Source organism: Xyrauchen texanus, chromosome 27 (genome assembly GCF_025860055.1).
Source record: "Xyrauchen texanus isolate HMW12.3.18 chromosome 27, RBS_HiC_50CHRs, whole genome shotgun sequence".
Classification (NCBI taxonomy): domain Eukaryota; kingdom Metazoa; phylum Chordata; class Actinopteri; order Cypriniformes; family Catostomidae; genus Xyrauchen; species Xyrauchen texanus.
The window spans coordinates 26,213,087-26,341,974 of NC_068302.1; the positions used below are offsets into that span (position 1 = coordinate 26,213,087).

At 38.5% G+C, this 128,888-nt stretch overlaps 6 protein-coding genes and 1 long non-coding RNA gene across 16 annotated transcripts; 1 reads left to right on the plus strand and 6 right to left on the minus strand.

Annotated features, from left to right (window-relative positions):
- Positions 1-8,704: 8,704 nt before the first annotated feature.
- Positions 8,705-12,998, minus strand: LOC127621010 (pancreatic progenitor cell differentiation and proliferation factor A-like). Its single transcript, XM_052094417.1, has 5 exons — positions 12,848-12,998; positions 11,339-11,437; positions 10,947-11,024; positions 10,743-10,827; positions 8,705-9,545 (listed from the first exon to the last, which is right to left on the minus strand). The coding sequence occupies exons 2-5, from the start codon at positions 11,391-11,393 to the stop codon at positions 9,422-9,424; spliced, it is 342 nt and encodes a 113-aa protein (XP_051950377.1). The 5' UTR covers positions 11,394-11,437; positions 12,848-12,998; the 3' UTR covers positions 8,705-9,421.
- A 66-nt stretch (positions 12,999-13,064) lies between these two features.
- Positions 13,065-21,481, plus strand: LOC127620976 (uncharacterized). The gene is made up of 3 exons (XR_007967827.1): positions 13,065-13,157; positions 20,438-20,556; positions 20,689-21,481. It is a non-coding gene; the product is annotated as an uncharacterized LOC127620976 (long non-coding RNA).
- LOC127620975 (tumor protein D54-like) lies at positions 14,992-34,418 on the minus strand. 9 transcript variants are annotated; one of them, XM_052094354.1, is made up of 9 exons: positions 34,189-34,395; positions 32,759-32,862; positions 32,318-32,466; positions 25,581-25,628; positions 22,686-22,787; positions 21,500-21,523; positions 20,759-20,803; positions 17,584-17,632; positions 14,992-16,351 (listed from the first exon to the last, which is right to left on the minus strand). In XM_052094354.1, exons 1-9 carry the CDS (start codon positions 34,205-34,207, stop codon positions 16,280-16,282), a joined length of 612 nt encoding a protein of 203 aa, XP_051950314.1. In that variant the 5' UTR covers positions 34,208-34,395; the 3' UTR covers positions 14,992-16,279. The 9 variants fall into 9 exon arrangements, with proteins under 9 accessions (XP_051950314.1, XP_051950315.1, XP_051950317.1 ...); XM_052094355.1 differs by having other exon boundaries at positions 32,759-32,856; positions 34,189-34,394; XM_052094357.1 differs by lacking the exon at positions 25,581-25,628 and having other exon boundaries at positions 34,189-34,418.
- Positions 34,419-44,227: 9,809 nt separating this feature from the next.
- On the minus strand, positions 44,228-71,113 carry dnajc5aa (DnaJ (Hsp40) homolog, subfamily C, member 5aa). The gene is made up of 5 exons (XM_052094565.1): positions 70,945-71,113; positions 56,906-57,037; positions 50,755-50,968; positions 50,421-50,592; positions 44,228-47,058 (listed from the first exon to the last, which is right to left on the minus strand). The coding sequence occupies exons 2-5, from the start codon at positions 57,013-57,015 to the stop codon at positions 46,946-46,948; spliced, it is 609 nt and encodes a 202-aa protein (XP_051950525.1). The 5' UTR covers positions 57,016-57,037; positions 70,945-71,113; the 3' UTR covers positions 44,228-46,945.
- Positions 71,114-76,338: 5,225 nt separating this feature from the next.
- Positions 76,339-82,223, minus strand: gid8a (GID complex subunit 8 homolog a (S. cerevisiae)). 2 transcript variants are annotated; one of them, XM_052094840.1, is made up of 5 exons: positions 82,149-82,223; positions 81,391-81,518; positions 80,945-81,141; positions 79,819-80,016; positions 76,339-77,326 (listed from the first exon to the last, which is right to left on the minus strand). In XM_052094840.1, the coding sequence occupies exons 2-5, from the start codon at positions 81,506-81,508 to the stop codon at positions 77,153-77,155; spliced, it is 687 nt and encodes a 228-aa protein (XP_051950800.1). In that variant the 5' UTR covers positions 81,509-81,518; positions 82,149-82,223; the 3' UTR covers positions 76,339-77,152. The 2 variants fall into 2 exon arrangements, with proteins under 2 accessions (XP_051950800.1, XP_051950799.1); XM_052094839.1 differs by lacking the exon at positions 82,149-82,223 and adding an exon at positions 81,691-81,925.
- Positions 82,224-104,898: 22,675 nt separating this feature from the next.
- On the minus strand, positions 104,899-114,374 carry LOC127621100 (YTH domain-containing family protein 1-like). Its single transcript, XM_052094555.1, has 6 exons — positions 113,994-114,374; positions 113,399-113,423; positions 111,953-112,032; positions 110,113-111,741; positions 106,625-106,669; positions 104,899-106,506 (listed from the first exon to the last, which is right to left on the minus strand). The coding sequence occupies exons 1-6, from the start codon at positions 114,018-114,020 to the stop codon at positions 106,480-106,482; spliced, it is 1,833 nt and encodes a 610-aa protein (XP_051950515.1). The 5' UTR covers positions 114,021-114,374; the 3' UTR covers positions 104,899-106,479.
- A 1,412-nt stretch (positions 114,375-115,786) lies between these two features.
- On the minus strand, positions 115,787-125,941 carry nkain5 (sodium/potassium transporting ATPase interacting 5). Its single transcript, XM_052094656.1, has 6 exons — positions 125,732-125,941; positions 123,259-123,396; positions 122,547-122,627; positions 122,113-122,310; positions 121,189-121,249; positions 115,787-116,867 (listed from the first exon to the last, which is right to left on the minus strand). Exons 1-6 carry the CDS (start codon positions 125,783-125,785, stop codon positions 116,854-116,856), a joined length of 546 nt encoding a protein of 181 aa, XP_051950616.1. The 5' UTR covers positions 125,786-125,941; the 3' UTR covers positions 115,787-116,853.
- Between the last annotated feature and the right edge of the window lie 2,947 nt (positions 125,942-128,888).

The window sequence follows — 128,888 nt, forward strand, 5'->3', positions numbered from 1 at the left end:
AGTTTTTAATGACCATTTTCTGGTGTTTAGGAATAATAATATGTATACCACTTGCTCTTTATTACCTCACTTCAAGTATGTTGGGCTCATTTCTGAATGTGTTTTGGGCTTGTTGATGCGTAAATGTGGGCAGTCATATATTAGGGGGAAATTAGTTCCTGGATTTCAGACTAAGACATTTTTGCAGCTTTAGTTTTAAGTTCTGATTTCTGAAAGTTAGTGTTGAATAGTACAATTACATTTTTATTTTAGCAATGAAATATAATATGACCCCTTTTACTGTCTCTGCTGCTCATCAAATCCGAGGTATAAGTGAGATAGCAAACATGATATGTGTGAACAAAATTTTTCAGGTCAGTTCCTGAGGACCTGGGACATTTCGCAATCTGTGAAAACTTTCCATTGCAGTTTTAGTTGGTTTAGGACCTGCCAAGTGCTAATGAGTCTGCAGAGTTTCACTGGTCATTCAGCTGTTTGATTGAGGGATGTCAATGCTTTATACACTGAGGAAAATAAGTATTTGAACACCTTGCTATTTTGCAAGTTCTCCCACTTGGAAATCATGGAGGGGTCTGAAATTGTCATCGTAGGTGCATGTCCACTGTGAGAGACATAATCTAAATAGAAAAAATCCAGAAATCACAATGTATGATTTTTTAACTATTTATTTGTATGATACAGCTGCAAATAAGTATTTGAACACCTGTCTATCAGCTAGAATTCTGACCCTCAAAGACCTGTTAGTCTGCCTTTAAAATGTCCACCTCCACTCCATTTATTATCCTAAATTAGACCTGTTTGAGGTCGTTAGCTGCATAAAGACACCTGTCCACCCCATACAATCAGTAAGAATCTAACTACTAACATGGCCAAGACCAAAGAGCTGTCCAAAGACACTAGAGACAAAATTGTACACCTCCACAAGGCTGGAAAGGGCTACGGGAAATTGCCAAGCAGCTTGGTGAAAAAAGGTCCACTGTTGGAGCAATCATTAGAAAATGGAAGAAGCTAAACATGACTGTCAATCTCCCTCGGACTGGGGCTCCATGCAAGATCTCACCTCGTGGGGTCTCAATGATCCTAAGAAAGGTGAGAAATCAGCCCAGAACTACACAGGAGGAGCTGGTCAATGACCTGAAAAGAGCTGGGACCACCGTTTCCAAGGTTACTGTTGGTAATACACTAAGACGTCATGGTTTGAAATCATGCATGGCACGGAAGGTTCCCCTGCTTAAACCAGCACATGTCAAGGCCCTTCTTAAGTTTGCCAATGACCATTTGGATGATCCAGAGGAGTCATGGGAGAAAGTCATGTGGTCAGATGAGACCAAAATATAACTTTTTGGTCATAATTCCACTAACCGTGTTTGGAGGAAGAAGAATGATGAGTACCATCCCAAGAACACCATCCCTACTGTGAAGCATGGGGGTGGTAGCATCATGCTTTGGGGGTGTTTTTCTGCACATGGGACAGGGCTGACTGCACTGTATTAAGGAGAGGATGACCGGGGCCATGTATTGCGAGATTTTGTGGAACAACCTCCTTCCCTCAGTTAGAGCATTGAAGATGGGTCGAGGCTGGGTCTTCCAACATGACAATGACCCGAAGCACACAGCCAGAATAACCAAGGAGTGGCTCTATAAGAAGCATATCAAGGTTCTGGCGTGGCCTAGCCAGTCTCCAGACCTAAACCCAATAGAGAATCTTTGGAGGGAGCTCAAACTCCGTGTTTCTCAGCGACAGCCCAGAAACCTGACTGATCTAGAGAAGATCTGTGTGGAGGAGTGGGCCAAAATCCCTCCTGCAGTGTGTGCAAACCTGGTGAAAAACTACAGGAAACGTTTGACCTCTGTAATTGCAAACAAAGGCTACTGTACCAAATATTAACATTGATTTTCTCAGGTGTTCAAATACTTATTTGCAGCTGTATCATACAAATAAATAGTTAAAAAATCATACATTGTGATTTCTGGATTTTTTTGTTTCGATTATGTCTCTCACAGTGGACATGCACCTACGATGACAATTTCAGACCCCTCCATGATTTCGAAGTGGGGGAACTTGCAAAATAGCAGGGTGTTCAAATACTTATTTTCCTCACTGTATATATATATATATATATATATATATATATATAGGCACAATGCAGATACAACATATCTTGCATTCCCTGTTGACAAAGAGGCATTTTTGTTACTGCTGAACAAGGGTGGAAAGAGTACTGAAAAATCATACTCAAGTAGATGTACTGTTACTTCCCAATAAATGTAGTGTGAGTAGGTTAAAAGTAGCTGCCCTAAAAACTACTCAAGTAAGAATAAAAGAGTAGTTAATTTAAAAGTACTCCTGAGTAGTGAGTATTGAGTACAGAGTTGCAAAACCTATATCTATGATAAACACTACATGGGGCGGCTGTGGCTCAGGTGGTAGAGCGGGTTGATCGCTAATCGCAGGGTTGGTGGTTCACGGCCCAGCCCGCACGACTCCACATGCCGAAGTGTCCTTGGGCAAGACACTGAACCCCAAGTTGCACCCAATGGCAGGCAGCCTTGCATTGGTGTATGAGTGTGAATGCTTTGGTAACCTCTAAGGTTAATAAAAAGGTGCTATATAAGTGCAGACCATTTACATGCAATAAAAGTCTAAAGAAAAGGGAGACATGATAACAGAAATTAAAAGATTAAAAAGTTATTTTCAATACACTGATCACCATTTTAAAACCGTAATGTATGAAACAATTAAATTAAAATCAGTTTATGTGTAGGGTCTAAATTTCCCTTAATGCAGACAGAGTGTTATTGTTGTGCATAAAACATGTTCGAACAATGCAAGGAATGCAAAAAAATGCTAAATAAGCAGGATCACTTGGCACGTCATGTCCTGCACATTGGAGGAGGTAGAGCAAGCATGGGAAAGTTGTTTGGTAAAGGCATCATGCTTAAAAAGTAATAATTCACCCAAAAATGTAAATTCTCTCATCATTTACTCACCCTCATGCCATCCTGGATGTGTATGACTTTTTTTCTTCTGCAGAACACAAATTAAGATTTTTAGAAGAATATCTCAGCTCTTTTGGTCCATACAATGAAATTGAATCTGTGCTAAAATATTGAAGCTCATAAAATCACATAAGAGCAGCATAAAAGTAATACATACAACTCAAGAGGTTTTTGACGGGAGTCACGAGACTCTCCCTAGACAATCATGTTGATAGATACAAATTAAATCAGGACAGGGAAGTAGCGAACACAGACGGTGGGAAAATAGCACATAAAAATACAGTTACAGCACTTAAAAGGTACTCAAGTAAAAGTATAAAAATGTAAACTACTTAAAAAATAACATTCTTGGGGAAAAGTAGATAATTACAGTAACGTGAGTATTTGTAATTCGTTACTTTACACCCCTGCTGCTGAAACATTCAAACTCAACACAGTAACATGAGCGTTGCCACAACGTGTTCATGTTTTGGCTGTGTGGTGATCAGAAATAAAAACGGGAACACTCTGGGACTTGCCTGGCAGACCTAACTGGAAAAAATAAAAGTTATTCAGGATGGGTACTTAGTCATTTGCACAATGATTGGCTAGAATCACTTTCCTGCCAGAGTTTGGGCACCTCTTGTACTCTGCAATCAGACACCCAATGATTCAGACTCCAGAGGGTGGGCCACAAACCAAAGAGCAGCCATATGTGTTATATACTCTCATGGCCTCATTCTTTCTTTTTTTTCTTTTTAAATCATCATCTGCAGAACACATACAAAGATTTTTAGAAGCTCTGTAGGTCAATTCTATGCAACTGAATGGTAGTCAGACATTTCAAGCATAAAGTTATCCATACTACTACAGTGGTTAAATTAATATCTTCTGAAGCGATTCAGTTGGTTTTGTTTGTAACCAATCCAAACTGTAACAATTTTTTACTGTATATCTTGCTATAGCAATCTCTAGGCACAATCATGATTTCAAGCTTGATTTCACTTTCTTGTGCTTGGCACATGCGCAGAGTCCTAGGTGGCGCTATAGAAAGTTTAATCGAACTTGATTGACAAGAATACTGCTAATGTCAAAATGTATAGTTGAAAAAAGAGTTAAATTTTGGTCTATTCTCACCAAAAAAACAATTTGATCCATTCAGAAGACATTGATGAAACCACTGGAGCCTTATGGATTACTCTTATGCTGCATTTATGTGCTTTTTGGAGCTTTAACGGTCTGGCCACTATTTACTTACATTGAATCGACCTACTTAACAGCAATATTCTACTGTAAATTCTTTTATATACAAATAAATAAAGTCATACACATCTTGGATCGAATGACGGTGAGAAAAAATTATTAGTTTTTGGCGCATTCATGTCAAATCAGAATGATCATATTTATGGGATATGGGGCCAATAAGCAACCACCCAGAACACCCTAGCAACTGCAAGGCAATGTGCAAAAAAACACAGAAAACAACTTAGCAACAGCATAGTAACAACCTGGCAACCACATACTGTAGCACTGCACCAAAACACACAGAAGAGATCGCCTTGATAACTGCATAGCATGCCCTAGCAACCATCCAGAAACCCCTAGTTACCACATACTGTAGCATAAATGTGCTACAAAGCAAATATGACACTTTAGAAACCATCAGAAAACGAATTTAACTGTGGCAAAGTCCATTCACATCTTCATAAAATATAAAAAATAAATAGGCCTCCTGTTGGACATTTTCTTGAGTGCTGGTAATTATTCATAACCATCATACCTTGTTTAAAACACATGTGATTGACTTTTATATTAACAGGTCTCCTGGAAAGGCAGGAGACTGATCGCACATAACTTCATTATTTCACAGCTTTCATAAAGTTAATTCAAATTAACTCACATGAGCAGCTTCTTCCCCAGTGGAGACAGACGACGGAACACGTAATCTGCCGCGTGCTACGCTTGTGATTTTGATTCAGATTCATGATTCTCAAAACGAACAATTCAACCATTTTTTGAATATTTTTGTTCAGTTCAAAGGAATCAAATTTAAAAGCTTCGACTCAAATGATTCTTTTAGCAAATCACAATGTCGCTATTGCCGATATGAATGCATTTTTGCATGTACTGCTGTTATTTTTTTTTTTGCGGTGTTCAGTCACAAAAGTAAGGAAAGCGTCTGGAGAAATTTATCGGAATAAAAGTATACATTTTCTCTTCAAGATGTTGTAAAGTGAAAGTAAAAGTCCAAAGAAATATTTATACTCAATAAAGTACTTTAATAAACAGTTCTTAAGTAGAGTAACGAAATATTTGTACTTTGTTACTATACACCTCTGGATTTAACTGATTAGTTTATTGAGCTAAAATAATGTTTTACTGATTTGTTTGGGTTGTTACATTTGACCATGTATATTTTCGGAATAACCCAAAGTTTTACAGAGCATGCACTCTGAATTTATGATCAGGGGTTCTCTGTGTTGGGTCAGTCTTACTAGAAATATTACATATTCAGAAGCTGTTTAAATGACAGACACTTTGGAGCATTTAAATACTTTGGTGGATTAATAATCCATGTACCTGTGAGGTGTGCGTTCATTCATGAAGGTAACAACAAGGAGCAGCCTTAATAAATATATAATTTGCTTGATCAACAATAAACAAAGCAGGATCAAACTTAATTGCCAATTATCAGAATAAACCCTTCTACTATAAACACCATTGGTAACAAAGAACAGATTACATGGAAAAACTTGCTACAGGTGTTTAATGTGCTAATTCCAGTCTGCTAAAAAAATATTTTCTGAAAGAGTTCATCATTTGAATGAATAATTTTTACACAATCTACATTAAAGCCAGATGCTTTCTCTTTTCCTATTTTACTGTTACCAATAATTGTGTCTCATCCTCTGCTACTGCAATACAAGCAGTTTTGGAACCCATTGGAACACATCGTGTCTGTTTACAAACTCATCTGTGTGCATGTTCAACTTTGTACAGAGTAACCTAGAAGTACAGATGAGACTGGAGGAACACTTTGCATGAGCATGTTCGCACAAAAACACTTGCTGGGAGATTCCACACTCCGTCATGACTAAGGCTGTGTGCCAGTTTTAGGTCGTCTCTGTTTGAAGACTGTGACATCAGAGATGGACACCTACTGCCACCAAAATATCCAACTAGGCAAAAGCTAAAGTACTGGGAACATTAAACACTGTCCCAAATTAAATGTTACAAAGGTGAGTGCTGACATGAGGAGCAGGGTTCATGAATCAGGTCATGCCTGATTCTATTGTGGACAAGGTCAGTGAAGGTGTTTTAAGTCATTGTGTCATATCATTGTTCTAACCACCATATAAAGAAATAGTTCACCCACATTTAAAAAAAAAAATTCTGTCATTCATGTCGTTCCAAACCCGTATTTCTTTCTTTCTTCTGTGGAACACAAAAGGACATGCTTTGAAGAATATTATGCTGCTCTTTTCCTTCCAAATAAAAGTTCCAAAAAGAACCAAAAGTAACAGAAATAGTAGTGCTGGGAAATTTTACGAGTTTCTGCAATTTTGTAAATTTCCAAGAGGTACACGCGTAACTCAACTGCACATCCTTGCACAGAAACTGATTGTGTGGAGCTGTGCACGGTTATTCATTATGCGCAATGCATGTCCCGGGCATAATAAACACGGGAGCGGATTTACTGTTCTGAGAATGGAGAGTTCACCCGCAAGTGATGAGCCAGGTGTGGGAGAAATATGGTCAAGCTGCTGTATCTCTTTGTATTTCCCAAAAATGCTCACTCATTGTCATCTGAACCAAAAAGAAAAAAGTTATTTTTTTCAAGAGTTTATCTTGCCAATAAAGCTTGATGCAAACTGAACCTGCCATTTGATCCCATTATTAAAAAAGTCCACTGAAAATGGCAGAAAACTTTTAATTACAGCATGTCCACCAATTTTATGGCACATTTGTAATTTTTGTTACATATTTAAATATTGAAAATAAATGATGACTAACCAATTTCTTTGAGACAAAGTATAAAGTTAATATATTTATGAATATATTTTAATGTTTGTTTTTAATGTTTAATCAAGCACTATGATACATTGCAATTAATCACAGAAAACTGTGCAATTACTGTTTTAAAAAATAAATTGATTCACAACACTAATTTTCACATTTTCTGAAGCCAGATGTTGAAGACTGAAAATGAAGTCTTTATTTACTGAAAATCTACCCCTTTGTGGTAGCTCTCAAATCTCATAATCAAACTTGACATCAATTAATTGAATATCAAATTCAGTCTTTGTTTATGATACAGAGGCTTTTATAAAACATTTGTTAAAGCACGCTGGCTCAAAAAGTAATGTTTATTTGGAGAACAAACGGTCCTTCTTTTTTCAGAAGAAGTTACAAGAGAGTGGTTTAAAATCATTTGTTGCTGTATTATGTTGTTTATGGCAAAGTACACACAGCTGGTTTATTTTTGCCCAATATTCTGCTTTTAAATCAATGCCACTTTTCTACTTTTTCAGGTTTGGAGAACATGTGATTTCATTTCATTTCATTTATTTATTTATAAAGCACAAATAAACACAACAGAAGTTGACCACTGTGCTGTACAAATGAAGAAGTATAAAACAAACCACACACAATACAGTAACAGACAATAAAACACTAGGTTAGGGTTTAGCGAAACCAAAGTTATGAATGAAATGCAAGCGTTAAAAGAGAAGACTGTAGCTTAGATTTAAAATCATGCACAGACGTTGCAGACCTCACAGATAAAGGAAGACTGTTCCATATCCTAGGACCGGCCACTGAAAACGCACGATCACCTCGCAACTTCAATCTCGATCTGGGATATGACAGTATAATGCTGTCTGAGGATCGCAAGCCTCTTGTTGACTTTTTTACATTTACAAGATCTGACAGATAGGATGGTGCCAGACCAGTCAAAGCCTTAAAAACTAGCAGCATAATTTTTAATTCAACTCTATAACACACTGGCAACCAATTTAAAGACAATAATATCGGAGTAATGTGTTCTCGTCTACGAACCCCAGTTAAAAACCTGGCTGCGGCATTTTGGACCACCTGAAGCCGTGACATGGGAGGATTGGGGTAATCCAGTATATAGTGAATTACAGTAGTCCAAACGAGATAAAACAAAAGCATGTGACAGTTTTAAGATCGTTAAAAGATAGAAAAGTTTTAACTTTGGACAGAAGTTTAAGATGGAAAAAACAAGACTTTACGACAGAATTTATTTGTTGGTCAAACTTGAGATGAATCATCTTATGATTACCCTTCATAAGCCAACTAAGCCAAAAAGACATGCATTCTTTTTGCCATTCGTGCTTACAAATGGCTACGGTGTTCTGATTTTCTTATTTACATTAGCTGGTTTCTAAAGGTTAATTCTGCTAGCGGTCTATGATAGATGGATGGAACTTGATGAATACTGCTTGAGTTTCATCACCACATGTACGATAGATGCCTCCATTCTCAATCCTCTGAGCAGGTTTCAGTGTTATATAAACCATATTAGTGACCAATCTCAGCACGGTGTTTTAATTACACTAAAGCCTGCTTAATTCCAAATGTCTTGCACACAGGCTGTCCATCAAGCTCTCTTTGTAGCAGTTACCTGTTGTTAGTGGTGCTAATCCATTATATATAAAAGTACATATTTCCATTGCAAACATATTGAGATCACACCATAAAGTGGTTGCAGTCAGTCATTTATTAATAGCAAATATTGCAATCACAAAGTGCACAAAATATTACAGTTGTTCAAAAACAACAAAGACAAAGATCCCCCATTTAGCCTTAACAGACTGTAGGGGCAAGTGCTGTTAGCAAGCACCTATGAAGGCCGGAACAGTACACAAGGGTGTGGGTGGCCAGCACCACGCCCAACCGCCTTTGTCTCCCCAGTGGCGATGTTTACACACCACACCTAAAATGAGAGGTACTCATTTTAGGCTGAGTCGACCTAGGGGAGGCCTGGGACCGGTTCAGATAATCGTCATTGGTGTTGGCCATGAGCGGGAATCAAACTCAGGTCAACAGGTTCGTAGCGCAGCGCGCTAACCGCTACACTACCGCTCCCCCCAGTTGTACACACACACACACACACACACACACACACACACACACACACACACACACACACACACACACACACACACACACACACACACACACACACACACACACACACACACACACACACACACACACACACACACACACACACACACACACACACACACAGCTTTGATTTGGTAAAAAAAAAAACAAACAAAAAAAAAAAAAAAACAAACAATGACAAAAACACAGCCAATTTTTACTAAAAAGAAAAATGGAGCCTCCGTCGCCTGCATCTGCCCACGGTGACTCCCGGATGGGGAGAAGGGGGTGGCATCGGATTGGGGGTGGCTTATGAGGGGAGGGGAGATCCAGGCTCCTTCGTGGAGTCATTTCTCTCACTCAGTTGTCTCTTCAACACAATCTCCTTGGCAACACATGTCACCTGACCATTTGTCACTGTGTAGGTACCAGCCCTGCAAATCACAGATAAAAAAAGGTTGGCTTACCTCGCATAAACAAAAAGTATGACCCTTATTAAATTGTTTCAAAAAGAAGCTAAGCAGCCCTCTACACTGAGAGTAAATCACTTGCATATGAGATTTAATTTTGTGCTATGCGACTAAAAGTTATTAGCCACCAGCTAGTAAATAATCAGATTTAGCTTGCCAATCAGGTTGTATAGTGATGAAGCCTGAGATCCTTTACTGAATAAATATCTGCCGATTAAAAAGCTGGATTCAGCCTCATCTTTTACTTTGTGTTGTGTCTCGTGAGCATGCACTCTAAAGAAATTGGTCTTATTTGGCCTTGACAGGCTGTTTTCACAACATGCTCCATTTTACAGTATCTATAGCCTAGTAAAAAAATGCTGCAAAACTCGAGCTTGAAGATTGAAATTTGAGAACTTGTACAATACATATTTGTACAAGAAAGTGAGACACATTATGCAAGTAAAATTTTCCTTCTGGCTCAATCAGTGTATTGTGTCCAAAGACGAGATCCTAGCACCCCATTTTAATTTTACGTCACTTTTAATATACTTTCTACCATCAATTAGTGATCAAAAAGAAACAATAATTGGAATCATACATTGCACAGATGAGGGGAAAACAACAGTGCAGCTACTCTCTCGGTAATGTTAGGCCATGCTCACAGAGCTGCCGGTTCTCAAAGAGACAGTACCATTTTAGTGCATTTGTTTTTCATAGTAGAACTTCAATTATTATTTTTTTTAATATATTAAATAATTGTTAGATGTGATATTCTATGTTCATTGTTAGGTTACAACCTTGTGAACCTTTAGTTAAACAATGTATATTACATTTATAATAGTAACAACAGCTTGTATCATTATTCAAAATGCAATTTCATGACATCATATGTGAAATTTGTACATAAAAAAAACTAAACTAAAATGTGGTTAAAATTATGAAAAGCATAAAAATGTCCAATGCCGCATATTACATTGTGTGAAGTCATAGGAATACTATAAATATGTGAAGAGGACCCTTCTCCATTTGCTTAATATCTTTTTTAATTTGCATTCCACTCACATGTCCTCAAAATCTGACGAGTAAAATCAAAAATGTACTAGCCAATGGCAATTCTTTCTCAAAGTTCATAGAGGGTTGCTGGTACTAGCCAAACACAAACAATGATCTCAAACTCACTTCTGCTGGGATTCAAATCCTGCTGGGTTCTGCTTCCCAAAGAAGAAACTGGACCACCAGTGGCCAGAGTCCTGCCGTGCCAGACCTGCCATAAAAACTAATTTAGCTTTTCTTTCCCTTTACCATTAAAATGCGCGCATATATAGTAATATATATATATATTTGCAGTGATCTCAGGTGCTATAACATTTTCAGATGATATACCTGGTGGGTGTGGAATGACCTCCCCAGTGTACTCCGAACTGCCACAGGAACTATTGCTGGAAGTAGATCCAATGCGCCCTAAAACATGAATATAAAATCCAATTAAAAGGGTCCCATTTGCAACGAAGAGTCATTATGAATGCGTTGCTTTTCTTTGCTCAACAAGAATTGTTAATTCATATCAATCTAGATCTCACTAATAAAGGATATAATATATATATACATATACACACACACACACACACACACACACACACACACACACACACACACACACACACACACACACACACACACACACACACACACACACACACACACACACACACACACACATACACACATTTATGAAAAACAAACAGAATATGATCTTGAACACAAAGTGAACTCACTTCGGTAGTAATCATGAGTGGCGATGAGGGAACCGGTGGATGGAATTGCTGCCATTTTTCCAGTCCTCTAAGAGTCAACAGTGTGGTAAGATGGAAGATCTGTTTAAAACAAAAAGTTCACAGCATTGATGAGGACTATCTGAGCAGCCTTTGAAGATGACAGCTGCATTGCACCCCGCAAAGATTTAATGCCGTTTAAACCATGCCAAGATCACACTCAAGATGCTCCCAGGTCAACCAACTAAGTACTCCACAGATGTGCGTATAAAAAAAAAAAAGCATAGCATTGGTATTTTCTTGACACTGATAGCTGTGACTGTGAGATCGGTCATGTAGAGCACAGTTCAGGTTCATAGAAGTGTCATGTTTGAAATATGGAGGAACAAGAGAATGTTCCATTGAAACTGGAGAAATTATACACCAGATTGCGATGATACTTGAAAACAGCTGTTACCTAAAGTATCAAGTTTCTACATCCAGCTTAGAGCAGTTTGCTTAGAGCAGCGTAGACCCAGATTGGCACTGGAACATGCAGGCATATCAGCTCACATTTCATGACACTCGTTCTCACTTGATGATTGTATGAAAGTAACCGATTTTACAATAAGTATATTGAAGTTTGCAATGTAACACACACACACACACACACACACACACACACACACACACACACACACACACACACACACACACACACACACACACACACGTTTAACTAGTATATACAATGGAATTAAGTAGTGGAATTAATTTTGTTTGTGTGGCCTGTAGACATCAATGTCATGTTCCAGGTGGGAACTGGGATTTGGTTAATACCCTTCTGTGCTAGATAGAGCGGATGAGACCTACAGGAGTCAGCCAAATGATTTAAGCAGCTGACATGCAATAAATGAAACTTATTTCAAAGCAGCTTTACAGAAAATCTTGCATTAACAGAAAATGAAACAGTAATATCTATAAAGTCTTAAAGAGTCATCATTGTGTAGTTTAATTAAATATGATTGTAAATTTTGTATAAAAATAAATCATTAAATATAATTCCCCTCTGGCTAACAGTATAAATATAATGCCAATATGATTTATGTGCAGTGAAAGTCATGGTTTAAAAATGTTAAACTAAGTAAGTGTTATGGGCCAGTGTTTAAACAAAGATTTTATATGAACTGTAAGATTAATGATTAATGTCTCTGAGGTCCATCCTGGATTAACTGCATAAATTCCCACTGATGAAACAGAAAACAGTAAGAAGAATTAAAAGTCAGACTATGGGGTTTACTTACCTATGACTCACAAAAACGTGATTTCAGATTATTTGATTAACAGTAGGATTCTTAATTGATTTATCTACTGGTACCATCGCAAAACAATGTATGACATACATTGACAAAACGTTTAAATGTAGATCTTCTACCTATTTCCATTGCCTGTCTTTCCCATGTGATTGGATTACCTTCTAAGAAGAGTATATTTATCTCCCTAATGCATTCAATTTATATCTAATTTGCTTACCTTTTAAGTGTGGAAAGTGCTGATGATGGTAAAGCACCAAATGCAAGTATTGGTTGGGTAAACGCTAGGCGACGGTGCCCATTTGTAGTTGTGTTTGGGTTAAACCTCCGAGGTATTTCGTTCTTCTCCGCTCAGACTTCTGCTTAGTGAAGAACGCGTGCTATTTATTACAAGAGTGACGATAAAAACCTGTCTCTCCCAAGGGGCGTGGTTTGGTCGATGGCACAAGTTAGAGGGCGTGGCTTGTTCACAACAACGTCCTTTCACAGAAAGAACACGGGACGGGGAGTTCGCAGCTGTCATAGACAAGGTCAGATAAGCGCACCCAAAACAACCTCAATCCACATGTTAACAATTCCATTGAGGTCAGATGCCTTGAAAGCGTGTTGATCAACATCTAAAACATTAGAAGCATACATTGTCAGCTATGTAACAAGATTAAAGGGATAGAAAATTATCTTATCATTAATTTAACCTCATGGCATCCCAGATGTGTATGATTTTCTTTCTTCTGCAGAACACAAATTAAGCTTTTTATAAGAATATTTCAGCTCTGATGGACAATTTAATGCAAGTGAATCACATCCAGAAATCTGAAGGTCCAAAAAGTAGATTATGGTGGCATAAAAGTAATCCATAAGACTCCAGTGGTTAAATCCATATCTTCAGAAGTGATATGATAGTTGTAAGTGAGAAACTGATCAATATTTAAGTCCTTTTTTACTATAAAACTCCACATTTGACAAGTAGGAATAGCTGCAGGCTGGAGAACTCCAAAAGGGGTGGGGTCACTCCAAAAGGGGGTTGTGTCAACTCCATAATGGGGAATCACTTCTACTCATGGTTAAGGTTAGGGAAGGGGTTAGGTTTGGGGCTCTCTATATCTTCAATAGCGGTTTGAAGCTCACACCCCTTTTGGAACAACCCTATACCCTTCTCACATTTGACCAGCTCCGACTAGGCGATATGCACGCAGAATGTGAATCACCAAAAAACAAAAGAAGAATATGGAAGTGAAATTCATAGTTAAAAAAGGACTGAAATATTGATCTGTTTCTCACCCACACCTGTCATATTGCCTCTGAATACATGGATTTCACCACTGGAGTCTTATGGATTACTTTTACACTGCCTTTATGTGCTTTTTGGACCTTTATAGTTCTGGCCACCATTCACTTGCATTGTGTGGACCTACATAACTGAAATATTCTTCTAAAAATCTTTGTTTGTGTTCAGCAGAAGAAAGAAAGTCATATATATCTGGGATGGCATGAAGGCGAGTAAATGATGAGATAATTGTCATTTTTGGGTGAACTATTCCTTTAACAAGAATATTTTCACATTCCAGTTGATACCATTTAACGCACACACACCCAGCTCTCCACATGATCTAAAAGAAAATGTGATTCATTAGATCAGGCCACCTTCTTCCATTGCTCCATGGTCCAGTTCTGACACTCACATGCCCCATTGAAGGCGCTTTCGGCAGTGGACAGGGGTCACCATGGGCACTTTGAACAGTCTGCAGCTATGTAGCAAGCTGCGATGCACTATGTGTTCTGACACCTTTCTATCATGGCCAGCATTACGTTTTTCAGGAATTTGTGCAACATTAGCTCCTCTGTGGGGCTGGACAACATGGGCTAGTCTTCGCTTCCACGCGCATCAATGAGCCTTGGGCGCCCATGACCCTGTCACCGCTTGTCTTTCCTTGAATCACTTTTGGTAGGAACTTACCACTGCGTACCGGGAACACCCTACAAGACCTTCCGTTTTGGAGATGCTCTGACCCAGTTGTCTAGCCATCACAATTTGGTCCTTGTCAAAGTCCCTCAGATCCTTACGCTTGCCCATTTTTCCTGCTTCCAACACATGAAATTTAAAAACTGACTGTTCACTTGCTGCCTAACATATCCCACTCCTTGACAGGTGCCATTGTAATGAGATAAATGTTATATAGTAGTTTTAATGTTGTGGCTGATCAGTATATATTTATAGATAATCTATCTTGTGGATGAGGTGCAAGGCCTTAACACATTTTTGATGCCATCTGCTGTCTATTATTATAGTTGCTGATATTTGGAAATAGTTACAGTGATGTGAACTGTATGAAAAATAAGGTTTATTCTGAATGTGAGCGTATACACACAGACCAAACAATGATGTTCACTTTTTTATTTCCTTTAATTTATTTGTCATTAGTAAACCCTGAACCATCTAGTATATTACAGCTGTAAAATCATTCAACATGTATACGGTGTATAGGTCACCATGGTAGCATTCTTATTTCACAGACATTTGTATTTCATCAGTCCAGCGAAGTACCAAGAATCAAATGCAAAACAAACTTTTCATAAAAGGGGGGTGTTTTCATCACCTCACAATGAAGTTGACTTTTTGCCCACAACAATATTTAAGATTAAAGTATTCCAAATCTAAATGAGACCAACATCATTAATTCATTTTCTGTCTTTAGATTACACTGAAATATAAGTCTGGCATCTGATTAGTAATTTAAATATTTCAACCATCATCCTACCAAATGCCTTGACTGTTGCGATTACTGTAAGTCACTGACAAAGAAAAAAAAACCTAACACACAATCTATATTAAATACAGCACTCAAAAATATAGGCAACCAAAGGAAAAACACCAATAGTAAGAAGCCTTTCAGATTAACTAACAGAATGTGTGTGTGTGTGTGTGTGTGTGTGTGTGGGAAATAACAATTCAACTCACTCCTTGTGGGAAAAAGCATGTGTAGTTCATTCACTCTTAACATACATGAGATATCTCTTTTTAACTTTGTTAGAAAATGCCAGATAGGCTGTAGTTTATTTTTTTCATTCTGACTTAGAAATCAATCATGAAATCATTTAGTATACATCTTCAGAGAAGCTTTAGTACGTTTTGCCCTGAGTAACAAGCCTTTAATTAGCAGGATTATAACCAGTGCAATATTTAATATAAGAAGCATGTAACAATAATAAACAGTGGAAAGAGACTAGGCCTTACAGTTTTTGCATACAAAGTGAAATTTCAAACATTTCACCTCTTCGTGCTGATCTTAAGAACCACAGAAGCCCTGTTATTTAACAAAGAAAGCATTACATTTAAAGATAATTTGGTGCACAGAGTCTCTCCTCTAATAACAATCAAAAAAGGTGTTTTCCAGTTTTTCAAATATGCTCTTTTAGAAGGTTTTGTTTAAGTTTGGCTACAATAAACTTACAAGGGTGAAAGTCAAACTCTTCAGCTGTAGAAGTAAAAAGTAGAATATTTGCATGTTGGCATCTTAACTTATTAAAGCATTGTTTTCCGTTTATACATTCAGTTGAGGTTAACAGAGCTGTGGTCTGGAGTGTGTAAAGGGTATGGGGTTAGACGGGGGCCACAGAGGTCAGTTCTTTGCCATGAGGTTGCACTTCCTGCTCAGAAGGGTGTGTTGTTGCCATGTTGTGGCGAATGGTCACCCTCACCATTTGATCGTCCCATTACTTTGTACTTTTTGAAGCAAAAAAGAAAAAGACAGTGGACTGTAATGACAGTATTATCAACATGCACATATTACCCTCATTTTTAGACACAGAAACAGACGGATATACTAGCAAGGAATTAAACAACGAAGAATGCCCAGCTTTTACTAGGGTTGGGTGATTTGGCTAAAAAAAAAAAAAATGTTCTAGACATTTTTCAGCCCATTGACGATATTCGATATACATCTTCTCAATAATTATGTATTTACTCTGATTAAAATTTTTACTTTTTAGACATTTCAGGAGGAACCCTCATTTCATCTAAACAGCCATTGTAGCGAAGCAGATTCAATATTTTAAAGGCATTGAATAAAAATATATTTAAAAAATAATAAAGGCATGTTTCTAAAAGTTATTCACAAAATTAACATAAGGGAGAATGAGATTTAAAAGTTTTCATTAATATGCACTTTTATATTTTATATACAATGAATCTTAATAAAAGCATTATTTACCTTTATATATTTTTACTAAAACATTTGAATATGGTGTAAAAAAACTTAAATCAACTTATTTTTTGGAACTCAGTCAAATATTGCATAATACTACATTACCGTAGGACCCAGTCAAGTTTTTTTAATATTACAATATAGTACTTAATTTATCATCATTATTTTGAGGAGTTGATTTATCAAAAAGCACTATTTGTCTGTCCTTTTTATTTCACTTTCAACTGGGGCTTCTTTTTGCCACTGAAAGTGCTGTTTTTAACAGTTTACAATGTTCCACATTTGGTGAAACGCTGCATCTCCTCCTTTTCTGTTATACCTTCCCATGTCTGTACATTTGTATAACTTGAATGCGAAGCACTTTTCTTTCACAATGCATGTGCACTGCTCTAAAGCACTAAAAAACCGAAACCATTAGCCCCGCACATATGCAGAACAGCACGTCACCCAAATGTTTTGAAGAGCACAGACCATATTTGTCTGTCTTTAATCAACGCCTTCTGCAATTTACTAATAACATATTACTATATCATATGATTAATTGTGCAGCCATGAAGGAATGTGAAATTAGTCTACTGATGCTCTTTATGAAACTTAACGGCCAAATAAAAATATTGCACACTGCAATATTTATGATATTGCTTAAAATATAATTATAATTTATATAATATTTGTATCATTTTATATCCTTAGCAAAATGATCGCGAATATATAGTGAATATTCAATATATCACCCAGCCCTAGCTCTTACCTTCATGTTCTCCACCTTGTCCTCGAAGGATTTAAAGCTTGGCGAGCTCCTGAGAAAATATTTTAAAAATGGTATAACTAATCAAATCTAATAATTTCAAGATTTTGGTGTGTATGGGCATTTGTATTACTCAAAGAAAATTTCAAGGCAATTTATGCTTCTAAAGGAAAAAATAAATGTTTTGATTATGTATGTAACCTCGGTTCCCTGAGACGAAGGGAACAAGACATTGCGTCACTAAGCTGACACTATGGGGAGTGTCCTTCTACATGACCAAGCAGAAACCCTTCTACAATAACGGCAATTCTAAAAATGTTTAAGTGCGCAAAGCTTTTTAGCATTTTAGGCGCAAAGCTGTCTGGTATAAAAGCGTTTGTGCAAACACCATTCCTCAGGCTTTTCTGATTGAGAGACAGAGCGCATCACATTCACCTCAAAGAACTCTAGTGAGTCTGTAGTGCGGCCAGCCTACGCAATGTCTCGTTCCCTTCATCTCAGGGAACCGAGGTTACATATATTACAGAGATGTTTCCTTACGATTGAGTTCACTTGACATTGCGTCACTAAGCTGACACTATGGGTAACAGAGTCCCATCACGCCGCACTACATGAAATAATCCTCCCAGAGTGGAAACATGACACCGCAGTCCCATGGGATGGTGACCGACCAGAGGATGCCGTAAGTGAATAACCCGCACATGACCCAGGAGGGGAACACTCAGAATGGATATATGAACTATAGTCATATAGTATGTATTAACCCTTTCACGAACCCTGTTGGGAAGAATGTTTTATTTCTAATGAAATTGCTTGTGACGTTGGTAAATACAACGGTTTGAATGCAAGTGGTTGTGTAAAATGTACTTAAGAGGGGCAGAAGTATATTTTTGTTGAACAAAATAGCAAGTGCTCTAAACGGAGAGGACTTGCGATGAGAGATACGTTACGTCTAGGTTGTAAAACCTTGTAAATGTGTTTTGAGAGGACCATCCTGCTGCAAAACATATGTCTTGTAAGGACACACTGTTCTTCCATGCCAATGAAGAGGCCATGCTTCTAGTTGGGTGTGCTTTAACACAAATTGTAAGCCAGGGCGATCACATCAACGATCCAGTGAGAACGTTTTTGCTTGTAGAAGGCCACTCCTATCATGCGTCCTCCATAGCACACAAAGAGTTGGTCAGACAGTCTGAACTGGCAGGTGCACTCAACATGTGTGTGTAGCACTCGCACAGGGCATAACAAATGTAAAAACTGTTCCTCATCAGAATTAAAAGGCTTGAAGGTGAACCACCTGCGTGCTGAAGGGATTAAAATCTTAGGCACATAGTCTTTTTTTGGGTTTAACAGTGGCTTTTGAAAGACCTGGACCAAACTCCAGACATGAATTGTTGACTGAGAGTGCTTGCAAATCACTGACCCATTTTACCGAGGTTAAAGCTAGCAGTAATGCGGTCTTAAGAGAAAGCACATGCAATTCAAGGGGGGCCCAGCGAGCACTTTCAGAACCAAAGTTATGTCCCAAGTCGGGACTGTATCTGGGCGAGGGGAATTTAGCAACCTAGCTCTGCTAAGGATTTGAGGGTAGTTCACCGGGTCTTTGCTGTGTGAAAAGCACTAATTAGTGAACAAATTCCATTTCAGTGAGGTATTTGCATCTCGTAGTCTGCGCTCTAGCCGGTAAAAAGGTGTTCATAACCGACGAGTCAGTTCTGGCATGTTTAGTGCACTCTGTTCAGAAGCCACACATGCAGGTCCCACAGCTTGGGCTCCGGATGTCAGATTGTGCCCTTGCTCATCCATTTGCTTGAGAAACTTAGCTTGGAAAACTTGGAACACCACCATCGTGTGGAGTGCTGAACCAGCTTGGCCTGCCTCAGAGTATGCTTTTCCAGCCAGTGCGGACGTTAATAGACATGGCTTGGAAGGATGAACAAGGCATGACTTCCAAGCCCTGCTACTTGCCGGGAAAAGATGTGCTGCTCAAGCCCAAAGGCATAACCTTTGACTTCATCATGATCCACTCTAGTGAGGAGAGTGGAATCGTTGAGCGCGCGAGCTGAATAGGGCGCGTGTCAGGATTTTGTCAGTTTGTTATGAACCTTTGGTAAGAATTGCTGAATTGTCCCTTAGAACAAGGGTGATTTGTGAGCGAATGTCTTGTGACTCATTCCCTCACAGCGAGGGCAGTCTGTCTCCATGAGCTTCTGCGCGGGCATTGCCCTGACAAGACAGCTTTGCACCTAAAGGGGCGGGGCTTAAACACCATAGCCAATTTTAGAATTGCCGTTCTAGTAGAAGGGTTTCAACTAGATTGTGTAGAAAGACACTCGCCATAGCGGCAACTTAGTGACACAATGTCAATTGAACTGAATTCACTTCCTTTTTTCTACCCGTTAAAGACAAGACGTTTTTTTTTTAAAGGTCTTAAACAGATACACAGTGTGAAAAAGCTCATGATTTCCATGCAGAAGTAGTTACGTTTTTCATCATAAACAGTGGACTGTGAACCGGCAATAATTTTTGTTCCTGATACCTTTTAACTTGTTTGCGTCTCTTGTACTGTATATTTATTTGAGTTAACATGAAGCAAATGAGACATTTTCTGATGTTAAAGTATTTAAAGACCTGTTACAAATTAACTTTGTTTAAGGAGAACTTTACCAGAACGTCCCAGGAGCTCTTTTCCATTCAATGAAAGTGAATGGGGACAGGCACTGTCTAGCTCCAAAAAGTAGTCATAAAATTAGTCCACATGAAGCTATTGCATGGCTTCAGAAGCCTTGGAATACAGTGCACAGGTCGTATGGACTAATTGGATGATACATTATTCTGCTTTTTGTCATGTTTGCAGCTTGAAATCCCATCCCAGTTCACTTAAATCGTATGGAAAAGAGCACCCTAGACATTCTGCTAAACTTCTCATTTGGTGTTCCACAGAAGAAAAATAATCAGATTTGAAATAACATGAGGGTAAGTAAACAATGACAATTACATTTTGTGGGTAAACAAGCCCTTACATTTTTTTAAATTATTCTCATGACAAAGTAATGGAAAAAAATGTCCATCTAAACAAATCAATAATTTACATATGTGCACCAACAGGTGGAAAAGAAAGATGTTCATATGCAGAGGGAACTGGAGGACAGAAGTGCTGTTGTATCTGGAACTTTACCTCATTGCTGGCATACTTAAAGAATGATGCATGGAAAGGTTGCTACTGCAGAGAGCAGGTTGGAGGCAGAGAATGAGCAGGCAGCATTAGGCGAGCACAAAGCAGAGAAAAAGAAATTGCAAAGCACAATGGCATTAGAACAAAATTTGACAGTACCATGACAGTACAATTAAAAATTAAAGTCTACAACTGGGACAACAGCTCTGAATACAGATATACAGTGGCCTCAAAAAGTATTTGGACACTTAATGTATGAATATCATTACATTAGATAACAAAATATCAAACCACATGTGATTTATTTTAAAAGATAGCATAAGCATACTTTTAAAGTTAAAAAGAACAACATAGTAGTTACAGATTTAAAATGATAACACAATAGATATACTGTGAGACAAACTGTGATTGGAAATAGTAGACCACATCTATATTACTTGTCTTACTGCTTAGACACCTGAGAGAAAATTGCCTATTGCATCCCTTAAAAAATGACCATAAGACTGGTTGGTTAAATAAAAGTAATTGCAAATATGACTCAAAGTTCTCTTAAAAATGCTGAAAAATTGTATGTTTTGTTTTCTAATTCAATTGAACTAATACATTTTAAAGTGTAACTTTAAGTGTCCAAATATTTTTGGGGCCTATTCATGTGGTCTTCACAGCTACTATAGAATGTTTTTAAACCCTTCTTAAGTATAGGGAACAATACAAAGATGATGTGCGGCTCTCATTAGCTCTTACCCAGAGTTAGAGTACGGCAGAGCCCTGAGCAGCCCAAATGCAGCAGTGTGGAAGAAAACACATCAATAAGCACAACAACCAATTGAAACCTCTATTAAAAAAATAAGACTTAATAGCGCAGGAGAGAGTGTGTGATGGAAGGTGTGAGAAGGGTCAAACAAAGGTAGAAAATGTGATTAGTTACAAAAAACAACATATAGCACAGCCCTGTTTGTTAGTTGGCTCGAAGCTAAAGGAGCTAGTTAGTTAAACAGCAAAAAAGTACACAGGGAAGAGTTGCACAATTTGAGATGTATGCACATATCCAACCTCTTTGATAAGCTCTGTTCCTTGACATGATGTTCAAAACAAACTGCTCTGAGCAATACTCAACACCACAGAAGAGTATATATGCTACTGTAGCCATCTGGTGATTTCCCATGACAAAAACACCTCATTATTACAGCTACTGAGTTTCAATTGCTGTTCTGAAGAACTGGTATAAAGACAAATGGCTGTTGGCTAAAACATGTATTAGAGCAACATTCCCAGTTCGATGCAAGTTCAATTGACGGCATTTGTGGCATAATGTTGATTACCACAATAAATCATTTTGACTTGGAACTTTTCTTTGCAATTTTTGCTTTTTTTTTTTTTTATTTAATTAGAGCCAATCTGTAAATATTACAATACTCAGTTTCAAAAGTATAACCACAAGACGTAAACAATATGAGAGTTAATATGATATTAGTGTGATAAAACCAAATACTAACCTTTTCTTTGAACAGTAATATACAATTTTACTCCATAATCAAGGTAATTTAGTAATCTGCCACAAAAATGGTGATTTAAATAACTGTACAGCTCAAATAATGTGTTTTAACAGAATAATTAATGTAAGTGCTTTTATAAAATTATAAGCTTGACGTTTCTGCCTTTAAAACCTCCAAAAATTGGCCCCATTAACTTTTATTGTAAGTGCCTCACCGAAACCTCGATTTCGATTCTACTCGAAATGAACTGAAATGAAAAACATAAAATGTTTAGTCCCCACTTATAAAACAAACTCACTGAATCAGAGAACAGATACTGTGATGTAAAAAAGGATGAGAGGTTTGAGGGATAGACGACAAAAAAGACAAATGACTGAGATAACAGTTAAAAGATGGAGATGAGATAGCATGCCGAGAAGAAATGTAGAGTTCACCTCATCTCCCCCAGCCTGTTTCTGATAGCAGAGCCCATTGTAGAGAACACGGTTGATGTCATCTGACCAGCCTGAGACAGAGTTTCCTGAGTCCTCTTATACCTACAGAGAGAGATTTTATATTTGATCTTGTATTTTGATCACACCAGGTACTGAACTACAGTAACTGATGGCAACCCAGAACCATAACACCAACACACAATGACACTTCAGAGGTCATTGTATTAGACAAGTTAAAATAGGGGTAAATTATAATCTCAGAGGAAAACGTTCACCTAAAATGACAAACTTTCAAAATAGAAACACTACTTTCAGCACTTATGTCTATTACTACTGCTAATATCTATTATGTTAGGAACCTGACAAGTAAGTCAGCCCCCCAGATAGGCTCTAAATCTTTTTGGCTACCAGTGATTCAAAGTAAATCATGTAATGGTCCATTTTGCCAAAGGAGCCATGTGCTGTATACGCTTCACCAAACCACTCAACCTCCCCGTTATTAAGCCCCATCAGTGCATAATTGGATAAATTTCCCCCAGCCCACTTTTGCATCTTCAATGAAACTATCCAATACATTAAAAATCACTTCTCTAGTTGTGTGGGATGGAAAAGGACAACTAAATATGTGTGCTTTACTAGCTGCTCTCATTTAACTGTATTGCATAGTATAGGATCTGCCAAACAAAGTATAGTAATTGTTCTTTAACATCATTGGTGAGATCAGATTTTCTGCAACTTATGGTGTCATTTGGTAGTGGAATTGAAATTAATTGCATTACAGAACTTTCAACAAACATGATTCTGCACATATTTTGCATAAGTCAAAATGAATGCCTCACCAATGGTGAGGTTTTCCGACCCCATATTAAGCTTCAAGGAATTTACTTGGGACAGTTGTGTGTCTTTTAATTGTTGACCTTTGCTGTTTAAGGCCATCAAGTTTTCATTGAAAAAGTCAAGAGATCTATCTTTTAAGGCTGGATGTTTGTTTTCGAAATGCCGCTAAAATGTACAGGTTTATATGCTATCATTAGCCAGCACATCACCACAAATAACACACTGCGGATGCGGTTCAGCAGATGTTTCAGCTACTGTAAATCCGAATGAAAGGTAACATCATATTTTCAGTTTTTTTGTTTTTCATTTTAAAATGTAGATGGGCTATTGCTAACAACAATCTTGTTTTCACGGGTGACAAATGCATCAATGTGGTAGATAAACTGCTATCGCTGGTGTCTGAGGAGGAAACCTGCTGCCCGAGATTAAATAGCCTGCTGTAACCTCCCCCTGCTGACGGAATCCATGAGGGACATCTAGATCTTGTAAAAATTTTGTAAATATTAAATAATGATTCCAAAACACATTTTATGATATGTTGTTTACAGTATTTATGATCACATTTTCACTATAAAACATAAAATGTATAATAAATAAATAATTTTAAATACTATATGTGTGTTCATTCCCCAGTTTGAGAACCACTGTAATGGAACATATGGTTAAGATTTTTTAAGTCACAGGGTCAGTAATTCTGCTCTCTCCATCCTCAAAGAAGAATGCTATAAGAAACTAAAGGAAAAAACAATATGCCTACTGACAAGAGAAGCCGTAAAAATGAATTCCACATCACATATCTGCTGACTGAGCTCACAGACCACTTGGACTCCTCGTTAGGAACATTTCTAATTGAATTAATGAGCCTGTGCAACAACAGGTTCCCATAAGGTCAAGAAAAGTAAAAGCTCAGGTCTAACAATCTAGACACTGTCTAGAATTTATCTGCACCAGATGCTGAAGTCTAATTGACAGAATCAAACACACATTCTCATCCTGAATTCACATACATCCCCAGATACATAGAGAAATGTGCACTATTCACTCACACACACACTTTTCCAAATATATACAAACACCCTCTCAGTTTCTGTCTCTCTCACACTTTCATGCATGTAAGCTCTAACACAAACAAGTGCACAGTCACAGAGACTCCATCACATGGTCCACTAATGGCATTACCTCTATGGTTAAGCCATTTTGCATCTCCAAAACCCCATCACGTGTTCTCCACGTCAGCTTTCTCGACATATGTCCTGAGCACAAACACTGCACCCATCCCAGACTACCTGTCCTTCCTATGTAGGTCTGAGATCAGACATTAATCGCAGAGCACTGAGACCCTGTTTAAACCTGGTATTAAGATGCATTTCTGGTGATCTGATCACAAGTGGTCAGTGTTAAATACAGGTATAAACGGGGTGTAAACCACAAACGGAGGTAGTCAAAAACACGTGTCCACATCACATTTGAGGTGTAAATGCCAATTTGTCTCTCCTGACCACACGTGATTGGATCAAAAGAGACACATCTTAATACCAGGTGTAAATGGGGTCTAAGATCTCAAACACATGTCTGGGATATAGAGGGATACATCATGGCTTTGGCAGTTGCCATGGAAACGCTGTTAGTGTCCCTGAGAACAACAACAAGCTTCTCAGTGACACTAGTGCAGTTTCTTAAACAGTAGTGACAATAATGCTGTTACAAGTTTTAAATCTCTCAATCTAAAGTGAAGAGAAATTAATGCTGACAGTATTGTGTTAGTTGTATATTACTGTTGATGTAGGAGGTCTTGAGACTTAAGATCTCAGTTTTACATTATGGACTATATCTATGTAATAAAGCTGTGCTGGACGTTTTCATTTTGGTTATTTATGGACAAACAGGCCAAAGTTTGCATGGAAAACCTGCCAAAATTCTTAGTGCAAATGCATTTACTTCACAATAGAAATATTATTTCAAGACTCACCTCTTGTTAGAGCAAACCTGAACTGTAACAATGTTATAAAGATTGATACAAAAAATTATAAAACTATTGAACATATGAATCAAACTCACGCATCAGAACGACTAATGTCCTCCAGTGTGGCCGAAGCTGTAAGATATCTGCAAACAAAAATGTCCCCATTATTAGCATTTAATACATACAAAGGGTCTGTTTAAATGCTGTGAACTGAGCACATTAAAACAACTTAAAATAAGGAGGACTGCCTGACTGAAAAAACAACAACAGCTAAAACCAGTATATTGGTCTTTTTTCAGAGTCACTTATGATCCTTTCGAACCCCGGTGCATTTCTGTAATTGTGGCATAATCACAAATGAGCACAGTACACATTGAGGACAACACAACTTCGCTATACTTGTGTGTTTGTGTGCACACAAGGACGTAAACAATAACAAAGAAATTAGAATGGTACTGCGCATGTATGGCCCTGAAGCATTTCCGGTAGCTGCATTTTTATAACGCAGAACAGTCAAAATAAAACGACTAGCGCAAATTTTAGAGTCTAGTTAAACAGAACAAATGGGATATTTGCAAAAAACTGAAAATAAACAATGAGGTGTCATTATCGGATCCTTAAAATAAGACTCCAAGTCAACACATTTTCAAATGTTGAACATCAAATGTTTACCAGAAGTAACTTATCCCGACGTGTTGTTGATACTGAGAGCATGTACGTCGAGAGAGGCGATGAAAGGGTATCATAGATTAGCAAGGTCAGGAATATTAGATCACTCCTGTTAGAAATAACGAAGCTGTTAACGCTGCGAGCATGTGACTTGCAGACACGGCAATGGTTTTCTTTTTAATTATAACAAAAACTTTCCCTGTGTCTCTCTTTCCTCAGCAGTAGCTTCTATACTACTCCAGCAACTGAGAACTTGGCAGTGCGATATTGTAGATATTGTTGAATTTTGTATGACAAAACACCTATGTTCCTCATTTGGAAGTCGCTTTGGATATAAATATCAGCTAAATGACTGTAAATGTAAATGACTTGCACAACTTCATTCATTATAATGGGAGCGATCTATAGTCACTTTTAGAGTCCGTAAAGAAATATGAGTAAGTTAATTATTACTATCAGTTGGCAAAAATATAATTCACCTAACAAGATGTGTGCTCCAGTTGTTAATACTGCACGTATCCAACCAGCCGTCTCGCTTCGGCAGTTCACGCGTTCATTTATGGTTGCTTTTATTGGAAATCGAAACGTTTACTTTCCATTAAATCCAGGCATCCAAGGAGCATCCAGCCACCGAACAACATGGTCCACATTTTAATAATGACATTCTATAACAATCGTATTAACGTAGTAATTGTGTTAAAGTCACAATGAATAAAGAGCCTCCTGCTGTTGTTTTGAATAAGGTTGAAAAATAACCGGAAATGCTCAAGGAACAAAGACATCACTTCCTTACACCAACAAATAGCCCCTGAAATGGTCTATATCTGCTGCTCGCATACTGTCTTTTTTTTAGGAGACAGCTGGTTGTGAGCTACGCTTTTGCAGCCCTGTTTACATTCCCCTGACACTTATGATGCAAGTGTGTGTTATTGTGCCACTGATGAAGTCGTCATGCTGAAATCAGCAAAAACGCATGTGCTATTTAGTTAAGCTGTGGACCCTAGTACAGGTTGCATTTCAACCAAGCTCAGACCACCTTCTACAGGTAGTCTCAGTTTCGGAAAAAAGCGCTCATATTAACAATTAATGCAATCTGTACTCCGATTCGGACTAATCGGCCAGTGTGAAAAGGCCTTTTAAAGAAGCAGCCAACTGCATTTACAGTTTAGACTCGCAGAACTGGATGCATATCACTTCAAAAACAATCAGCCCATGATGTTGATAGCCTCTTAAAACAGGTCTGACTACTCCTTCAAGCCCAAATACTTTGGCACACCCTTAGCTATCATTAAAGCCTGTTTCTCACTATAGGCGAGTCCTACCATAGAAAGCTTTTATGTTACACGTACACATCATGAAGGTGTGTGTGTGTATACATATTACCAGTTACTGTTACTATTACAGTGTACCAGTTTTGACATATGATCTGCTAAAGAATCAAAAACCCTCACATTTCCCACATTTTATTTACATAAACTAAACAAGTCTGATATCACAATTTGGGCAATTTAATGTATTGTAATGAATGCCATTCAGGTTGGTTTTGTCATCAGACTGTTGTCCATCTGTATTAATGACTCTGTGGGTGTGGAACGTCTGTTTATTCTGCTTCTAAATTAGCTCAATAAGCACAGGTGTCACTGAACCACCAAGACTAAATCCAGACAAATGGCCAGCTGATCTTAGCATCAACAGGAAATGAGAGAGAAATGACAAAGCTGATAGTGTGTAACACTGAAGTTACGTCATGGTTCCCATGAGCACTTCAGAGAGCTTTAGAATTAACATTTTTATAGCAATATGAAGACCATTTCTTACTAATTTGGTTTGATATGTGAACTGATGCTACTTATATTAAGGAATTATGGTGTCATGATAAAGGTAGTACAGGAATACATTTGCAGAAAGAAGTATAAATATGTTGAATGGACATTACTGTAGCCAAGGAAGGTCAACCACAGTGGCAGGTCACAAGTCCTGGATAAAAGCGTCTGCCAAATGCATAAATGTAAATGTAACAAGGTGGTCTATAATACCTGGACAAATCTAGATTTAGTTGCTCATTCATTTGCACTGTTGAGGGATTCTGTGGAAATTCTGAAGGCCTGATGGGGTGGAGCTCAGACTCACGTGCTGCTTTGGGCATGTCATTTGTGAAACAGTTGTCACACTTTGCTTGTAAGCATCAAGGAATAAATTCTGACTGGATAAACTTTTCATTTTTCTCTATTTGTTTGTTGATTAATTAAGAGTGGAAAGTGATTAAAAATGCATAGGCAAAAAGGTGATTGAGAATGAAAGGAGGAAAAATATGTATTTATTTGGCATGTTAGGCCAGCAGAGAATTGCTGGCACTGAGAAATAGCCACTGGTTAACCAGTAAAATACAAGCGTTCTTTTGTGTTTTTGCAGTGCATTATTGTATTTGTCTATTGGTGTGACTTAGTTGAAGATCAGATCAAATCAAGAAAATCCAAAGGGTTCACATACTTTTTTGTATTTTATGTTTAACTGTATTTTTGTTAGGGCTGCACGATTTGGACAAAGTCATATTGCGATTATTTTGAAAAATATTGCGATTTGAACGGTGATTATGATTGTAATTTTAAATTACTTAAAAAAAAAAAAGGTCAGTTTAACCACAAACAAATAAATACATTGAAACAAAGTCTTCTTCATATCCAAATGTTACCATCCATCGTGTACCTGTTTTTGTCCATTTTATGATAGGGTACCAGCCCACTAATCATCATCATTAGTTTTTAAAACACAGTCAACTTCAATATTAGGGATGCTCTAATCAGGGTTTTAACATCTGATACCTATCTCTAATGTTCTTTTCATCTCCTCAATCAATGCTGATCATTTAACGTTTTATCAGCAGCTCTGTCAAAACTGGTTATATGTAAGCTTTCTGCTCAATGTCACTGTTAACTACATTTCCCTGTCAGTAAAACCATAGCCGTTGCCTAGTTTTGCTGCCAGTCAATAATTCAGTATACACAAAATATAATTTTAAAATATAAATGTTACTCTTTATTCTAGGCCTTAAAAACTTGTAGCCTTATACAAACTATTATTTACTGTATATAAGATAATCCTAAATAATGAGGCTTAATGTCAAACTGAAGTTCAACTGATAACCCATTGGTGAAATTACATTTAAAGTTAGTTTGTCACATTTTAATTTAATTATTTGTATACATTATTTTATTATATTTAATTTAGCAATACACTATATTATAGTAACTAAATATTTTATATAGATTTATTATATGTATATTCCTTCCTTTTCATTTTGTTGTATGTTGGTCATATTAGTTCCGCTTTCACGTGTTTCCGTGGGGAGTGTAATAAGGGCGACACGCTCTCTCGTGAGGTAAATGTTAGAGATGTTACTGGACTCTACAGGGATTACGGTTAATGCTGTTTGCTCAGTAATCATTTAATAAAGATGTTTGAATTATACCCCATCTTGTATTCTTGCGTTATTATTATGATACCTATGCCTTGCGGAGACGGAGATGCTGCTACCGCAGATAATAATAAAAAACACTTCACGCAGGATGCGCCAGTTTACTGTAAATAAAGCGTTTAGCGCAAGTAAGAAAACGGAACCGAACTCAGAGCACTTTTGTTACTCTACGTTTATGCATTTGGCAGATATTTTTATCCAAAGCGACTTACAGTGCATTTATTACAGGGACAATCCCCCTGGAGCAACCTGGAGTTAAGTGCCTTGCTAAAGGACACAATGGTGGTGGCTGTGGGGATCGAACCAGCGACCTTCTGATTAACAGTCATGTACTTAACGGGCACTAAGAATAGAAATGAAATAGAAAAAAAGAGAGTTGCAAGTCCACACATAGCAAGCAAAATCACAAGACCAAGCAACTACAGGCAAATGAGAGAGAACTCACAAATTCGAAGAGGAAACTCTACAGTTCAAGTCTCCAAGAGTTTGTGAAGTTCTCAGACAGTTGAAATTAGAAGTTCCCATACACCTTAGCCAAATACATTTAATCTCAGTTCTTCCCAAGTCCAAATAGTAGAAAACATTCCCTGTCTTAAGAATGTGAAATGTCAGAATAATAGTAGAGATAATTATTTCTTTCAGCTTTTATTTCTTTCATCCCATTCCCAGAGGGTCAGAATTTACATACAATTTGTTAGTAAGTAAAGTCATTTTTATTTGTATAGCGCCTTTCACAACACACATCGTTTCAAAGCAGCTTTACAGAAGATCAGGCATTAACAGAAGATAAAACAGTAATATAGTGTCTTAATCGTCATCATTGTGTAGTTTGATTAAAAACGATTGTGAATTGTGTTTAAAAATAAGTAATTCAATAATAATAGTATTTATAATAAAAATGTATAGTATTTGGTAGCACTGCCTTTAAATTGTTTAACTTGGGTCAAATGTTTTGGGTAGTCTGCCACAACCTTCTCACAATAAGCTGCTGTAATTTTGTTCCCATTCCTCCAGACAGAACTGTTGTAAGGGAGTCAGGTTTGTAGGCCTCTTTGCTCGCACACGCTTTTTCATTTCTTTTACACAAATATTCTATCGGCCTGAGGTCAGGGCTTTGTGATGGCCACTTCAATACCTTGACTTTGTTGTCCTCAAGCCATTTTGCCACAACTTTGGAGGTATGCTTGGGGTCATTGTCCATTTGGAAGGCCCATTTGCAACCAAGCTTTAACTTCATAGCTGATGTCTTGAGATGTTGCTACAATATATTGCATAATTTTCCTTCATCATGATACCATCTATTTTGTGAAGGTTACCAGTCCCTCCTGCAGAAAAGCACCCCCACAACATGATGCTGCCACCCACATGTTTCATGGTTGGGATGGTGTTCTTCGGCTCGCAAGCCTCACCCTTTTCACTACAAAAATAACGATGGTCATTATGGCCAAAAAGCTTCATTTTTGTTTCATCAGACCAGAGGAAATTTCTCCAAAAAAGTAAGATCTTTGTCCCCATGTGCATTTGTAAACTGTAGTCTGGCTTTATGGCGATTTTGGAGCATAGGCTTCTTCCTTGCTGAGCAGTCTTTCAGGTTATGTCAACATGGGACTTGCTTTACTGTGGATATAGATACTTGTCTACTGGTTTCCTCCAGCATCTTTACAAGGTCCTTTGCTGTTGTTCTGGGTTTGTCTTGCACTTTTTGTACCAAATTACATTCATCTCTAGGAGACAGAATGCATCTCCTTCCTGAGCGGTATGATGGCTGTGTGGTCCCATGGTGGTTATACTTGTGTACTATTGTTTGTGTACAGATTAACATGTAAGATTAGCATTTGGAAATTGCTTACAAGGACGAAACAGACTTGTGGAGGTCCACAATTTTTTTCTGAGGTCGTAGTTGATTTCTTTTGATTTTCTTATGATGTCAAGCAAAGAGGCACAGAGTTTTAATTCTTGAAATACATCCACAGGTACACCTCCAATTCAGTACACCTCCTACCAGTAGCTAATTGTTTGAAGGCTTGACATAAATCTCTTGAATTTTCCAAGCTGCTTAAATGCACAGTTAACTTGGTGTATGTAAACTTCTGACCCACTGGAATTGTGATATAGTCATTTAAAAGTTAAACAATCTGTCTGTAAACAATTGTTGAAAAAATTACTTGTGTCATACACAAAGTAGATGTCCTAAACAACTTGCCAAAACAATAGTTTGCTAATATGAAATCTGTGGAGTGGTTAAAAAATGAGTTTTAATGACTTCAACCTAAGTGTATGCAAACAACTCAATATATAAATAAATATATAAAAACAATAATAATAAAAATCCTAATATATATATATATATATATATATATATATATATATATATATATATATATATATATATATATATATATATATATATATACACACACACAGAAATATAAAAATTAACAAAACATACAAATTTTGTTTTTAAAAAGGGTTTAGCTAAGATGCTTGTGAAAGAACACAAAAGATTATCTTGAGGAAAGATAGGATTGCAAAGATATTAATTAGATATTCATAGCATATGCATTTTATAAATACATAATCGGTGTGTATAGCTGACACTTAAAAACACATAGGAGGTCAGAGATGATAGGCCGATATTAAGGTGAATGTCAAACAGAGTGGGAAATTTATCAAACAGGAGGAACTCACGCATTGGAGCACTGGACTTCGTGCCAGCCCTTGGTGAAGTTCTGTTTAATTTCGGTGAGAGGACTGAGGCCAAGCCTGCGTTTCAGCTCTGCGGCGTGCCTCTCTTTTGCAGTGAGAACCTGCCTGAGTGTCTGAATCTCATCGTCCACCTAACATAAAAGAAATGCCAAAGAAAACAAAACATTCTTTACAAATTTTATAATTAAAGAATAAAATATAATCTTCCCCCTTAACATCCTTTTGTGTTCCATGTAAGAAAGAAAGTCATAGGGATTTGACATGAGAGTGAGTAAATGCTGACAGAATTTTCATTTTTGAATGAAGTATCCCTAAGATGTCTGCGTAATATATTCACACATCTTCCACATTTATTATGATAGACCAACCAAACACAAGAGATGAGGGTTAACTGCTTGCTACTCAGGGTGCAGTATGTGGTACCTTGGTGAGTTCCAGCTGTAGTTCTTCTGCCTCTTCCAATGTCAAGCCTGGTGGCAGAGTTCCTCCACTGGCTACATCTGTAGATGTCATTGTAGAATCTATACCTCAATTGAAAATGTGGGGATTCAGGACATATGAGCTTAAACTAATGCCGACACAATGTATCTTTAAAGTAGGGACTAAAAATGGTTCAAGGAACAAAAACCAAATCACAAATTATCTAAATATTTTGCAGGATGCAACCAAAACAGGAACAAAGTCCCTTTCAATTGTTCGGGAGAGAACATTTTATTTTTTGTTGGTAACCGGTTAATAACCTGTTATTTTTGTTCCGATAATTTTTTTTCATGAAACCAAACACCAAAGGGTTTTAGTACTGTCAATGCACACATCTTATCATGTGGCTTGTTGAGCGTGTTACCACAGAGACATAGTGCATGTGGAGGTTCACACTATTCTCCACGACATCCACGCACAACTCATCACGCATTTATCCCATGTGACTCTACCGTCCCTAGCAACCGGGCCAATTGGGTTGCTTAGGAGACCTGGTTGGAGTCACTCAGCACACACCCTGGATTCGAACTCGCGACTGGCCAGGCCTACTAAATTTATATACATGACTAATCCAGATACAAGGAAAAATATCAAGATAAAAAGGTACATTTCTCAGTTGTTTCCAAGTCTTCACTGAATTATTATTAGGTATGTTGCATTAATAAAGATTTGATGCTGCCTGGATTTGACTGAGAAGCAGATTTGTAATTAAAACAATTAAAATAAAAACTTTATTTTATATAGGCTTATAGGCTCCTGTATCCTCCTGAGACCGTCGCATGACTTCTGAGTGCATTTTCCATTTCATTTTTTTATTTGTACCTAGTAGCACCAAATAAACAAGAAAACAAATATAATATTTTAATTTATTTTGGGTGAGGCAAGTTTATCCCTTATTTTCAGATTTTCGTAGCTTGTTTCTCTTGTGATATATGGCAACACTGCAACTGTTATTTTATAACCGTTCTTTTATTTCGTTCTAACCGGTTCCCAATATGAAAGGAGTCTGCAGAACGCCGAAACCGGAGCGAAAAAATACAATTTCTGCTCTGAACGAAACGAAATTAAAAACATAACATGATCAGCTGTCCCAAACAGGCCTAATACAGACCTGGAATTTAATATAACAAGAATTACACAACGACTAAAGAGTTTAAAACACACCAAATTAAAGCCAATTTAACCAAACCAGCACAACATATATTTTAACAGCTTGGATAGCTGTAATAGCTTCACTATATGACACCGCCTTTATAACCCTTTTGCAGACTCTTTGTTTTGCACTTTTTATTAGCGCCATCCACCTAACAGACGCGCATATTTACTGCACCTGCTCAAAAATACACAAATCTCTCCAGCTGATGACACCTTACCATGCTCAGAAGAGTCCATTATTTGATGGAATATGATCCTAGATCACGTTTACTAATGAGTAAATAAATGTCAAGGGGTTTGTTATCTGGTAGATAGAAAAAGAGAGTTGACCCTCGTTGAATTCGACCACGTACACAAGATGATTTCGCGACAAGCGCGAACTTCCGGAGCGCTGGAATGACGTCACTATGCTCTGCGCTTGCTTCTTCTTCTTTTAGTATGTATGGCAGTTGGCAAACCAGCTTGCAAGTGCATTACCGCAACCTACCGGACTGGAGTGTGGAACGGTAGATTCTCTGCGTCTTCTTCTTCTTCTTCTTCTTCTTCTTCTTCTTCTTCTTCTTCTTCTTCTTCTTCTTCTTCTTCCTCTTCTTCTTCTTCTTTTTTAGGTTTTATGGCGGGTTGCGAACCAACTTAATAGTTGCATACCGCCACCTTCTGTGATGGAGTTTGAAGATAATCTATGTTTCTCCCTATTCCCTATATCCTATATTTTAATCCACTGCTCCTAATAAATCTTATTATTGCATTAATTTGTTTCCCTGCATTTGGACCATCATATAATATATTGCTTATTATGAATTATTGAGTTCCTAAGGTTTGTAATTCTTCCTTAAGACTCCTCCTTTCTCTTTCATATGCAGGACATAGCATCAACACATGCACTACTGTCTCCTCTATTGCACCATCCTCACATAAACTTGTATAATGTTTCCCTATGATGTGTAATGTATAGTTAAGATTTGTATGTCCTGTTCTTAGATGTGTGACTATAACTTGTTCCAATCTACTTTTTTTAATGCTCCTTTGTACATTTTGATAATGTCTGCCTGGTTTGACATGAATCCCAATAAGTCTGCCATTTCCTATTGCATGCTTCCAATACCAAATGTTTCCCTTCTGATCTGCTAAGTGAAATATTTTTACTTGGTTCATCCATCCTTAATGATTCTTTAGCCATTTTGTCTGTTTCTTCATTGCCTTGAATTTCCACATGTGTTGGTACCCACATTAAATGAATTATTATTCCTATCTATTTTAGGCTGTATAATGTAATCATGATTTCTAATGTCACTTCTATTTGTTTGATTTGATTGTAATCGCTGGTTCGATCCCCACAGCCACCTTTCCTTGAGCAAGGCACTTAACTCCAGGTTGCTCCGCGGGGTTGTCCCTGTAAAAAATGCACTGTAAGTCGCTTTGGATAAAAGCATCTGCCAAAATGCATAAATGTAAATGTAAACTCATAAGAACTGCTATTGAGTCAGAACATATTATTACTTGATCTGCTCTTACTTCCAACCTAGTGTCTTTAAGATTGCTATCATCTCTGCAGTGTATACAGATGTACCATCTGTTATTCTTCCAAACTTCCTTACTTCAAACTCTGGAACATAAACTAGAACATGCCCCTGTCTTTCCAGTCTCTTGCTTCTTTGAGCCATCTGTGTATACTTGAAGAAATGAATAATGCACACTTTTTATATATTCTTTTATATGTTTTTGTATTAACTCCATCCCTTTTCCCCTTAATTCTTTCATGTAGCTTTAAATCAATTTCAGGTTGTGTGAATAGCCAAGGTGGTATTGGAGGTATTGCAACGATTAGAGCAAATGACTTTGTATCTAGACCATTTTCATTAGCCCATTTCATTATTTTCCATGCAAAGCCTTTACCTGGTGTATTTACTGTTTCCCTAATTTCAGCAAGTACTCCCCATTAATTAATCCAGTATGGCATAGCTAGTTTCTCTCTTCTTATATACTGTACAGTGGCGTTTCTGATGTTGGTGTAGTTTTAACTGCTCCAAAGTCTTAATGCTTTAGCTTGCATGATATCTAGTTTCTTTAGCATAGTTGCAGATGCAGATTCACAATACAGCTATAGTCTAGTGCTGATCGCATAAGTCCAACATATATACCCTTTAATGATTATTTGTCTGCACCACAGTCTTGTCCTGCAACCCCTCTCATTAAGTTTAGTTCTTCTTTTTAAATATCTGATAACATGTTTTGGATATTGAAAATGCTAACCCCCATTCTAGAGATAATCTCTATTGCTTCTTGAATTCTCCCCATTAAAGGATATATTCCTCCCTCTTTTCCACATTATTCCATCATCTGCACAGAAAGGCATGTTATTTCCTGATGACACTCCTTTAAATATGTCATTAATCATAATATTAAATAACCTACTTGAACTTGGATTGTTCTTTTGAATAAAAAACTTAAAACCCAATCATAGATTCTTCCCTCTTTTCCAATTTTCTTCCATTTTAATAATACACCTTCTTTTCACATCATGGTGTATGCCTTCTCAATATCAAAATATACTGCCACTAACCCCTCTTTCATTGCTATTGCTTTCTTAACATCTGTTTCCAATTTTATTAGTGCATCCAATATTGATCTACCTTTTCTAAAACCATTTTGATAAGGCGCTGACAACCCCTTACCCTCCAACACATAATACACCCTATTTATAATCATTTTCTCCATCTATTTGTATAGGTCATTGTGGCAGCGGGGGCGTGGTCAAGCGCCCGTCCGGGAGAGAAAAGCAGTAAGGGCGCTCACACCTGAGCTAAATTATGTCTAACACCTGTCTCTAATTGCAGTAGCGTGAGGAGAGCGGATAAAAGCCAGCAGCCACAGAGCATCCAGAGGCTGACAACACGGCAGAGAATACGTGTGTGTGTGTGTGAAGAAAATTAAATTAATTAAGCTGAAAAATAAAGCTTACCCCTTAAGCTGACATCTGTTTCTGTCCCTTCCTTGGTCCGCTTTACACTGGTGCCAAAACCCGGGAATTGAAGGAACACCTTTTTTTTTTGTGTTCCAAGTTATGGAACAGAGTCGCCCCATAGAGTCCTCCCAGCTGGCGGAAGTCCTCCAGTCCCTCGCTACTCTCCATCAAGGCCACCAACAATCCCTGCTTGAGCTCCGGCAGGATCAAGATCGACGTTTCTTCGAGATCATGCCGGCTCAGGCAGAGGACCGACTCGCTATCCGGAGCCTCCTCAGCCAGGAGACTGCGTCGGCCCCAGCCGCGACCCCGGACACCCACGCTACGCTACCCCCGCCCACGTTACAGAAGATGGGGGCAGCAGATGATCCTGAGGCCTTCCTCGACTTGTTCGAGCAGACGGCAGAAATCTGGGGCTGGCCGCCCAAACAGTGGGCAGCCCGCCTAATCCCTCTCCTGTCCGGGGAAGCCCAACTCGCGTTTTTTCCCCGTCCCCTCTTCCCTCTCGCTCTGCTCTCTCACCAGGGTCCGTGCCTGCCCCCCGCAGGCGTGGAGGATTTGTGAGACCAACTTCCCGGCCGTGGGAGAAACCGCCTACCCCTTCCCTGTCCCTCAGCCGCTCTCCTCCTCAGGTGGGGGCGCCCGCCAGCACGGGTGCGGCCGTGGCGCCTGGGCCGGTCTGCTGGAGGTGCGGAGACCCGGACCACTTCCGGGATCAGTGTCCGCTGATGGAAATAGGGACGGTGGTGCGGGTCTCCGACTTCCCGCAGGCTGCCCCCGATCGGGCTGGAGCATACCGTATTCCAGTAAGGATCCAAGGGGGTACATACCAAGCATTGTTGGATACCGGCTGTAACCAGACCACCATCCACCAACGCTTGGTTCAACCCGGGGCTTTGGGTTTAGCTAAACTGGTGAGGGTGAGGTGTGTGCATGGGGATGTTCACAAGTATCCCATGGTGACTTTGACGATTAAATTCAGGGAAAAAAACCATAGTGTGGAGGCAGCGGTTAGTTCCCGCCTCACCCATCCGCTAATCTTGGGTACTGATTGGCCGAATTTCAAAGATATTTTAGAGGGTATTTGTGCGGATGGGTCCTGCATAAAGAGGTGTGCGGTGTCGCGATGCTTTGGCAGGGAGGCGGAGCCAGGGCCGTCCTCGGCTGCTCGGAATGACGAGGGAAGGGCGAGGTGGCCGCCCCTCCTCTCAGGGAATTCCCTGAGGGGACTTCCCTCTAGAGCAGTCGTGGGATCGAAACCCTTAAACATGCTCTTGACCAAGTGAAAGTAATTGATGGTCAACAGCTCCGGCCGGGCATCGCCATTGCATACCCATATTTTTAAGCTTATTAAAGATCGGTTGTACAGAGTGGCGCAGGGCGGCTCAAACAAAGGAGGAAGTGACACAATTGTTGATTCCACGAAGCCGCCGGAAATGGTTTTCCAGGCGCTCACTATAATCCTATGGCCGGTCACCTAGGGGAAAGAAAGACACTTCTCCGTCTAATAGCCCGTTTCTATTGGCGGGCATTGGCGGCGACGTCCGCAGGTGGTGTGCGGCGTGCGCAAATGTCAACTTCGTAAACCCACCGGCCACCCCAAAAGCGCCATTAGCCCCCTTCCATTGATCAAGGTTCCCTTCGAAAGAATTGGAATGGACCTCGTCGGGCCATTAGCACGGACGGCACGCGGACATCGCTTTGTGTTAGTCCTGATGGATTACGTAACGCGATATCCGGAAGCAGTGCCTTTGAGCAACATCTCAGCACGTAGTGTTGCAGGGGCACTCTTCAAGATAATCTCCCGGGTGGGGGTTCCGAAAGAAATCCTCACCGACCAAGGCACTACTTTTATGTCACGAACACTTCGCGAACTTTACGAACTTTTGGGCATTAAGTCGATTCACACTAGTGTATACCATCCTCAGACAGATGGACTGGTGGAACGATTTAATAAGATGCTCAAAAATATGATTCGTAAATTCGTGCACGAAGACGCTAGGAATTGGGATAAGTGGCTGGACCCTCTGTTATTCGCGAGTACTGAGAGGTCCGCAAGCCTCCACGGGGTTCTCCCCATTTGAGCTGTTATGCAGGCGTCGCCACGCAGGGTCCTCGGCGTCATCCGCGAGCTTGGGAGGAGGGACCTTCCAATAGTAAAAATGAAATTCAATACGTTCTTGATCTTAGAGCAAAACTCCACACACTGGGGAAATTAACACAGGAGAATTTGCTCCAGGCTCAAGAACGCCAACGCCGGCTGTATGACAGGGGTGCTCAGCTACTGGAATTTGCACGGGAGATAAAGTGCTTGTATTACTCCCAACATCGAAGCTCTAAATTACTCGCCAAGTGGCAAGGACCTTTTGAGGTCACACGACCAGTAGGGGATCTCGATTATGAGGTTAAACGTAGAGGAGGCAGCGGCAAATATATCACCTCAACCTCCTGAAATTGTGGAGAGAAGATGCGGCCTCTGTGGCGTTAGCCACGGTAGTTCGGAGAGGGCGGAACTCGGACCGGAGGTAAACAAAGCCCGCAATCTCAACATCCCGGTTCCTTGTGGAGACCACCTCTCACGCGCCAACTTCGCAGAGGTTTCCGAATTACAAGAGGAGTTTGCGGACGTGTTTTCTCCTCTACCGGGCGCTACAAACATCATACATCACCATATCGAGACCGAGCGGGCGTGGTGGTACGTTGCCACCCCTATCGCTTGCCCGAACATAAAAAGAAAGTAGTTCGAGAAGAATTGGACGCGATGCTTGAGATGGGAGTAATAGAAGAATCCCACAGCGATTGGTCCAGCCCAGTCGTCCTTGTTCCCAAGAGCGACGGGTCTGTACGATTCTGTGTGGATTATAGAAAAGTCAACGTGGTGTCTAAATTTGATGCATACCCAATGCCCCGTGTTGATGAACTGCTCGATCGGTTAGGTACGGCTCGATTTTACTCGACCTTGGATCTAACGAAGGGTTATTGGCAGATCCCCTTGACACCAATATCCCGTGAAAAAAATGGCCTTCACCACGCCGTTCGGATTACACCAATTCGTGACGCTTCCTTTCGGTTTGTTCGGGGCACCGGCCACGTTTCAGCATCTCATGGATAGGATCCTCAGAGCGCATACTGCTTACGCCGCTGCCTATCTAGACGACATCATTATTTATAGTAATGATTGGCAGCGGCACATGCAACATCTGAGGGCCGTCCTGCGATCGCTGCGTGCGAGCGGGCTCACGGCAAACCCGAAAAAGTCTTGCTGGTTGACGTGTAGAGGTACGGTATCTGGGGTTCCACTTGGGTCATGGCCAGGTGCGTCCCCAAATTGACAAGACCGCGGCGATTGCGACTTGCCCTAGACCCAAGACCAAAAAGGGGGTGAGGCAGTTCCTGGGGCTGGCTGGCTATTACAGAAGATTTGTGCCTAACTATTCGGATATTACCAGCCCGCTGACTGACCTCACTAAAAAGGGGGCTCCAGATCCGGTCCAATGGTCAGAGCAGTGCCAACAGGCGTTTACACAGATTAAAGCTGCACTTTGTGGGGGGCCGTTTTTGCATGCACCTGACTTCTCTCTCCCTTTTGTATTGCAGACAGACGCTTCAGACAGAGGGCTGGGGGCCGTACTCTCGCAGGTGGTGGAGGGAGAGGAGCGCCCGGTGCTGTACATTAGCCGGAAGCTCTCCTTGAGGGAGACTAGGTACAGCACCGTAGAGAAGGAGTGTCTGGCCATCAAGTGGGCGGTCCTCACCCTCCGATACTAATTGCTGGGGCGGGCCTTCACCCTCTGCTCGGATCATGCCCCACTGCAGTGGCTCCACCGCATGAAAGATGCTAACGCCCGGATCACCCGTTGGTATCTGGCCCTCCAGCCTTTTAAGTTCAAGGTGGTCCACAGACCGGGGGTGCAGATGGCTGCCGCTGACTTCCTCTCCAGAAATGGGGGAGTGGTAGGCAGGTCGGATGACGCCCGGCCTGAGTCGGGCGGTGGGGGTATGTGGCAGCGGGGCGTGGTCAAGCGCCCGTCCGGGAGAGAAAAGCGGTAAGGGCGCTCACACCTGAGCTAAATTATGTCTAACACCTGTCTCTAATTGCAGTAGCGTGAGGAGAGCGGATAAAAGCCAGCAGCCACAGAGCATCCAGAGGCTGACAACACGGCAGAGAATACGTGTGTGTGTGTGTGTGAAGAAAATTAAATTAATTAAGCTGAAAAATAAAGCTTACCCCTTAAGCTGACGTCTGTTTCCGTCCCTTCCTTGGTCCGCTTTACAGTCATATATAAGTGCTATTGGTCTATAATCCCCAGCTATTGATACATCTTTCCCCAGCTTAGCTATCAGAATTATTATGGCATGTTTCCATGATCTTGGCAGCCTACCTTCAACCCATTTCTTATTAAGTAAGTCCAGTACTGCTTTAAGTATAATGTCGTCTACATCTTTCAGCATAATATAACATTCCAGATCTTTTCCTGGTGCTGTTTGTTTAATTTGATATAATACTCTTTTAAGTTCCAGTATTTCAAATGCAACATACCTACATATTGATGTTGCTGCAAAATTTCTTGTCTTTTCCTTCTATAATTATTTTCGAGATTTTCTTTACTATGTGCCTTCTGAAATGTTTTAACTAATAGTTCTGCCTTGTCTTTTTTTGTAATAGCTATTCTTCCTTCTGTTAATACCAGTATATTTCTGGTTTTATATATACTAATCATTTTCTTTAACATTCCCCATACCTCACCCAATCCTGTTTCTTTACCTATAGAAGAACAATTACCTTGCCAGTATCTCTTTTTTGCCTGTTTAATTTTCCTCCTTGCCTGTGCTCTTTCCCTCTGATGTTCTTGTACTGTTTCTGGTGTCAATGTTCTTTTTAATATTCTAAATGCCTTATTTATTTTTTTATTGCATTGGAACAATCGTCATTCCACCATGGAACAACTTTCTCCATTCGTTTTCCCTGTGGGGATTGATTCTTTGCTGCTCTGATTAATATTGAGCTTAATTTCTTAATTGAGCTTGCTATGAAGGTTGCATGGAAATCTTTTTCTTCTTTGGTGTTTATTGGCGATTGGCAAACCAGTTTATTCCTGGACTGGAGTGTGGTACAGGACTATACAGAATGAAAAAAGTATATTCTTTTATCAAATTCAGTTTCTTTTATAAACTTAAAAATGTCATCATATATGTCAGCTTTTTTCCCTAAGAGACCTGCTAAAGAAGAGTAATGATGTTTTGCCTTCCTTAGTGACTGAAGGTGATATCTTCCTGCAGGATATGAATTCCTACAATGGCATAGTACATGTTCAGCTGTTTCCGGTTGACTACAGTATGTGCATTTCCCAGTGAATTCCTACAATGGCATAGTACATGTTCAGCTGTTTCCGGTTGACTACAGTATGTGCATTTCCCAGTTGGGTGCTTGCCTACTTTATACAATTAATTATTAAGTCCAGTAGGCGCGTGGAAAATTATATATATATAATTTGTTTTCTTTATAATATATGATTAATTATATCAATATTTTCTGATGCTTTGGGTGCTCTTTTCCTGTATTTCTTTAATGCAGTGCTCACTGCTCTTTGTGAACATAAAAAGGAACATAGAAACATTTTAATTTCTTTTGTGATAAACATTTTATTTGGTTCAAAATATTTATTTTTCATTCAAGATTCTTGAAATGATAACATATTTGTATTTAGTTAGCCAAATGTTATGTTCATAAACACAAAAACATATTGCAGAATATACATTATGAAAGCTTTCCATTTAAATCTTGAAAACTTTAATTAAATGATGTATATAGCCTAATTGTCATGTTTATTCTGTTGGTTCCTGTTTTTCATGTCTCTTATTTTGTTTTGTTCCTGTTTCCTTGTCATGTGATCTTCCTGTTTCCCTCCATGTTCATGTGTCTTGTTTTCATTGGTTCATTGTTTGATTACTTTGTTATCAGTTCTAGTTTGTCATTGATTTTAGTTTATTGTCTTGTTATCTTGTTTAGAGTCTTGTTTGTTCATTGTCTTATGTTTCCCCATGTCCATGTATTTAAGCCCTCATGTTTGCCATTGTCTCTTGTCTAGTACTGATGTATGGTCAAGTCATGTTTAAGTTTAGATTATGTGTTGAGTTAGGGTTTTCACGATTGTAAATAAACTGCACTTGGGCTCTTCAGTTCACATCATCGTGTCATCATCATTGCCATTGCCAGCTACAATCGTTACAGAATACTAGACCGCCCATTATGGACCCAGCAGTTTGGCTCTTGCGTCTTCTTCAGGGGAATCAACCCCTGGAGGATTACGTGGAGGATTTTTGTGCTCTGGCATGCCAGGTGAACTTCAATGGAGTTGCCCTCAAATAAATTTTTTGTTTTGGACTAATTGAGCCAACCTCTTCCTTAATACCTAGTGGTCGCAGTCCCCTCAACCTGGCTCAATATATCAACCTCGTCCTACAGATCACTGGTTCCACGTTCACTGTGGGGGAGGCAGACAGCGAGCCAGAGTTCCATGTCATGGTCGCCGCCGAGCCAGAGCTTCTCGTCATGGTCGCCGCCGAGCCAGAGCTTCTCGTCATGGTCGCCGCCGAGCCAGAGCTTCTCGTCATGTCACCACCGAGCCAGAGTTTCACGTCATGGCTGCGAAGCCAGCATCCCACGTCATTACCAATGAGCCCATGCCTGCCACGGCCAACGCTGCCAGCCTCGTCTGTCCCAGAGCCTACACTGCCAACTTTAGTTTCTGAGTCTCAGTCCATGCCTGCGACCACAAAGGTCGCTCCCGAGACTCTACCCATGTTCATGACCACAGTAACCATCTCGGAGTCTCGGCCCACGGAGGTCGTTTCCCAGTTATCCACGGCTCCACCTTCCATGACCTTGCCCCACGTCATGGCAGCCGAGTCAGAGTCCGCTCCAGGCCACGCCGCAGCCGAGCCAGAGTCCGCTCCAGGCCACGCCGCAGCCGAGCCAGAGTCCGCTCCATGCCACGTCACAGTCAGGCCCCAGACTTCTCCATGCCACGTCACATGCCAAACCACAGTCTGCTCCATGTCCTAGGCCTGCCTCTGCTCCACGGTCCAGGCCCGCCTCATATATATATAATTTAAAGATAGACAAAACTGTTTGTGGGTGGTACTGTTCTGCCATGCTTAATGCCCTCTAATGAGCTTACCATCGATTCTCTTTCTAGACCCCTTTTTATTTAATTATTTATTTATTTATTCTTGGTTAGTTTTCCTAAAATCTATTTTAAGAAGACTACTCTTAGCCACATCAAATAATCAGAAACATTTATTTTACACCAGCAAATAAAAGTTTTTTTTTTTTTCTTCTTTTAGTCAAACAATAACCATGCTACAACATAAAGGTCTATTATTATTAATTTTAATAGTTCATTCAGTGTATGTACAAGAGACCTTCCCATAGAACTATGAGTAGCATAGTTTCTGAGTCAAATTCATGTAACATACCATTTAAAACAAGGACGATTCATTATAAACATGACAAAATAATCTCATAAATAAAATTAAAAAAATGCATAAAATTACCATTTCACTATAATTACACTAAACATTTTCTCTTCTTTCTGAAGACATCATTTCCTAACCATTTCACACTCCAGTATATTTTTTCTTCTCTAAGCAACATCCATTCAACTTAAAAATAAATCCAATATTTCAACAAAGAAGCCATACTCTTTATGAGTGTAGTTCTGATACATATAAATGCACAGGAAAAAGGGATCACAGTAGCTAACATCCATTAAAAGCCATCTAGAGCAGAGGAATGAGGAAACCAGGGAGAGAAAGTAGAAAGAGAGCAGATAGTGAAATAGATAACTAAATGTAAACTCAATGAAGCATCACTGGCAATTTGAAGAGTAAAATAAATGTGAAGAAACATGGCTGGTGATATTTGTATTATGCTTCAGTTTGAGCTGAGAAGGAATATGAGAACACATAGACAACAAGTGTGATTTGGAACTGCCTATGTGTGTAGATTAGCATGAGATGTTAGAAGAAAAAAAATAACAAAAACGATTAGAGAATATGTAATTAATGGGCATCTTTGTTTAGTTAATTTTGCTGATTCAAAAAAAATCAGTTTATGAAGGCCATTAAAACACTTTCAAATGTATATTGAGAATGACTCAAACCCGCACCAAGGCTTGCAATGATGTCGCCATAGGCCTTCTAACTCACAATTTCACAGACAGCACAAAACGTAAATGAGAGATCAGGATCCTATCACATATTTTAAAGGCTAAATGACACAGAGAAAGTATGACAAAACATTTTTTTTATATTTTTGAAGCATAACGCCACATCTCTGAGACAGTTTAGAGTAGAACCTATCAAAATAAATCCTAAAATATTTGTGCTAACAGCTTTTATCTTCTCATAACATGTAGCATCAAACCTTAGCTGGACGCAAAATGTAAAACATCCATGACTGCAAGTGTGTTCTATCAATTCAATGAAATAAAAAAAGAACCAATGTATCCCTAAAATGATGGATGATGCCTAGAAAAATTCATATACATAAGTCTTGCACTTACGTTATTTTAAGCTGTCCTCAAGTAGAGGAAAGAATTTAAATATTTAAGCATTTGCCACTTTAATAAATAAATAAGTAGAATATACAGCACCCAGGAACGAATGACTTCAAACTAAAAAATAATAATAATATCTCTCAAAATAGAAAGAATATCTTGGCAAAAAGGTGCTCAAATGATAACAAGGGGATGGTACCACAGACACAATCTTATTATATGCAGCAAAAACTAATGCACTATATATATATATATATATATATATATATATATATATATATATATATATATATATATATATATATATACTTAACATACACATGATGTGTGTAGATTGTATATCTATATAAAAATGTCTCATCTATATTAGCTTCAACCTTACGTACACAAGATGTGACATCAGATATGACACTGTGGAAGTTTAAGTTAGTTTGCATTCATGACTCCCTTTCAACGAGAGACACAACTGGGCCAAATGGAGCCGAACACTAAGACCAAAGCAGAGTTTCCAAACATGTTATCGCACATCACCGAACAACCGCAGCACACTATGGCAAAGTCCTCACATTACACCACCACACACAAAGATGACTTTTAAATCCATTCCAAATATATAGAAGAGTCCTAATTTTGGCTCAGCTTGTTGCAAACAGTCCTTAAAACAACACAGGAACACCAACATTGACAATCAACAAAATAGTTATTGACTAAATGGCATGTTATCATTTGCATCATTTGTATCTCTCTCTTTCAGAAAACAAAAAGAGTAATGGAACAGAAAATTACAGTACTGATTGATGAACAAAGCAAGCGAGTCTGTAGAACTGGTATGCTTTTGTTAATTGCCTCAAAATTTTTATCATTTTACAGAAAAAAAGGGACATTGAGAATTCCATCACACGTTTCTCAGAGGACCTTCGTTGGTCTTTAAACACCAATGGCAAGTTCACAGAGTCAAATTGAAACCACACTCAGAAGTACTTATAAATGGGAACAAACATTGCATATCCATAAATATACCTACAAGAAAACCGAAATTGTGAAAATTTCATCTAACGAAGTCAAGGAACAGTGCATGCCACAGGACGACAAGCAAATCTGGCTGGGGAAGGAGGGAACAAGTGGAAGGCAAGATTGGAGGTCAAAGGCAACCAAGAGAAGAGGGCAAACGACAGATATTTTTATCTTTTTTCTTAGACTAATTTTTAAGCTACATTGAGGCGAATGTGTGCCGCTCTTGTGTGGGTGAAGGAAGTGGTATGTGAATAAGGGACAGGATATGCTAAATAATTCAGCTATCATTCCACCAACGCTGGCTTTCCTCCTCTCAAAAACAGGCTTTTTTTGTTGTAGCTGAAGGATTCTTTCCATAAATTTTTTTCCCCTCAGAGAGGTGGTGCAGAGTGGCAAGAAATATGCCACAGGGTGGAGGTTGAGGGGGCGGAGCTTTTAGTTGAAGCCGGTGTCAGTGTGGTAGGTGGTGTGGTAACCGTCGGACGTTAACTGGGTGGTTTCTGTGGCCGATGAGGGCTGCATCACGATTGGCTCACCTCCACCTGCCTCTGTGTGGAGATCAGGAAAAAACAGATGTTTCAGACAATAGCGCACATTTAGATTCAACAGGATTTTATAGTGTAAACAAAAAGCATCTGGAACTGTTTGACAGAAACATTCTAACTCTAGAATCCTACCTTGTCTGTTTCGATCCTAACATTATCTAGTAAGATTTTAACTTAACTGGACTAGTTCACCCCCCCAAAAAATCTTATCATTTACTCATCCTCATGCCATCCCAGATGCATATGACTTTCTATCTTCAGAAGAACACATTTGAAGGAAAACAGAAGAATATCTCAGATCAGTAGGTCCTTAAAATGCAAGTGAATGGTGATCAGACATTTGAAGCTCTACAAATCACAGACAGTCATCAGAAACGTTATCCATATTACTCCAGAGGTTAAATGAATGCAGTCTAAAGTGAAGCGAGCGATTTTGGTGAGAAAAATATCAATATTTAAATACTTTATAAATCTACTATAAAAAGAACTCTACATTATCGCTTCCAGTCAGCAACAGTATGCACATTCTGGAGAGGGTGAAGTTCACACTATTTTTCATGTGACATTCACATTGGCATGTTATGGACGTAATCACATTTTTTTGATATATAGTTAAAAAGTTATGATTTATAGTTAAAAAATACTTAAATATTTTTTGGGGGCCTGGGTAGCTCAGTGAGTAAAGACGCTGACTACCACCCCTGGAGTTTGCGAGTTCAAATACCAGGGCATGCTGAGTGACTCTAGCCAGGTCTCCTAAGCAACCAAATTGGCCCTGTTGCTAGTGTGGGTAGAATCACATGGGTTAACCTCTATACCGCTATAATGTGGTTCGCTCTTGGTGGGGCACATGGTGAGTTGTGCATGGATGCTGCGGTGGATGGCGTGAAGCCAACACACGCGCTATGTCTCCATGGTGGTGCGCTCAACAACAGACGCTGAGGCAACTGAGATTCGTCCTCTTGACATCCGGATTGAGGTGAGTCACTATGCCACCACGAGGACTTAGAGTGCATTGGGCATTCCAAATTGGGGACAAAAAAGGTGGGAAAAAATAAATAAAATAAAATATTATCTTTATCACAGCAAAAGCCATCATTTAGCTTTAGAAGACATTAATTTAACCAGTAGAGTTTTACGGATGACGTTTTTGCTGACTGTCTGTTCTTTTTGGAGCTTCAAATGTTGTATCCCCATCCACTTGCATTTTAAGGACCTACTGAGCTAAGATATTTTTCTTCAAATGTGTTATGATGAAGAAAGACAGTCATACACATCTAGGATGGTGAATAAATGATGAAAGAATTTTCATTTTTGGGTGAACTATCCCTTTAAAACTTAAAGGTGGGGTATGTGATTTTCTTTTTTGACCATTTTTTCAAAATAACTTGAAATCCTATTCCTAACCCACTTACTGGCTGTAAATTAGAAGCACTGAAATGAAAATTAAGCAATTTAATCATCTGTGGAACGGGCAGGACTCGAAAAACTCCAGCCAATCATTTTCAAGACCATCTAGAATCATTGGACAGAAAATGTGTCAATCAAACGGTCGTACCATGCCCCCTCCCCCACCACCCTGGCGGCGTGTCCTGTTCAGTGCGCATACTCAAAGCTCGTGACCCAGTAACAGGAAGCGATTGTATTTATGTATGGAGAATAGAGCTTTTATAGTGCTAGTGGGGTTGTTCCACATTTCTATGAATCCTGTTTTGAATAGAAGACCGCTGTACAGACGCCAGGGCTGGCGATGTTCTTTTTTTTTACAGTTATGAGAAAATCAGCTCTACACCTTTCAAGAGTGGTATACGACCCCCTCCTCCTGCTGTGTCAACAATTTGCTCTGAAAAATTGTCTGACAGGTGAATGCACTGTTTGACTAGTGAGTCTAGAACACTGCTAGAACACTGCGCATCTGAGTTTTCGCTCGTGCATGATTGCGCGTCCATGTTTTTCGAATGGGTGGAGTCAGGGCCAGCGTTGGAGGAGAGAAGGTAGGACCTTAGAGTTGTGTATTTTCAAAATCTGCCGGCCGTTTTGCAAATCACATACCCCACCTTTAAGATAAGAAGTTTCAGTAATACATGTTAACATGAAACGACATTCACAACAAAGTTTACATTAATAATCATGTATTTATGAATTGAAGATGATATTTAACCTAAAGTGGGCATTACATACCAGAATGGGAGAAAGGAGGTAGGAGGGGAGGGGCTGAAAGGAGGAATTTGTGATGTCATCCAAAAAAGAAAGTTATTTTAGAGGCGGAGCAAGTTATTTACATTTTTATAAAGATTTTAAAAACAAACATTGTTTTAAATTTAGAATAATGTGCACTAATGAATTGTGCATAATAGGGCTGGGTATCGTCAACCACCTCATGATACAATTTAATATACAGTATGTAATATATCAGTATTATAATTGGATCACTAATGAAACTGTGCAAGGGACTGAAAGTGTATGTGAGAGAAAGGTGAATCTGCAGGTTCAGTTTCAATCTCTTGTGATTCTGACCGCACTGCAAAACAAATTTGTGCTAACTTAGCCGACTTGCTTCTTTATTATTGAACTGATTATATGCATCAGTGTCTGAGGTTAACTTTTCCATTGAGGGGCAACATTTGCCACCTAAATTGTTGTAATTTTCAGTGGCATTTTTTTATTGATATAAAAATGTACAGTGTGTCATCTTTTATGTCAAATACTTCATTGTAATCAACATAAATTCGTAATATTAAAATAGTTGATCTCCTGGAATTTTCAAACATAACAGTCTCTAGTTTACTCAGAATGGTGCCAAAAACAAAAAAAAACATCCAGTAAGTGGCAGATCTGCAGACGGAAACATCTTGTTGATGAGAGAGGTCAACAGAGAATGTCCAGACTGGTTCGAGTTGACAGAAAGGCTATGGTAACTCAGATGACCACTCTGTGCAATTGTAATTAGCAGAATAGTATGCTCAACACATCGAAACTTGAGGCGGATGGGCTACAACAGCAGATGACTAGGTTGGGCACTTTATTAGGACCGTACTGTTCCTTATAATGTCCTCAGTGAGCGTACATTTAATGTTTTATATTAAAATATGATTTTCTCAGGCATTTTTGTCACTTTCAGTGGCATTTTTGCCCCGAGCCCACCTTAATTTCTGACCCTGATATGAATACACATATAGTTGAACAAGTTTTGGGATATGTAGATGTTTGATAGTATCGGCACAGCCCTAGTGCACAATAAGACCAGGAAAATGCATTAAGAAAGTACAGTAAATAGACTAAATTTTGATTTCAAGTTGACTTTATATAGCATTCATTTATAGAGCTTCATTCATGCAGGACATGGAGTCAATATATGAGCTAACCTCTCTCATCGGACTGCAGCTGGGCCTCTAGGTCTTCAGGGGAGACATAGAACTCCTGCTCTTGTCCTTCAGGTGGCCGTGGTTTGCACTTTCCACAGCAGCAGTTACAACAACAGCACAGGCAACAGCAGAAGTAACAGCCTGTTGCCAGACCACAGAATATAAACAGAGCCTGTAGGGGGAGATAAAGAGCAACAAAACAAATTAGAGGTTAAATAAGGTTGTCAGGTATGCCTGTTTTCTGAGATCTATATTACACTAATGATGATATCATAAAAGCATGTTATTTTCTGAGATCAAAATCCACCCATCCACCCACAAATATACCACTTACCTTGGCCCACCAGCTGGAAAGGACAAAGTAGGTGTTGACATTCTCCTCTCCAAACTGCTCTGCCACGTAAAGCCCCAGAGAGCCATACTTGTCATAGATGTTTCGCTTTGTGGGGTCATTTAAAATGGCATGAGCGTTGTTTATCTCTTTAAACTTATCTGATGCCTCGGGGTTGTCAGGATTCTTGTCAGGGTGATATTTCAATGCCAGTTTCCTGAAAAAAATATAAAATTGCACATAAACTACATTAACTTTTTTTCACTACTTAGATTTGGTATTCATACATAACAAATTATATAAAGCATTCATATTTACTGCCAGAATAAAATTTTCTCAGGGCCTGCAGTGAATGCAGCCTAAATGACAATCCAAAAATATTATACTTAGGGATGTCCCGGTACCAGGTTTTGATACATCACAATATGATACCTGTTTTTTGGTTTATTTGTCTGAAGATCCATATCAGCAGTTTATTTTAATTTTATCAACAAAATGGTGTCTAAAAAAAAACTTTTGGTTTACTGTACTAAATGCTTCTATACTCACACAAAACTATGAGCAAAGCCTGAATAATTATGTTTAATTATTATTATACTTTCAAGACATATGCAAAACAGTTCCTTTCCTTTACTTAACATTTAAAAGGGACTGTTTATTAAAGAGTAAAATGATCCATCAGGGATGGAGTGGGACAAAAAAAGTCCACCCAGCAGAGGGCAATAGTGACACCAGAATAGAAATATTAATAATTCTGCCCAGCTGAAAATAACATAATTATGTTAGATACATGGTCACTGATTTCATACATTTGAAGTATTTTAAATTACTATTGTAATTTTTAAAACCTCATTGTCACTGATTACATGTTTCTAAAGTATTCTTTTCAAAAAAAAAATTTAAAGGTAATGGTTATCTAGTAAATTAATCTTTGCCATAGTATAAATTTACTGGTGAAATCAGACATTACATTTGGTACTATCAGGAATATCAAATATCAGGACCCTTAGCATTATTATACATTATATTCAGTATTATATACAGTTTAATATAATACAATCATCTGCAAATGCAGTGCAAATTTACTCATGTGCTGAACAGTACACGATAAGAAACGATCTAAAACACTTCAAAAACCGGCACACATGAAATACATGAAAGCTGCATGATTGATTACATTGAAACTGAAAGCATGGTAAAATGTTGCTAGAGTTTAATAAAAATGGTGGCACTCCCTTATTCCATTGCGATCGGTTTGATTGTTGCAGATGCACGCGCTCATTTGCTCAGTGAAGTTTGTTTTATTAGATTTTTCTATTCCCTTTTCTCCCAATTTGGAATGCCCAATTCCCATTACTTAGTGGTCCTAGTGGTGGCACGGTTACTCACCTCAATCCGGGTGGCGGAGGACAAGTCTTAGTTGCCTCTGCTTCTGAGACAGTCAATCCGCACATCTTATCACGTGGCTTGTTGTGCATGACACCGCAGAGACTCACAGCATGTGGAGGCTCATGCTACTCTCCGTGATCTATGCACAACTTACCACATGCCCCACTGAGAGCAAGAACCACTAATAGTGACCACAAGGAGGTTACCCCATGCGACTCTACCCTCCCTAGCAAACAGGCCAATTTGCTTGCTTAGGGGACCTGGCTGTGCTCAGTGAAGTTTAACGGAGGCTTGCATGTGGTGAAAACAAACAGTTTTGCGAAATACCCTAAAATGCGTGCCTGATTTTGAATCCATAACATGTATACATTATAAAACATAGGAAATAGCAGTAAAATGTAAGGTATGCCCTGGAGAAAAACAACTCTTAAACGCATCAAACAGCACACGCCCTCTTTCAACACAAATGATTCAGCAACCGCTCCACATTAAACTGTTTGCTTACTATGATCTTTGAAGTGTTTATAAAGTGCTCTTGTGCACTGAACATCTTAGGTCTTGTTTTTTCTGCTTCAATTTGTCTCCATCATTTTTCAAATGGGCTTCATCATGCAACACATTTTCACTGGGCTGTAAAGTGACGTCACTGGCAGTGCTTCTCCATACTAGTTGCTCCATACATATTAGTTTATCCAACTAATCGATAATAAAAATAATTGTTGATGATTTTCATTATATATATTTATCAATTTTATCGATTAGTTGTTGCAGCCCTAATTAAAACTTTAATCAAATGAAAATGGAACAATACATTTTCAACATAATATTGTGTTATTTTTATAAAACGAAGAGCTTCTATACAGAACCTCACAGCACAATCCAAAATACAACATTGGAGTTATTTTTGTCAAATAAAGTGCTACATAACAGCATCACAGATGTGAGATGTTGCTTGAATATAATTAACTTACTATTGATTTATTATTATTGTTAGTAGTAGTATAACAGTGAATATTACTTTATTATACAGCAGTGATACATTTCTGTTGTACTATTTTACATTTAAATTGAGCTTTTATTTTGGAGTGAAGCCAATTAAATTTTTGTGTTTTTGACGGTAGCTTTTCACTTCCTGGAAAGCAGGTCACTACGTGGCCCAATGTGATTATTAAACCACAAAAGGCTGTTATTTAATCAAATAAAAAAGTTAATTACCGCTCTACTCTTTGTCATCTGCTCAAAAACAGAGCATGCAATGCTCATTATGGTGTTTTCAGTGTATGAGACAAGGAGCTCTTAAAAGGTACGAGCACAACACTGTCTCCAGAAATTCACAAGTTCTCACATTTGAAGCATGCAGCACATGCAAATATTATATTAATCTTAATAAATCACAGCTTTTGCGGTTTAATAATCACACTAGGACATAACATGATTTAAATTTGTCCACTGAATTTTTTCACAATAACATTCGTATGTCAGATGGTATCGGATTTTTTGGTATCGGAGCATTTTTACGAGCACAAGTAGAAGTAACTGAGCGTGGTATTGGACACGATTTCAATACCAGTATCGGTACATACCTAATTATACTATCTTTTATTATACATTTATAAAATAAACATTATTATATTAATATTCAATATAAAGTTGTATTCAATAGCATTATTATCACTTAGTGTGTTTATCATAAACATTTCCTTAACTTACTATCTAATTGTGAAATTTTTAAACAAAAGCATAATGCTGTGATTTTTCTAATCAAGATTTTCCTTAACACTTTAGAATAAGGTTCCATTCGTTAACATCGGCTAATGCATTAGGTATCATGAACTATCAATTAACAATAAATTTTTTACAGCATTTATCAATCTTTGTTAATGTTAGTTAATAAAACTACAATTGTGTATTACTAGTTCATGTTAGTTCATAGTGCATTAACTAATGTTGACATATACAACTTTTGATTTTAACAATCATTACTATATGTTGAAATTTACATTAACTAAGATTAATAAATGTTTTATTTAGGGGGGCTGGGTAGCTCAGCGAGTAAAGACACTGACTACCACCCCTGGAGCCACGAGTTCGAATACAGGGAGTGCAGAGTGACTCCAGCCAGGTCTCCTAAGCAACCTGCTAGAGAGGATAAAGTCACATGGGTTAACTTCCTTGTGGTAACTATAATGTCGTTCGCTCTCGGTGGGGCGTGTGGTGAGTTGTGCGTGGATGCCATGGAGAGTAGTGTGAAGCCTCCACACGCACTATGTCTCCGTGGTAATGTGCTCAACAAACCACGTGATAAGATGCGCGGATTGACGGTCTCAGATGCGGAGGCAACTGAGATTCGTCCTCTGCCACCCGGATTGAGGCGTGTCACTACACCACCACGAGAGCACATTGGCAATTGGACATTCCAAATTGGGGAGAAAAGAAATGTGTTTATCGTTAAAAAGTATTACTTCTTGTTAGTTAATTTTAACTCAGGGGTTCTCAACGGGGTCAGTATCGCCCACCCAGTGGTCGTTCAAATGATGCCAGAAGACGCTGAGAGCAAATTAGTAGAGAGGGGGCATTAGGTTACAAATGGGAGGCGTTTATTAGTCTTGTTAATTAAATCTAGAGTCAAGTTCCTGTTTGCATTAAAATGTTTATCTAGACTCCATTATTCGGGTTGGTATGCATCTGTACAACGGTTCATCTGATTCTTAAGTCTAGTGACACATCTGAAGTATCTGATTTAGCAGCGTCAAATAGAGAGGTGAAGTCATAACCTACGCTAATGCACCTGTATGGCTCTGTAGGTGGAATCAAGGGAAGCGTGTGCAAATTTACTCACAGACCGGTCTCAAGCTCATAAACGTGCACCTCTGATTATTGCAGCACTGCGAGAAGCAGTGAGAAGCACGGCACGAGACACAGAAACCATTTCAATTCAGCATTGAATAGAACTTTTTCACACTCCGGGTTTTGGAACGTAGAAGTAAAGGTTTGCAGGCTAAACTTCGACAGTGGTGAATGGGAGATAACAGCAAATATTATTTCACAGAAAAAACCTACTATTACATTTGAATGACTTTCCAGAAGAGTGGTGAATTAAGACATTCAGATGGGAGAAGATGCCAAATTTACTGTCACTCTCTCAGCAGCTGCAATAGAAACCCCCTCGCAGCTGTGGCCATTCGTTTTTTTAAACTAATTCCAGGGTAATATAACACAAAGCATTATGTTATAAACTTCACAAATATTATTTTCAGTCAATGTTTAAAAAAAATCATGTAAAAAAAGTTTGCTAGATTTACACTGCTAAATAAGGCGGAAATGCTTCATCACAGTGTGTGAAAAAAGGTCTATTCTACATGACCACCCTTGAATGTTTACTATAGTAACACTAAGTGTACTTTAGACAGAAATAGATTCATAATATTACATATTATCACTACTTCAGCTCTATTAAATTTGTCATAGGTTACATTGGGGACAACTTTTAAATGTTTATATAAATACATTAAAAATGATAAAATACATATTTTTTATGTATTTATAGTTTTTGCATGTTTAGAGTAGGCCTTCTGTTTTTTATAATAAAAATGCCAAAATTAGTTTTTTAGAAATCATGTTACATCTAACCACACTAGTGAAGAAGATTCATGTTTTCATGTGATTACTATGGTCTTTTTTACAAATACCACTGTTAAAACTATAAAAATAAATGTACAGGGCAAATGCAAAATACATACATATACAATATTTAATTTTTTTGATTAAATAGAAATGCGTAAATCCCCACCCAAAATAGGCTGAAATATTTTTGTTTGAGTGTAAGAAAATATAAGTGGTTTTGTTTGCCTTGAGAAATTCCAAGAAATGATAGAATTGAAATCAATAAGAACCTGATGAAAAGAGTTCCAGCTCAGTCACACTGTTAGAATAATTTCATCACAAAATTAGGTGTTAACGTTTTACTTTTATCTGTGTTATAGATAACATTACTGTAATAACATTATGGATGTACTATGAAAGTATGTTGATACCTGTACATCCAACTCAAAATCAATGCTGTAATGTAGAATGAGCATTTCAATGGGACAAAATATGCAATATTATTGGTCTTTTCACTTATTTTTGAAATATAATATCAATATCACTTTCATTATTAGTTTCTATCTTTGCATTTTTATTTTATATTCCCAGATATAGCCCTCTGTCTGCTTAAAATTATGAAATGCAAGGTTTGGTCTCACATTCATGACATAAGCCTGCTCAATTTATTAATAAATTTAAAAATTATGCAATGCATCGAAGTTGCATTAAGCAAATTAAGCAAATTATACAAATATTGAGTTTTGTGTTTTTTTTCTTTTTTTTTGGTAACACAAAGTCTCCGATTTCAAATTCTGTCACATGGGGCTCAAAAAAAGGTTGAGAAACACTGTGTTAACTAATGTTGTTAACGAATGTTAACAAATGGAACCTTATTGTAAAGTGTTACCAGGTTTTCATACCAAGAAAATAGCACCCTAACATCTCTTAATGGAAGACTGACAGCTTCAATTTCAGTAAGATAAAGTGCATAGGAAATGGTCCCTGAATGCACTTAACTGTATTGAGCCGTGGGGTCCCACATTGCTGTCTGCTGCAATTAGCCAATAAGCAATTTATTAAAACCAGAAAGAGTAAAAGCAGTAAAAGTGATCTGCCAAATGGTGCAGAGCAGAACACTGTGAGAGGATGCGGAGGAAGGGGTGGGGCTTTTCAAACTCGCCTGTATGACTTCTTGATGTCATCAGCAGTGGCCACTTTGTCGACACCCAGCACATGGTACAGTGATTCTCCAGAGGTGGAGAGAGTACGCTGCCTCTGCTGCTCAGCCATGACAATTTAGCTTCTCAAAAATCTGAACACACAAACACATCATGTAGGATGATGACATCATAAAACAGGACTGAAAGAAAAAAAAAAACAGGATATAAAATGCCTTGCTTTTATGCTTGTTTACAGATTTAAATGGCAAATTTTAGAGGTAATGAGCTTGATCTATATCTTGTTTTATTTGTAAGGACATCTTTACAGATCCATCATACAACTATACAGCAAGGATTTTCATGTACTGAAAAAACATGCCAGATATCAGGGTACCATATACTTTCACATAATATTTTTTGTACAGACATGGATGTGCCTATGCTCTACACTACATCTCTCATTAACGGTTTTGCAAGTTACAGTATAGTTTTTATTTTGTGGTCCCATCTCTATTTAGTTTTTATAATTTTTTTAATAATCAATATAACACTTTACCAAAAAATAAACCACAAACCTGTTTTACTCCATCCATCTACATATAGGCTTAAGTCACTTTGCGCATCTCTCTCAGCATTTCCTTTACACGCTGAGTTAACGTTTGCATTTTTAACACAATCAAGGGATTAATTTGAGCAGTGCTTGGAGTGATGAACTTGGCAGTCAAGAGGAGCATTAAAAGTTTTGAACACATCTGAATCACAGTCTAGCGGAAATACCAGTCTCAACAAACAAATTTGCAAGTGCATTTTCACGTTTCTTATATTCATCTGATCTTGTTGTCCAAACCCAAGATCTTTGGAATCACGACATCAGAGTCTGATGTTTCACACATTGAGAGATACTGGCTCAGGGAATGCACTGTATTTATTCCTTTAATTTCAACACCACAAATCATATGATTGGATGTGACAATGCATTAGATTCTTTCAGTTTCATAATTAAATTAAAATAGTCCCACACAGGGCTCTGTCGTTTCCTACCAGCCCTCAGTCATGTCCCTGACTTCTTTATCGGTATCAGCTAAAATTTGTGATATATAAATAGAATTGGAGCTTCATCTTCAGCTTTTTTACAGATGGTGTGATGTTTGCTTCCAGAATTTGCTGGTATTTAATTTAATCCATTCTTTCTTCTACAAGTGAAATGTTTCCCATGCCGCTAGCTGCAACACAAGCCCTGAAAGTAATATTGTGACTATTGGTATCTCTTTTTTTTGACTCATTGTTTGATAGGAATGCCAAAAGCATTTCAAAGATGAAAACTGAACACTACTCTGTGGATTAACATACAATGTATATTACACAGTATCCACTCAGTAGTAAGCTAGTATTTCATTCTGAAAACGTAGCTCATGTCTTTGTATTAGATGCAGTTTGTTTGGTACACAATAAATACGTCTTTAAACCACAACTAAAATTTGAACAAAATGGATCTGACTGATTCACAGTGCAACACTCGTAAAAGGCGTCATCATTCTGATAGATTGTAATTGTGAATATGACATCTGCTGAAAGCAAACCTGTGATTGGTATTGATTTCTCATTCTGGGGGCCAGCATGAAAGAATCAGCTGACAGGAAAAGAGTGAGTCAGCTGGAGAACACGAATGATCGATCAATCCCTGTGCTTAACAGTTGGAGAGGTGTTCTTTTCATGAAATTCTGCACCCTTTTTTCTCCAAGCATACCTTTGCTCATTGAGGCAAAAAAAATAGATTTTAACTTCATCAGCCCACAGGACTTGTTTCCAAAATGCATCAGGCTTGTTTAGAAGTTAATTTGCAAACTTCTGACAATGAAATTTGTGGTGAGGGTGCAGGAAAGGTTTTCGTCTCATGACTCTTCAATGAAGGTCATATTTGTGCAGGTGTCGCTGCACAGTAGAACAGTGCACCATTACTCCAGAGTCTGCTAAATATTCATTAATGTCTTTTGCAGTCAAACAGGGGTTTTGATTTGCCTTTCTAGCAATCCTACAAGGAGTTCTCTATAAAAAATATTCTTGGTCTTCCAGACCTCAACTTGACCTTACCATTCCTATTAACTACCATTTCTTAATTACATTATGAACTGAGGAAACGGCTACCTGTAAACGCTTTGCTATCTTCTTATAGCCTTCTCCTGCTTTGTGGGCATCAATTATTTTAATTTTCAGAGTGCTAGGCAGCTGCTTAGAGGAGCCCGTGGCTGCTGATTGTTGGGACAAGGTTTGAGGAGTCAGAGTATTTGTAAAGCTTTGAAATTTGCATCACCTGGCCTTTCCAAACAATGATTGTGAACAAGCCATAGCCCTAACAAGCTAATTAAGGTTTGAAACATTGGCAAATCTCTTGGGGTGCCCAAATTTTGAATGGTGCTCCTTTCCTTTTTTCCCCTTTTTTTGAGCAAGAAAATTTTCAATAATAAAATTTTCTTGCTTAAAATGTTGAAAAGAATGTTTCATCTTTAACTTTATGCCTTTTGGAGATCAATTCATCTTCTACTCACTTAACTATTAACAGCAACAGAAAATTTGGCCAGGGGTGCCCAAACTTTTGCGTGCCACTGTATCTCTGAAGTTGTCTGTTTGTATCTTACCTCAGTTTCAGTGACCTTGTTTACATTCAGCTGATTTGTTCGCCACTGAATTTACTGCTTGAACAGGAAAAATGTTGCATGATGATTACAAAAACTTTACTTTATTTTTGATAATTGTTATTCTATTTCAGTTAGTTTTTACAACTGCTGTTTGTTTCATTTAGTTATATACTGTATAATAGTTTTTGTCTACATCTTAGTATACAAAAATAACCCTGGGGTGAACGCAGCAGACTATACTAGCCTGGTGACTAAAAATGGCAAGAGGACGGAGAGAGCTTTGACATTTCTGATAGCAGGCATGCTGGAGTAATGGCAGTTTACTAAGATCTGCTGACTATATCATTTTCTTTTCTCTTTCTCTCTCTCTCGATCCTTGTATCTCCAATTAATTTAAAGAGTCTTTTCTAGATAAATCAATGTGGTATAAAGAAATCACAGTGGCAATAAGGAGAGGTTTTATTTCACAATGACAGTTCAAGTAAACATAAAACAATTTACAATTGAGCTAATAAGTATATTAAGAAAACAGCATTAATCTTCCAAACTGGAGAACCTGCCCCACTACCAAGTATTTCGATGTTAATTCTAAACACACCATAAATGCATTAAATACACTGAACTGAAAATATATTAAAAGGAAAATACCAATACTCAAATTTTTTCTAGTATATTTATATACATCATAAACAGTAGGATACATGCACATACTAGGTTTCGACCAATTATCAGCCTAGCTGATAATCAGATTCGATATTCATAATTTTTCTAATTATTGGAATAAGCACATTAGCCAATATAGCAAACTGCTTTTCTGGAGGTGAGAAGTGAAGTCTTAAATAACTAAATAAATAATAATATTAAAACATTTTGGGTTTTTGATTGTGCTGTGAGGATCACTTTAGAACAGCGCTACTCAAAATGCGGCCCTCTGGACATTTTTTGCAGCCTGTGTTGTTAAAATACATACAAATTATACAAAAATATATTTGCCAATATTAAATGTGTATGCTTTGTGAAGTGCTCATTTTCTAGAATATTTATGGTAATTTTCTGTATCCCTGAATCCCAGAATAGTAAAGAGTGAAAAAAACTGCTAAGAATGTAATATATGATTATAACAAAGAATATTTATGTATAGCTGATATCACAAAGCAGTGACAGATTTAGGCATGGGTGACATCTTGCAGGTCTATTAGGTCTTGCAGGTCTAACTTTGGGGGCGTGTTGAAGTGGGTTTCGCCCAGGGTGCCAAACAAGCTAGAACCGCTACTGCACATAAGAGCGGTGGTCAGTCTGCGCATTCAAAGATGTGCTTGTTCGAGTCACTTATCACAGTGCGAATCTGGTTACTAAATTCATGGTTACTAAAAAAGTACTATAGTAAATCAATGGCTTCTGCTAAAAGACCAATGTTATTACAATCATGGTCAATACAATATTTATATAGTAAAACCATGGTTAATTTTAGTGAGAACTGATTATGTCTGCTTTCTATATTGCAATGAATGTAGCAGAAAGTGTTTCTTTGAAAAATGTAAAATAATCCATGAGAAAACTGTTACACCCCTAATTTAGATTTTATACTTTAAGATATAACTATCACTATAAAATTCTTAATATAAAATTAATAACTACATTTTATATTTATATAAGAGTTACTAAAATTAAGAAGGCAGCCCTCAAGGCTTTAGGGGTCCTGCTTTGAGGCCCCTGAGCTTTCCTAAGTTGAGTAGCCCTGCTTTTGAAGCTCTTCATTTGATTAAAAAATAATGCAATGGCATGTTGAAAGTAATTGTTCTGTTATAATTGTATTCAAATGCTATGAATTAATTTAATTAGACAGTTTTTTCAAATGAAATAAATGTTCAATATTTCATTTAAAACCCCAAATTCAGAGAAAATAAAATGAAAAACAATACAATGGATTTCATAGGGTCTTATTATTGATATAGTTAATGATTAATTGGATTTCCATTCATCAATGTAAAAGACAGTCAATTAAGAAAAGTTCTTAAAATTTGCAACCCTAATTTTAATTATAAAAACCACCCCAAAAAGCTAATTCATGACGCATTATATTCACTACTAAGCCAGTCTACTTTTGAAATGTTTATCTTAGCAAAGTTTATTGACTGTTAAATCCCCTTTGAGTTGCTAAATACATACCGATTATATATTTGCCTCTAAAAACCCAGAGGACACCAAAATGCATTATCAGATGAATAGCCAGCAAAGAGAACGTCCAATTTTCTCCAGATTACAGTTTGAGGTTTAAACACTTATTCCACTTAGGATAATTAGTAAATTGATTTCTAATGAATACTGCAACTTAGGGATAAAACAGAGCAGCTGGATCCTGATGGTATATCAGCTATATACCTCTTCAGTTCAGGAGTCACATCTGGATGTTCAGGCTATTCAGAGACACAACAATAACATCAGAAAGATGTTTCTAATTGAATACTTGCTCAATTGCGCACCAATTTATTGACTTTTGAACAAATCCTGCTTTCATTATAAGCAGGCCTCTTTAGTGATCAGAAGCATTACTCATGTTCACCAGATGACTCACTCTTTTCCTGTCAGCTGATTCTTTCATGCTGGCCCCCAGAATCAGAAATCAATACCAATCACAGGTTTGCTTTCAGCAGATGTCATATTCACAATTACAATCTATCAGAATGATGACGCCTTTTACGAGTGTTGCACTGTGAATCAGTCAGATCCATTTTGTCATTTGTAAGTTGTGGTTTAAAGACTTATTTATTGTGTACCAAACAAACTGCATCTAATACAAAGACATGAGCTACGTTTTCAGAATGAAATACTAGCTTACTACTGAGTGGATACTGTGTAATATACATTGTATGTTAATCCACAGAGTAGCATCCATTTTTCATCTTTGAAATACAAACAGTTGTTTTGCATTTTATTAAAATGTTGTGTAAAATGTCTGCTTTTGGCATTCCTATCAAACAATGAGTTAAAAAAAGAGATACTGAAAATCACAATATTACTTTCAGTTCGCCCATCACACTAGAAATGCAAAGTCATGTTGAGCATTGTTGTATACTCCTTATTTTAGAAAATGTAGTAGGTAATTCAGGTATTCTAACATGCATTAAGAAAATGTGAATACAGTGCACAGGACAGATCCTATATACCGCAAAAACAGTAAGAGTGGTGTGATGCTATTCCAAAGACATCTGACACTATTTTATACAAGTGGGTATTCCATGTGAAAATAAAGCTTGTCTCATTATGTCTGAGGGAGCCCTGAGTTTGTGTCAAATAAATTTTGTGCACACTGAGCTTTCCTCAGCTGACTGTAGTACATCAGCTAGTTTACTCAGCACTGCCAGACACCAATAACTCACACAAGCATTCTGGGACCGAATTCACAAAGATTTTTATCTTACCACGAGGAGTTCTCCAAAGAGTTCTTAGCTAGGGGTTTTTGCTTAAAACCTATTCACAAAACTGTTAAGAGCAAGTTTTAGTAAGGAAATCTTATGATAAGTGTAAGGCAGAGTTGACCTCGTTGCTATGATGATGTCATATTTTATAAGCACACTCTTTTAAAACGACCACAGTGATTGGTAGACAGGGAACCGCTATTTGTCAGCCAAGATAGACTAGACAGACAGACAGATATTGACGGTTGATGAACCTTCATCCTGTGTTGATGTAATGAAATGAGCGTAAATCCCATCAAATGGGTAGCCCGTGATTGCCGTGATTCCCTGTGAATGCCCCCTTTTATCTCTGCAGCGAGCACGCATCTACAGGAAAAATAGTCTATGAACTGTCGGACGATGTGCGGTCTGACAGTTGTATATATAGTATGTACATACAAATGACAGAAATTCCCAATTCATCCACGCTACACAGTTTTATTTGGCCAGCGAGCGCAGAGATGTCAAAACCTTTATCACCGGTGTAATTTGGTTGTTTCCGTTTTTGGGAGAGGTAATTGCATCTTTAAGTAAGGTTACAATAATGAAACCACCCTTGTGATTCAGGCGATAAATTATTTAAAGGTCAATGTCAACATTATAACATTTATAATATTTGAATATTATATTATTAAAATAATAGACTAAATTGTAATTCAGGCGATGCATTTTTAAACAGTCAATATCATAACAATATTCTAATTAGAGCTGTAAGAATTAACGCAAGCATGGGATTAATTTAAAACTTTTTACACGTACATTTTTCTTAATCGCGATTAACACATTGACCGTTAATACAGCATAACCACTGGTGTGAAGTGCGGAACTTTTGTAATGTGTCTACCTAGAGTCATTACTCTGACACATGTTCCACAGCACCAGAGCCTTTCTACCAAGGAGAGCCATCAAGCGAAGCATAAAACAGCATAACACGGCAGTCTTATAGACATTCTATGGGCAGTAAAGTCATAACACGCTTCTTGACCGTTACACTTTCTCATATGATAGAGCCACGGAGGTTGTTATCTCAGTAAATAAAATAATCTGTGACAGCGCCTCCCTGTCAGTGATAAAATGATGGAGAAAGGAGCACTATTTGATGTACAAAACATGCCCAAATGGGACTTGTAATAGAAATCAAGTATTTTTCATCCTTTGTAGGTGTTTACAAGCACATTTCATGGTGATTTCAAAGCAGCGCGCAGCATTGACGCTCTGATGCAAATCATGAACGCAAGTAGCCAGCAAATTAATATTGTGAAGGATGAGAGTTTGAGAGATTTAATGCCCATTGCAATGAATATGCAACCTATGTGGGGACTAGTCTTTTCAATAAGTCAAACTCCCGCTTAGACTGGGAAACATTTAATGTTGCTTGTATTGGTACTGGCATTGGACTAAGAGGTCCTCAGGACGATTTATAAGCTGTTGTGTTTTTAGGAGCTACTTTTAGCGTTAAAATGCTTTATGCATCGCTCTTAAAATACAATTTTATGAGTCCTAAAATTAGGAGTGACGGGCAAATATTTTTTTTTAGAGGTGCTGCTAAATTTCTGCGTTAGGAGCTACTTTTAGCCTTAAGATTTTTTGTGAATATGGGCCCAGGGCCTAGGGATGCAATGAAATTTCGACTGCCAAACATTTTCAGCTGAAGAAAAAAAGTCAGAAAATCTTGGTCGAACATTTTTACAGAAACAGAAAGCACTCACATGGAGAAAAAGCATTTTTTTTTATCCATATCTCAAAAAGTGAAGTGATCACTCTCTTGGTTATTAGAGGATTTTTAAAGAGCGTTTTCCAGTGCTCTGGTTTATTTGCATCATGCTCTTTACTAAGGGTGTAAATCGCCAGTTTCATCATGATACAATCTTATATTGATTCTCTTAGCCAGCGATCCGATGTTTGCCGATTCCTCAAAGTCTGCCGCAAAACGATTTCAATTCGATTAGATTTAGGGGCCTTGGATCAATATTACGTGCTTATTTTACACAATCAATTATATCACATAAATGCAACCAAAATATAATTTGAATATTTTATTTAGCTCTCTGAAAATTGCAAATCCAGTTTCCACAACGGGACTTCCACAACAAAATAAGGTACTTCAGTTACTGAAAAAAATTATATAAAATAAAGTCACACACATGTGATCAGAAATCGTTTGATGTCAGCTGATTATCTTGTGAAATTAGGTAAACACTACAATGACAGTTTGTCATCTCTACAACAATCAAGCAAGTCTTTTAATCCAAAATACTTACATACCCATGACAACAGAATATGTGCTACTGTTCAGTTGTTCTGAAATTTTCAGATTTTTTGATGTGAAGATGTGAAAAGTCTTGTAATCTATGTTGGTGCATGGCAGGTTTTTTCTCTTTCCCTTGTCAGCGCTGTTCAGAATATCGCGTCCGTTTAGCCATTTGAATTGGTTGAATTGCACCATAGCGCTTCAAAATAGATAATTCTCATCTAGAATTCAAATATAATATGGCATGCGCCACAATTAATCGTGCCTGTGATCAGCTCTGCACTATCCAGTAACAGGAGCTTGCAGCCCTGTTGACGTGCATCTTTAGGCTTCAATAACTCTGCGCACATCCGTGTGACGACGGGGTGTAAATCGGACTTTTAATCACGAAACGTTCTTGTATCGATTCTCTTGGCCTGCAGTCCGATATTTGCAGATACTTCAAAGTCTGCTGCGATACGATTCGATTCAGGGGTATGCGATCAATATTCCGATATTATGTGCCATTTTACGCAATCAATTAAAAAAAATGTGTCCTCAAATTTAACCAAAATATAATATGATTATTTTATTCCGATCTCTGTATTAACATTGGGACATCCACAACAAAATAAGGTACTTCAGATTTTGAAAAAAAATATACAGATAAACAATATAAATAAAATAAATTCACAGTAAGTGATCATTACTCATTTGATGACAGCTAATTTTTCAATTTAGTCCAATTCAAAATACTTACATACCCATGACTGGTTTCCAACTATCCGTGTGATCTGTGGTTTTCTTGGCTACAGCTTCCACAGTTGTAATGAAAATTTCTGTTACAGTTAAGTGGCATAAATATTAGTAAAGTTATTGATGTGTAATGTGTAAAGTCTTATAGCTGATGCTGGAGCTGAGCAGGTGTTTCTCTTTCCCTCGTTAGTGCTTTTCAGAATGTTGGGGTTGTCAAGATGTATTATATGGCTGAACTTCTCCATGGTACTTTAAATTAGCAAATTCTCATGTAAAATTAAAATGGGTTGCATGTCCCGACAAAAGATTTTCGTAGTCGACTAGTAGTCATTAGTTTAAGCCATTAGTCAACTAGTTGTCGCACATTTATGATATTTATTTAATTACTTAAATATATATATTTTGGGGGGCATCAGAAAATGGTTTGAGTTCCAGGGCTGAGAAAGATTGTTATAAGTAAAATTGCTAACATTGTTCTTCATTACAGAGAAATACTTCACCGTAATAATGAGCCTTTAAAATATATATTATTTATACTATTTGGTGCCCTACAAATTACAATAAAATCTAAATTGGCTGAATGTGATATCCTTTCACAACTAGAATGAACACAATAGAGATCCTCTTAAGAATCCATTCCACATTCCAGGCCAACATACAATGTGAAACAAAAAATGGCCATTAGAATTAGCTTCATGTTCACTGATGATTTTCACTGGAACTACAGTTCATTTTAAAACTGTTAACAAAAATATATATATTTTGGTGCATCCCTAAAAATATATAATTTATAAAATTATTGAAAACAAAGTCTAATATAAAATAATAATTTTCGGTTTTTGGTTTCCACCCAGTGTCCAGATGTTTTGGTTTCTGCCAATATTTTTTACTTCGGTGTATCACTACCACCAACCTTGAACAACTATGCAAGTGAATGGTGACCAGAGCTTTGTAGCTCCAAAAATCACATAAAGGAAACATAAAATAAATGAATATGACTTAGTGGTTAAATCTGTATCTTCAGAAGTGATATGTTAGATGTGGATGAGAAACAGATAAAAATGTAAGTCCTTTTTTACTCTACATTTCCACTTTCACTTTTACATCTGAAAGCCACATGTGGTGCCTGTTTAGTTTCACTTTCATATTTGAAAGTGAAAGTGGAGATTTAGAGTAAAAAAAATTACTTAAATATTGATCTGTTTCTCACCTATATATATCATATTGCTTCTGAAGATGTGGATTTAACCACTGGAGTCTATGGATTACTTTTTATATTTCCTTTATCTGATTTTTGGAGCTACAACAGGAATGAGATATTCTTCTAAAAATCTTTGTTTGTGTTCTTCTGAAGAAAGAAAGACACACATCTGGAATGACATGAGAGTAAATAATGAGAGAATTATAATTTTTGGGTGAACTATCCCACTGGCGACCTGTCCAGGGTGTCCCCCGCCTTTCGCCCAATGTTAGCTGGGATAGGCTCCAGCCCCCCGCGACCCTGTACACAGGATAAGCGGTTGACGATGGATGGATGGATGGATGGGTGAACTATCCCTTTAAAAGGCATTGGGTGGTCATAACAAATATTGATTTATTTTATGTTTACTGCACTTTGTATGAAGTTAATTAATAAATTAGAATTATATTCAAAGACATTTATACACTCAACACATTGATCTGTGGCTCTGCAGGTGGATACTATTGAACACACTGAATGAAAATCAAGCATTCATAGTGTGTGTTGCACTTGTGTGTGTTTTCGTGTGCATGTGTGTGTGAAGGAGATGACAGGGCAGAGAGGTGCCTCTTATTCATACTGTGGTGCGCAGCGCATTCTGCCGTTTAATGATCACACTTGGACATATAGGGGCTTTTTTATTATTATTTTCAAATGGTCATCTCAAAACTCTCACGTTACATTATATTACATTTTGCTAATGACTTTAATATGGTACCAAAATTAGCAAAAAGATGATATTGTACCGTTTAAACATTTTTGGTATCGCGATATTTCGTTAGTACTTGTATACTGCGCAACCCTAGCACCCGGGTCGCAAGCTGGACAGCAAGCAGGAACCGGCTGAACAGTAAACGTAAACTTTAATGACAAAAACTTAAAACAACATAAAACACATAGAAAACACATGCACAAACAATGGCCACATGTGGCTTTCTCTCTCTCTCGAACTGGTGCCTCCGGCTCATCTTTATCCCCCTCCCAGCTGAATATCCCGATTCTGGGCAAGGCGTTTGTCTTCATGGCCCGGCCCCGCTCCTTGTCACAGTGGCTTTGTTTTGTTTCTGTTTTGCCTTGTGTCTCTCTGTCTTGTGTCACACCCCACCTCCTTGCATGGAGGAGTTGGTTCTCACTGCTGTCCACCAGGAGGCGGAGGAGCCTGCTGCTGACTGCCAGGAAGGCAGAGGAGCCTGCTGCTGACCGGCAGGAGGGTGGAGGAGCCCTCTGCTGACCGCCAGGAGGCAGTGGAGCCTGCTGCTGACCGCCAGGAGGCAGTGGCCATTACCACAGCAATGTTTCTTATTACACAGAAGAGGAGAAGGGCACCTACTCCTCTGATGTTGCCAGTGCTCACGACCACAGAGGCCATTCCCCCTTCCCTGTCAGCGCTCACGGCCAAGGAAGTCATTCCCCTGCCGCTGCCAGCACACACAGCCTCAGAGGATTTTCCCATGCCGCTGCCAGTGCTCACGGCCACGGAAGCTGTCCCCAGTCCCTGTCAGTGCGGCCGTTCACCCGGTGTGGCCGGCGTTACCGACCACTGCGACTGTCGACGAGCCTTCCCAGTTCCATGTATTCATCGAGTCTGTCGATGAGCCTGTCCTGTTCCTTTGTTTGTCTTGTTTCATGATGGTCTTAAGTCGGTCCAGTTTCTTGTCTGTCAGTTCCGGTCATTCCTGGACACAGTTCGTCTGCCCCCAGCTCAGCTTCAGTGGGTTACCAGCCTTGACTGCATTTTTGTTCATTTTTTAATTTTTTGGTTTTAATAAATTACCTTGGTTTTTACTCTGCGTTTGGGTCCTGCCTCTGCTATTCCTGACAGTTTTCTCTTAAACAATATCAAATGGAAAAAACTAATCAAATGCAGAACGAAACAGCGTTATCCGCTAGCTACCAGGATCAATTATCAGCAAGGCTCAATGGACAGAACAGTGTGATCACAGCAGGTTAAACAAGAACTAGTGAGAAGCACAGCACGAGCGTGGAAAGGTTGCATTTACTCGCCAAACCGGTATCGAGTTCTAGACGCACACCACTGATCATTACAGTGCTGCCTGCAAGAACCAGTGAAGCTTGGCACGAGTTGCGGAAAACATTTGAATTTGGCACAGAATTCTCAGGTGCAAACCACTATGAAACCCTCGGTGAATAAAGTTGTTTAAAACCACTTTAAATGGGCCAAAATAAAAAAAAAAAGTAGGTTACTGATGAGATGAACAGGAACACTGATATGAACAAGACTTTTCACACATCAGCGCCCTTAGAGAATTACTATATATGTACTATAGTAACACTAACTGTATTAGCTAGTATTTTTGACAGAAACAGATTCATAATAAATATTATCATTTATAATGGGCTACATTAGGGGGTGATTTTTGTTACAACAATGGCAGTTTATAAATGTTGTTATTTTTAATTAATATTTGTTTAAAGTGTTTAGAGTTTTCATTACAAAAATGATATAGTTTGTTTTAAAAAATCATGTTACATCTAACCATGGTAGTGAATATGTGCTTTGTTTTACCTTGGGTTATCATGGTCTAGTTAACCACTGTTAACTATTTAAAAAACTATGGTGAATTTTCATAAACGCTAATGCAAAATATAATCAAGGCAAGGTGAATTATGGACAAAGTTAGTTTTACTTCCATGTAAAAATCTGTTCTCTTCAAATGCTCTATGATTGTAGAAGAATATAGTTGATTTTGTTTGCCATCAAATTTCCAAGAATCAACAAAAACCTGATGAAAAGAGTCCCAATTTAACCGCACTGTCAAAATAATTTAGCCCTATGTAAATTAGGTGTTAACTTTTTATCAATGTTTTAGACTTCTTGTTGTTAATACCACTAAATTGAGGTTGATCATTGTAAGGGTACGATATTTTATGTGCGACACGTCATAATGATGTGACGATATCACGACAATCCCTATAATAAGGCATTAGCCTTATGATAAAAATGTATTTGTTGCAATTTGCAAATAAGCGTTTTGACTGTATGGCAGAACATTTTCCAGTATTATGAGGATTTTGGCGTTGGTGGTAATCAGTCACGAACGGGCCTGTTCGCATCCAACATAACATCATGTAAGGGAGTGATGGCTGTGCCTCAAATCCCAGTGGGCAGCTAGACATCGTTTTCGGAGCATTGGAAACGGAATTCGAGCGCGCCTATCCACCCATGATGTAGTGAGATGCTTCCGTTCGGCTTACGTTCAGAGAGGCACGAGCATCCGAGCAATTCAGTCTTCATGCAAGAGCGCTCGTTTTTAAAACGATAAATTCCGCACTGCGTGCGACTATCATCGCTATTCAGTCCCTATTTAAATGCAATGCCAAACCGAGCAAATGTAAATGTTATTCATTAATTCACAATATCAACAACTGAGGAGGGGTCGAGTTGCTGAATATGAGCGACAAACGTCTGTGGCACGAGACGTTTTTTCTGCTCTTCAAAATGACATTTGCGCTTTATTGTGTTACATACTACAGATTCCTTCAATAAACGGATATGATTTAAAGTTAATCTATGGTTTGTTACGCCTGCGCATCACTAGGAAGGGCCCAGGTGCTTTGGTTTGCTCTGCGCTCCAGCATCCATATTCCTCTGGCCTGTTAGCTCGCGCTACCGTTTCAGCGAATGAGCTCAGTTCAGGAAAACCCATTGATTAATCAAATTGTGGAAAATGTGGCTTCTCCAGAGGTGTAAGGTTGCTTTAACAGATGCCCCGCTTACCGTTTCGTCGGCCCCGACACACGGCGTCTTGATTGAATTTCAGTGCAGTAAAGAAGACGATGTTAAATGTGTCGTTGCATCCCCGGGAACCGCGCGCGTGACTACGTAAGTACCAGAGATGCAGCAGATCTTGCTTGACTCCGCCCACACGTGACGCCAGCATAACGGCGAGCCCGTTTCGCTGAATAAATAGGTAAAAAGGGGTACTGTATTCACCAGAAAATGGCAAATTATATAAAAAATATACGCCATGTATTATATGATGTCAAATGTGTTTAAAAATGTCTTATTAATTAACTAGTAACTGATAACACGTATTATGCTCTCTGTCGCCTCCTTCCGTTAAGTAGTGCTTGCATCGAATAATCAGAAGACATGCAACCCAACTGTTTTTTACAGGTGCTCCTTGATCACTGGCCAGAAGCATTTGAGAAAACAATTTAATGATTCAATATTTCATACAAATTATAATTATTTGAATAGAAATTCTGACGACTGGCAATGGTCATACATGCTACCCTGTCTCCAGATCTAGATAAAAAAATAAAATGTCACTATGTTTCAAAATATTCAGATTAAACTAAATGTACATTTCATATAAATATTTGTTGTAAACAACGTTGTTTCAGATCCTACAGATCAGCTCCTGTATTATTTCCAACCAGTCTTAAAGATTTAAAATGTTAGATGTGTTTGTATATGCATGTATGTGTATCTATATCTACACAGTATATACCGTGCATTCAGAAAGTATTCAGACCCCTTCAATTTTTTCACATTTTCTTACGTTGCAGCCTTATTGAAAAATTCTTTAAAAATTTGTTTTTTTATCACATCAATCTACACTCCATAATGACAAAGCAAAAAAATGATTTTTTATTACTTTGCAAATTTATTAAAAATAAAAAAAATCTCAAATAATACATTAACATAATTATTCAGACCCTTTGCTATGACACTTGGAATTTAGCTCAGGTGAATCCCATTTCTCCTGATCATCTTCAAGATGTTTCTACACTTTGGGAGTCCACCTGTTGCAAATTCAATTGGTTGGACATGATTTGGAAAGGCACACAGCGGTCTATACAAGGTCTCACAGCTGAAAATGCATATCAGAGCAAAAACAAACCATGAGGTCAAAGGAACTACCTGCAGATCTCAGAGACAGGATTGTATCAAGGCACAAACATTTTAGCTGCATTGAAGGTTCCCAAGAGCACAGTGGCCTCCATAATTCTTAAATGGAAGAAGTTTGGAACAGACAGGACTCTTCCTAGAGCTGGCTGCATGGCCAAACTGAGCAATCGGAGGAGAAGGGCCTTGGTAAGAGAGGTGACCAAGAACCCAATGGGCACTCTGACAGAGCTCTTGAGATCATGTGTGGAGATGGGAGAAACTTGCAGTAAGACAACCATCAATGCAACATTCCACCGATCTGAGCTTTATGGCTATAGTGTCCAGACGGAAGCATTTCCTCAGTGCAAAACACATAAAAAGCACCAAAAGGACTCTCAGACTGTGAGAAACAAGATTCTCTGGTCTGATAAAATTAAGATTGAACTGTTTGGCCTCAATTCCAAATGTCATGTCTGGAGGAAACCAGGCACTGCTCATCATCTGCGCAATACCATCCGGTGAAGCATGGTGGTGGTATGTTTTTCAGCGGCAGGCACAGGGGGACTGGTCAGGGTTGAAGGAAAGCTGAAAAATACAGAGATATCCTTAATGAAAACCTGGTCCAGAGCGCTCAGGACCTCAGACTGGGCCAAAGGTTAACCTTCCAACAGGACAATGACCCGAAGCACACAGCCAATTCAACAAAAGAATGACTTGGGGACAACTCTCTAAATATCCTTGAGTGGCCCAGCCAGTGCCTGGACTTGAACCCAACCGAAAATATCTGGAGAGACCTGAAAATTGTTATCCACAGACGGTCCCCATCGAACCTGAAAGAGCTTGAGAGGATCTGCAAAGAAGAATGACTGAAAATTCTCAAATCCAGGTGTGCAAAGCTTGTCACATCATACCCAAAAAGACTTGAGGCTGTAATCACTACCAAAGGTGCTTCAACTAAGAACTGAGTTAAGGGTCTGAATACTTAGTGAATATGATATTTAAGTTTTTTTATTTTTACGAAATTTGAAAAGTTATCAAAAATCTGGTTTTTGCTTTGTCATTATGGGGTATGGAATGTAGACTGATGTGAAGAAAAAAAAATTGTAATAATTTAAAGCATTTTAGCATAAAGCTGCAACATAATATGTGAAATAAATGGAGTCTGAATACTTTCTGAATGCACTATACATAAACATATATATATATATATATACACACACACACACACACACACACACACACACACACACACACACACACAGGGTTGGGGAGTAACCGAATACATGTAATGTAACATATTTAAAATACAAAATATAAGTAATTGTATTCACTACAGTTACAATTTAAATAATTGATAATTAGAAAAGTCACATTCAAAAAGAATTTGATTACTGAAGAGATTACGTTCCATTGTATTGTCATTTGTTTAATTTAATATTTAGTCCTTTCAGATGGAAAAATGTATCCATATAAATATAAATGATGCGATCCAAAGTGAACAGCAGTGAAACACCTTCATGATGCATTATATTCATACGAGCAGACAGAGAAGTAAGTTTGAAGTAAGTTTGGAGCACAAGAAATAGAAATAAACCTTGTGTAAATTGTCAGCTTTATGCTAAGTTAAAATTCCATTTCACATGCACGTGTTACCAGACATGAACATATTTTTTTTTATCAAGAAAATTCACGTTGGATCATAATTTCTATTTTCTATTAAGACCTTTGATATTAGGACAAAAATCGCATTCCTGTTTATAATTGTTGTATTGTTTTCCTGTAAAAATATTAAAAAATCTTTAAAACAAGATAAATTTTATTAATCTTGTTTTAGAACAACACTGCATAAGATATTTAGGTTTTTCAAAGAATGTATTTTTTACATGTGTATTTTGTCTTACTGTACTGGCAGCGTTTTTATAGTCAAAACAAGTGAAAATAATCTGCCAGTGCTGTAGTAATCCAAAGTATTTAGAATATGTTACTGACCTTGAGTAATCTAACGAAATAAGTTACAAATTACATTTTACAGCATGTATTCTGTAATCTGTAGTGAAATACATTTCAAAAGTAACCCCCCCCAACCCTGTATATATATATATATATATATATATATATATATATATATATATATATATATATATATACACAGTGGATATAAAAAGACTACACACCCCTGTTAAAATGCCAGGTTTTTGTGATGTAAAAGAATGAGACAAAGATAAATCATGTCAGAACTTTTTCCACCTTTAAAGTGACCTATAACGTGAACAATTAGATAGAAAAACAACCTGAAATCTTTGAGGGGGAAATATAAAAAATAAAGAAAACTACAATAACCTGGTCGCATAAGTGTGCACACCCTTAAAATCAAAAGGTGCTTCAACAAAGTATTAGTTTATTACAGCACTCAGTCTTTTTGGGTAGGAGTCTATTAGCATGGCACATCTTGACATGGCAATATTTGCCCACTCTTCTTTGCAAAAGCGCTCCAAATCTGTCAGGTTGCGAGAACATCTCCTGTGCACAGCCCTCTTCAGATCAACCCACAGATGTTCAATTGGATTCAGGTCTGGGCCATTCCAAAACATTAATCTTCTTCTGGTGAAGCCATGCTTTTGTGGATTTGGATGTGTGCTTTGGGTCATTGTCGTGCTGAAAGGTGAACTTCCTCTTCAGCTTTCTAACGGACGCCTGAAGGTTTTGTGCCAAAATTGTCTGGTATTTGGAACTGTTCATAATTCACAAGTAATTCATAATAGCCCCTATCCTAACCCTAATTAACCATGAGTGGAAGTGACGCCCCTTTTTGAGTTGGCACAATTTTGGAATAACTCCACCCTCTTTTGGAGATTTTCCCCCATTTGGAGGTCTCCAGCCTGCAGCTATACCTACTTGGAATTATTGGGGATTAATGCCATTTTTTTTTTGCCATGTTGTTCAGTTGCCAGCTGAGGGCACTATTTTGCTGCTGTAAGCGATTTCAGCCATTCTACTTTCATGAGACTGAGCCATTCAAATGGGCCATGGCTAATTCTTAAAGTGGCCAAGACTAGTCTCAGTCTCATGGAAGTAAAACCGCTAATATCGCTTACAGCACATTTAAACAATGATTATTTTTGATGCAGCTTTTCTGGGAGAGTTAATCTAGTGTAGAAAACCTCTGCAAAAACCCACTCAAAGAAATAGTTCACCCAAAATGTAAATATATATTTTTATTGCCATTATTTACTTACCCCATTTACTCAAAAGACTTATATTTCAGTATAAATTTCGGTATATTACACAATCACTATAATATGGCTTGAAAAGACTTGGAAAATAGTGTTGTATGGACTACTATAGTTGGAAGACAGTCAAATAGATTTGTAATTACATGAGGTTGAATTATTTCTGTAAATAATACCGTTAAAGCCTTATACAGAGTGAAGATACCTAATCATTTGGAATTACCTCGAAGAAGATATTTCCATACACAATAGACCCAGCCAGCAGCAAGGAGAGCAGCTACGTAAAACACACTCTCCCATCCAAATAAGTCCAGCATCAGAGACCAACAACGCTCATGTAGTAAAAGCCCTGTCAGTGGCCGTTCACATTCGTTGTGCTATTTAAACACGCACTAGAAGGACATCTTTGACTAGTTATTTTTAGTGCAAGAACGACTTCTGTGTGAACGGCCCATTAAGGAAACGTAAAGTCTTTCAGTAATGTTTTCCCACTTTAAATATATAAGTTGTACCTAGGCCATACTGCTGTCTCGTCGTTAATTTCAGTAAAGTTGTTTACCCTGGGCGTGGCGCATACGTTTCTAAAAGGTGTTTTCATAGAGTCCACAGGAAAGCTGTCCAATTCTTTTTTTTAGCGGCAATTAAATCCAGTTATTGTTGGGGCTGCTGTGGAATAAGAGCCGGACATTGATCGTATCAGTTTTTGCAATACATTAAAAATTATTGCATAACTAATTTTTGCCTATTTCTTTTTAAATGAAAAAAAAAAAAAAAAAAATTCAAAGCACTATTTATATATTGTATATATAAAAAAAGAAAAACCCAGAATGAACGCAACATACAAGGACCCTAATGATTATGGTCATTTTTATAAAATTGCTAAGGCAAGACTAAAATAACACTCAAGTTATTATTGTGTATCAAAAGTATCACTATGAAATCTTGAGATTTGACCTAATCAAATTTAGATGTTGGTGAATAAGTAACAAACAAGTCTATTGTGAAATCAACTTTATCCCAAACAGGCTGTACACAATGTGAACCTAAATGAGACAAAATCCCAAGGGCAAGAATAACTCTTAAAAGTTTGTAGTAACAATAGCATTAGCCATTTTAAATTAAAACAACGTGACATTACCAGCATCTGTGCCAGCTTATAAATACATGCAAAATGTTGTTAGACCCTTGATTAAGATGGAATTACTCAAATTAATAAATAAAACCTACAGAGCTTTAAGAGGGCACATCACTAATAGAGAATTAAAAAAAATATTAAATGAAAACCAAGTAAAAAAAATTATTAAAAACTCAAAATCAATTTTGTAATGTTTTATGAAACATTTTGTGGCATTTTCAGCCACATATTATATCGCAGTCTATAGGGTATAACCACTGAGATTATATATATATATATATATATATATCTCAGTGGGTATAACCAATATTATATTTGAAGATTTTACATTCAAACCAAGAGCTTGTATTGGCTCTTTGTCTCCAAAAAACAGCATCAATTTGGCATGAGGATATTGTGTGAACCAATGCAAAAACAAAGCGGATAGAAAAATTCAAAAGGACAAAAATCAACACTTTAAGCACAGGTGATCTCACTTTAAATTAGCAGCAAAAAAGCAGTACCATTTAAATATTCTGTTCTTCAGAAAATAGACTAGCAACATAAAAATGTAGGTTTACAGTTTCAGTATAGTTCTGTAATATCATATACAGTTGTTTTAGTTATTTGTAATAGAGGCATAAAGAAAAAGACATTATATATAGATATATAGGTATTTGCCATCCAACAACTGTCTATAAATAGGAAAAAAAAAATTACAAATGTGTCCATATTGGTAGAATAGTCTCTACTTGGAGTCCTCAATGATGCCCTTGCTGAGGTCTGTCATTCTGGAGTATTTCACTTTTTTCTGGTCCAGTTCATTCTGAGCCCACAATAAGAGCTTCAGAAGCTTTGCTAATTTTGGAGTCGATTCCCTGTTCTCAAAATCTAGAACAGCCTGGTTCACCTCACTCCACACCTATAGAGGGAGACAGAAACCGGCATTAGGGAAGGATTTACACTAGATACAGTAATGCCCTCTACTGTATATAAAAAAGGAGAATCGATTCTCATGGAATTATAATCATAATAATACTTTGTCTGGTGTCTCAAAAAAAGTGTTTTGTGCCAGATTGTACATAGTACCCACAATCAAGCACAACCTGAAGTCATTATACACTATATCCATCCAACACAAGCAGAGAAATCATTTAAAATGAGAAATTACAGTAACAAATCAAACATACAAAGCAGAGTTCCTGTTAGCTGGTACATACCGGTTTTTGACCTTTAAATTAATATTCCAGGTTCAACACAAAATAAAATCGACAGCATTTGTGGCATAATATTGATTACCACGAAAAAAATTATTTACTTGCCCCCGCTTTTCTTTCAAAAAAGCAAAAATCTGGGTTACAGTGACACTTGACACTTACAATGGAAGTGAATGGGGACAATCTGTAAACGTAAAAAAATACTCACTGTTTCAAAAGTATAGCCACAAGACAACATGTGTGTTTATATTATACACGATTTTAGTGTGAAAAAAAAAAAAAACGCTTACTAACCTTTTCTGTGTAAAGTTAAAGCCAAATTTACAACTTTGCTACCATGACGATATAATGTCAACAAACCCTAGAATACCTTTACAACATGAATAATAAAAATGTTAAAGGGGTCATGACATGAGAAACCAAATTTGCCTTGATCTTTTGGTATATAAGAGGTCTTTGTATCATTAAAACGTCCTGCAAGTTTAATATTTTAAGACGTCCTCCCCATTCTAAACGAATCATTTATTTAATCAAACTCAAAATACAGCTCGTTCTGGATTCATGGTTAGAAATGACGTGTCGGTTAGAAGTGACGTAACAGCGTTTGCATATGACCGCCTCCAGCGCAAGACAACTACGCTCATTTCGTATCGCCGTGCGCTTCACAAGTGTTCAGTCGATGGACAGCGAGCTCTGACAGAGACTACTTGTGCACAGGAAAATTACGATGCCACACAGATGTGCTGTTCCTGGCTGTGGTCAAACAAAACCTCTGAATAAGCAGCCGAAAGATCCAGACGTCAGGGAAAAATGGATGCAGTTTATTTTTTGCGGACGTTCCAGTCACGGCAGTGTTAACTTAAGCGTTTGTTCTGTACATTTTAAGGATGACTGTTTTGAGAACAAATCTCAATATGATGCTGGCTTTGCCAGAAAACTGTTGCTCAAAGATAAGTCCGTGCCGACTATTCTGGGAACAACGACGACGCAAACTGTAAGTAATCTATTTTAAACTTTAAACTACTTTTAGTGGTTTACTGTGAATAATCACAGTGTTTTTACTTAGTTTACTTGCATATTGTTCTGGCTGGGGGCGTCAATAATTGATACATAGGCACTGACGTTAGCCAATCATAACAGTGGGCGTTAACACTGAAGTCTTAAATGGAAAACGCCCCCAAAACAGACTGTTTGAATCAGAGGATGAGAAACAGGGTGGGAAAAGGTCATAAATCACTAGATTTTAAAAGTTTTTCTTAAAAAAAAATATATTAATACTATAATTGCACCTAAGGGAACATAATAATACAATAAAAAAAACCATGTCATGACCCCTTTAAGAGAAGAATTAATTTAAGTGCTTTTATAAAATTAAGTTTGCACATTTCTGCCTTTAAACTCTACAAAAAAAAATTCTTAAAAAGGAGGGATGAGTTGAAATAATTTTTTGTGGTAATCAACATTATGCCACAAATGCTGTCGATTGAACTTAATGTGTATAGTACCCGTAAAATTCCTTTTAAGTGTCCCAATGTCTGACAAATTCAAAATGTCCAGTGAAAATATTAACACAAAGCGTCAGCCACCCCTTTAGTTGATGTCACAAGTGTACAGCGTGACACCATCCCAATGATCACAGCACTTCACTGACACCGGTTTAAACTTTATCAACAACTTCCGAAATCCTAATCAGCGACTGTGTATTTCAAGCTGTTGAGAAACACTGCACACATCTGACAGCAAAACAATCCTGTGCGTGCTATTTAAAAATAGGAGGAAAAATAGTCGTAACAATAAAAAAAGTAAGAAATTAGCCAAGGTGAGATATTATGACGTAACTCAACGATTTTTTGTTATTTTAATATTTCTTTGTGCTTAAAATATATGTGGCACACTGCAGATTAGCTTTTGCTTTGCTTTCTGTTTTTGATTTGAATGTTTTTTTTGTTAATTTGACTTGATTGTGTCATAATTATATCACATACTATGCATCGCATTACAGAGAAAATAAACATAAAAATTAGATTATCAGACTTTTTAACAATTTGTCTGGTCAACTTTATAATTCCCAGACATGTTGGCCCACACCAAAGTTTCAAAGTGGACACTCTGATACAAAAAAGTCATAGATATTTTTCAAAACAAAAATAATTAACCCTTTGGGATGATTATATCCCATTCAAATAAACACACACACCTTTTGCCTCTGCATCATGTTAAGCAGGTCTCCAAATGGCGATTCTTCAGGCTTGTCAAAAGCAAGCAGCGCCAAGGTCCGCTCCATCTCAGTAAGACTTTCTCTGCTCTCCTCCCCCTGTTCAGCAAGCTGCGACTGCGCAAACTCCAGCGCTGCCTCAGTCTCCCGCACACGGATCAGCTCAATCAGATGCTGCTGCTACAAAAGGGAAGACAGCCAACTGGTAAACACTACTGTACTTTGAGCAATTTGAAGCGTTTACTGGAAACATTAACAAGGTTTCCACACCTCGATAAATTTCCATGAACTTTCCATAACTTTTCCAGTTGTTTGTGATTATTGGATTGGGGTTTTAAACATTGTTTTTTATAGAGATGGCAATTAAAAGAGCAATTTCTAACCAATGAAATATTTTAAAGCCAAGCATATTAAAAAAATGCATCGTCACTATAGAAATTTCCATGACCTATTAAGATTTCATTGATTTCCTGGAAATTACCAGGAAATTATCAAGTTTAAAATTCTCTGACATTTCCTGGTTTTCAACTACTGTTGAATATCCCTCATTAACAACACTTTGACAGTTAAGGTTGTGTGTTAATTTTATTTTCTGCACTTTTTTTTTTTTGTCTTCTGGGCTGAACAAAAGGCCAAAATATACCTTTGCTTATGTAATGTAGATAATTGTAATTGTTTCAGGATTTTGCCAGTTAATAACTAGGGATTTGCATGAGTAATCAAGCTTTAAATATTTGACTAGTAAAAAACTACTTGATTATTGCAATTTGATTTTCATTTGTGCCTTTGCCTACCATGGGCAAAAATGAAACTGCTTCTTTCACCTAAATCTTGCTGTTACACTCAATAGTTGTTGTCAAAAAGTTGTCATTATTTAAAGAGATCACGTCATAATTTTTTTATCTGTTTATGCATAGTGTTAATTTTTTCATTAGTTTCAAAAGTTGAAGGTTGACCTTAAATTCAAAATTTCGATTAATTGATGATAATTTTGTTATGTGTAAGAGTAATCAACTACAACATATTACAAAATGCCCATCTCTATTAATAGAGGCTCTGTTAGATTCTCTCTTCCTCCCAGCATGTCCATATGAGGTCAGCTGTTTACCTGAAGGTGAAAGTAGAGGCATCGATTGGTGTCAAGGAGCTCTGGGTGGAGACTGTTAATGAGTGCAATGGCTTCCTGGATCTGACCTTTCAGAACCATCTCTCTGATCTTTATCCTCTCATCCAGAGAGTCCAGATCCACATTGGGTTCAATCCCAGATTCCATACGGAATTTCTCTGCAGCTTCTTTAAAGCCCTCTGTGGAAAATAAATATTATCATATTGCTTCAGATATTGGTTGTGATTTGGACCGACACCAAGTAAAGTAATAATTGTGAGAGCTTCAGCTTAGTTCAAGCAAATGTGTCTTGTCTAACTATACTGAAAAATCACACGTATTAGTAGTGTTTATATTCTGTCCGATTACACTTTTGAGCATGTCTTTGTATTTGACCTGAATCTAGCATCTTGCAACCTGAACTAATACTATATAAAAAACTGACATACCCGTTACCAGATAATTCATGATGAGCCTGTTCACATCAGCCCTCTGGATGTGCACATTATTCAGTTTATCCATCCATTCCTCCTTCGAAATATCATCAATCTTTTCTGAATAACTCATCGTGAATGCGCTGTGGTAGATATGGTAGACATGACATATAACAACAAACATTTTGCACAATAACAAATAAATAGCACGTTACTCGACTTCGAATGTAATAGAGAGCAGAAGTTTGATTTAGTGTGTGTGCACGTCAGATCCAGCAGTTCATGTCATCCAAAAACTATAGTAAACTATATTACCTTTAAGCAGTCTATAATTGTGATGCTGATGTTTGATGGCAAATGAATGAATGAACGACATAGTTCACGTTCATATTTTCGCGGTGTTTTTTTGCTCCCAGAAAGCACAACAGAGCAGCCAGTGGCTTACTGGCCAGAAAAACTCGGTACGCGACGTAAAAGTCTTTTTAATTGCGACACTTTTGCACCTTACATGCTGTATTTAAAACTTGCTATAAATTAAGCGTTCAAATGCAGCATTTATATTTTTGCCAGGGCTTAATAATAAACGAGCCCATCGTGTGCATTTACATCAATAGAGCGTGAGACTCGCGAGAAGCCTTGTTCAGCCATTTTCTGACTACACAATTTGCCAAATACTAAATCTCAGAATAAAATAAAATTTAATTATATTAATTTAACTATTGTTTATTCACAGCTATTATTTTTGAAAAATAAAATGTTGATAAAATACTTACTGTTTAAAACAAAATAGCGGCGGGCCTTAGCGAAGCTCACGCGATAACAGAGCTGAGCTCTTAACGAGACTTCAGTGATTGGCAAGATTAATGACGTCACAGTTGCTGTGGCAAAGCTGGAAAGGTTGCCAGATCAGAAAAAGAAAGATGCATTTTTAATTTTCAACTCCTTACGGATAAAATTCAGAAGAAATTTAACCAGTGGCTACAAAGAGATCTCTCTCTGAGAGGCAGGGTACTTCTTACGAAGGCTGAAGGCCTCTCAAGGCTTATCTATGCTGCTCAATCTGTTCATTTGGAGTCAAAGCCCGGTAAAATTATTGACCAGATACTCTTTAAGTTTTTGTGGAAAAACTCAATTCATTATATTAGAAAATCCGTTGTGATGAATATTAGTGAAAAGGGTGGTCTAAATATTTTGGATTTTAGTACTTTAAATTATACCTTTAAAATTAATTGGATAAAACAGTTTAAAAAGGACCCAGTGTCTTTATGGAACTTTATTCCTAATTATGTTTTTTCTCAGTTTGGCGGTCTGGATTTTCTTCTGTTATGTAACTACAAAATTGAAAAATTACCAGCAATATTATCTGCTTTTCATAAGCAGTCACTTTTGGCTTGGTCTTTGATATTTAAGCACAACTTTTCACCTCATAAATATTTTATTTGGAATAACTGTAATATTTTATACAAGAATAAATCTATATTTTTTCAGAATTGGTTTGATAAAGATATCTTGTTAGTCAGTCAATTAATCAATTCTCAAGGGCTGTTGTTTTCATATAAGGAATTTCTAGATCACTTTCAATTTCCTGTTTCTCCCAAAGAATTTTCAATAGTTATGGGTTCAATCCCATCAGGTGCTCCGCTTTATTGAGAGGAACTCATTCTCTTCTTCCAGTCTCTCTGAGTTTGGTCAGTACTCCTGTTGGCAAATTGTGCTTTGCTTCTCCCAATAAAAACAATAATAGATCAGTCCGTTCACTATTTCAGCAAGACATTGTTACTTTACCGCCTGTGACCGCTTATTGGAGTAACTTAGTTGGTAATATCTGTTGGAAAAAAGCATGGATGCTTCCACATCTCTTTTTTTTAACCAATAAAGTAAAAGAGATTTCTTTTAAAATAATTCATAAAAGCTACCCTGCAAATTACTATCTAAAAAAGTTCAAAAAGGATATTTTCTCCAGTTGCTCTTTCTGTGACAACTCTGACGAAACGTTAGTTCGTCTTTTTTGGTATTGTCCATTAACGAAAATGTTTTGGCAAGATATTTTAGGATTTATTAGGTCTGAAATCTATAATGAATGTGTGTTGTATTGGAAGTATGTGGTCCTAGGCTTTGTTGATTATGATAAATCTAAAAAAGATAATTTTTACGTAATTAATATGATCTTATTACTAGCAAAATTCCATATACATAAATCTAAATATCTAAATGCCAAACCTCTCTTTCTTATATTTGTTAAAGTACTTGAAAAATATATATTTTCAATTAAGTTGTCTGAGAACAAAAAAGCCTTAAAAACATTATCTGTTTGTAATTCTTTTCCTTTTTTTAGTGTCACGTAATTCTTATAATGTATCAATATGTTTAATTTATATCATTCCCCCATTGTTATTTTTATTTATTTTTATTTTTTTTGGTGTTGTTTTTGTATTCTGTTATCTGTTATTATTTGTGTATTGTGTTAAGCGTTAATAAAAAAAAAGGTTGCCAGATCAGGTAAACATGTGCACAGGCATCATGGATTAATCAAACACATTTATTTTATTTCCCAAACATTAATATCTGGAATATCTGGCTGTTTATTTATCACACATAAATGTATTCGAAATTATTTATTTATTGATCGATTAAAAATATAACTATTTAAAGACATATTCCAGGTTCAATACAAGTTAAGCTCAATCGAAAGTGTTTGTGGCATAATGTTGATTACCACACAAATTAATTTTGACATGTCCTCCTTTAAAAAAAAAGAAAAGAAGCAAAAACTGGGTTCTAGAACACCAAAGTAAATGTTAAAATGCTCACTGTTTCAAACTTATATAGCCTACTCACATAAATAATAACATGATTTTAGTCTGATAACATCGCTTAAATTTTCTGTGTAAAGTTAAAGCCAATTTTACTACTTTGTTGCCATGATGATGTAATGTCAAAAAAATTGATGACCATAAGGTATGAGCCAATGAAAATGTGTTTGTTTTTTGTGCTTTCAGGTTGAACCACACCATAATGTATTTCTCAAACAAAACAGGTGATGCAAGAAAAAAATCCTTTTATGTCTGATGTTTTTATTGGTTATGTTATTAAAATTATTTTGATGTGATGAGGGGGTCTTTTACCCCACACTTGAGGGGTGGGGTTATATAGTGATATAGTGTAGATATAGGGGTAATAGTCAGAGACGTGCACAGACATTTTGGAGGCAGGGGCTCAAATGGAAAAAAGGGCACTTCTCACAATTATTTATTTAAAAAAAAATGTTAAACAAAGACTCACGCAATTGTTTCATATTCAACAGATTTCTACAAAATAATCAGTTTGCACAGAGACCATGGTCTTAGTATTCACTATGGTTTATCACAAGAGCAGGCAACAGCAAAGGAAACAATGCCACATTGTGCATGTTTTCTATGCTACTAGTTTCAATTTAGAATAAATGACTGCACCATGAGAGGGACAAAGTTTCACTAATAATTTGTTTATTTTGCACAAGGCAATAAATGCTTTGAATTCTTTTGGTGTTATTGGAATACACCATATGCTTTATGGGTGATATGCTTTAGTTATTTTGTTTATCCTATTAACCTGCAATGCCTTGTCAAATGTATCCATATTAGTGCATTTTAGCTGGCTTTGCTGTAGGAAACTGGGTCATCACGCCAAATTACTACTGGAAGACTGCATGTATCCAGTGGAAAATGCAGAGAGTGCACACATTTGCTTAATATATCCCTTAAAGAGTCAGATGAAGACTGGACAATGCACAAACATAAACACACACTTATGACAATAAGGTAAACAAAGATTATGCAAACATATTTAAAATCAAGTTCAGCCATGTCAAATTAGGCTCATTACTTTTGGAATAATGTATCAGCCAAGTTAGCTCATTCTTTATTGGGTGATAATAAAAAGCTTTATTATTTGATATTGTGCAAGTATAAATGATGGCTTCATTATTCAAGCACTCTCCATAATCTTTGTTTTCACAAAAATGTTTGTTTGCATTATTATATAACTTAATTACAGTACTTGTTTCACTTGACTGCCCCTGTAATTTCTATGACTCTTGATTTCTCTTTTCGATATCTTTTCTTTTGTTTATTCTTCTTAACACTCCCGAGAAAGAACATGAAATTAAAAAATTTTTATTGTTATGAACAGGGTTCACGTCAGTCTAGCAAATGATATAAAACATGATAATATTCCTACTACACCCGACAAATACCCCTAACAAATCTGATTAATTAGTAATCATCTACGTATGCAAATGAAATGACTGGAAATTAGACTTCCAGTTCTGGAGCATGTGGAGGGGGTTGATGAATGCAATGAAGTATATTGTGATGAGGAGCAACACATCTGTTTAGCAAGTGAGAGCCAATGGCCTAATTTGTTTATTCCAATCATTTAAATGAAAACATGATTCCATTAGCCATAAACATGTACAATAATAACAGACTGAGTGGAATCATGCTAATTACCTTTTGTTTTCTTTTTTGGATCATACTGGTGATGCTGGATAAACAAATGACACTTTGCAGATTCATTCCAAAAACAGTTTTGTTCATGCTATTCAAATTAGAATGTTTACTTTTCTAAGTGAATTTATCACTTAGAAAGCTGTAATGCAGCCAGAATTGCAAAATTAACAGATTTTGCTACATCAGAACATTTAATTTTCTCAAAACCATATCATTTATGTAGTGTTGGCGACACTATAAAAAATGACACACGTACAAAATTCACCAAGTCCAAAAAAACACCAAATGACCTCACTTAAAGGAAAATTTCCAGGTTCAACACAAGTTCCCCTTCTGTCGCTCTCTCCACGTTGTGTCAGAGAAGCGACACTAGGGGTCTCTCTTGAGCGCCGATATTCACCTCTGGACTTTGAAAAAAGGCCAATGAGAGTTGGCAACCGGTATTTGCATGTCCCGCCCCCGGACATACGGGTATTTAAGCGGCGCAAATACGGGAGTTCATTCAGAAAATTTCTTCGGAGCCGATGGTCGTGTCTGCAACTGCTGCATGTACACACCAAGTTCCTGTTATCCCTCTGCTGCATGCTGTTGGATTCTACGGCGCACAACAGCGGCTTTCTCCTGTTTGCACGGCTGTGCATTCCTGCCCTTGGGCGCATCGACAGTGCAGATTTAAAAACTCTCACGAGTTTTTTCCCTAAAAGAGTGATTTTATTTAAAAGAGTAATTTCCTCTAAAAGAGCAAAACACAGCGGCGTTGAACGTCCTTTTAAGGACGCGTCTTTATAAAGTTGCCCTTCTGCCCCTGTGTTGTTTCTGGATGCGGTAGAGTGCTCTCCGCTTCCGACGGCCACAGGCGCTGTCTCGTGTGTCTGGGTAGCGATCACACCGAGGCTGCGTTTGTGGATGGTTCATGTTCTCACTGCGATGACAACGTTGCGGTCGCGGCTTGCTTACAACCGTGAGCAAGCCACTCCAGCCGCCCCCCGTGTCGCTCCTTCTTCCCACGGGATTGAGGACGATGCGGCTGGCGATGGAGGCAATTTGGGGATGGCAGCGGGTGCAGCTCCGCCGGGTACGCCCCCTCGGACCACCAGCACCCCGACACGCTCGTTGATTCCCGTCCGTGCTCGAGGCAGTGGTGAATCGCCTCACAGCCAGTCTGCCGACCCTCTTGCGATGGAAGCAGATGAGCTCGCCGCGGCATCGGAGGGCGGGTTATCTGATGCTGAGGACTCCCCTGGGCTGCCGCTTTCGGGCCTGCACGCCCAGGCTGAGGCTGACGCACAGATGACTGACATGGGGGGACATCCAAAATCTCAATAAAAGAGCTATTTCCTTTGTCTCTGGGGCACATGGCCCGCAAATGCCGTTCTCACGGCACTCTGCTTTCAGGCCTCAACAGTCCCGGCTCCATGGACGCGGTGTCCCCGCCTTCAGCGCCACGACTGTTCCCTGGCCGGCCGGTTCAGATGAGTCCAGAGGACGCCAACATCAGACCTCCTCCTCAGTCAGGAAACCGCCCCCTGCCAGGTGCGCGGAGCAAGGTAAATGCTTTGAGTTTATTCTCAGCACCAGAGCCTCGGGACGCCACGTTACCTCCCGATGCCGCGTTACCTGTTCCGCACCGCTGCGAAGCCCCGCCGGGTACGTCCAAAAAACCCGTCCCCTCTAAGCACTGAGTTTAGAGGCTTGGCTTTCACTGCCCAACCTGTCACGCTGGCTGCACCGGACCATTCGACTCGGTTACGCAATTCAGTTTGCCAGGTCTCCGCCCCCCTTCGTGGGCGTACATTTTTCCGCAGTACACGGCCAACATGCCCTCTCCCTGCACGAAGAAATCGCCTCCCTTCTATTAAAGGACGCGATAGAGCCTGTCCCTCCAACCGAAACGAAGAAGGGTTTCTACAGCCCTTACTTCGTTGTACCCAAGAAAGGCGGCGGCTTACGACCGATCTTGGACCTGCGAGTTTTCAGTCGGACCTTGTCCAAACTCCCGTTCAAAATGCTCACCCAGAAACAAATTCTATCTGGCATCCGGCATCTAGATTGGTTTGCAGCGGTAGACCTGAAGGATGCGTACTTCCACGTCTCAATTCGCCCTCGACACCGCCCCTTCCTAAGGTTCGCGTTTGACGGCCAGGCGTATCAGTACAAAGTCCTCCCCTTCGGCCTGTCTCTGTCTCCTCGCGTCTTCACGAAAGTCACAGAGGCAGCTCTTGCCCCGCTCCGAGAAGCCGGCATACGCATACTCAATTAACTCGACGACTGGCTCATACTGGCCCACTCCCGAGAGTTACTATGCGCACACAGAGACCAGGTGCTCAGCCACCTCAGCCGTTTGGGGTTTCAGGTCAACTGGGAAAAGAGCAAGCTCTCCCCGGTCCAGAGCTTCTCTTTTCTCAGTCTGGAGTTAGACTCAGTCCCAATGACAGCACGTCTCTCCAACGAGCGTGCTCAGTCAGTGCTGAAATGCCTCGCTTCCTTCAAGCCAGGCGCCATGGTCCTGCTAAAACGTTTCCAACAGCTCCTGGGACATATGGCATCCTCCGCGGCGGCCGCGCTGCTGGGGTTGATGCATATGAGACCACTTCAGCACTGGCTCCGGACTCGAGTCCCGAGACGAGCATGGCGCCGCGGCACGCACAACATAAAAGTTACCTCTGCCTGCCGCCAAACCTTCAAACCCTGGACAGAGCTCAGCTTCCTAAGGGCAGGAGTACCCTTGCAGCAGGTGTCCCGACGCGTTTTGGTCACAACCGACACCTCCAAATTGGGTTGGGGCGCCGTATGCAACGGGCGCGCAGCCGCAGGCCGGTGGAACCGAGGCCCGCTGCGCTGGCACATCAACTGCCTAGAGCTGCTGGCTGTTTTTCTGGCCCTGCAGAAGTTTCTCCCGTTAATTCGGAACAAACACGTCCTAGTCAGGACAGACAGCACCATGGTCGTAGCCTACATAAACCGCCAAGGCGGAGTACGCTCCCTGCACATGTCACAGCTCGCCCGTCGTCTCCTCCTTTGGAGTCAGCAGCGACTCAAGTCACTGCGTGCCACTCACATCCCCGGCAACCTCAATGTGATAGCGGACGCGCTGTCAAGACAAAGCTTGCCTGGTGGAGAGTGGAGGCTCCACCCCCAGTCGGTCCAGCTGATTTGGGACTGGTTCGGCAAAGCTCAGGTAGACCTGTTTGCCTCCCAAGTAACCTCCCACTGCCCGGTCTGGTATGCCCGGACAGAGGCTGCCCTCGGGGCAGACGCGTTGGCACACAGCTGGCCTGCGGGGCTGCGCAAGTACGCATTCCCCCCAGTGAGCCTTCTTGCACAGGTGCTATGCAAGGTCAGGGAGGACGAAGAGCAAGTCATTCTGGTAGCCCCTTACTGGCCTACCCGGACTTGGTTTTCGGACCTCACGCTCCTCACGACAGCCCCTCCCTGGCGAATTCCCCTGAGGAAGGACCTTCTTTCTCAGGGACGGGGCATGCTCTGGCACCCGCACCCAGACCTCTGGAACCTCCACGTCTGGCCCTTGGACGGGATGCAGAAGATCTAGCCGGCCTACCACCGACCGTCATAGATACAATCAGTCAAGCCAGAGCCCCCTCTACCAGGCATCTCTACGCTCTAAAGTGGCGTCTGTTCACGGACTGGTGTTCTTCCCGAGCCGAAGACCCGCAGAAGTGCGCAGTTAGGTCATTGCTCGTGTTTCTTCAGGAGAGGCTGGAGAGGAGGCTGTCCCCCTCCACCCTCAAGGTGTATGTCGCCGCTATCGCGGCCCACCACGACACGGTAGATGGCAAGTCTCTTGGTAAGCACGACTTAATCGTCAGGTTCCTAAAAGGTGCCCGGAGGATAACTCCCTCCCGGCTTAACCTGTTCCCCTCCTGGGATCTCTCGGTCGTCCTTATGGGCCTCCAGAGACCCCCCTTCGAGCCGCTTGACTCAGCTGGACTCAGGGCCCTCTCTCTCAAGACTGCCCTGCTGATCGCGCTCGCTTCCATCAAGAGGGTCGGGGACCTGCATGCGTTCTCTGTTAGCGGCGCTTGCCTGGAGTTCGGTCCGGCAGATACTTTCGTGATCGTAAGACCGCGACCGGGCTATGTGCCCAAGGTTCCTACCAAGCCCTTCAGGGATCAGGTAGTGAACCTGCAAGCGCTATCCCGGGAGGAGGCAGACCCAGCCCTTTCACTGCTGTGTCCAGTACGTGCTTTACGTATTTATCTGGACCGCACACAGAGCACCAGACGCTCTGAGCAGCTCTTCGTCTGCTTTGGGGGACAGCAGAAAGGGAATGCTGTCTCCAAGCAGAGACTCGCCCACTGGGTTGTCGACGCCATTTCCCTGGCTTATCACACCCAGGCCGTGCCCCCCCCCGCGGGTCTGAGCTCACTCCACCAGGAGGGTTGCGTCCTCATGGGCACTGGCTAGGGGCACTGCCCTAGCAGAGATTTGTAGAGCAGCGGGCTGGGCAACACCTAACACTTTTGCGAGATTCTACAATCTCCGAGTTGAGTCAGTATCGTCCCGTGTTTTCTCAGGTACCGAGCCCGTAGAACTCGGTGGCACGCCCACAATCTGACCGGGTGAATCGCTTGCACCTAGCGCCCTTCCCCCTAACCAGGGGAAACAGTGTGCCTTCATTCCCAGGAGATCTCAGGTTTGGGACACTGGTCGATTCCTCCCTAGCCCTCGTGGGTCGCAGTTTAGCGGAGGAACTCGCTGACCCAAGCCACTGCGGGTACCGCAAGCTACCCTGTACTGGTATAGGTGCTCCACAGGTAAGGCCTCCTTTGGACTCCCCCTGTGTGTAACACCACGGTTCTGTCCCCTCTGGCGAGCTGACTCCCGTGTTTCCCTTAGGCAGTCATGGCTGCCTCGGCTGCCGTGCTGTATGTTCCCCCCTCTATGAGGCTGGATCCACCACCGCACCGACTTTTCCACATAGGCCCTAAGCAGGCCTCTGATGGTTTTTCCACTTAAACTTGCCTCCCCTCTCGGGTAGGCGTGGCCTCTGCAGGGTCTTCTCCGCCCTGAATAAGGGCTAAGACCCCCTTCCCTCAATGCGTGTAAGGGCCCCGGCCTTAGTTGCTCTATCGCGAGAAACATAGAGAGAAAGAGGCCCGGCCAGGCTTGGCCCGTTCCCAGGTTGGCGGCCAGCACCTTGTTCCCCTCCAGGGTAACGATAAGGAATCCTGATGGCTTAAATGGGGCATTGGGGAAGGGTACGTTCAGCCTGATACAGTTGGTCGTCCTGCACGTAAGAATACCTGCTCGCTCCTGTATCAGCAGTTTACGTACACGGCTCAGCACATGGCACTTTTATAAGTGGACCCCTAGTGTCGCTTCTCTGACACAACGTGGAGAGAGCGACAGAAGGGGAACGTCTAGGTTACGTATGTAACCTCCGTTCCCTGATGTAGGGAATGAGACGTTGTGTCTCCCCTGCCACGTCACTGAGCCGAGCCACTATTGTGAACCTGTGGCCGGACCATTTCCGGCTCCTCAGAAAAATCCTGAATGAACTCCCGTATTTGCGCCACTTAAATACCCGTATGTCCGGGGGCGGGACATGCAAATACTGGTTGCCAACTCTCATTGGCCTTTTTTCATAGTCCAGAGGTGAATATCGGCGCTCAAGAGAGACCCCTAGTGTCGCTTCTCTGACACAACGTCTCGTTCCCTCCATCAGGGAACGGAGGTTACATACGTAACCTAGACGATTAGCTCAATCAACAGCATTTCTGTGGCATCATTTTGATTACAACAAAAATACATTTGACTCATCCCTCCTTTTCTTTAAAAAACAAAAATCGAGGTTACAGTGAGGCATGTACAATGGAAGTGAAATGGGGACCATTTTTAGGCAGAAATGTGATGCTTATAATTTTATAAAAGCATTTACATTAATTCATCTGTTAAAACTTGTGTACAATTTGAGCTGGAAAGATGTTTAAACTTTGGTTTAAACGTTTTACAGTTAAATCTTTTATTTATTTATTTTTTTTCTGTACACAGAAAAGGTTAGTAAGCAATTTTATTACACTAAAATCACATTTACATATTGTTTATGTCTTGTGACTGTATTTTTGAAATAGTGGGTATTTTAATGTTTACGGATTGGCCCCATTCATTTCTATTGTAAGTGCCTCACTGTAACCCACATTTTTGCTTCTGTTTTTTTTTTTTTTTTTTTTTTAAGAAAAGGAAGGGCAAGCCAAAAAAATATTTTTTTTTGTGGTAATCAACATTATGTCACAAATGCTGTTGATTGAGCTAAACGTTTATTGAACCCAGACTTTTCCTTTAAGTCAAGGACTCCAATCTAACATATTACAAACAGTGGAGAGGACAGACTTCACAAAGGAGATGAGCACAGATCAGGCAAATACATACTTGTAACTGTCCATGCAGACACACTGTACTATCAGTATTTCCTGAGCTGACGACCTTTCAACTTAATGCGCCCACTAATATTTTGCATTATTCTAATTTCCTCTCCTTTCTTTACTGAATTAAATACATATGTTGACTGGGAAATAAGATAATAATAGTAATGATAATGATAATAAAAATACACACATGCAGCACATGAATAGCTGCTGATATTCTTCCAGATTACAGTAACAGCCTCTAAACAAAATTAACATGGATGAATTTGTCAAATGTTGTGAGAACGTTTAACCAAAGAATTTAAATTATGTCATGAAGCCACCCACTTGTTGTCAGCAAGTTACTGCAAAATTAATGGTGTCTTACTGTTGCTGAAATTTACAGTTTGCTACTGTTTTTCAAATACAGCATAAAGCTGTAGTTTCCAGCATCATACTGTAAATATACGGTGTTTTAGTGTTGTTGAAATTAACAGATACTATTTTTAGAGATACAATTTAGCAGCATATAGATGTCAAATGACATACAATCTACTGTGGTTGAAATGAACAGAAAATAAGTTTCCAGCATGCACTGTGGCATGAAGAAAAGAAGATAAAACTATTTACTGGTTTATTTTGACATTGTATTTGTTGCAGTCTAAAATACTTATATTTTAATGGTCAGATTTAACTTTTTACATAAAAATATGTTTGTCACCATTGTTGCGTCTTCTATGCCGAGAGTTGATCTCTGTGTGTGTCTTGATAATAACTCTTGTTATACTGTAAGTTCATCAAAAACATCAAACACTCAACTTACTGATATAATTTTGCTGAAATATTCTTTACTGTTTTTGCTTTTATGTGTAATGCATCACTATTGCCACATTTAGTGATATTTGCCAGATAGGATCAGAAATTCAGTCTGAACACAGCGCAACATCTTGTGTAAATACAAATTGACTGGCTGGAAGAACATATAGTACTAAAGAAGGTCCAATTTGCCAGCTCAAGAGAACACTAATCACCATAATGGTGACTTCAAACAAAACAGAACTACTGATAAAAAAACAACAACACTAATTAAACTAAGATTAAGTCTGAATAAAATTTTTTTTTTTTTTTTTTTTTACAATTTTTGTAGCTCCAAAGCATTGCCAAAGCATACATACTTATTAAAACACAATGGCTTATAGGTATTTCACCATTATAACCCACAATGCAGTGCTATACTGTTATTCTACATTTATTATGTACATTGCTTCAAAGGTTGATTTATACTTTGTATTATTATTTGGCTTCTCATTAGACAGACAAGTGAATGCTGATGTGAGATGATAAAAAACAGAGGAGTTGGTCAGAAACATCATGGACACTAGCCATGTGCCACAAACTTGAATTTTCATGGGGGGTTTTAAAATATACTTTTCAAAATGTCACTAGCTTTCAGCAAGATGATTTCATGATTTTGAATGTTCGTTTCCCCCTAATGCAACAGCTATTTACTGTAAAACTGCCACTTCACAGTGAGACTGCTCTTGATCACCCAGAATGCAACATTTTTAACAGCAAACTATTGTATTTAAGAATCAGTAGATTGCTGTAGGACTTTAGCTGTAAATTTACAGCATTTTCTTTTTTTTTTGACAGTGTATGTAGCCTATTTACTTTATACCTACACTGTATGTTGTATAAGTTTGACAGGACAGAGTTTTACATATAAAACCAGAACATTTTCAGACATAACCATGTTCTAGAAATTCACATGGACAGTCTATTCTGTAGGCTATAAACTAAGCTTATTGAGGCGCACCAGAAACTATATTCACAATCTTCTTCTTCTTCTTCTTTTCAGCTGCTCCCGTTAGGGGTCGCAACAGCGGACCATCCGTGATCCGCATATTTGACTTGGCACAGGTTTTACACAGGATGCCCTTCATGACGCAATCTCCAGTGTCTGGGGGACTCTTACTCACACCTACGGGGCAATTTATAGTCTCCAATTCACTTAAGCTGTATGTTTTTGGACTTGTGGGGGAAACCGGAGCACCCAGAGGAAACCCACACGAACAAGGGGAGAAAATGCAAACTTCACAGAAAGGCCCAGTTGAGCTGGGACTCGAACCCGGGACACCAGAAACTATATTCACAATATCAATAGATATTCACATTCATATTTTTTTCCATCCTGATCCTTATGATACACATCCCTCCTTGACATGGTTCTCAGCTTCCAACTGCTGTGATCAGCCCTGTGAAACTCGCCAGATTCACCCACTGGACTGTTGGCTGTGGGGAGATGGGGGTCCCTGAGTAGGAAGTAGGGTGAAAGTAAAGCCTGTTGCTGAGCGACTGAATCATAGTTGCTATGGTGAACTTGAGTTGAGCAGCTGGTCCAATCAGATGAGACATGTAGGGCAGAGTGGATCTCATATTCAAGAGAGTGATGTAGAAACATGTGGGAGGAAGAGAGACGGAGGGTGGGAGGAAGAGAGGAAAGTTGTAGAAAAAGATTTAAAAGAGGAGAAGACAGGACGAAAATAAGAGGGGAAGAAAGAATAGATAACAAAAAAATACTAGGTGTGATATGAAGAGCAAGAGCAAGTGAGTGTGGAAAACAGGAAACTCAAAGGACCTTTTTGAAAGTTAAAATAACTTGACAGCTTTAAATGTTAAAATGTTTTCCTTTCAAAGAGCCATTTCTGCTGGATCTAAATATAATGCATTTTCTTGACTTGAAACATACCAACTGATTTCGATGTTACCACACAAAGCACCTTTAAAAAAATAATATATATATATATATATATAGCTTAAGTCAACTTTGTTTTGTCAGTGGCTATAAACTTACATTAAAGGAATATTTCGGGTTCAATACAAGTTTAGCTCAGTCGACAGCAGTTGTGGCATAATTTTGATAACCACAAAAAATTATTTTGACTCGTTCCTCCTTTTCTTTAAAAAAAAAAAAAAAGCAAAAATCTAAATTGCAGTGAGGCACTTCCAATGGAAGTGAATGGGACACATATTTTGAAAGTTTAAAGTCAGAAATGTGAAGCTTTTAATTGTATAAAAGCCCTTGCATTAATTCTACTGTTACAATTGTGTATTATATGAGCTCTAAAAATTGTTTAAATCATATTTTTTTCAGTCATTTAAGGGTTTGTTGACATTACATCGTCATGGCAACAAAGTTTTAAAATTGGCTATAACTTTGTAAAGAAAAGGTTAGCAAGCGATTTTAACACACTAAAATCATGGTAACATGATTATTTTTAATGTCATGTGGCTATACTTTTGAAATAGTGAGTATTTTAAAGTTTACGGATTGGTCCCATTCACTTCCATTGTAAGTGCCTCACTGGTGGTAATCAACATTATGCCACAATTGCTGTCAATTGAGCTTAACTTGAATTGTACCCGGACTATTCCTTTAATGTTTGCTTCATTTATTTAGTTGTAATTTGTTTCTGTGTGATTTAGACTTATCTTAGATTACATCTACATTTTGTAAAATGTTGTTCCTCCCAAATACTGTACTCCAGGGATGACTGTGATAGCCATTTAATATGTTTTCATACTAATGTAAAATGACAAAAAGTGGTAGCATTCACCATATAAAAAAGGTCATATCCAGTAACCATAATTTATTAGGCCCAGTAAACTGGTTGGTCTAAAGGATTTTAAATAATCCCTTAAAGAATACGAGGATTCTTTGACCTCGCCCGCAGGGTTATATAATACATGACAGTAGAAGCAGGTGCAGGCAGTTACACCAACTCAATGGGCTCTCTCAGCTCTTATTCGTCTACATTATCTTGACTCCTCGTCAATGACAAAGCCGCTAAATCGCACCCCTGCATCGCCAAAGCCTCCCTCCTGCAGTGACTTGTGTTTGTGGCGACGTCTTGTGATCGAGAGGCCCCGGTCGCGCTGTGGGGTGGACAGGCCGCTGAAGGAGCGTAGAGCAGGGACACAAGGGATGAATGGTCAGTGCGTTATTGTAATGCAAAGACTCAACTCCTCCCTCGCTCAGTGGAGAAGGAAGCAGGCAAAAAATATCGGTTCACGGGAAGCATAAATAACTGTCACCCCGGTTGAATTACTATTCTTGGATTTTACACATTTACAGTGGAACTGAGGGGGATTGAAAGTTAGGTGAATTGAAAACGGTGGATGGATTAATCTACTGTGGGTAGCGAATGCTTCCTAAATAACCATTTCACTTTATTTCCTAGTAGCCTTCCCCGGCTCTTATCAAATGTCGCGCGACCAAAGAAACTTGTGCAGTGCCAGATATCATCTATTCTATACGGATATAGCAACCCCCGCGTTTTTTAACAGAGACCGTAACGGTCAACTAGCGTGTTACTACAGTAAATCACCGTTTGCGGATACCATACAAACGAATGGGCAGGGCCGTAAACTGACACCTACCTGTCGCAAAATTGTGCGTGACTTCTCTTATAAAACAGCAGCTTTATCGTAGTCAACTCGACCCATAGTTCTTTGGACAGTTTAGTGTAAACATGATGAAGAATATTGAAGTGACGAGTTTTTGTGATGTTTCCTCACAAAAGCAGTTTATTCAGCACACTGAAGCATCTCCATAGTGTACTGACCATAGAATGTCTACAGGCCCTGTCCCACCTACAGTCCAGGGCAGGGTTGTACCAGCTGTGCATAAGGTCTCATTTAAGCTGAGACATAAAGTTCACACTAAGGGCTTAGTAACTACTAGTTCGTTTGAGACTTAATCAGTGCTTAATTTGGTTGCACCACCTGTTCTTAACACAAGACTTAGCTTAGGTTGTAAACTCCGTAAAGTAATGCATAGTCGTATGACGTTTACCTGAATTGATCCAATAAACAGCCTTCAAATTTGCACAAAGAACAGTTAAAATGTTGTGAATTTCAGTTTGATCTTATTAAGGTTGATGTTCAAACCTTGTTTGCTCATGTAACTGTCAGCTGTAATAAAATATATCCCCATATGACACAATAAAAGTGGATTCGATAAATAGTAGCCTATATGTGTAAATAACAATATATAGGAACTGTATCTAAAATAAATACTAATACAACAGGCTGGAAAAATAGACATTTATTCATTTTAATATCCTTTATATATTTTTAATATGTTGAAACTTGTCACTGGGCGACACACCCTGAAAACTGCACCTTTAGATCGGTTTAATGCTAAAGAGCCACTTAAAAGTACTTTTTTCTCTCTCTCATAAATGTAAATGAGTGTAAATGTACACATCATAATGTATGTCACAAGGATTGATGCCTGTCATGCAAAACATGAGCTCATTGACGTCATTAAATAAGTCTGTTTTTTTATTCCAACCGTTACTCCTGGTCAGAGGCTGACGTAAATATTTAGTTTATACATAGGGTTACGTCCTACCTAAGTTTAATGGTGTAATGCTCACATACTTAGTAGTGCGTAACAACTTGGCTAAGTTGTAACTTATGTATAGCTGGTGTAACCGACCCCTGTACCTTTCCTTTAGTAACTTGCTAGAAGAGAACTCTACTATGTGGAATGGAACACCCAAGGAGACTTTTCCCATTGCATTCGCATTGACAAATTACCACCATAGTGGTGTAATCTAGTTTTGACAATTTTTCTTTGGAAAGTGCTATTCGATATAAACAACAACATCCACAACATTGAAATCAACAACACGACAGAGAATGCCACGATCAGAGTTACACTTTTGTTAGGGCTGTTTAACATGAACATTGGAGGCATCCCAGCTGCCTAAACAGTTAATGGTTTAAACAACAGTGTTTTTGGATGAATGGAACTCTAAAGGAAACTGGTCTCTGTACAGTTTAAAAGGCACCTTATTTCAGCCTACCTCAGCCCCCGAAGGCAGAATTTTCCCATTTTCAGATGCAGTCTTTGTCTTCATATTACAGTTTAATCTGGGCGTGAGAGCTGTGCGTGCTGCAGAAGAAGTGAGATATGAGGTGAGTTTTCAGACTACTTCAATGCAGCACATGTTGAATGTAGTGGACAGCATGTTGAAAGCACTATAAACCTATTTATCAACACAATCTTATACAATAAAGGTTTTAATGACTCAACATAAATGACTGTACTGAAATACCCACTCATTGACTTAAAACATATGTCTTGATGCAAGTTACCACACAGTAGCAGGCATGCAATAAAGTTAAATTACCCACTCTTGATAAACATATGATTATTGAAATCATCATCCCAGGAAACATTTGATATAGTAATTCAGAAATCAGTTTATTTTCTGTATATTCACACAGTTCAAAGAACAGATGCGATGAAAACTCAAAGCGTGTCTTATGATAAACACACACACACACACACACACACACACGGTGATCCTCTTTATATACTTTGTTGGTTTTATTTTATTTCTATTAAGGGTAGTGTAAAATTAGCACAATCCACTGAGTAGCATGCAACAGCTAATTGTTTGCAATGGTGGCTGTGGACTCCTCTCCTTTCTTAATGTTTTGTGCATCATAGGTTTTTGACCAATCACAGGCTGCAGCACCTCACACAGTCTCCAACAGTCCTTATATGCCCCCAAAGTACCGTCTCCAGAGTAGGAGATAAAAATCCCCCCAAAATGGCTCAGAGGAACTACAGTTCCTTAGGTGCGAAAACGACAAAAAGTACTTGTCTCAGGAGAAAGTATCTAAAAAAGAATCAGTTAATTTATGGGTATATGTACTATGTAATTGTAAGAGAGGGAATAAATCTAAGAAGTAGTTATACATTTTGATAATCCGTGAACTGGACTTTTGACAGATTTACACTCACTGAGAACTTTATTAGGAACACCTGTACATACGTATTCAATGCAATTATCTAATCAGCCAATTGTGTGGCAGCAGTGCAATGCATAAAATCATGCAGCTACGGGTCAGGAGCTTCAGGTAACGTTCACATCAACCATTAGAAAGGGGAAAAATTTAATTTTGGTAATTTCGACCGTGGCATGATTGTTGGTGCCAGAGGGACTGGTTTGAGTATTTGTGGTAACACAGACATCTGCTCTGTAGTTAGCAGAATAGCATCTGAGAATGCACAACACGTGGATGGGCTACAACAGCAGAAGACCATGTCGGGCATAGGACCATAATGTTCCTAATAATCTGCACAGTGAGTGTATATTGCTATTACAGCTATATATGGGCAATTTTGGGTAGCCTATACAGTAACTCAACTGAATGCAAAGGGCACTAATGGCTCTCAGTCCTCCGAATGTCAGCCTCACTGGTTTTCAAGGGCATCGTACTGATGGGATTTGGTGAACGGGAGGGGAGGGGGCCCTCGGTGCGGGTCATGACGTCACCATGTCCGTGTAATCCTCTGGCGTTTGAGTCCTATCAGCAGAGGAGGGTGAGCGCGCGGGGACGCGAGGAAGCGCAAATCTCTCCAGAGCCAAGACGCAAACGAGACCCTTTGACAATGCAGCAAAAAACGATTACGATTAAAAACGGGATACAATCAGCGGCTTTCAGCGTTAAAAGCGAGACATGAACTCTTTGCTCGTTGCGGGATGCAGGAGGGGTACCGCGGCAGCTCAAAGATGCTCGACGGAGAAAATGGAGCATCGTCTTTACGGGGACTGAATCAATTTTGCTTGGTTTGGCGGTGATAATTTTTTTAAGAATAAGCTTGTTTGTAAAACAGTTACATTTGTGTATTTGGAGATTTTAAAAGGATTCTGTTTACAGTTTATGTAGTCTAACGGATGTACTACTGCAGTGGTCAGCAAAATGAATGAGATTCATAACAATGTGCGCCCTTCGGATGGACGTGCGGAGAGTTTTCGACCCGCCGGTGGATGCTACCTCCTTTCATTCTGTCGTCCGCAATGCAATTCCTTGGTTTACACTGATAATATCCTGATGTGCTTTATTTGGACATTAGGACATTCTTTGGAATTCAAATTCCTAAACGTCTTGCTATTGAGGCACACACATTTCACAGACTCAAAAGAAGGGGCACAATAGAATTGAGGCTGCAGAATCTTAGGCTCCCAGAGCTGCTCGGGAGTGAATATAGGCCACTGATTGGCCTGCTCTGCGTATTTCTTAGTACAGACTGATGCTTTGCACTATACGGTTAATTTTTTTTTGATTGTGTTCAACCAGAAATAGAAAACGATATGACTTGTAGAAACATTATCATGATTAGTATTTTTAACTTTCTATTGTTGGCGTTCTGTCAAAACGCATTACGACATCCCTCTTTGCGGTACTTTCTGAAGAGCAGCTTGCTCTGTTGTGTGCGTGCGTGTGCCTGTGGTTGTGCGTTTGCGCGCGTCATGGAGGGCGGTGACATAGGCCCGCCACTCTGCGTGTTCACGGCGGACCTTGATTTAATATCCATACAATTAAGGCACGCGGTGAATGCCAAGAGAGGGGCATTAAAAACTGCGAACCTGTTTCGGAATATGTGCGGCAAGACGATGGATGCGCAGAATGTGAAGTGGAGAGCGCGCGTTTATTCTCGCATTTAACTGAGTGAGGCCGCTTGGTTTGCGCGCACATGATAGGAATATTAATTTTGATAGCTTCAGAAATGTGAAATTCAAGTATTGTTTTATTTTTTCATTATAAGTGAGATAATTTTCTTTAAATAACCAGTTAATTAATGGGTATACATACTACATAGCCTAATTGTAAGAGAGGGAAACCATGATTACATTACATTGAATATCAGTACAGCATAGCATTTGATAGTATTTGAATTTACTGTTTTTAATTATTGAACCAAAACGGTTTGACTTTCAGTATGCACAAGAAGTTTTGACCTGTCACATCTACAATGACTTTCTGTTTACCTGTCAATAAAGCCTTCTTTTATACAAATCTGTCAACCGTCTAGGCCTTTTGGTTTTTGGTTATATTTTTGGCCTTGATCTTTGCTAACTCCTAACCACCCTCTCCCCCACTTTTAACTATTTATATGGACTGGATGGATAAAAGCAAGATCATTTCACACAATCTATTCTGAATACACACTTCTGAGGGAGAGAGATTTTATTCCCAGCCATTTCAATGATCAAATTCAACACCTTTTCCAACATTCTTTATCTGACCTTCAGGAAATCATATTGCTATATATGTGGCCCATCATAGCCCATATTGTCTTTTCCTGTTTTTGAGACAGTTGAGATTGAACATCAATATATGTCAGTGCAACTGTTATGACACAATGCTTGTAGTTGAATAGTGTTCTTAATGTGCAGTAAATAAATAAATCTTTGCACAATATAATAGCTGTTCCAACTGAACATGACAAACTAATAACATAGCCTTATAAATCTACTTACATGGTAACATTTCAAAGATAAACTATTAAACAAACTTTCACCTAAACTTTGTCCAGGTCAAAAGAGAAACACCATTGTCCATACCAAAAGCATGAGGTCAACAATTTTCATTATTAGTCATATTTCTATGTTGTTGTTTTATAGCGAAAATCATCAGTATTTCCACACAACTATGGGCATCAAAGGGATACTTCACCCAACTTCACACCATTTACTCACCCTCATGCCATCCCTGATGTGCATGACTTTCTTCAGCAGAAAACAAATGAAGATTTTTAGAAGAATTTCTCAGCTTGTTTGGTCACTAGTACGTGACTGGATGCCAAAATGTTGAGGCTCCAAAAATCACTTAGGTCAGCATAAAAGTAATCCATAAGACTGCAGTGGTTAAATCAATATCTTCAGAAGTGATTTGATAGGTGTGGGTGAGAAACAGATCAATATTTTACTATAAAGTCTCCTCACTGCTCAGTCAATCTCCACTTTAACTTTATGTTTTTGGTGATTCACATTCTTCATGCATACATCCCCTACTGTGCAGAGAGACTGTCTAGCAAAAATGTACTTAAATATTGATCTGTTCTCAACCACACGATATCGCTTCTGAAGACATGAACTCAGCAAAAAAATAAACATCCTCTTACTTTCAACTGATTTTATTTTCAGCAAACTTAACATGTATAAATATTTGTATGAACATAAAAAGATTAAACTACTAAGACATAAACTGAATAAATTTCACAGACATGTGACTATCAGAAATGGAATAATGTGTATGGTAACATTAAAAGTATGGTGTGGCCACCAGCTGCATTTGTACTGCAGTGCAGCGCCTCCTCATGGACTGCACCAGATTTGCCAGTTCTTGCTGTGAGAAGTTACCCCACTCTTCCACCAAGGTACTTGCAAGTTCCCAGACATTTCTGGGAGGATTTGCCCTAGCCCTCTGATCCAACAGGTCCCAGACGTGCTCTATGGGATTGAGATCCGGGCTCTTCGCTGGCTATGGCAGAACACTGATTACTGTCTTGCAGGAAATCACGCACAGAACGAGCAGTATGGCTGGTGCCATTGCCATGCTGGAGGGTCATGTCAGGATGAGCCTATGGGAAGGGTACCACATGAGGGAGGAGGATGTCTTCCCTGTAATGCACAGCGATGAGATTGCCTGCAATGACAAGCTCAGACCGATGATGCTGTGACACACCGCCCCAGACCATGACGGACCCTCCACTACCAAATTGATCCCGCTCCAGAGTACAGGCCTCCGTGTAACACTCATTCCTTCGATGATACATGCAAGTCCGACCATCACCCCTGGTGAGACAAAACCGCGACTCATCAGTGAAGAGCACTTTTTGCCAGTCCTGCCTGGTCCAGCGAAGGTGGGATTGTGCCCATAGGCGACGTTGTTGCTGGTATTGTCTGGAAAGACAAGCGTTACAGGCCTACAAGCTCTCAGTCCAGCCTTAGACAATTGCGGACAGTCTGAGCACTGATGGAGGGATTGTGTGTTTCTGGTGTATCTCGGGCAATTGTTGTTGCCTTCCTGTACCCGTCCTGCAGGTGTGATATTTGGATGTACAGATCCTGTGCAGGTGTCATTACACGTGGTCTGCCACTGTGAGGAGCATCAGCTGTACTTCCTGTCTCCCTGTAGCGTTGTCTTAGGCGTCTCACCAAGGCCGTGCACAGACATTTTGGGGGGCAGGGGCTCAAGTGGAATAAAAATTCACTTCTCATAATTATTTATTTAAAAACAAATTTAAACAACACGTTAAATATATATATATATATTTTTTTTAAAAATAAATAAATATACTATTCATTTTAATTCCCTCACACTCACGCCATTGTTTCATACTCAACAGTATGAAGTAGTATTCACTAGGTTTATCACAAGAGCAGGCAACAGCAAAGGAAACTATGCCACAATGTGCATGTTTTCAATGCTACTAGTTTCAAGTATATATTTAGAATAAATTACTGCACCAAGGAGAGGGACATAGTGTCACAAATAATTTGCTTATTTTGCACAAGGCAATACATCGTTTGAATTCTTATGGTGTTATTGGAACACATAACTTAAAAATCAACAAAAATCTTCACACTAATCTGAAAGAGGCTGTTGCTGCTATTTTGTTAATTTTACAGGAAAAAAAACACTCTAAAATTAATGAAAAAATACTGCAAAATAATTACTGACAAAATATCAGCAACTTTACTGAAATTATACAAAAAAAGGTCTTGTACTTATAAATAATATAGTTATTTAGTTTATCCTATTCACCTGCAGTGCCTTGTCAAATGTATGCAAATTAGCGCATTTTAATTAGTAACGCCTTAGTTGCATATCAAATGAGGGCATCGGAACTCGACAAAGTCTCATCTCCCACCCAGATATATATTCATTTATTAAAAAAAGGGCACTTTCTCTTGAGGAGGAAAAAGGGCAGGTGCTCAAGCCCCTTTTGATGTCTATGTGTGCACGTGCCTGCGTCTCACAGTACGGATATTGCAATTTATTGCCCTGGCCACATCTGCAGTCCACATACCTCCATGCAGCATGCCTAAGGTACGTTCACACAGATGAGCAGAGACCCTGGGCATCTTACTTTTGGTGTTTTTCAGAGTCAATAGAAAGGTATCTTTAGTGTCCTAAGTTTTTATAACTGTGAACTTAATTGCCTACCATCTGTTAGTGTCTACAGGTGCATGTTCATTAATTGTTTATGGTTCATTGATCAAGCATGGAAAACATTGTTTAAACCCTTTTGCAATAAAGATCTGTTAAGTTATTTGAATTTTTACAAAATTATCTTTAAACTACAGTGTCCTGTTTTTTTGTAGCTGAGCTTAGATTTAACCACTGGAGTCATATGTATTACTTTTATGCAGACCTGTGATTTTTGGAATTTTGGCACCCATTCACTTGCATTGTATGGACCTACAGAGCTGAAATATTCTTCTAAAAATCGTAATTTGTGTTCATCAGAAAAAGAAAGTCATGCACATCCGAGATTGTGGGATTGGAGTAAATTATGAATTTTAATTGGGGGTGGCTATTAATAGATATCAAATGTGTATAATATCAAAACCGGATTATTATGATAAAAAATGTAAAAATATACTTCCAACAAATCTTGAAAACAAGCATGTTGTTGATACTATTTTGGTTCTCTACCCCAAAATGGGGGTAGTGTAGGGTAGAGTGGTTTAAATGGGTCCTACAATTTTTTTTCCTTTATATTGAGCATCCCTGTGCAAAAAAAATAACAATTATAATAATATTACCTTCCCAGTCTACCACAGTGACAGTAAAGTACCAACATAGACATTCTCACAAGGCAGTAAAAAGAACAGCTTCAAACACCAACTACACCAGATAGTATTATTTTAATGATCAAATCTAAGAACGTGATAGATAATGACCTTCCAATACAATGCATATTCATTTCAGGGGTGACTTAAATGTTTGTCTTTTTTAATATTTTTAGTATTTCATATATTTTCATGAATCTTTTGTTATATGACTATAGAAATCTGAAACCCTCACATGGTTCAATTCCGCTCTCCCACACACAAACACACAAAACAGCAAGCAGATCCTAGAAAATCACGCACGGAAACCATATACTCTTTTTTTTTTGTTTGTTTTTTTCTCTTACTTTTAACAGTAAATCAGTAACATTAATTTTCAGGTTACACGTTTTGAGGCGTTCTTCATTATTGTTATAATTATATGATCCTACGTTAAAGCTTAGCAATATACTGAGAAAATGAGGGAGGAAAAAGGTGATAAAATTAAATCTGTTAAGAAAGGACAAGGAACAAAAAAAGGTGATGCATCTAAAGTGTTTTCAAATGAAAGCAGTGAATTGCTACATCTCAGATTGGTTTATAGAAACAGCGACCTCTGCTGGGCGGGGTTTGGAACAGTAAGTAGTAACATTTCTGCTTTTTTAACAAGTAGGTATGTGAACAGAGTCTGAGCACTGGGCTCTGAACCGTAACTAAAACATTAGTTTTACATTTTTGTTAGTCCAGTCACTGACAATGTCGACTTCCCTCGGGTAAGGACGCATGGGATGTCTTCTCCCTGATAATGCTGTTTCAATTGAGGTATAGAACAGCCATTATTAAACGGTTTTGATGACACCGTAGTTTTAAAATGTTAAGGCTCCAAGCAGGAAAAACAGAAAGAAAAAATACAAGTTCCAAGAATTGTGACATACGTGGCTCGTCACTAAACAAAAAAAGTCAAGTGTTACATAATTAAAAATATAGTTTTTTTTTTTTATAGCATCATCTCTTCATGTCAAGACACATTTCATTGTCCCTTCTACGCAGTTACACAATACTCCATGAATGGGTTCAACACCCTCTGGAGCTACAGAACATAAAACTGGCCCATTACAGTTACTGATGCTGGAGATACCCCCTCCCCCTCGACCTGAGCGGAGTCTGAACATGTCCCCTCAACTGTCCATCTGACATGCACTCCATCACCATGCCTGATACACACACATATCACAAAATTCAGTTAACCACCTCTAAGGGCAAAAATGAGCACTGGGGCTGAAAAAAAAGGGGGAAAAAGAAAGACTTGTGCAGATATTGGTTGGTCAAAGGGGGGAGGGAGGTGTATGAAAACAATACCAAATGACAGAAAAGAAGAGAAAGAAAATCAAAGTGACGCGACTAAGAGGCTCTAACCGACTTCAGCCCTCACAGGTGAAGCCAAAAGCGCAGAGGCTCGAGTCTGATGCTGGCTGAAGTCACCAGAATTAAATAGAAAAGCAATGATTGTTTATTTGTTTAAATTTCATACTGTGTCCTTTTTAAATTTAATTTTCAAATGGTCAGTCCTAAAACAACTGTTCATCAGCTATAGGGGGCAGCCTTCTATTCTTTACTTCGGTTCTGGCGTTCCTAGAGAGCAAGAGAGAGAGATAGAGATTAGTATAAAGTAAAACAAGCAAATCAGAAAAGCTTTATTCTGTGCAGATACAAGCTCTGCATTTCATTTTTAAAAGAAAGAAAAGATTACTTGTTCCAGACGGGATCGATTCTGGAGAGGAGCAGGCTCTATGGTCTGCCAGTGGAGATGAAAGAAAAATATAAAAATCAATAATCATTCACCACACATCAAAAGCCACAAGCCATTTGTCTTAAATCAAATAAAAATGACAGTAACTTAATTCCCAACAATCACATTTTCTTATTTAACAGACTGTCTGTTTCATCTGACAAGTACACAAATAATTTACAGTGAATAACATTTTTATAAATGTAATTTATAAATAAATCATACTTCAATTGAATGTAAAGAAGTAAAAGAAAATGCAGTTTGAGTTGTCCTACAATGTAACTAAAGGCCTTATTGGCAAATATAATTTCAAGTTTGATACTTGACAAAAGTAGCAGCGCTGTATTGAAACCTCCCGGCCATAGATCAAACATCATAGACTGAATAATGTCCAATTCATTATTATGAAAGAAGCAGGTACATCAGCACTGATTTAATATAAAAACGTGAAAAGAAAAAAGAAAACTTAAAAGATTTACATTTCATTGACATAAGTCCTGTCAAATACTTCATCCCATCACATGCCGTACAAAGATCTTTGGTTAATCCCCACTTATGATCATTCACCTCAACAGGGTCTAACATGATTCTACTGCTCAACGGGGTCTATACAGCTACTAAGACTTTTTTTCCCAGTATATGCATCACAAAACCTTAAACAAAACCCTTATATAAAAACACAGTCAGCAAAACTGTTAAAAACAAATGTCACATTCCCATACAAATCAATTCAGCTATTGAAAAATTTAAACATGGGTTGATGACATGACACCTTCTCACTCTGGCCTTCTGCATTAAAAAACTAAATATTACAATGTTTTAAAAGTAGCATGTATAAGCAGTACCTCTAAAATATATGTAACCACTTTTAAGTTTCCCATGTTTTTTTGTCGTAATTTGGGATGTCCCGACACCATGTTTTTGAGAATGTGTACAAGTACTGAAGTTATTTTTGTCAAATAAAGTGAAGCACTACAGAGCATCACAGATTTGAGATATTGCTTAAATTTAATACAATTACTATTGGTTTATTATAATTATTATTATAAGTAATAGTTGTAGTAATACAGTGAATATTACATAACTTTACAATAATGATACATTTTGTCATACTTTTAAAAAAAAATTGTTGCTGTTGAGTGCCGTAAGTGGAATGGCATTCACGTGAGAGGTCGGAAGAGTGCACTTTGTATACAACAGAGGAACAAACATCACCTGAGAGTTAAAAACCTTTTAATTATAATTTTGTTTCTTACACCAACCTATTAGGTTTGCTTCAAAAGACATGAATTGTTCGAATGGATCAATTTATAAGGCCTAAATATGACTTTTGGACCATCAAATAGACAGCAGCCTGATTGCCCGTTTACTTGCATTGTATGGACAAAAAGAGCTGAAACTGCTTTTAAAAATCTTCACTTCGGTTCTGCTGAAGAAGGGAAGTCATACACATCTGAGATGGCTTAAATTTAAGTAAATCATGAAAGAATTGTTATTTTTGGGTGAACTGTCCGTTTAATCAAATAATTATGTAGTATATGTGTACCTCGAGCTCCAAAGTGAATTTAGAGCTCTGTTCGCTGTCATCTGCTACAAATGGAGTGCTCAACGCTCATAATTTTTTTCCCTGAATGAGTCAAGGTGGAGCTTTAAAAGGCACGTGCAGCAGGCATAGGCGCAACACGGTTTCCACACATTAACAAGCGCTCACATTTGAAGTGCGTCGCACATGCAAACTAAATATTTATCACCAGGGGTGGGGGCCCTCAAGCTGAAAGATTTCAGTTGACCGACCAATATAGATTGAGATATTGCTTATATACAACAGTTCAATAAACAAGCACATTTTATTTTTTTTTTAAAAACAGTCATTTGTGCATGGAACTACTTTCTTGGATCAGAATCTGCCGTTGCTGGTTCAAACCAAATGATGAGACCAAGCCTCTCAAAACATAACTTCAGAGTATCACAGCTTGGGCTGTTTCTAACATGTCATTGGAGAAAAAGGTATCTGTGTGTGTGTGTGTGTGTGTGTGTGTGTGTGTGTATGTATGTATGTATATGTGTGTGTGAGAGAGAGAGAGAGAGAGAGAGAGAGAGAGAGATGGAGTGTGTGTGTGATCACCTTTTGGTGATGCTGTAATCTGTTAGTCAGCTTTCTGAAGATAATGTAATTTTAGTAAAATGCACCATATTTTCTCAGTGGAAAAATAGTCGTCCAAGCAGGGGTATTCCCCCTACTTTGTGGTAGCCGGTGCGCTACCACAAAGTGGTATCGGCCGGTGCGAGTCTTTCACTATAGAAACTGCAATGTCCTCCACCATTTTGTCCTCTACAATGTGGAAAGTCCTGTACGAGTGTAAGTAGTGGAGTAGTAAGAAGAGTGATCACAGAGTGCTGTTGAATATAAACACTGAGTGATGCTGACTCATTTCAGATCACCAACTGGCTGATTTTACATTATTACATTATAATAAAATATGTAAAGCCAAAAAATTTAATGTAAAAAGACAGATATAAAGTACACATCTGCACTGCTCTTACACTTTAGTTTAGAATGGCACGAGCACATGTGGAATAATACACACAGTTAAACGTCCGAGTGATGACATCAGCATCATGTACCGTCTCTGTCCAATCAAATTCAAGGATCAACTGTTGTGTATTTTTTTTATAAATTACAAACACAAACTCCTACTTGAAAAACTGACCCGAATATGGCGGCCCTCTAACGTGAACAACAGAGTATTTGCACGTGTACCCAGAACATCGCGTCACTCCCTCAAGCGGTTTTGTGTAGCTTTCCCCCCAATCTATCTAAATAGATTGGGGGGAAAGAAAATCTAGAAAAATCTAGAAAATCTATTTAAAAGCACTAAAAAGTATTTATATTTGGCATAATTCCATAACTGTTCTGTATGTGCAAAACCCGGATGCATTTTATCATTATTTCCATTATAATACATACATAACTGTTGACTGAGGAGGATTGTTTTATTTAAATATCATGTGGTACGACAGACACAAGAACGCCATTTTGAGACTTTATTTTCGAAAGGACCAGAAGTGACATCATACAGCGGCATGCAAAGGACCCCTGGATACATGATGAAAGTCATTACCTTGCTTTCATTTTTGGAAAATAATCACCTTTTAAACTGCTGGTGTGTTGTTGCCAAAATTGACCATCATGTGGTATGACCTCATAAAGACACTGAAAATTGTATTTTATAATAAAATCTATAATTTGCTTTTATAGTTATTAGATTACAATGTTTTGCCAATTCTTTTGGTTTTAAATATGACTGAATTAGAAAAATGTCATGTGGTACGACCAAATGTCATTGCTGAAAATTGTCAATTGGTTTTCAACTTTATATACTTCCAGGTCTAACTAGAAATCATATATATTAATTTTAAGTAGAAAGACTGGTGTGTGTGCACATTACCTTTCTTACCACCTCTTCCTCCTCCTGACGTTTCTCATAGTGTGAGAAGTCATCGAAGATGGAGGTGGTATGTTTGTAGGTGGCGATGATCTTCAGGACCTGCTTGGCCTTCTCCAGAGGCACCTCTTGTGTGTCACGGGAGTTTGTCACAGGCTTGTTGTCATTGTTCTCCAGTCGGATATGCCTGAGCTGGCTGTTGGGCACGTCTTTAACAAACAGCCAGTCCACATCAAATTTGCCCTTCCACTTGTCCTGTGCCCAAACGCCGGCACTGGTGCCGTAGTCTACAGGCGAGCGCATCTCCGCCACGCCACAGAAGTGTCCGCTGCCGTTAACGCTGAACAGCAGATAGACGGGACCTTTGCCGTTGATTGCACGAAAAGCAGAATCCAGCCGTTTGTTACCATGTTCCGTGCTGCACCAGATGGAGTACTTGATGGAGCGGTGGATATCGTCCTCCGAGTAACTCTTAATAATGAAAACCCGACCATTTTTCAGGTTCCAATCAAATTCCTTGGGGTTGTAGCTGTGTGCTGCACGGAGCTTTTCCAGGACTGGGTGTGCCTCAATGATACCGGAGCCTGGAGGACCACCTCCTCCGCCGTTACCAACCCCTCCACCACTTGAGGAGCCACTGCTATCCATGCTGCCACCACCGCCATAACCAGGGTTACGGTTGCGTGGGGCAACCCATCGGGTTTGAGGGGGAGGAGCTGGGGTGTGGTTATGATAAGAATGTGGCGGAGGCGGGGCCTGCATAGCCATCTGCTGGGCAAGTGATTGGGCAGTTGGCATGTGAGGCTGAGGTGGGAGCCCGTGAGGGTGAGGTGGTAGGTGGCCCTGGGAGTGGAGGGGAGGCTGCTGCTGGTGGTGGTGGGGCAGTGGGGAGGCCACTTTAGTCACAGGCCCCTTATTGTCCCAAGTGCCAATGTCCATGTTATGTTTGATGGGTGGTGGGGGCAGGGTGCCTCCGGCCATGGGCATCCCTGGCTTACTCTTCACCTTGAGTTGCTGAGGCTTGGCTGGCTTGCTAGCGATGGCTGCCCAGGATGTGGGTTTGGGGGGTGGCATGCCTATAGGAGTTCCACCATTACCAGTGGCCACTGCTGCGGCCACTGGCCCTCCACCAATAACTGAGCCCACCGTTTTCACTCCTGATCCACCTCCTGTCACATCACCACCAATCTTTAGCCCCACCATGCCCTGCTCTAAGCTGTTCATACCTGGTGCTTTGTTCAGGGTGTCATTGGGGAAGCCTGTTTGCCCGTCTGGCACCAGGGTGCCTCCAAGAGAACTGGGTGGGTAACTGTAACTGCCCCCATATGCAGAGCTCTGAGTCTGCTGGCCCTGGGAACCGCTAGTACCCCAGGCAGAAAATGCAGGGTTCTCTGGAAAAAAGTTAAAACGGTGGGGATAGATGCTACTGCCCAGACCTCCCGGCTGTCCAAACACAGTGTCATGCATGAAGTGGTGGTCTCCATTGCTGAGGGGGGCATACGGTGTGAGGTATGGGATTGGCGGGTCTCCGCCCGTGGACCAGGGGGCCTCACTGAGAGGGTATGGGAACCCAATGGAGGGGGCATAGTAGCTGGACAGGTATGGGTCAGTCATAGATTGGTAACTGTTATTCTGAGGGATAACCAAAAATATGACTGTTAGAATTGATTTAATAATGACAAATGTAAAATAGAATGTAAAAACAGATTTAAACTTCCCTTCTTCTGAACTGTTCTTAGCAATGTCTTTTAAACCCTCGACAATTTAAAATGAGCGATTTAATGGACGACTACAACCAGCTATTTTCAAAAGAAAGAGATGCACGCACACACACTTGTCTCACCGGATTAGACTGGCCGGTGAGGTATGGTTCAAAGTCATTGTCGTGGACTGTTTCCTTTTGATGAAGAGAGCCATTTTGCACTGAAAAAAAAAGAATAATTATTTATCAGTACATCTGACAACAAACCCATAAAACATCTTATAGCCTACAGCTTTCAATGTGCCTCATAAGATATTAGCCAATGGCATAGAGTCCCATTCAACTTTTATATCAGAAGAGCTTCACTGAATGATGCACGCTTACAGTAATATGAATGTTACAGTACTGATCTCAGTGAGTCATGCATCACATGTTCTGTCTGACAACCACTATGAAAAGGACAGTCCAAAATCTACTGACTGAGACTCATAACTAATCAATTTCACACATAAGCCCAAAGGGAGCAAATCCACAAATGCAACGGTCAATGCTACCAAATTCTGAAGCATAATCTATTTAATGTGTTCACAATGCCAATCTTCAAAGCTAATTGATATGCCAGCGTAGTCAGTGTTAATCCAACAGTTTGCTGATTGCTTTTAGGGCTCCATGAGGAGGTATGGCTCCATCAGGCAATGGATGTAAATACCCATTTAGCTCTCCAACAACATTTGGATAATCTATGACCACCAGCACAGCAAGCAGGTCTCGACTTGAAGTAATAGAGAATGAATGCCCAAATTTTACCTGTAGGCCACCAGTGACGAGTTTCCCAATATTTATGGATAAGTTAGACCTTTAAATTGGTAAAAAGTTAAATACAAGTTTAGCTCAATCAACTGCCTTTGTGACAATTTTGATTAACACAAAAATTACAACTCAAAACAAATCACTGGTACAGTGAGGCATTACAATGGAAGTGAATGGGGCCAGTCTATAAACATTAAAATACACAGTTTCTAAGGTATAGCCAAATGATGTAAACGTTCTATGTGTTAACATGATTTAAGTGTGATAAAATGACAGATTTGTCTGTGTTACTCCATTTACAAGATTACAGGGTTTACCTGCGTTACGTTGCCATGAACACAAAGTTGTAATATTGCATATAACTTTACACAGAAAAGGTTAGTAAGTGAGTTTGTCACACTAATATCATATTAACATATATAATTTTAATGCTACAGTTTTAAAACATTGTGATTTTTTATGTTTATTGACTGGCCCATTCACTTCCATTGTAAGTGTGTTAACTGTAACCGTGATTTGTCCTTTTTTTCAAAATAAACGAGGGACAAGTGTAATCTACATTATGCCACAAATGATGTTGACAGAGCTAAACTTTTACAGAACCAGGAATGTTCTTTAAATTGGATGTTTGCATCCGGAGACACTCCGTCTATCATCCATTATGTGATTGAGTGCCTTTCATTTTTTAATTCTCTACAAACATTTTTTTTTTTATATAGGGGGATATATTACATCTAAGACGCATAAATAAGCGTCTACCGTTTCAGGCAAACTCACCTTTAGCGTCTTGCCCTTTCGATGTCTTCCCATTCAGTCGGCAGTGTTGAATAGAAACACAAACACAAAATAAAAACATTAACACGTTTGATTTAATGCTACAAGCTTAAGATGTAAAAACACTTGCAATATTTCATGATCTTGATGCACTTCGACTCAGAGCATCACAAATCAATACACTATCGGGGTCGCTCGCCATTCCCAATTAAAGAAAAATTGGTGTTTAAATAGATATTTATCCATACAATGAGCGATATTTTTCGTCGGCCACGTACATCAGCCTGAGTCCAGTGAAACTGGTTCTAACTCTCGGAAGCTGATGTTAGTGATTCTGCGCTAAATTAAGTTTTATTTTGATGGCAAACTGGAGCGAAACGCATTTAGCTAACTGTCGTGCTACGAACGGTAACGGTTTGATATCATTTCAAACACAAGCTTATTAAACGAGTGAAAATGCTAATTCTTTAGCCATCGCGCCTATGAGAAGCGGCTGAGAGGCAGATGCCCTTAATGTCTCGGCAGAAGCGGCGGAGGCTGGACGCGCATCCCCTGCTCCTCAAAAAGGCCTCGCCGAAGCCGTGCCACTCCAACCTACCTGTGGGTCAATACTGGTGGTAGACATAATTCATCAAGATAGTCCCTTTAAATTCAGCAGGAGTCTTGCAAAGAAAAAGCAGCAGCGGCGGTGGTGGTGCTGGGTTTAACCCGAAGCCAGTGGGTTCCTCTCGACTCCGTACAAGCTGAACTGCGCTTTTTTTCAGCAAGTTCCACGACTTGATTCCGGTGATCTGGTCCTCTCGGGCGCACTAAAAGTCCAGCCTGAAGATGTTTCTGCCCGTATCAGAGGCTCTGCGTTTTTTTTTTTTTAATCCAATGCCGTCACAAGGTGTGTGTGTAATTTTTAAGTGCATATATGTATTTTTTCCCCCTCTTCCAAGCCCACAGTTATTTTGCACCTCTGTTCACTTCCGCCCAATGGCTGCTCCATCCGGGATCTGCTCAGAGGTACTGACGCCACATAGACCGGGTGGCCATGCGGAGGTGATGAACCTGAGAGTACCTAAAATTATGATCTTCAACTTGCTGTTTACCCCTAACCCTACTTTTAACATTCACCACACTTTCTGGTTTGCGATTAATGTCATTGTCAGTGTAGCAGTCATAGAAACGTGTTGCCATAAATTAAGTTTCTTTTATTTGAGAGATTTTTTTTAAACTGTCATAAATCATCCCCTAGATGCTGAGGACCAGAATGGAGAATATCGCAATTTAATTGCGCATTTTGTTGCTGGGTGTTCAAATGTCTTTTTTCCCCTGCTAACCATTGTATCCTACTGTATAAACTTAAAAGGATGGATCACCCAAAACGGAAAATGATCGAAAGATTTACTCACCCTCATGCCATCCCAGATGTGTATGACTTTCTTTCTTCAGTAGGACATAAACAAATATTTTCACATCACATAAAGGCAGTATAAAAATAATCCATATGACTCAAATGGTTAAATTCATATCGTCAGAATCTAAATACTAGGTGTGGGTGAGAAACAGATCAAGATTTAAGTCCTTTGTACTATGAATCTCCACTTTCACTAGGGGAAAAAAGAAATTAAATATTGATCTGTTTCTCACCCAAAGTGATTGCATTGCTTTAGAAGACATATTAATCACTGTTGTCATAAGGATTTATTTTATGCTGCCTTTTATGGGATTCATGGAGCTTGAGATGTATGGTCACCATTCACATGCATTGTGTGGACCTACAGAGCTGAGATATTCTTCTAAAAATCGTTATGTTTGGCAAAAGAAATAAAGTCAAACACATCTAGGATGGCATGGACATGAGTAAATGATGAGAGCATTTTCATTTGTGGGTGAACTATCCCTTTAACAGTCTGGTTTCTATTGAGGCATCCAGTCTGTACTGACTTCCCTCATATCTTTAGACATGCATTTTGTATCAAATGTTATTGACAGGTTTGGTGACCAACTTATGACCTTCTTTTTGTCCAAGAACTGTCCATTTGTGAGCCATATTACATTTTACCTGCATGGGCAGCTGGAAACATAGGCTACTGTTTTATTATAAGCCATGCCACCATCACTCACATTTAACATTTACATTTTCAGTGTTAAAAGAATGTACTAATAACTAAGCACTCAGTGACTTAATCATCATCCTTTTAAAGGTTATACAGTGTAGCTAATTGATATTTAGATTGAGCTTAGTCAGAGATGGTGTCTCCCTGTTTCATAATTTTGCAGTGGGGAACTATGGGGACTGAAAGCATGCAGTGAGCAGCCACTTAACATAGACAATAAAAGAAAATGCAAGAAAATGAATGAAGACAGTTATACTTAATGGGTTCCTTTTGCTGAATTCCTTTTGGTTTAATTATGAGTTTCCGGGGTAAAAGTGACACAAAAGGGACTGGGAACGTGTTGAATTTGGATGGTGAATCTAGTGCCAATGTGCAGTCCTTAAAATATAATACAAGATACAGGACCACATTTATCACACAATCATTATCGGTGCCAGTGTTCCGAGCATGCCTATTTATCAAGCGCATTCATGCTTTTAGTGCATAGTAGCCTAATATTATACATATCTCATTTTAACCACTAGGTGACACTGCAATGTGAGAATTGGGGAAATTCCTCGATTATGTTTCAGAAATCCATAAAATAACACACAGAATAAATAAAGTGTCTATTCTTATGGACTTATTTATTTGGGATATCTTTAACTAAAATTAGACTTTAATAAGAAAAGAAACCAATATGACACACTCTCGCTTATCAGTAAATGCTGAATTATTTACACATAGAAGATGAGGTTTGATGCGCTGTACATACAGCATTATTTTTTATCTTTGGGCCGTTAAGACAGACACTCTCAGCACTCTGAGATAATGATGTTGATCATTAAACATCAAGCAGCATTTTGTCCTGTACTCTACACAGGTAAGTACATGTAACAAGTCATTTGCCACTATTTAATCACTATTAAAACATTAAGCACACAAAAGTGATCTCTACAATACATTCTAACTAACCTCATTTGAATATGTACAATATATACTCCTTTGAATTGGAAACTTAAAAGCCAGAGACAGGGGAAATCACTACAGAACAGAAAGGAACGTTTGAGGGGTGGGATCTGCTAGTCTCCGCAAAGTCTTTGAAATATATCAGAAAATCAGCAACAGTGGGAGCTGTATTCATGCTTAAAGGAAATGTTCTCATTATTTTTTGGCTATTATTATTTTCTTAACTGTTATTGGGTGTATTGAAATGTTACTTTATATATCATAATCACAATGAAGTATCATTTGGAAGATACAGTATCAGATCTGGTTTCCTTTTCTTGCACTCATACTGAGAACTGGTGATGATCTTTTTCCCTCTCAATGTTCCTTCTCTTTCTTGAAATGCTGATGAGCTCTGGACACTGGTTACTTATACAAATCTGAAAAATAACACAATATAGGTACAAAATTAGAAACACAGCAATACATAAGCATGTAGGTCCGTTTGTGTACTCCTATTTGACTCTTTTGTTGGGTTGCATGAAATTATCGCAGGTGTGTGTGCATGAGGAACTAGTAAGAAGGCTTTTTACCAGTTCCTGGAAGGAAGATGAATAAAGCTGACATTAAAATCCACTGGAAAGCAACAGATCATGCAGAGGATGTGGAAACACAAAACTACAGTATCACTATGAAGCAACATCTAAACAACAATGACCATTAAAGGAAAAACTTGAGGCGACCGGTTTAAATTTAACATGACTATTAAAAGTGGAATAAGTAACTTTTTTCTACTTAAATCATTTTATAACCATGCAAATGGATAGTATTTTTGACTAATATGTATATTATTAGCAAAAAATTATGTATAGATATTAAAAAAATAATTATTCCACACATGGGTGCTCTCTTGACTTTATCTTAACCCCCTATTATCAAACACTTCAGCTGCAAAATATATTAATCATGGGTGACAAATACACTTGCACAATAGGGCATAACTACAATGGCATTAGTAAATGAAAATAATTTTCTGCATCCACATCCTGTAACTGTCATCTCACTTGTTTAGGAAGACGAATAAGAGTCAGTGAAACATTAGTCTGAGCCTCAGACGGCACAGCCATATACCGCCCACAGTCCGTTATCTAACCGCCTGGAAAACACTTTCTCAATCAACTCAGCGCAAATCTGATTGACTAGTTTGATGGAACTTTCACAAGTAGGTGGACACAGGATGCTTATCAGTCCACCTGGAAGCAGAGTTGTGTTCACAAGTTTACGCATTGATAGAATGAGTGCTTTTGAGGATGAAATAATCACAGAATTTGCTCAAGTTTGCCAGGTCATTGACATCACACTCTTAGAAAAAAGGTTCTTTAGAGTCCTATATAGAACCCTAGGGTTCTTTACTCAGCTCCAATGAACCCCCAAAAAGGTTATATTTACAAATATAACAATTGCTTAATGTAAGGATGTATGTATGTGTATGTATAATTTACATTTGACTTCTTCAGCTTTGGGTTTGATTAAAAAAGTATAAATGACAGATGGTCAGATCCAATGTCCTTTCTCTTTAAGACAACAATTGATAATCAGTATCAATATACAGTATACGGTTCAGTACTTTCTTGACTAATAATTCAACAACAGATGCATAAAATTGTGTTTATCATAAACAGCAAACAACTTGAGTGTGTAATGCTGGTTATATTTGTCTTATGTACATAGTGCAGAGGTGCCTTTAAGTCGCACCCTCAAAGAGCTGAAAGCCTAACAGGGCAATATTACCCTGGTAAGTGAGAAAAATACATTTATAAAATAAATAAATTTGTCTACTGATAATATGTCATTTTTATTATTTTGACATAACACCTTGTCATTTATAACTTACACGTTTATTTCAGCAAGCACAAAGAAGAAACGTCAACAAAACTGTTTCGTCCAGGCCTGCATTATTCTCCACCAGGAGGTAAGTATTTTCAAACTTGAATAACTGAAATCTCTTTTGTGAATTGACTAGAAATCCTGATGACAGTTTATGTTATAATTTACATTTCTATGCACCTAGAAAACATGTGGATAACCAAACAAATTTCCAGAGCACATCACAGCCAAACATTGAAATAAGCAGACTGCACTGATATAAAGAGGTTAATTGAGCTCTGTTGCAACACATTCTCACAGCAAAATCATAAGAATTCGTATGACTTTTCTAAATTTGGTTAATTTGGATGATATTGTACAACTGCACTTGTAGAGTATGAATTTGTATGATTTTCACTACAGCCGATGACATCGCTGGACATCATTACTATCTAATACGCGACAATTACTATTATATTACTACTATCGTTTACACACTCTACTGATCAGTTAGGTTTATATAAGGGGTTTGGGTAAGGGCATAATATTAATAAGCATCTCCTTTATGCCTTATGCGCAGAACTCGTGCTTACATTTAGACATCTGGGCATTTGTACGTAATGAAATTGTATGTACTTATATGAACAAAATCTTACAAAATCATCCAAAATAAAATACGTATTAATTTGGTATGAAAGATCGGGTTGTCGAGTGTGTCAAATGACAAAAAGGTGATGAAAATGTTTACATTTCTCAACTTTTGTGTTTTGGCATTTGTAGTTTTATTGTAATTTACAAAAATATAATAATTATGTATCTTTACTGAAGATTTTTATAGCAAAGACCTTCACCTAATTTATTCTGTTTTCTGTTACAGATTTTCATAAGTCACAAAAAAATGCAGGTTAAGTTAATAGGAAATTCTAAATTACCCATAGGTGAAAGTGAAAATGTGAATGTGTATGTTAGCCCTGTGACAGACTGGCCACCTGTCCAGGGTGTTTCCCTGCCTCCAGCCCGAGACAGCTGGGATAGACTCCAGCACTACACGTGACCCTACATTGGACAAGTGGCTGTAGAAGATGGATGGATGGATTTTCATAGCTAATTTTTATTTATTTATGTATTTATTTCTTAGTTTTGTATATATATATATATATATATATATATATATATATATATATATATATATATATATATATATATATATATACTGTATATAGATAGAGGTATATACAATATTGTTTCTAATAAGACTTTTAGCTTATTATTACAATCCTGTGGATTTATTAAGTAATTTATTAAGTAAATTATTATAACTATTGAATTATGAATTGTGTTAATATTACTTGTGTTACTGTTAATGCAAACTATTAAACATGGTTACTAAATAATATTTAAATGTGTTTTAAATGGCTATTTCACTTTGATGATATGTGAACAATTTAATTAACATATCCATTAAACATTTTTCTGGTAATAAAACAAAAAATAAATGTAAAAATTAAACAATTTTATCATTCCATGTTGGGAACCCCTAAAAGGTTTTATATAGAACCTTTTCACCTGGCTCAAAGAACCCTTTAGGGTTCTTTTAAAGGTACATCTCTGGTAACAAGCGATGTTAATCGTAAGGAATTTAATGATTCCGATTCCGATTCCTCTTAACTATTCCGGTTCCTTAACGGTTCCAGTAATGATTCCAATATTTCTTTTAGTACTTTTGAGGAATAATTATTTGAAAATTAGAAATGCAATTCTTTTTGGATTTACTGTCTGTTGCCAAATGATGACATCTTTTAAGATTTCTACAGAGCAGATAGAATGAATCTGAAATCCATTTAATATAATTCTTGTACAAGGTGTGTTTGCTGACTTTTTAGAGACATTAATCCAATCCAATAATTTATCATAACTAGGCTATATTTATAATAATAATAATTCGAAAAATCGAAACAAACAAGAAACGCGATGGCGTATTTCATTCATTAGTTTTTTTTAAATATAAAATTCCTTGTTATACAAAACTTCTGAATCATTAATTAAACATTGTCATATGAACAACCAGTCAGAAACTGCACTGCTTGATTAAAGACAGGTCTATTGTAACATGACATAACAATAACAGTTCCAGAGGCAGTTTAGACTGTGTTCTGCTGTCTAATGTTTTACTTCAAGTTTGTAAGACTTCTACAATTCTTATTTAATTTGGAGTTGGACATTCATAATGTGCACATCAGTGTACTATACAAAAATAGACCAGAAGTGCTGTATGTTTCACGCTGTAGATTCAAAAGTTTCGGCTCATAAGAGTCATTCTTTCGGGAATCCAACTATACCGGAAGTGCTGTGTGTTTTGCGCTTTGTAGAACAAAGCCGGCTCATAAATGTCAATCATTTATTTGTTTTACGATGTAGAGTTAGTACAGGGCAGCGCTGTTGCTGAAATGCGCTGCTGGAAATACTATCAAGATGATTTTAGTACAGTGTTCCATCGGTAGAAAATTTACACAGGTGAACTGTTAAAGGAAGTGAAAGTCATGCAGATAATTTTGTAAAGAATGGAATCGGTTCTGATCAAGATCTGTTCCCAACCCTACCGATAACCCTGTCCCAAAACACCCCATAATGACAAAACCGACTTTGACTGGTCACTTAACAAGTCAGTTAAGTCAAGTTTTCCCTCATTGAATGGCCGGTTCTTGGCCAATTGAAGCTGCTGTAGATCCCAGACCTATGCTGTAGTCATAGGTATGGCTAAACAAGACTAGTGAAACATAAACATAAAATTACTTAATGCACCTTTAAATTAAGTGAGAAAATGGTTTTCCTGTTGTAAAATATAATGAAAGACAAGAAAGTCACAAAGGGAGTGAAAAGGTTTTTTTTACAAACATGTGTCATCCTCTTCAGTGAAGATGCTGATCACGTAGCAGGCAAATACAAATCCAATGGCCTGCACACAAACAAACAAAGCAACATATTCAGTAATATCACATACTAGTCACTTTCTTTATGGTTGTGTCTGAATTTATGCAATGGTCTGCATGGATGTATCACAGAAACCAAATTAACAGATACACTATGTGGCCAAAAGTTTGTGGACACCATATGGGCTTGATGAATAATTCATTTCAATCATCAATTCCCCCTTTGCTGCAATTACAGCTTCAACTCTTCTAGGAGTATTTTTTATTTTTGTACTATATATTTTTGTATATAGTAACATGGCTGCAAAGATTTGCCCCCTTTCAGATACAATAGCATCAGTGAGATCAGGCACTGATGTTGGGTGTTGAGCCCTGGCTCACAGTTGGTGTTCCAATTTAACCCAAATATATTCAGTGGGGGTTAGGTCTGAGCTTTGTGCAGGTCAGTCAAGTTCTTCCACACCAGATGGAGATGGACCTCACTTTGTGCACAGAGGCATTGTCAAAGTCAAGTCAGTCCACTCGGCGGCCATCTTGGGAACGCTCCTGGGCAGCTAATTTCTATGGATAAAAGCAGCATGAAAGTACAGCTACAATCTACTTGAATGGGAAAAACGAAATCTCATGAATTCCCATTCATTTCATGAATTCCCATTCATTTTTATACAAGTGCTCTGTTTTGGGATAAATATTCCCTGGCATTGACATGCAGGAATAGAAAAAGGTTTTCCCTCAAACTTTCGCCACAAAGTTGGAAGCATACAATGCCCTAGAATGCCATTGTAAGGTGTTAATGGAGTAACCAAACCCATTAATTAGAAAGAGGTGTCCAAATATTTTGGCCATATAATGTAGAACTTGCCGATTTTCATCTGTTTTAGGGTCTTACGGAAAGGAACAGCTGCAGGGCACTGTGCACAACCTCGATGTATTGATACTCAAGCATGCAGCCCATCTCAGAGACCAGAGCAGGACTTTCCAGATGCTGCCACCTAGTGGTTGGGAGGTTTCTGTTTGCACAACCTGGACCATTGTCCTTCCACCATGATCGGTCAGAGGAAAGACCCAATGACAGATAATCACTGTCCTAAAACAAAACAAAACAAAAATACCTTAAAACTCAGTACTTTATTTCAGTACTTACTTTTCAATGCATTAGTATCAAGGAAACACCATGAAAGGTTAATTATGTAATTCCAAGGTAGCAATGCCTAATCTGTGGTTTCTAAATCTACACCACAGAGATAATATTTATTCATTCCTATGGCATGAATGTATCTGAACCTGGTCTAGCACCAGACTGTCATGAGCAGCCCCATTTACCTTTGAGAGCCCTCCAAGGTCCAGATAAAGGCAACAGATAAAGATGTTCCATGTCACCCAAAACACAGTCCAGGCTATATACTAAAATGAAAAGAATATACAATTATCATCAGAGTGTTAAAAATTATGTTGAATCACATCTAGTGACACTACTTCAAAGTTCAATTAGTGGCTGTTCAGACCAAACACACACTTGCTCTAAAAAAAGCTATAGATCCAGTGCAATAAATATAACAGACCACAGGTGTCACTTGCATAGTAAAGACCTACAGAGCTGAGATTGCATAGTAAGGACCTACAGAGTTGAGATTGCATAGTAAGGACCTACAGAGCTGAGATATTCTTCTAAAAATCTGTATTTGTGTTCAGGAGAAGAATGAAAGTCAAATACATCTGGGATGGCATGAGAGTGAGTAAATGATGAGAGATTTTTTATTTTTTGGTGAACTATCCCTTTTATGCCATTATGTCAAAATGGTAACATACTCAAATGCCTGTGACATCAAATAAATAAAAAGTAACTCCAGAAGTAATCAAAAAGTAATCAGATTAGATTACTTTAAAATTTAATCCAAGATATTATGTTACTGACAACCATTTTAGACATGTAATTTTTAATCAGTACTAGATTACAATTCAGAAGTTATCCGCTAAGCACCGATCACATACATATTGGGCTCAAAAGGTAAAACAAATGGAGATATATACACACCAAAACTATATAACAGGGCTTGTACTGGACAGTCCCAAACAAGACCAATATCACCACAATGATGTGCAGGAAGTTGACAAGGATGGGCGCCCACTGGTAACCTAGAAAATCAAACACCTGTCTCTCCATAGCAGTGATCTAGAGAGAGAATGAGAGTGAGAGATTGGAATATATGAGCAAGATCTCTGCACATTGTTGTTACAAAAGTACCAGCTACTTTGCATCTACATGACTAACAAGAAAGAACACTCCCCTCATTTTCCCAGCCTTCTAGAGAAAAAACATGCTGCCCCAATCACAATGATGATGAAGACCCCATCTCTTTCCCAGAGACACACTCAACCCCCACCCCCCTCTGTTTTTCCACATGCTGGCTTTTTCAACAGGGTTGCCAGGGTAACAGACCCAATGGGGTACAAAGCTTGTGACAGAGAAATAGAGAGTGAGAGATGTAGAAATGGGTGAGTGAGAGGAGATGAGGGCTCTCCTTGGAGGTTAGAGGCTCAGTGAAGGGAGATGTATGATTCAGATGGGAGCTGCTGGAAGTGGGGGATGCTGCTCTTCTCATAAAGCTTCACCGCAGCAGTCATAAACCCTCTCCATCACCCATCCCCCAACAATCTACCCCCTTCTCTGTGTGTGTGCCCAGAGGTTCCACCTCCAATCAGCCATTCATAGCATGTCTGCACCACAGTCCCCATGCTCTTTCTTTCTGCATGAGGTGTGTCTACTATAATGAGCCAAATAATAAACATAAAACAGGGACATGTTTTAATGATATAGATTAGGTTAAATACTGCAATATGCAATCTGAGTTATAGACATATGCATTGAAATCCACCTTAACAGCTTTGGTTACAATTTCAGTGCTGGTAAATCCATAAATGAGAATTGTGTTCAGTTCTTTTGAAATATTTAAAATAAGTATGAAACCATATTTACACAGCAACAGTGGCAGAACCTGTTAATATGGCTACATGAAAGAATAATGTTCAGCCAAGGCATATAATCAAATGTTATGCAGAATCGCACATGGTGTTATAGCTGTGGACTTGATCTCTCTTCTCTTTTTCTTATCACTGGCATGAAACTGAGCTGAATTGGATAAACCAATTAAAGCGTATAGCTATATTTTCTTCTTTAATCCAACCTGATATTAAACATACACAACTGGAGAGTCTAATAACTGCATGCCTCTGTTCTGCCCTGTCTGACAGAATCTTCATCATTTATGTATTAGCCGACAGTAATTTAAAAAAGGTAATGGCTAAGTTTGTGAAATCCACTGAGATCATAAACTCAAAATATGGTGTCATAACAGATCAATAAGACAAAATCCAGTGTACAGTCAAACAAGGGTCAAAATAGGGGTCAAGGGTCAAAATAGATTGACAATATAGAATAACCAAAATTATTGAATTGAATAATAACTTTCTCTCACTCTCTTACACAAGCAGAGGGAGAAAAAAAAAGCTAAGGTTAGGAAAGGCAGAAAAGCAAAGGTTAAGACAAATTTGAAAGTCATATAATATAAAAGTTAAGCAGAATAACAGCAGGGATGTAGGTTACTGTCTCTGTTGGTGTTAAGCGCAAAAACAAAAGGGTTTCCTTCTGTTGAGGCCACCAGTGCTAGTACTGAACTGAGATAACACAACATGTAGAATCCAATTACTGACACTTTATGTGTGAGGAGAAAATCACCTCACACTTCAGGAAGACCAGGTCAATAATGACAAGTCATAAAATTAAGAAACAATGCAGAAAACACATAAATGCACACCATTCCGTCAGTACAATGCACAGTTGATCATCTTGCCATGTTTTATACCTTCAATCTCTAATAAAAAAATTTTTTTTTTTAATAAAGCCTTTTTTAATTAGTTTAAATGCATAGAATATAATACTTCAGTCAGCTCTGTGACGTGATTGTTAGTATTCTGTGCGCAAGAGGGAACTGCAAACTTTTACATTCTATAAATACAAATGTATTTTTTTTTTTATCGATTAAGGTGAACATATTTATTTTGTGTGTGCCATTTGACAATAATTGGTTTCTATATTAGTACTATAACTCTACATAAAGTGAGTGTGTGAGGACTAAATTCTGACGACGATAACAAAGACGGCCAAAATATCCGTAAAAGTGTCCAATATTCTGTCGCATATTTAAATTTTATTTTATGGAAAGGCAGCGTATACAAAACAGTTATTTATGTTCTGTTTAGATCTCAGGCACACAATTCTAGTCCTTTCAAACAATGCACTACTGAGAGACTGCAGCATGAAATGCCCGCAAAAAAATACAACTGACTTTCAAGACCTGAGATGTTCAGAAACTCTTCTCAAAGTTAACACCAAAACAACTAATTTAATCAACAGGGTTTTCATTTATCAGACATATTAGAATACAAACTAGAAAAACCCTGGTACATATGCATGCTATTGAACATCATTCTAAAATGCAGAGTCTTACCAGCTGAACAGTGCAGAAGAATATCAACATACACCTCCCAGTGCAGCACCCCATCTTCACAATTCAGTCTTTTGTAGTCGTGAGACTCAAAATGGTAAATAAAGCAGATTCATTTTTGAATATCCTCAGTATTTACTCTCAGTGTTGTGCCCCCGCTATGAGCTGTGATTATATCGCAACGAGCTGTCCATGGGTTAAAACAGTGTAAAAAGGGCGAGATCAGGGGTAAATAAATGGGCTGGGTCTTTAAATATAAGGGAGGGGCAGCCTCCAGAATACCCATGCGTTGTCGAGAGATATCGGCAGGTGGAGCACTGTAGGGTATATTACAGTTGAAACTCCGAATATTTCCCTTCTAAAACAAGTTTGAACTTTCATTTTCTGTATGAATATTCACATCAGCATCCTCACTCTGTGTGGGAAATGTGAAGAACATAGTCCACATTGATGAGAAATAATTAGAGAACATCTGTTTTAGTTTGTAATTTTTCATTTTCTTAATCCTATTTCATTGGGAATAAATCATTATTTCTGAATGACCATGAAAGAAAACGTTACTTGTTGCAATTATTGATTTGTCTACCTTTAATTAATGTACTTTGGTACATCCTAGGATGTAAGGTCACATAGAAAATCAGGCAAACATACAAGGTGAGAAGCGGGGGACAGATGTAACACTGTGATACAACTGTCCTCGCTACATAAGAAACATGGTTGCAATGCTCATTCTAGAGTTTTGTTAGCTTTTATTCAGGTTATTCAGTCAGAAAGCTTAGATAACTAAGAAAAACAAATGAAGGAATTAAGATGATGAGGGAGGTCAATGGAGAATGGCCAGACTGGTTTGAGCTGACAGAAAAGCTACAATAACTAAGATAACCACTCTGTTAAATTGTAGTGAGTAGAACAGCATCTCAGAATGCACAACACATCGAAGCTTGAGGTGGATGGACTATAACAGCTGAAGAACACATTGGGCACTTTATTAGGACCATAGTATTCCTTATAAAGTGCACTGTGAGAGATAGACAAACAGACAGATAGACAGACAGATGACTGAAAGACAGACAGACAGACAGATAGATAGATGTTTCAGTGTAAATCATTTTGTAAAATAGACTTAGTCAAAAAATATTATTGTAAATGAGTATTATGGCTTGTTTGCATTCGTGTTCTTCTCACAGGATGCCTTGTATCAAAGTTAGGAAAACTAAGAGAGTATTTCCTGCCGATGTGTTGGAAATGATACATATGCAATCATTAGAAATATTTGAAAACAATCTCAGAGTATAAAATGTGTAAGCATATTTAACTTAAATTAGACATAATGCCTTATTTAGCACATAACAACTGTCCCGGGGTAGTGTTACAATTGTGCCTGTATTGGGATAGTTGCACCAAAAGCTTCACTTGTCATCATACACCAATTGAACAAATTAGGACAATGTATGCTGGTTTTTGCCTTTTTTTTTAAGAAGACAGATAAAGGTATCTCATGTGAAATAATGGCATGTTTATTCTGCTCTGTATTTGTGCAGTACATAGCAAAGTGTTGCAACTGTACAGTCTACCTTATTGGCAGAGGTGGAAAGTGAGTAGGCTACACCTTCATCACAGCTTTAGCTATTTTTCTGACATAACTAAACGTGACTGGAATTTTTGTATTATTTTTTCAGTTCTACAATACATTTCGCATCGTTTACAAATACATTTTGTATGCATGAATAGCATTTTTTTTTGCTGAAATATGATACATTTTCTGCTAGGTGATGGATAACCCTGGGTTATTTACTAATTAAAATAGAGAAAAACACAGAAAGATTAGGGCTAGCAACACAGGACTGGCCAGGCAGCATGTTCAATTCAAATTCAAACCTCTCAATAGTAGCCTACTCATATAGGAGTATCTTGGAAATGAGATACTAGACCCATTAAGGCTGCCCTGTATGCCATCTTGATAGGTTGAGTACAGTCCTTATTGAAGTCAATGGGATTTTTAACTCCAAACCCCTAGGTACATGCCTGCAGATGTAACTGACCCCAATCTTGTCCCACCAGCACTTCAATATCTCTCTCCACCCAACTGTTTACCATGAATAAGAACTCTAACGGTGCCATGGAGTCATTAACAAGTTCCAGATTAGTACCCGCTCCAACTGTCTCTGATTCATGAATTACAACCCTTTGTAACATTAGTAGCAAGGATATTGCCACATATTCATGATTAAGGGGGACCAAATTTAATGATTTAATAATCAACCATGGAAAAACCCCATTTCAGTAAACCCCTATTATTAATATTATAGGGGACATGTCCCCCTTAATGTCTATAGTGATTACGGCCCTGACTGATAGCACATTCTAATAGATGTATGGAGCAATTATTTTATTAGGCAAATAATTGACATGGCCAACACACAATCTTTTGAACATCTTTTTAGCAAGTCTGCATCTTAAGCAGTAATGCAGCCCACTGTGTTTCCTTAGCATATGTGTGTGTTTGTGTGGGCTCCTGGGTGTGTATTTCCTCTATATCTGTGAAGTAATTAAGATGTCAGCCCTGAGGTTGCATTTTTCATCATTTGAATGCCCCCCTACATGACTGGTCCCTGCTGTGCCCAGCCATGTTCAGCACACATCACCCACCTGAACACAGCTGCTTTCTACAGTGAGTGTGCTTACAAAGAGAGATGTGCTTGATTGGTGGGTTGCTAGGCATCTACAACATACATATTTGTGAATCCTTTTGTTGTGATTGAGGTGTGTGAGTGTTTGACAAGACTATTTCAGAGAAATATTGGTATTTAAATGTATGTGTCCTATAAAATATACATTTACAGTGTTAGCTAGTTTAACTACTTTTCTAGAGACACATGTCCTATTCTCACACTCAGTTTAGTAAGACAAAATAGTCCTCATGTATTTTCATAGTAACCCCTTTTTTACTTTTAGCAAGTAACTGGAACAAAGGAAGCTTTTCATGTTTTCAAGGAAACACATTGAAAAGAAAGCAGGTAGCCTAAAATGTGGTAACATGTAAATTACCTGTTTTATTAAAGTGACAGATATTATGTAAGAATTAAACTGAATCAGTTATACTTACAAAATACATTTTTAAAGGAATAGTTCACCCAAAAATTTAAATTCTGTCACGATT

Bases quoted from the DNA above. Each gene is read 5' to 3' on its own strand.
- LOC127620975 (XM_052094354.1), bottom strand. The intron at 32,467-32,758 runs GTACCACATACT...CTTTTATGTTAG, and splicing joins TACAGCTGGAACTCACCAAG to GTGGACGATGAGATTCAGAC. The intron at 25,629-32,317 runs GTGAGTTCCTCC...TTTTGTTTGCAG, and splicing joins GAAGTCCAGTGCTCCAATGC to ATATCTTACAGCTTCGGCCA.
- LOC127621010 (XM_052094417.1), bottom strand. From the start codon at position 11,393: ATGGCAGCAATTCCATCCACCGGTTCCCTCATCGCCACTCATGATTAC. The intron at 10,828-10,946 runs GTATATCATCTG...TTTTTATGGCAG, and splicing joins GGTCATTCCACACCCACCAG to GTCTGGCACGGCAGGACTCT. The intron at 9,546-10,742 runs GTGAGTTTGAGA...TGTGATTTGCAG, and splicing joins GGATTTGAATCCCAGCAGAA to GGCTGGTACCTACACAGTGA.
- gid8a (XM_052094840.1), bottom strand. From the start codon at position 81,508: ATGAGTTATTCAGAAAAGATTGATGATATTTCGAAGGAGGAATGGATG. The intron at 81,142-81,390 runs GTATGTCAGTTT...TATTTTCCACAG, and splicing joins CATGAATTATCTGGTAACGG to AGGGCTTTAAAGAAGCTGCA. The intron at 80,017-80,944 runs GTAAACAGCTGA...TCCCTTTTGTAG, and splicing joins GCCTCTACTTTCACCTTCAG to CAGCAGCATCTGATTGAGCT.
- LOC127621100 (XM_052094555.1), bottom strand. From the start codon at position 114,020: ATGTCTACCACCAGTATTGACCCACAG. The intron at 113,424-113,993 runs GTAGGTTGGAGT...CTGAATGGGAAG, and splicing joins CCACCAGTATTGACCCACAG to ACATCGAAAGGGCAAGACGC. The intron at 106,507-106,624 runs GTAATCTTTTCT...CTTGCTCTCTAG, and splicing joins ATCGATCCCGTCTGGAACAA to GAACGCCAGAACCGAAGTAA.
- dnajc5aa (XM_052094565.1), bottom strand. From the start codon at position 57,015: ATGGCTGAGCAGCAGAGGCAGCGTACTCTCTCCACCTCTGGAGAATCA. The intron at 50,969-56,905 runs GCGAGTTTGAAA...TATTTTTTTCAG, and splicing joins GACATCAAGAAGTCATACAG to GAAACTGGCATTGAAATATC. The intron at 47,059-50,420 runs GTTAGCTCATAT...ATCTCCACACAG, and splicing joins GCTGCAGTCCGATGAGAGAG to AGGCAGGTGGAGGTGAGCCA.
- nkain5 (XM_052094656.1), bottom strand. From the start codon at position 125,785: ATGGGGTGCTGCACTGGGAGGTGTATGTTGATATTCTTCTGCACTGTT. The intron at 123,397-125,731 runs GTAAGACTCTGC...TTCTCTCTCTAG, and splicing joins TCTTCTGCACTGTTCAGCTG to ATCACTGCTATGGAGAGACA. The intron at 122,628-123,258 runs GTGTGTATATAT...TTTTCATTTTAG, and splicing joins AGCCCTGTTATATAGTTTTG to TATATAGCCTGGACTGTGTT.